At 42.4% G+C, this 111,462-nt stretch overlaps 8 protein-coding genes across 14 annotated transcripts; 2 read left to right on the top strand and 6 right to left on the bottom strand.

Moving 5' to 3' along the window:
• Window positions 1-8,575: 8,575 nt before the first annotated feature.
• Window positions 8,576-13,540, bottom strand: sptssa (serine palmitoyltransferase, small subunit A). The gene is made up of 2 exons (XM_088925675.1): window positions 13,396-13,540; window positions 8,576-9,302 (listed from the first exon to the last, which is right to left on the bottom strand). The coding sequence occupies exons 1-2, from the start codon at window positions 13,496-13,498 to the stop codon at window positions 9,199-9,201; spliced, it is 207 nt and encodes a 68-aa protein (XP_088781801.1). The 5' UTR covers window positions 13,499-13,540; the 3' UTR covers window positions 8,576-9,198.
• Window positions 13,541-14,245: 705 nt separating this feature from the next.
• Window positions 14,246-19,882, bottom strand: eapp (e2f-associated phosphoprotein). Of its 4 annotated transcripts, none has more exons than XM_088924980.1 (6): window positions 19,652-19,882; window positions 18,542-18,732; window positions 17,029-17,157; window positions 15,942-16,059; window positions 15,227-15,355; window positions 14,246-15,140 (listed from the first exon to the last, which is right to left on the bottom strand). In XM_088924980.1, the coding sequence occupies exons 1-6, from the start codon at window positions 19,720-19,722 to the stop codon at window positions 14,873-14,875; spliced, it is 906 nt and encodes a 301-aa protein (XP_088781106.1). In that variant the 5' UTR covers window positions 19,723-19,882; the 3' UTR covers window positions 14,246-14,872. The 4 variants fall into 4 exon arrangements, with proteins under 4 accessions (XP_088781106.1, XP_088781105.1, XP_088781108.1 ...); XM_088924979.1 differs by having other exon boundaries at window positions 17,029-17,160; window positions 19,652-19,875; XM_088924982.1 differs by lacking the exon at window positions 15,227-15,355 and having other exon boundaries at window positions 14,329-15,140; window positions 19,652-19,875.
• A 1,441-nt stretch (window positions 19,883-21,323) lies between these two features.
• Window positions 21,324-40,732, bottom strand: snx6 (sorting nexin 6). Its single transcript, XM_088924977.1, has 15 exons — window positions 40,485-40,732; window positions 32,659-32,804; window positions 32,456-32,506; window positions 30,626-30,730; window positions 30,114-30,224; window positions 27,807-27,928; window positions 26,278-26,401; window positions 25,449-25,544; window positions 25,034-25,139; window positions 23,972-24,047; window positions 23,284-23,323; window positions 22,895-22,981; window positions 22,616-22,775; window positions 22,229-22,314; window positions 21,324-22,147 (listed from the first exon to the last, which is right to left on the bottom strand). The coding sequence occupies exons 1-15, from the start codon at window positions 40,591-40,593 to the stop codon at window positions 22,094-22,096; spliced, it is 1,473 nt and encodes a 490-aa protein (XP_088781103.1). The 5' UTR covers window positions 40,594-40,732; the 3' UTR covers window positions 21,324-22,093.
• A 976-nt stretch (window positions 40,733-41,708) lies between these two features.
• Window positions 41,709-45,456, bottom strand: cfl2 (cofilin 2 (muscle)). The gene is made up of 4 exons (XM_088924983.1): window positions 45,089-45,456; window positions 43,580-43,887; window positions 43,278-43,354; window positions 41,709-42,684 (listed from the first exon to the last, which is right to left on the bottom strand). The coding sequence occupies exons 1-4, from the start codon at window positions 45,089-45,091 to the stop codon at window positions 42,572-42,574; spliced, it is 501 nt and encodes a 166-aa protein (XP_088781109.1). The 5' UTR covers window positions 45,092-45,456; the 3' UTR covers window positions 41,709-42,571.
• Window positions 45,457-46,824: 1,368 nt separating this feature from the next.
• Window positions 46,825-70,339, bottom strand: baz1a (bromodomain adjacent to zinc finger domain, 1A). 2 transcript variants are annotated; one of them, XM_088924975.1, is made up of 28 exons: window positions 70,210-70,339; window positions 69,654-69,831; window positions 67,122-67,400; window positions 62,086-62,241; window positions 61,841-61,942; window positions 61,079-61,166; window positions 60,698-60,835; window positions 60,239-60,347; window positions 59,704-59,870; window positions 59,520-59,615; window positions 58,587-58,725; window positions 57,269-57,415; window positions 56,924-57,019; window positions 56,373-56,597; window positions 55,603-55,768; window positions 55,406-55,510; window positions 54,929-55,038; window positions 53,837-54,400; window positions 53,494-53,657; window positions 52,729-52,886; window positions 52,016-52,164; window positions 51,597-51,683; window positions 50,883-51,130; window positions 50,212-50,411; window positions 49,631-50,058; window positions 48,953-49,122; window positions 48,626-48,713; window positions 46,825-48,091 (listed from the first exon to the last, which is right to left on the bottom strand). In XM_088924975.1, the coding sequence occupies exons 2-28, from the start codon at window positions 69,764-69,766 to the stop codon at window positions 47,904-47,906; spliced, it is 4,680 nt and encodes a 1,559-aa protein (XP_088781101.1). In that variant the 5' UTR covers window positions 69,767-69,831; window positions 70,210-70,339; the 3' UTR covers window positions 46,825-47,903. The 2 variants fall into 2 exon arrangements, with proteins under 2 accessions (XP_088781101.1, XP_088781102.1); XM_088924976.1 differs by having other exon boundaries at window positions 48,953-49,083.
• A 9,829-nt stretch (window positions 70,340-80,168) lies between these two features.
• Window positions 80,169-88,650, top strand: srp54 (signal recognition particle 54). 2 transcript variants are annotated; one of them, XM_088924973.1, is made up of 17 exons: window positions 80,169-80,234; window positions 80,632-80,796; window positions 80,901-81,000; window positions 82,401-82,492; window positions 83,008-83,092; window positions 83,199-83,303; window positions 84,037-84,103; window positions 84,187-84,244; window positions 84,471-84,621; window positions 84,900-85,048; window positions 85,656-85,756; window positions 86,119-86,205; window positions 86,484-86,557; window positions 86,752-86,860; window positions 87,274-87,444; window positions 87,750-87,845; window positions 88,220-88,650. In XM_088924973.1, exons 3-17 carry the CDS (start codon window positions 80,923-80,925, stop codon window positions 88,309-88,311), a joined length of 1,515 nt encoding a protein of 504 aa, XP_088781099.1. In that variant the 5' UTR covers window positions 80,169-80,234; window positions 80,632-80,796; window positions 80,901-80,922; the 3' UTR covers window positions 88,312-88,650. The 2 variants fall into 2 exon arrangements, with proteins under 2 accessions (XP_088781099.1, XP_088781100.1); XM_088924974.1 differs by lacking the exon at window positions 80,169-80,234 and adding an exon at window positions 80,412-80,546.
• An 850-nt stretch (window positions 88,651-89,500) lies between these two features.
• Window positions 89,501-110,811, top strand: sec23a (Sec23 homolog A, coat complex II component). Of its 2 annotated transcripts, none has more exons than XM_088924971.1 (20): window positions 89,501-89,594; window positions 91,245-91,487; window positions 91,997-92,054; window positions 92,147-92,233; window positions 93,020-93,256; window positions 93,773-93,852; window positions 94,065-94,209; window positions 94,494-94,652; window positions 94,939-95,054; window positions 96,245-96,368; window positions 96,700-96,780; window positions 96,943-97,032; window positions 103,428-103,534; window positions 105,782-105,935; window positions 106,371-106,448; window positions 106,776-106,937; window positions 107,838-107,924; window positions 108,567-108,722; window positions 109,006-109,071; window positions 109,701-110,811. In XM_088924971.1, exons 2-20 carry the CDS (start codon window positions 91,267-91,269, stop codon window positions 109,788-109,790), a joined length of 2,298 nt encoding a protein of 765 aa, XP_088781097.1. In that variant the 5' UTR covers window positions 89,501-89,594; window positions 91,245-91,266; the 3' UTR covers window positions 109,791-110,811. The 2 variants fall into 2 exon arrangements, with proteins under 2 accessions (XP_088781097.1, XP_088781098.1); XM_088924972.1 differs by lacking the exon at window positions 89,501-89,594 and adding an exon at window positions 90,367-90,420.
• On the bottom strand, window positions 99,150-101,442 carry LOC148827990 (adenosine receptor A3). The gene is made up of 3 exons (XM_088924478.1): window positions 100,749-101,442; window positions 99,781-99,934; window positions 99,150-99,309 (listed from the first exon to the last, which is right to left on the bottom strand). The coding sequence occupies exons 1-3, from the start codon at window positions 101,440-101,442 to the stop codon at window positions 99,150-99,152; spliced, it is 1,008 nt and encodes a 335-aa protein (XP_088780604.1).
• Window positions 110,812-111,462: the final 651 nt, after the last annotated feature.

Below are 111,462 nucleotides of genomic sequence, written 5' to 3'. Positions count from 1 at the left end.
TGTGTGTAGGGGGGGGAATACTCTTTTTCTGCACCATTTGGCCGAGGAGATTACACTAGCATCTGAATAGCAAGTTAATCTTAAACTGAAGCTTATTTTAATTGCTCTGCTGGCTCCGGCCTCATTTCACATCAGCTCTGACAGACGTTCAGCTGCGAGCTTCCTATTTAGGGCGTACGTGAGGCTGTGCTCATGCCGTGATGAATAATGTAGCCAGTTTCTATTTTCACTTTGAGTGGGTGCCAACTGTCTGTATGTCTTGTGGCACAAGTGGCCATTTCACTTTCCCCTCACCCCAGGCACCTCTAAATCCATCGATCCCCCAAAACTCAGTGTGGATTACCTGTCGTACTCTGGAAGGACACAGGCTTTAGTTTCAGGTTCTCACCTGGCTGGTGCTTTAATCTAAAGTAAATTCAACTTATACCCTTTCATGCAGTTGGTTATTTTACCAAAGCAGTCTAAATGAAGAGAACAGTCAAAGGCAAAAAAAACCTGTGTCTGGTAGACTGACTCTGACTTACAGCCTGACTGCTCTGGCACTGTGCGCATTTGGACATTTCCACTGATTGGGTGTCGGTACCCATTTTATTACACAAGAAACAAGCCATCTTGTACCTGAAAACAGCAAGCCTACAATCACAAGCCTCCCACTACATTGTGCCTGTGCTCACACATGCCTCAATAAAAAAAATACAAAAAAATCCCTACTACTGTAGATTGAAATCTTTTTATGGGAGACACATTTGTACCTTTCCACGCCTCTTGGTTGATAACGCAAGACATGCTGAGTTTTCGTGTTCCGGTGATCCTAATCGCGTGACGCCACCTTAAACAATCCGTTTTTAATTATTATTTTTTCTTTTCCTTTCAATCATATTATTTCCTGCTTGGCGTTGCTGGTTTTTAGCCTTTTAACCTTTTCGTGCATGTCAAGGCAGTGGAAAATCACCATGCTGACAAGAGGTCCCCCGTACAGTCCTCAGCAGGAAACCTCTGCGCCACATGTCCTGACCAAGCAGACACTGCATGCTGTTTCAGGCCACAGACATTATTTATATGTATGTGTGAAGAAACTGAATCTGGAAATAAGCCTTTTGACCAAGGCGCCAGCTTCACTGAATGTACGGTCTTCAAGATTAAAAGAAATGACAAACCTACCCTGTCGCTGATCCAGGCTCAGTGTCTTCCTGTAGCCGCGGATGTGAACGCGATGTCAGCATCTTGTCCACAGAGTGACAAATAAAAAAAAGCGCAAAAACAAGGTTTTGTTTATTAAAACTCGCAGCCATGACTCAAACGCCCTCCCTTTCAGAATGCACAACAAACAAATCTCAACACGCAGCGCCAACATTAAAAAAAAAAGTCAGGCCATCTAAAATCTATACATCCTGCTAACTTGCCTGGAGTTTGGACTTGACCACTGCCCTGATTTAGTGTGCACACTGTTCTCTCCCTGATAAAGAACATCCAACCAGAACATTAAATCCAGGCAGGGCAGGAGACGTACAGTATCAGCACCTTTTTACCCCAGTTTGCTCTGCCATACAATTCTATGAGCTGGTGCGGGCATGGCTCATCCACTCAGCTTCTGCATCCACAATTGAGTGGGACTCTGTGGGTAATCTCAGGAACACTGATGTCTACTCCAGTAAACTGGCTCCCAATTCTCTCACGTTTATATACCCAAAGTACAGAGGGACTCCCTGTACTTGCTTTCTCTCCCAGGCGAAACTCCAGAATTCCTCTGCATGATGAACTGAGAAAACCTCCTACAAATAGAGTGACACCTGGGAACCTCTTCCGGATATGCAGAAGTGCCCTTGGGGGCTCGTATTGTCAGTGGTGTACACTCTGGAATAACTCATTGGTTTCCAACAAGCACCTCATTACTGACCCAGCAGAAGAAAACACCAGGTTTCGCTCCATGTTAGAAAGACAGGTGCACGCTTAGCCACACTAGAACATGTGCCCAGAAACTCTCCCAGTGGAAGATGAATGCGCCCCGCACTGTGATTGTGACCAGTACTTCTTCACTGATTACCTCACTGAAATCTATGACTCGCCCCTTGTGCAAAGAACTGGACCTCAACATAAAAGCTGACCATTGCAAACTGAGTCAGCACCACACAAAGACAAAATTATATGGGAAGATGCCAAATGATGTTATTTTATATATGTATATATTTTTTGTATGGATAACCAGACAGGCTGTAATTGGTTTAATTAATCATGTTTTTGGATGGAGTAAACTATAAACTTTGGAAAACACCTATAGGAACCCAGGGAGAGCACAGCAGACTCCACACATAAGGCAATACAGGCCAGAATCGAACCCAGGACCCCAGAGCACAGAGGCAGCAGCACAAACAGCTGCCCCTTCAATTGACATTCCCTCCTTATTTCCACATTAATGGTAAGCTGTAATGTAATCTCTGCTTTCTCATTGAAACTGAATAAAGTGGCTTTAAAAAACCTTAATTCTTCCTCTGATACCTCAAAGCTTCCATCTGTATTGGTAAAAAAAAAACTTCAAAGCCATACTCCACTCAAGAGCAGAGTGTACAGGCTGCCTAGGCTCTGAAGTTTGCCTCAGACCAGTAAGAGAAGAGCAATAAATTATGTCCAAAGGATCTCTGATCCTGAACATGTATCAGAAAAGCATTTATAATCTGTTGAAGCAGTTTTGGCTCAAAAGTTGAAAATAAAGAGTTAGTGGTCTGAGAACAAAAACCCACAATATTCTTAGGAATTCGCTGGCACAGGTCCATGAATAAATCGGTTTTCAGTGCTGTATGACAAGCTAGTTCTTAGGAGGCAGAACACAGAACTGCTGTACTTGACCTTTCACCTTTTTTGTCTCTGCTAAAATAAAGATATTGGCATTTCTTACAAATTTAAATTTGTTGAAACAGAGCCTAGATTACTATTCTCTTTGAAGAGAATGTGATTCTCTTGAAGTGTGATTGTACAAACTCACACGCCCAAACACAGCCTATTTCGAGCTGCCCCACAAATAGTCTCTGATAAACAGGCCCACGCCCACTAAGCATATCAGAGTGAAAGGGTTCAAGCTGGCAGATGGGCAGTAGCAATCGTTTCTCCTAGAGAGAGGTCTAATAAAGCACAATCATTCTCACACTGTTAGGAAATAGCCTGAATCACAGTGCAGACTGGGCTCTAAGCTCCAGTTTCACTAACCATCTGTGACAGAGTGGTGGCGCCACTGGGAGTAGGAACGGGATTGGCTGGCCTGGACTACTCTGCTCTCCTCCCTACTGAGAACTGGTGTGTGGGGAGCGTTCTGGCGCACTATGGCTGCCGTCGCATCATCCAAGTGGGGCTGCACACTAGTGGCGGTGTAGGGGAGTCCCCATTACCTGTAAAGCGCTTTAAGTGGAGTGTCCAGAAAAGCGCTATATAAATGTATGGAATTTATTATTTATTATTATGATTTCTTGAAGCAACTGCAGATTCAAATCGGGTGCATATATAATAATTACAAATTCCAAAATTAAAAAATGCTCATCTACGCAAGGATCTGCAAAAATGATAAGCAAAGACACCCTAATTACAAATATTGCACGTCTTCCTTGAACAGAATAAGACGATAGCTAATATTCATACGGTTATTGGGCAGTCAGGCTTGTACTTCAAAACTATTAAATCGATACTGATAGCTAATCAGGATGGGAAAAGGAAAAGGAGCTCTTGCCTAAACAACCTTCTAGACTCTAATGAATGTAGGTCCTTCAATGAGCAAAATAAACAGGACCCTTATTATTAAAAAGCCTTCCGAAAGTTTAAAGGGTATCGCTTGATAAAATCATTCTAAGACTCAGAAAGTATGGACTCACTGAGTAGATTGTTAGGATCACTGCTCTTTCTAATCAACATATATTGGCCTAAAATTCAATATTATTAGCAAACTTGTCAAAGATGGAGATAACTGTGACTGGGAGTGTTGTCTCACCCTCGAATGTATTGAAAAAAAGTCAATCAGGTCACAGGACTTGTTTCAGGCTACGGAAAATGTTCATTTAAAAAACAAAACGAATGAGATTGTGGTTTAGGAAACAATGTAGAAGTGCGTTTAAAACTGAGATCAGGAAGCACGTCTTTGCTCCAGAGGGCTGTGGGAGTTTGGAACAAGCTACCCAGCCACGCTGTTCAAGATCCTCAGATCAATTAATTACTGTACTTATAGGATAAGATACTCTGAATGGCCTTCTCTCGTTTGCATTTTTTCTTCTGTGATCCACTTACAGTATACCTTCTTTTTAATGTGCAGTAATTCGTAGAAGAGTGTGCTCATCCACCGCAGGTATTGGAAGTTCCTTCAAGACCTGGAGTTCAAGTTCAAGTCGACTAACAGCTTAATGGCACAGAGTTCAGGTGCCAGCTCTGTAGTTTTGCCTGGTAACATGTTGAAACATGGTGGCAGCAATTGAAATGCAGCCCTAACCAGATGGTATTTTGTTTAGTTTCCAGAGAGGTTTCAAAAGAGGAAGAAAAAAAACGTCAGCGTGTGATTTTTTTTTTTGCTTTCTGACAGGTGTCACAGAGAAAGTGCCTAACTGCACGTAGAGCAGTCAGGAATGAGTTTCACTCTTGATTCTTCAGGGCTAGTCTCCCTGTGAGGGAAGCATGCTGTTGGCAAATTGGGGATTATGGAGCGACACACAAAAAAATAACAGCTGCAGAGAAATCTAAGAGCTGAATAACAGCTGTAGAGAATTATGCGAAATCTAATAGCTTACACACCATGTAGAGCAATACAGAAACTAAATACAGTATCGTGTATCACTTCCATCATCTTTCTATTTTTCCGTGAACCCATCCTTCTCCGTCTTAATGGGGTTGCTGTACTTTGTGTTCCGGCTTTAGGAAAGAGGATTGTGGACTGCAAGTTGTTCAGCAGAGGAAGGAGGAGAGAGAGAGAAGGAAGGGAGGGTTTCTGAGGTATTTCCACTAGACTGGAAAAATAAATGGAGAACATTTGAAGTCCAGTGAAAATAAAAATCAAAGACACTTTGATATTGATACACATTTCACCAAAACGCTTAATGAATGCTAATTAGGCACGCAGCAAACACTTTAATCCTATAAATAAACCACTGAACTGCATTAGAAGTTAAATTTTAAAAGTTAAGTGGCAAACAAAGTAAAATTCACTGCAAAAATAGAACTCCTTCTTATGGGGAAAAATGTTCAATTTAAAAAGTAAAGCACAACAGGGGCCAGGACAGATGCAGTGTAAGGAAGGCCATTCTGCGTCAGCTGCGAGTTCTGCGCAATAAAGAGCGCGGGGTGGTCACAGAGGGCCCTGGAGAGACTTCAGATCGATCGACCGCAGGCCGTGTGCAGCTGAGGAGCGCTTACTGACCACGTGCCTACTCTTGAGTTGAGGAAAGTGGAAAAGGGACAAGCCTGCGCAGAGGACACATGTCCAGCATATACTCTCCTCAGAGCCACTGCACCCCAATACCAGCAGTCATACACCGGACGACTTAGCTATGTTTCAAGCTTGGGCAGGTGAAAACGTTGGATTCTCCTGCTCTTTTCCATTTCCTGCACTGTAATAGGTGTTACTAACATGAGACAACACACCTGCATTTACAAGTTTATTTCAGCCCTTTCCTACTCTCTCATTCACCCCTGAACTGGCATTTGCCTCGCTCCACAAACCGGTGGGAAAAAGGGTTGATGAAGAAAAGATCCTTGAATTCTACAGTATATCGGCATCGGACGTCACCCCATTTCTTAATAAAGTGCTTCGCGTGTAGGAGGAGACCCACTTCATCCACCACCGCAGTGCAGCTCCCTGCTGGCTGACAATTAGCCAGCAGCAGGTCTGGCGGAGAAGTGGGCTATATTGCTTATTATATAGAACCTTAATATTGCTTCCCCAGCTGAATTAAAGTGAAATTTAAGAGAGGTCAAACCAGTTTAATTTGATCAGAAAACAGCGTTGAAATCCCTGATCTCCTGCAAACAGTGGCATAGGATCTTTAATGACCAAGGCTACAGGACTTTTACAGGTTTAACACTTAATCCTACTAAAGCACAATATCCCTGGTTACCATGCTGATCACACTGAACTTCATTAAGAACCCCGAAGTGTTTTACTTTATCCACTTTCAGCTGCACTGCTCACAATAACTGGGCTCAATGGCAGTGCGGTTCTTGAAATGATTTGGTTTTTTTTTACTGGAAGATGGCATACCGCAGTAATACTAGTTTTGAGGAATTTTATAACACTGAGCGCTCCAATGACATTTACCAACTGTGTCCACATGGTGGCAACAGAAACTAGTTACAAATTTTGCTTCATACCTGCTGAAGATTTTTTGCAGTGCAAGATCATTAACAGCAGGAGTCTCCTTTTTCCCAGAGAGCACCAGCCCATTACGTTTCACAGGTAACCATGAAATCATCGATTTCTAAAGACATGGTGGTATTTGTGATAAACTGCAGATTTGTTAGAAACCATTTGGAACAGACAGAAGGAGTCTTTCAGGACCATTTTCCTGAACTGAGCACATGACTTGCTTGATAGATCGATTTCATAATTTTTAAGTATGCCCAGTCTTCACAAACCATTAATATCCAGTGACATGTGTCTTACTAGATCAGTGACCCTTCCTTTAGAAAATTGCATTGAACGTCTTTGCATTGGTTATGTATTTTTGTTTTGTTTTTTTCAGTATGACTATGTTCCCCATTTTCAAAATAAATGTTTTTCTGTAACTGAATTACTTTATTGGAAAGAGCATGTATAGCTAGAAATTTCAGGGAAACCATGATTGCTCATACATAAAGTGAAATTACCTCAAATAAGTTTGGTTTCTGATTTTTATCCCAACAGATAAAGTCAATGTAAAGTCTATTGCCCACAAGCTAAAGCAGCCCTGAGCAAGGCCAGCTCAGGACACAATGACACCAGCAGAAGATGGAATAGGATTAATCCCTACGCCCGTTTCTTAAAATAGGTCAATACCTGAATAACACAAAAGGAAATCGTGTATGATTTTGAGGATGAGAGCTGGAAAATGTTTAGCAAGGATTGCTCGAAAAACACGTCCACGGGCAGCCAGCCAGTATTTTCTCAGCACAATACGGAGCTGCTGTACAGGAAAAGTATCTCAGTGACCGGCTTTTTTGCATTCCTAATAGCTGAAGACACTCATCAGGTTTTACAGATGGGGCTGGGAGCTGAAGGTCTTGACAATGACACCAGGAACCACCTTTAAGATGAACACACAGAGAGCTGTCCCACTCCTACATATTCTATCACACATGCAGTTCATCCAGCAGCTTAGTAGGGTCTCTTCTTCCGAGGTAAAATGGGTGGAACCTCTCCAGCGTCAGTCTGTGGCACCTATAGGTTTGGGACACAAGGGAAGACAGACCAATTTTGGAGAGTCTAGAATTTAGGTTAAGAAAATTTCTCAAAATTGTACAATGCAGTATATTTATTAAGAGAGGTTTTAGAATTTTGTATCCAGTTTCTATCATCAAATTACAAAACAACTTGCTCTTCCAGAATCAGTTCAGATGGAGGTAACCCGATACCTTCCTGGGCTTAAAGGAAAAAGAAACAGCCTACTTCAGCGGATCCCAACCCTGGTGCTGAAGCATTACTGTCCTCTGCTCCAGTCAAGTTCTTGAACCCAGGCCAATTCAAGCTAGGGAATAACTTTTTTAATCATTTTCAGCTCCCAAAAAGTCAAATGGGATTTGTAATTAACCCTGTACCAGTTTCTGAGTTTCAGAGGTGCCCTGCTCCAGGTGTGCTGCCTGAAATGTAACCAGCTGAACCTCTGAGAGACTAATAAAAGCTGATTCTAGGAGTTCCACACGGGTCTGTTCATGATGAACTCATCATTATTGGTAGCTGTTGAGGCAGAGGTAAGAATAAGCATGTCAAGGAGATGCTGCTTTAATTTCTATAAGTCAGAAGTTGATGGAAACCTTAAAATGAACTTGTGAATGAGTGCCTAGGTACACGAACCACCAGTGTGAAAACAGAGGTCAGCTAACAATCACTGGGAACAACAGTCGTACACGGACAGGCTAAAAGAACGTCATCTTTTTAGTGTGAAAGAGAAATCTACAAGGGAGCCATTTGTGAGCATTCTAAATTCTCAAAGGCAATGATAAAACCACACCACTGGACTCCTTCAGAATCAACAGCAACCCACAAACCTGAGGACACAGTTGAGAAGCAGAAGGAACTGAAAACAGGAGGCGTTTTATTACAACAAAGGAGTCGCAGGGACTGGAACAAGCTGCCCAGCCACCCTGACACAACAGACAGTCTGGATTCCTTCAAGAAACAACTGAATAAGATCCTTGGATCCATCAGCTAGCATCCCAACAAGGTGGATGGTCTCTCACTTGTAATTTTTTTACAAAAAACAGGTGGTTTCAGCTCCACAGGCAAAGTGCAGCTTTTTCTTTTCAGTATGAAATTAACCTCTGTTACTGGCAGTGCACTCATTAGTCTGTTATAAGATCGAAACACTGTGCAAAGACTGCTGAACCTCCACACCCAAAAGAGGAAACGTAGAAAACGGATTTAACATTGTATTGTCAGAAAGGTTAGTTCCACAGAAATAACACCTGAGATACAATATTTATGCATCTTACAAATACAGATTACATCAAGAACAAAAATATGTTCTTTAAGTCTATATTGAAGATCTTGGTTTTCAAAGTACAAAATGCTCTACGGGGGTCCCCAAAAACAACAAATCTGATCATCAACAACTGTTACAAAAGCAAGTTTAAAGCAATTAAAACTTTCTCATTCTCTTACAAGTTAGGTATAATTACTACAAAACTTTTAACAAGAAAAACTTTAACAGTCGGAAAAACCACAACTGTCACCATGATCCATTGTTAAAAAAAATGATTAACACTGACATCAGTGCGTACAGGTCACAAGGACAAAAAAACAGCCATCAAGTTGCTACATAATGACAACTTGCATGAATTAAATGGAATGATTCTTCAATAAATAGATGCTTCAGCTCCTCTCTTCCCTTCTGCTGGAATTCCACATTCTCTGCCAACAGCACAACTGTTTAGTCAATAACGTTGGGATGAACAGTCACAGAATAAGCTGTCCAGCAAGAACGCAGGCCTCCTCTTCCACCTCCCTGCTATCCACAGACTCGACTGAAGGCTCCTCCATCACTGTATTACTTCGAAGTAGTGCAGAATTGCCATGATGTGCTGAGGCATGAAGACATAGCCAGTGTAGACTGCCATTCCAGCCACAGAGATCAGGAGAGAGTCTGAACACACCCGTTAAGGAATCAAGGGAAATTTAAAACGCGAGACAGGTGCAGTTCTTTACGTGAACCCCAACCCATTTTCCACCTTTCCATTTTGGCCTCGACTTATCCACCCTTTTAAACCGAAGGTAGTCACAATATTAGCACAATATTGTGCCTGGTGCAAAAGCCATGCCGAAGGTTTTCAAAATCTCTTACTTTAGGATTTTACAGTATACTTGCCAGGTCTAAGAAACTCAGCATAATCTTTTCATTAATGTAATCGCCACAGCAATACACCGAAAGAAACCACTTTTATAACATGTTGTTGGTTTGCCTTGTAGCCTCATGTCCCTTAGGCTTTCACAAGTACTTACCATGGCTGGAAGTCTTGAACAGGCTTTTGGACAAAACCCCTTTAACTCTTTTTAGATTTGGGTACCACGCCCAGTTATTTTTGGTTATCCTCCATTTCTTGTGTCGTGCAATGTCCATCTGAGTGTTGTTTTACAACATTCAACTTCTAGGTCAATACATGTAGTGTTGGAACTCTCTCTGAGATCTTCCATGTCCAAAATAAGGTTTTTGCAGAGGCAGCCATCAGGAAACAAGGGTGGTGCCTTCATGTCCTTTAATGCATTCATCTGTCCGTTCTGTGGCAGGGTGTGTGGCTGTCAGGAGCCTACCCCCCCCCGGGACTGTTAACAAATGTTGTAAGATGAGTCCACACAACAACACTTATTAATAGAGGACTCCAGGAGAAAAACCACAAGAGCATGGGGTAAGTATGCAAACTCCACACATAAGGCTCAACCTAGCCATAATCAAACCTGCAACCCAAGAGCTATTAGGCAGCAATACCACTCTGTCCTTGCTGTTGCACACCACGCATCTTGGTTTTCCTGTGGTTCAGTCTTTACTGATTGGGGCTCCTATATCTTCCACCTAGCCCCATCGGCAGTACTCTGTGTTGCAGGTGATGTACTGTATAGTACTTGTATTTACATGACCTGGGTTGCCTTCCTAAACATTTGAACGCCCATCTGTTGATCTCAGAGACTTAGACAATTCACATGTTGTCTTGTTTTGAAGACGGTTGCATTAAATCAGGAAAATCTAGGTCAGCCTCTCGTGCACAGAACAGGCTAAATTTCCAATTCTAAAGAGTCTGCACAAAGCCTTCTGCACACATTGTAAAAGACGTCATCTAATGGATTAAACTGGTCTTAACACAATGGAAAACAATCCTTTCAAAAAGCAGGTCGTGTATAGAAATCAGATTTCACAGAATAGTTCAACGGTGAAGTCTGAATCAAAAGAAAGTGCCTTACAGATTAAGATATTTGTGTGTCCGAGCACACAACAGAAAGTTTTAACAAAAGGCATTTTATAAAAGTCAACTGCCATCCCCTGCTTCAAGTATAACCACCTACGTCAATTAAGTTAATTTCAATGAAATAGATGCTCAAGAGCCACACAGTCCAGTGTGGGGTTGCAACTTGCAGTAAGACAGATCACACTTGTTCTCTTATCTATTCTTTGGGACTGCAGTATCGGAGGCCTTTAAGGAGTTAAGCCTTCTCCTCCCTCCCCTCCCTGCCAAGGGAAACATGCTGAAACATGACGCACCACGCAGATCACCTGGGCCTGGAGTGCCTGGAGACGTGGCAGGCAGAGCTGGAAATGATAGGCGCGACAGCCATCACTTTACCATAACTCCCGACATCTTGCTTTCGACGCAAGGGGAAGGAAAAGAAGATGCAGTCAGATGTAACAATCACAAATGTCCTAACCTTTGTCTGCCTTAAAACCCACGAGACCAGTCATATTGACGGGTTTAAATGTACGATGGAGTGCAATATGTTATCCACAGGAACACACCGAGCCACCTTGATTCTTCAAAAAGCAATGACATGCATTTAAATTTCAAATGCAACAAGTAACTCCATAAAGATATCAAAAGAGCCTTGTGTTAAACACATAACTATTTCTTAGGGGGACTTATTCAAATGTGCAAAATATTCCAAGATAAAAAAATAGCAAAATTTGGATGTAGCAGATGTGCGTGACAAAATGTCTTAAGGGTGACTTACGTAACAGAACAGATACCCACACCTACGGTACCAGAAAAACATCCCACTACTTAAGCAATAAACCTATGTCTGGCATAACACCCATTTTTAAACCAAACCTGTGCTTAAGACCTCCATCGTCTTAAAAAAAAGCAATTTCTGTGAATCTGCCTTTGTGCTCAAAGCACATTTAGAATTTCTTGTGAAAATGCAAATTAAAAAGTGCTTGAACGATATTTGCGTCTGAAAATCAGGCAAAATAAATGACCTTCCTTTAAGCGCACTGACACAGAAACCGGAAGCAAATTGCGGAGTGACAAAAACAGCACATGCAGCCTGCAACCATCCCATCAGTGCAATGAACTGGAAGACTAATCTTCAGACTGAAGAGCTAGCCTCCCAGGAGTAAAACTAATCACAGCGGAAAAATAAGGGTTCTGTTGGAGCAGCAGACAGAACAAACCCCCACTAATCCCACCACAGAAGGCACAGCACGAGTATAAAGTTTGCAAATGACGTCAGCGGTTCTCAATTGGTTGCCTGCAAGGACATACACAGGGGTTCTCGCTGCATGACTGCACTTCTACCGCAGTGCTTTCGAACGCTGGATCACAGAACCTAATCCAGCAAATCCTGAACGAGGTTTTCCAGTGTGGGATCACCTGGCACAGCCAGGATCAGAACTTCACACGGAAGTAAACCTGATGGATGACCGACTGTTAGGTGTGCTCGGAACAATAGGAGCGCCAAGGAACTCTCACAAATCAGAAATGAAATGAATATTTACATTCACATGAAGGAAAAACAAGATGTATTAATTACAGATATACAAGGTCAAAATACTGTATCTCCACTTTACAGTGAAGGAGATGCAGGTTATGCACACTAAATTTTAATGGAGTATATACCATCGATAAAGTCATTCTTTAATTGCCACAGCTCAACATTAATACACAGATTCTCCTTCTAACTTGGCTTTCACAGCAAACTGGATTAGTTCTGTAATGTGGTATTTACTGAAGAACACAGATACTATTACAGATGTATTTCCTTTAAACTATTAAAATACAGTTAGCAGGGCAAATTTACAACAGAAATCGGTTACTTTCTTCACTTTATTAATGAATATTGGTAATTTGGAAGTGTATCTTTATCTGTCGATGCCAACGTTCTCCTTTTTTTCCTGGAACTGATCTAATGAGGACGCGCATTCGGATGTAAAACAGACAGTGCGCAGTAGAATTAAGCAAGGTGAGTTTCTACAATGCCCAGGATATTTACATTATTGGACAGAAAACAGCGCCAACACAGTGCGTACACAAAACAAATGAACTACGGTCTGACCATGGCCATAAAATGCGCTTGGTATGTAACGTGATACCATCCACCCAATGAGGCACACGGACGGGATACTTAAACCGTACACCCCGGAATTATGATGTGGGACTAATTCTAGATTTGCACCTTCACCTCTCTGTACCCGAGTCCTGCCGCTTTTATTCCCTTCCCCGTTTAAACCAGCAGGCAGGCGCAGCTCCGTGCCCCGGGCTGCAGGTCACGGCCCCTCCGCCAGGTAAGGTTAATCAATAAGCGGGGGTCCAAGCTCGCTTTCGCCCGTGTCGCCGAGACGTGAGCGATTTAATAACAGGGATGTCGGCCCAAGGAGAATAGGGCGGGCTAAGGCAGATCTCCCCTCGACAACCATCTGTTGCGCTTTCCTCTTTAAACAAAAAAAAACCTCTCCCCTCCAGCTCGCGTTGCGGCGCATGCTTTACACGAATACCCGTGAAGACACTCTTGACAAATGTCAAATTTAACTGGGGAAAACATAACGGTCAACACAAACGGAATACGACCCGACCACACCCGGAGCTGCGCGCCCCTCTCTCCTCGCCGGATAACGGTACAAACTGCGAGCTCAGTCTCGGCCTGCCGACTTTCCGAAGGGAAGAGGGCGGGCGGGCGGGCGGACACCGGCAACTCGCATCGCCCGCTTTCACAACTTCACACCGTACAACGCCACGTCCTTTATTGAAGGATACTGAAGACCGTCCTCTCCCAGGGCTCCAGCATGTACAGGGCGGTGACGAGCAGGTACTGGTAGTACAGCCAGGACATGCGCTTCCAAGCGTCTCCCAGCGCCATGATCCCGCGATCGCTGTGTGTGTGTGTGTTTGTGTACGTCAGGCTCAGTACGTCTCCCTCCACTTCCTGAGACGGGCAGGCCTTTCCCCGCCCCCTGACGCACATCCCCCCCCCCAAGTCCCCGCCCCTTCCCGTGCGCACGTGAGCCGGCCGGCCGCCGCCCCCGCTGCAGGTGAAGGCGAGGCGGTCCTCCCCGAGCGAGCGAGCGAGCGAAGACCAGCCCTCGCCGATCCCTAACGGGTGGATCCAAGGTCGGGCTTTGCTTCCGGCGGAGCTCTGCTCAAAAAATGCGATGGGACGTTTGTTGGAGCGACAGAGTTTCGTGGACAGGCGCGTACGGAACTGTGCCAGATTCTGCTTTCTTGATGAAGAAAGAGAATACACGCGCCTGGGAGAAGAGCTCTACAAAAAGCAATACTATAGTATGACTTACTGTGAAGTTATTAATATTTATTAGTATGAAATGCGCAGTAGTATGTGTAATAGTATATTATTCACCAATAGTAGCCGCCCTTCAGCTGAGTTTGAGGAATCACACCTTCAATATTTACTCGCTTCTCTAAACACGAGTCTATGCAGATTACATGAGCAGGATTATTGAATGAATCGAGTTGGATTCACCAAAGGGAACTTCGTCTTTGAGTGGCTCTATTTTGAAAGTCTTCAGATATTTATATGTTCCAGGCTTTTCAGCATCTTACAGTTCCTAAATGAGTGTTTAAAATAGTAAATTCAGACATCTCAATGGCCCGGATTATAGCTTTAAATAAGGAGGTTGCATTTTTCTTAACCTGCAACATCAATTAATTTTTGCTGATAAAATGGTCTCATTTTTCTCACAGCTGTTTTTAATGTAATTAGATCCATATACCGAGAGCCCCAAGGCTGTATCTATTGTATCAAAATATATCAGTATCATGATAGAACAAGGTCAAATGAACACTTTAAAACAAGCCTAAAAAGATTCAACATTCAAACCTTTTCAGGTTGTGACACTGATACCCCCTAACATTTCACGGGTGGTAGAAGCTCATACAATTTACAGCAAAACAGATGCATTTTCACAAACAGACCAACATTTTACAAAACAAAAACTGAGGTTTCTTTCAAAGCAGTACAACAGCAGGTATCAGTCATGGTCAGAGAAAGAAAATACATCCCCCGCAGGCTGCACTTCAACCCTGGTTTCTAACGGTCGCAAGAGCTATAGCCCCAACTACCATTTATATCACATATACAAAAATACCAACCAGGTTTTATACAACGGTCACATTTTGAGATCTTTTACGCATGTAGGCCTCACAAGGGGGAAATTAAAATCAAACGATCCCATCTTTTTCAGGCGGTATAAAAAAAAGAAACGAGTCTGTGTTTTTAACAGTGGCTGGCGAGGATGTTGAAGAAGTGGTAGACCTCGTCCTTGTCAAACACCGCCACCTCTGTGGAGCACTCGGTGCACTTCACCGGGTGGAAGACCTCCGAGGGGGCGGCGGCGGCGGCTGCGTCCTCGCTGGGCTGCTGCTTCTTCCCCCTGTTCCTCCTCCTGCGAGCCGAGGGAACCTGATACTTCAAAGCCTCCTCCTTGTTCACGGCGCAGTTCATCACAAACATGGCCCTGTACTGCGTTCTGTACTTCTCGTGCCTGGGGGGGGTGTAAAGGAAGAGGGGAATATCAGCTCCAGGACACGCGTAATACTCACACACGTCCACCAGTACTGCCAGCCTCACCTCTGGCAGTCGATGCACAGTGTGGTCATACACGCCGGGCAGTTCAGGACCGCATCGCTGCTCGGGAGAGGCTGCGGTTTCGCTGCCTTCCCGGAGGAATGACTTTTCTGTTGCCTCTGGGCTTGGTACCTAAGTGTCGGGTAGGGAGATACAGCAGAGATATTGAAAATAATTCTCGCCGATTATATCCTGAAATAACACAAGCCATTGTATTTTATTTCGAAAGATGTGTCCGCTGCCATCATGTCCATTCAACATGAATCAGGGCATCTTAGCAACAGGATATATGTTTACAGAGCGACTCACATGACAATGCTGTGGAGGGTGACCTACAGCTGTTTCACCGACTATACATTTTATTTATTTTTTTCTCCATTATGCAGAGTTATGAATCTCACACACTGATGACCCAATTTCTTTATGTTTCAAAATTGTGAAGATCAGTTAAGCGGCTATTTTTTTCCCTCACACTTGTATGTCTTCTATTTGTGTAAGGGCTCGTTTTGTGTTACACACATTGTGGATTGTGTTATGTCTTGCATCTGCCTGCAGAGCAGCTTTCCCCCCTGGGAAAATAAAGGGAGGAAGTACGCTCTGGGATCCTTAAGAAAATGAGAGCCCTAGGAATATGCCTCCTCCCCACCCCACCTTTCCGAGCTGCTTTCCCCTGAGCCTGGCAGAGCGGGGGAGTCGGAGGCTGCAGAAATCCACTCACCCCCTCCGTTTAGCATCCATCCAGGCCTGATCCCGGTCGTCCTCATCGGGATCGTACAACAGCTCATCGTTCGTGGGAATTCTGTGCCGCTTCTTCTTCTTCCTGCCTACCGCATTACCTGGAAGACGAGAGCAGCGATTCACTCGAACACCGATCGAAGCGGTAGCACAAAAAAACGAAGGCTGAATTTTCTTTGGACTTTTGAGAAATTAAAAGTTGCTCCATTAAGGCTAAGTCACACTTCAGATCATTTCTAAGCATTTTATAAATGGAATATATTGATAAAGCAATACTAATGGGATGATAACCTCTACTGTAGGCTGATTGCATACAAAACCCCAATCCTGACCATTCTCAACCCCGCCTCTAACCCCAGGGCTACATGCAGATGGTAGCTCAATCTATCCATAATACGCACTAAAAACACTGAATATCCAATTACAAAGTGTAATCTCTGAACTATCGTGTCCACCCAAACAAATCAATTTCCTGAATGTAATTCGAGAACATCAAGAAGAAAAATGAACCAAAACAAAATCACCAAAAAAGTACAATTAAAAACAGAATATACACAATTGTGTATAAAAATACTAATAAAGGTACTAAAGAACTAGGTGAAAAGAGAGGGCAGGTGGTAACAGATAGTAGTGAGGAAGAAGAAAGGTATCATGCAACCAGAATGAAGAATTACTGGTAAAACAAGTTTCAATCGTCCTGAAGACGACTATAAAAAGCATCACTGATTAAGACGGGAAAAGACTACAAAAGCTAGACTTGACACATTGTTCACCAGTCTTATCGTCTTCATTCAGAAGAATGATGTCATTACAGCTATGATGTACATGTACGTGGATGATAAGGCAAACCAGTTCTGAAAAATACTGCCCTTAAAAATATTATCTTTATGATAAACCCAAAGTCGATCTGTTACAGGCAGCAATTTATTTTTCTAAAATGATAACATCGTGCACTTTTGTTCAAACCCCTGTCTGAAATACAGCTCCTTTGTCTGTTAACAGCTCAAATGTAAATACAGACTGTAGTAAATGCAGTCTCTGGAAACAGAATCAAGTTGTGCAATACCCACACTTCCCCGATGTGTCCTCGTCTTCCGAGTCCGAGTCAAAGTAAATGTCGTCATAGTATTCTGGCTGCTTGCTGCCCCCACAGTCCCCCCTGCCGTCTGCACTCGGCTGTCCACTGCCAGATGGTTCATCTGCTAACAGAAAACAACACCCGTTAGCTTCCACATGGTCATGCATGGCTTCAGTACAGAACAACACAGTCTAATTGTGAAGGACAGTATGTACTGGTCCATCTGAACAAATGACTGAATTCACATCTACATAGTCTTTAAATGTAGCACTTTACCCCAATATGCATTCATTTGAGAATATTTCAGTAGAACAAACTTTGGATTAATCTTATTTTAAACAGAAAGCTAAAAATGATGTAAAATAAAAACACCACGATGAACAGATGAAACAGAGATTAATAGCACTAAGATCAATGACAAAAGCATTGAGATGAATAGATACGGGAGAAAAATCACTTTACAACAGCGGAAAGTAACTTTGGAAAAGATGGAGAAAATGCTGTTAATTGAATGAGTTGCTTCAAATATAAAAACTGGCTTCATGAACAACACTACAGGTTACAAGCAAAGACAGTAATATCCTGCTATGCATAACTTTGATGAAATTTCAGAAGAACAAACTTTGAATTACCGTTACTTCAAACAAATGGCTAAAATAAAAGAGAAAGAAACGAAACAACATTCCGGCTGTGGAGCCTTCTAAGGGTCTAAGTGCGCCAGTCTGGCCAGGAGTCTCTGGTTGCTACAGAATTCCACTTGTCGTGATTAATGGCAGCCTGACTGCACAGCGCCACACTGATCACTTTCACTTCACTGGCCCTCCTGACAGGCTGGCGGTTCCCAACCCTAGTCCAGACCTGCTAACTTTTATTCCAGTCAAGCTCTCAGTGACACAACTGAATCTTTAATTGGCTTAATAACAGGATTAATTTATTCTATTGCTTACACTTATATACACTCAAAGCTCTTTACAGGTAATGGGGACTCCCCTCCACCACCACCAATGTGCAGCTGGATGAATTTGAACTGTTTGTTTCCAGCTCTTAAACATGTTGGATGTCCCCTTTTAACTATTAGATTTCATAAGTAACAGGAAATTCAGGAAATAATGCCTTTGTGACAGATATGCAGTGGATTCCCTAGTCACTACATTTAAGTTGCAGATGTGCAACCTGTTCTACCTCCAACAGCGGTCATACGCACTTAGCCTCAGACCTGTACAGCTGACAGGCGCCCCTGTTGAACACCCTTAATACTTAATTAGCCTATATCAAGTCAGTTCAGTTAAATGTCATTTTCCTGATAACTGCGAATCACTTACGACAGAAAAGGTTTCACAGTCTTTTTTTACATTCAGAATATTATTCTTTGCACTTTCTACAATAAAGGATCTCCAGACCTCCACAACATAGGGTAGGGCTGCCTTCGCTCATCAAAGCAGCGGAGAACTTCCGCGCTGTTTACAGGGGTTTGTGCAGGCAGGCAATGAAACCGGCTGAAGCACCTGCTGCTGGTGCTGCCGGAGCGGCCCAGGTGCCTTCCATGGACTTCATGGTGGAGCTGAGCTCCGCTTCCATCTCCTTCTCAAACTCATCCTCGCTGGAAGAGGCGCTTTCCCCCGTCAGGTACTCTCGGAGCAGCTTGCGCTTCTGGTCTGGCGTGCCGTGAAGCAGCACGTCTATCTCGTCCTCGGAGCTGCGGAGAGCCACACGGCACAGCAGGCACGGAAAAAGTCAACGACGACAGTTGTGCGCCACGGAAACATGCACACAGCCTTCACAGACGTACTGTGTTGATACATTATTTAACGATTCTAGAAATACAATGGAACATCTTAATATGTGTGAACAGAAGGTATACCAATGAAGTGCACAAAACCTTGATGTCCAGTACTGTAATAGCACCTGTCCAACTTTGCTCGTTTCCCTGCAAAGAGCATTAGCAGAGAGAAGAGCGCCACCTAGAGTGCGTTTGTGTCTGTGCAGTTGACTTGTGGCCCGTCAAGGGTGGATCCTGCCTCGCCTGCCGGGTTCCCACTCCCCTGCGACACTGTATTGGATAACGCGGTTACAAAATGTTTGGATGAAGGAAGAACTCCACCTACTGATCCACCAAAACTTGTCCTTAGACGTCTCCCCTCCAGTACTGGGTAGGCCCAGACTTGCTTTGCATTTAGGTTCTGACAAGTTAAGGGTACGGTATAACAAGACGGTAACTTTTGCTTCTTTGAAAATAATCGTTTTTGGAGGCCAACTACTTTAAATAAACAGTGTCAACAGAAGCCGCTATGTTTCAAGGTAATATAATTATTCTCGGACAAATAACTTCCCTGTAGACAACTGAAGCTCGATTAACAAAAAAGGAACATTGCGATTTCTGGATGAATCCGGAAGAACTTCACTAGAAACCTTTTTCACTGCATAGACTAAACTTTCGATGTACGAAACAATATTGCAAACCTCTTTTTTTTCAAACGGAATTAGTGGAAAACTGACCTGGTACTAACTCCCATTGACATGTACAGCTATGAAAACGTACCACTACAATTATTTAAACTAGTCGCTCCGAGGCAGTAAGGCCAAATAATGTGTGTATTCTAAACGTACATAGTTACCTGCTCTCTGCGCCCTCCTCATCGCTAGGCTCCTCGATGTCGTAGGAATCGTAATCTTCTCTTCGATTCATTTTCCCAAAACAGTATCGCTGACAAACAAACAAAACGAGTTTCTCCTCTTGCCAGTCTATTTATTAGACGCACCACAGACTCGCTACATATAAACGGATGCACGCAATTTGTGCATGCAATCGTACAAGATAAGCGGTCCGACACACATTTCTGTTCCCCGAGCAACGTTTACCGGAGAAGATCAGTTCCACGCTGAACCAGACAAGGAACGCATATTTTTACACGACTTCCTCCTTCTTACGTAACTCCTACCCTACAAATGTGTTCAGGTGATTTCGCTCCCTTTTTCAACATACTATTTTTTGCCTCTATATATTTGCGAATTTATGTTTACACACAACCTCACATGAAACTACTCAATCCTCAATGTTAAAACATTTTTTTTCAAGTTCGGTTTGCTCCAGTTAGAAAAAACTTTTTCACATTTGATAATCATACAGAATACATACACATACTTTCGTAATGCAGATGAAGTCCGAGCTTAGGTTCTTACTACCAAAGAGGGCCAATTAAAAGTAGGTGCTGAGCATATAAAGCCTTTACAAAACTTCCAGAATACAGTCTAAACGTTCAGAGGTCCTGACGTTTTCTGACCTTCTGGTACTCTTAAGAGACCGTTAATGTTGCAGGTAAATATTTTGAAAATGTGTAATTAACAATAACCCTGCACTAATCTTATCCCTAAACTGTACCCAACCAGTAGCTCAAAGACGCGATATTGACCGTTCGTTGGATACACATGCAAGCCCCCGACTGGAGCACACAGACCCCATCCAGGAGCACTGGGCACTTGGGTGCTGTTAACTATAGTAGTAGATGGAAAAGTACACTTCAAGTTAAAAAAAAATTAAGACAACTGATGGAATAGAACAGCTCGTCAGAACTGTGTGTAAGGAAGCTTTCAGGAGAATGCCCAACGAATAGTTTGAACGGTTCAGTCCATCATTTTAGGAAAACAAGACACTTTGTGCCTCTGGAGGAAATCCTCCCCCTTATGCAGCTAAACATACCAGGCTTTAGAAAGGGTCAGCAGCTCTCCATTTTCTTTATATGAACACTAACTTCTGAGGTAAAATGTTAAGAACTGGGACACAGCTGTGGGTAACAATGCTGATGTGCTGCAATGGTCATACGTGAAATAGGATTTCCTTAAGACACTTGGGCCCGAGACGTGGTAAACCGTGTGTTTTACACAGAACGGCAGCAAGATATCTAGAAAAGAGCAAACCGGCCTTCTCCATTGCAGAATGGAGGACTGGAGGACTGGAAGATCGATCATGCCTAAGCAAAGGTCCAATCCAATCTTTATAAGGAAATGGGAATTGTCCAATAATAGGGTTTGGATATTCCAAGCATTCCTGTATTTCCAGAAAAGGAAGAGATGCCTGTTTCAAAGTGCTGTGCAAAGTGAAACACTATACTGAGTTAACCAGGCTGGTTGTTAGTTTTCCAGAAAAAAAGGCAAAAGAATTCCACATTTTGATGAGATTGATCAAGTAAAACTTCAGCATATTTTACTGCACAAAACTGTGAAAGAGGAAAACGATATAACTGTCCAAACAAACTGCTCTCGTTTTGACAAAAATCCTTTACAGTGTTATTTCACAGTAAATTGTAGTTTATTATTATTAATAATCAAATCAGCATTCCTCCATTTAAGTCAATGGAAGCTTTGGTCACAGACTGTGAAAAACATTCATACAGTGCACTTAAAAATCACTAAGTTAGCATTTTATTTTTACAATACTCATTAGGATTAGTCTATATTTTAAGGCAAACATACTGAAGCATTTGCTTATTTTAAAAATAAAAAGACATTACAGAAGAAGTTGTACCCCCAAATTTAAGAAATTACCATTTCATATTAAAAATAAAAACTGAGAATAAATCAAAATAAGATGTTCATTAGAAATTATAGTAAAAACTAATACAACATATACAAGGCGTTTTTAGTGACAATACACTTTAATAAGAGTAACAATCAGCTCACCTGGAACAATGTACTGAGCAGCATCACAATAAAAGATTACTGAAACTATATTTGCCTCTTTATCACTAAGCAATGTCTGACATAAATGAAGTGTGATATTTATATTGTGAATTCCACAAAACAATATTTGATTATTAACAATGAAAATTCTAAGTGATTAAATAAAGATATACTTGTGCTGTGTGAACTTTTTGACATCAGGTATTTAATCCACAGCTGAATTCCTCTTTTTTTTTGCAATTAAGAGGGAACAAGGGATCTCAGCTTCTCAAATATGTGCATTCTGCAGATGAGAGATGTAGGAACACTCTTCTTCATCTTCAGAATCAAGACGAGACACGACAGGTGAAGCCCTTATCAGCGTGCAGGCCAGTCACAGCTTATGTGTCTCCTTTTAACACACTTAGGCAGCTCTGCAGCAGCTGTAGATTGCCCTGAAATGAAAAGGAAGGGTTTATAGCCTTACTGTTCACAACTGTTTCAGACCTCACATTTACGGAGAGAGAATATATAACCTTAGCGTGCTTCAGCTCCAGTTCCGCCAGTTCCACAAGGTTCTTCCTGAAAGCAGCTACCCGTCTTGTTTTAAAGTCTATAAGTTCTGCAAAACAAAAACACAAAATGCTTCTGAGCAGACTGAAAACTGGCTTTGAACACACTGAACATTTCAAATGGTCATTAAAGCTTAAACACAGCTGCAAGCCATAAAAAGGACTTTTCTCCTTTAGTAGAATAAGGCAAGAGAGAGAAAATTGATTAAATCTAAGAGCAACATTTGGTTTGCATACTCCAAGTTCACAGTTCCCACCCAACAGCACAAACCTTCGCTAGAGAAACAGTAATGCCGGCGGAAGATGTTTGGTGGAAGAATGTTTGAGGGAGGGGTTCAAAAGAAGATCTACCTTGTTTTGCAGATTCTGAAATCTTTTCAAACTTCTGACAGCAAACCTGCTGGCTCGTTTCTGCTTGAAGAACATCTTTGTTTTTGGCCCTAGCTTTGTCCAGTGCCTTGTTAGCATTCTCATAATCAACTAGTGCCCTCCCTCTTCTGTAAAGGAGATCCTGTATGAAGAGAACACAGCTGTGAATGCACTGAAACTATTAGATATAGCACAACTGAGTAGCTGCACACTGTACGGACTGCGAGCCAATTGTAATACCCATATCCAAGAGTTACTCACCTTTGCAGCTTGTGATTCCCTAAGGTAATACTTTAGCAAGTCAGCCAGCTTAAGATCCTCGTCTGCAGCCACCCGTGCTTCTATTTTCTGCAGGTGATTCAAAAATATTCACAAAAGCAATAAGTTAAAAACAAAACTGAACACAGCACACAGAAAATAAATTGGCTCACCAAGCACAAAAGGTAAACTGGTTGCAGTTCAGAACAACTTAATAAGCAGAAACAATTTTCTTTAAATGTATGCAATGGCATTTTTTACCGCACTGTGAAAAGATGGCACAAATTGCCTGATGTACAGATGTACTATTGCCTGAGAAATGTTCACAAAATAAATTCTAATAGGTATGCTGTACAGTACAGAAAACGAAAGATATTACTGAAAATATTTACCCGCGTTTTTTCAAATAATTCTGAAACTTTCAAGAAGAATCTGCAAAACAGAAGAAACAGACACAAAGAAGAAGAGAAAGTAAAAATTTTATGAGACAGTTCAGAGTACATTTTGAAAATACATCCAACTATGATAAAGACATTTGCACATATTCAAGCCACAAAATTTAAATAAATGCATTTTGCATACGGTTCTGCTTTTTATTTCCTTTATTTTAAAATGATGACTTCATTTGTCTATCCTTCTTTGACGTATTGTTTATCACGCATCTGCGAATTCACAGGTGTAACCAAAATCACCAAGACAAAAAAGCACTACACTGTAAATGTAGAAAAGTACTTGTGCAGTGTTTTTGCACCTGCTGCTGACAATGCCATCAATTTGAATATATCTGGCAATGCTTGCAACTTTTAAAATACATTGCACAACAGCTATCTCACATTTTTTAGATTGCCTTTCATATGTTAAACCACATGCTTGCTCACTCACACATTCCCACGGCCTGAGCAGGAAGTGAAATGCAGATTGTGTTACACAGAATCTGCTTTCAAAAAGCACACTGCCCGATCAACACATCCAGGAGCTGACCGTGAGGGGTTCTGTAGCTAAACTCCAGGTTTCAAGTGACATGCGTCCTGACTGTCTTCAGTAAAAACAATATTCCCTGTGACACTTGTAGGCACATACTTGCATACATCTGTTGAGTCTTGAGTTCCAAGGGTATACAGTGTAGAGGCAATTCTGTTGACATCATCTGCAGCACCTAACAAAGTAAGAAGATAAAGCATCCTTGAAATTGGATCCAGAATGAAGGAACAGCTACTAAACTAGGAATGAGAAAATGCTTCAGGGTCCAGACAACCTTCTTACTGTTCCTTAGGCTGATGTCAAGAAACTTAACACATAGCTTAAGTGTTCTGTTTTTTACATAGTTACCTTCCGAGACTAGAATGGGCTCTTTAATGACTAATACAGGATTCTACATACATATATAGTATCATGTTACCTGTGGAAACCACATAGATCTTGCTTGTTTATACACCACAGCATGTCTTGTGACAAATGTCACAAAACTGTTACAAAAAACTGTGTAAACACCATATGAAAAACAAATACAGACTTAACCTCTTTATATTGATGCACCTTTCTGGCAAACTCAAACCACCGCAGAACAGTATTACGACAGTCAGAGGACAAAATATGAAGAAATCAGATGCCTTTATTACAAGAAGAGCAGTTTCAAATGAAACAAGACCATTCTTCCTCACTATCAAACAGGCTAGATAACAGCTAATCGGTTTGACAATCTTAGCCACTTGTTTCGTGAAAGAAGCCAGGGTATTGCCTTCAACAGAATGGCTAGGTAGCTTGTTCCAGGCTCCCACAACCCTTTGTGTAAAACTGCAAACTGCAAAGATTTAAACTGTAACTTACCCATTTCCATATGTCAGCAAAACAATTTAAAAAGTCAAAGTAAAATACAAAGCTCATTACCGATATGTAAGTCTTTGTGGAAAAACATGATACTATATATTATAAAACAGGATAAAAAAGTTCGATTACCATTTCAAGACAATTAATTGAGAATGAAGAGTGATTTAGATTTAACTAGGCAGGTGGTGCCATTACAGATTACATCACTGGATCATTTGCCCATGCACTCTTTAAAAACCTGGTTCAGAGTCCTCCGCAGCACATCTCTCTCTCTTACTTACAAAAGCACGTAAGGAAACGCAGGAGACAACTTACTTTTATGAGATCTGATCATTCTGTCGGACTTGGCCGAGGCATCCTTCACGCGGTTGTGATACTCTAAAAGGAAAGTCTTCTCGTGTTCAAAGAAATCATCTACATCCTACAGTGCAAAAAGCAAAACCTGATAAAAACAAAGCTCTCAGGTTCTTACAGAATTTCACAACCAAATATTTTCCTATCTCTCTATCTAAATAGAATTTACTGATACCAGCATTCCATCATGCACCATGGGACGTTTTACACCAAAAAGAAAGGGTACGTTATCAGACCGCCTGGCAGTGGAGATCCATTTATCCGTTTGTTACTTCCTACGTCTTTTGCCTTGGATTGCTGTGGACTGTGCATGTCTGTCCCACCAGCCCCAGAAGAGTAACAACACGAAGCTGTTGAACGCGCGACCTCTCCTCACCTTTACCCCCGACACGATGACTCCGTCCGCAGACTTCACCACGTTCTTGAAGAAATCTTCAAGTTTCTCTTTCTTGTTCTTGCCTCGAACACTTAGCTGCAGATGAGAAAAGAGAGAAGACCGAGTGTAACAGTGTGATGCACCAGACAACAAATAAGACAGGTAAAGAATTTAGTCAACAAAATTCAAGACAACCCTCTTCTCTTTCTTTGAAGTCAATTGCCTTACTTAACAGTTTCACAAGAAATGTTAACTACTGACAGTTTGGGAGACATGTTGCTCAGCAACAAACCCTAATCAAGTTCAAAGGCTAACCGGCGAGTTGTTCAAGAAGACACATATGTGCTGTACACTCCTGGTATATTCATTTACCACCAGCGGAACCCAGGTGTGACCAGAGAGTTTAAGAACTTTGACAATTTCACCCTACGAGCTCAAGAAAAAGCTACTGTTTCTCAGCCTTTTTCTGGATACCAGTGATGTCCAGACTGTCAGTCTCATACAGGATTGCAGCCTGTATCTTTCAAAGCCTGGGATGCACAATGTTGGTATGTTTGTTGCATCAAAAATCTACAACAAACTCTACAAGATTCAAACCAATTCAAACCATAAAGCAAGCTTATCTGTACAAAAAAGAAAAGCAAACTGAGTAGATAGGGCTGTAATCCCAGCAATGAAAGATAAAGCCACCTCACGGGCACAATGACATACATTTTGAAGTACATGTTCATCTCAAGGTCAAAACCAAAGATCAGTATAGTGTGTAACAGCTCTTATGACAGCAAAATAAATTCAGAGAAGTTAATGCGAAATGGGCTTGTGAACTTACATCCTGGTTATACTCTAAAAACACATGAAAGTTCAGGTCCTTCCTTAAGACAGGATGAGCAGCAACACGGCACAGGAACACCTCATGCATTGCAACCGTTTTCTTGAAGATGGCCAGATACTCTCTGCAAGAAATAACACAAGAGAAGAACACGGAGGTCACCAAGGAGAGGACGTCCTGCAGCCCTGCTGGCCTGCTTGGTAGTTAGTACTGGTCCAAGATCTCACCCAGCTGGTTCGTGAGAAAGACCAGGGATCAGCCTCAACCACATACATCCATGTGAAAAAGAAAGTACAGCCTCCATGATGCCATGGTTTTACATAGTAAAACATATATGACCTTCATCTATTCCTCACCATGTCCTCATGTGACATATCACACAAATTTTACTTTGTCATTATTTGTCCAACCAAAAAAAATCTTCCAACATTCAGAAGCCTTGTGTGAAAAAGCATGTATATTCCATGATATTTAGATTTTAACTAGAGAGCAGATAGGTTTTTTTGACTGAGTCGTATTGTTCTTTGGAAATACAAAATGCAGAGTTAAGTCATGGATTTCTTAAAAATACCAGGTGCTGGTGTTCTGATATTTGAATGTTGCCCAAATGAGCAAATTAAGAATCTGTCTAGTCAATCAAAAACACACAATTTGAAATAAGTAATGAAGACCAATTGGGTACTATTATCAGTTACCGAAGGCAGCCTGAGTCCGAGTTAAGTTACCCACAAAAATACATTTTCTGCTTCAATAATCTGAACTAATAGAGAAGAATCAGCTCTGTGTCCAGGAAAGCAGAGGGTCACCTATCTGATTCATCTGCAGAACTGTCTCCAGACTACACTGCCTGCAGCCCGAGATTCCAGGAAGAACTAACCTGGCATTTCCAGAATAACGTTAGCTAGCTGTCTGCATGAAAAAGAGCTGCATGCTTAGGAATAACATGTACAGATGAAATTGTCTCTTCTGCGGCTCAGCAATATCTGTGCACTGTTGTGGGCATTATGCCAGCTGTTGCATATGCCAACCAGCGGGGTGGCAGAAGTGTGGTAAGGTGGGCAAGGATCTGTTAGCTGTGGAAGTGATCGAGGGCATTCTCATGCTTTGTTGACACACTGATGAGCACCTTCAGACCAAGGCTCTTCTGTGCCTTCAAGCCAATCCTGTAGTGCCAGATCATTCCCAGCGGGACACTGCGAGAGCCGCTGGCAGTAGCCATACCAGATGATGCTGCATTTCTACTGCGCACAAGTATGTGTTCTACTCCACACCACATACTCTGTTTCCTTTAAATGTTTTAGTTTAAAAATACCAAAGTTCTCTCAAAAAGGCAAAAGTCTGGTTCCAGTTCAATTCCCCCCCCCCCCCATTCAAAGCCAAAATTAAAACGTCCATGAGAACACTCAGAATTCTTGCTTTGCACCGTGCAAGACTGTGCCAAACCTGCAGTGTCCCATTAAATGATTCCAACAGCTTTAACACAAGGCAAGGCGGAGGAGGAGATTTAAAAATGAGATTCATATACTCACGCTTCTAGTTCTTGTTTCATTTTAGTGAACTCCTCCTTAGTCATGGATCCTTCTCCTTCCCCCAATTTCTGCAGTTTCTCTCTTGATGCATCAAAGTCTGGCCTGGGAGGAGCAGGGGGGATCTGGGAGAATAAATGGTTTATATTGAGCCATCATGTGCATCACCCACTTAACATGGGGGTTCAGTGTTTCCACGATCAGTGGAAACAGAATCCATGTTGAACACTTGACATGACTGCCCCAGACACCACACCACACTAATCAATCATAGCACTCACACTTGAATGACAGAGCAGAATACCCGCACGTCCATGATTCTCCAAAGAAAATCTGTCAGAACTTCACAAACACAATCGAAAATAGCTTTGCTCCCAGTTCTTTCAAATGACACCAGTACTGCCTTTTTTTCCACAAACGCTGCACAGAAATGGAAAAAAAAACTAAAAATAAATCAAAATTGAATTGAGTTTTGTAGTGGTTAAAGAAAGTAAGAACCTTAGCTTGCTCGGTGATTTCACAGTCACCCCGTCGCTCCAAAAGGAGACTGTACCTCATTTGATACAGTCTGTGAAAGGACAATGTGAGCATGATGGTGATCATTCTTAATCCGCTACACTAGGAGCCTTGCTGAGAGCCAAAGAAACACATTCTACACATCAAAACTTTCTGCTGCTCAGAAGCTCGACAGAGAGTGAACTGCTTTCATGTCAGCCGTCTCTCACCTTTGTTTCACTGAGCTCAAACAATACTCAGAAAATGCATACAACATTGCATTAGGTGCTCAATGCTCTTTCCTCAGCACAGGAACACTTGGCTTTCTCATAACCACCCAAGCCAATCCATCACGTGACAGCAGCCCCCTCCCCATGGCACAGCAGACATGACTCAAGCTGTTGCAGACTTTACTGTGAGCGTAGCCTGGGTTTCATCCAACAGACTCACGTAACACTCAACATATTGCTGCCATGTAAATACCTAGCAAAAAGCATACATCATCCATAGAATGTCAAGTGTCCTTCCATTTCAGCCGAATAATTCCACATGGGGCACTTCAGTCCCGTGGCCGTGCCGCAGAAAGTGCAAGGTTTATGCAAATGTAACCACTTTTGATAATGAAATATTTAAAACTACGCTGTAGTTTATTAATTTTCCATGCATCAAAAAAATCACGTGAACTGAATTGAATGATGGAATCTGCACTGAGCACCGAAGGATTTTGAAATTCCCATAAAAAAACAAAAGAGAATTGGGAGGTCAAAGTGTTTTGAATATAGTATCCAAACTGTTGAACGCAAAGAACCTGAAAAGGAAATATTCTCTGCATGTGTATTTTCTATGACAGACGACCTGAGGTTTGGAAGTAAAAATATTTAGCTGAATAATTAAAATATTTAAATTCTAAAAATACAACAAAGCAGAGTTTTCACCTTTCTTTTGGTGTCTGATTTTTAAAAAGCAGAGGACAAACATACCATTTCTGATGGAAAGCACAAGAAGTACTGTCCTAAAAGGCACAGGCTACAACTGTTTACATGATGTGCTGCTTTCAAATACCACAGCAAGAATAACACTGCCAGCTCATGAACATTATATACAATCCTAGATAGAATGCATCTCACTTTTTTGTAGATTTTTTGTGAAAAAAATAATCTATAAACATGAATTAAACCCCATGAAATACATCTGACAATTCAATTGACCAGATAATGTGTGTAGCTACCACAGTGTGTTAGTTACGGCCGTTAACACATGTATTATTCATGTCACAATTAACTCATCTATTTCAGGTTTTAACCTACACGCTGATACAGTGCTGAAAGACTAACATGTTCGCTTCACAACATGACAGGAGGCTGAAGGAATGGAACAGAGCAGACTTCAAGGGAACCCAATGCATGTTTAAAAATCGGTCAAAGGCATTGACACACTCAACCCAGTGGACTTCAGTCCACAGCGAGACACAGACCAGGGCGTACATGAAAGTGCCCTTAAAACCGAGAACAGGAGGCACTTCTGTACGCAAAGGGTTGTGGGAGTGTGGAACAAACCATCCAGCCACGTTTTTGAAGCCAGTTTCCTGGTTCATCCAGACATGGCTGGATGAGGTCCAAGGATCAATGAGCTACTAATGTCCTCATGGGCCAGAGAGGCTGAATGGCCTCCTCTCGTTTGTAAGCTTTATTATGTTCCGCATGCCATCAGTGCCAAAAGGAAATGAAACTATAAGGGAGTAGAGAGTATAAAATTCACTAGAATTCTTATGAAAAATACTAGTTTTAAACGGCGCTGTGTTTTTTGTGTACTCACAATGTAACCGGCATATTCTTCGTTCTCAACAAAAGAGTCGTGAAGCCAGATGAACTCCTCGTGTTGCCGAACCACGGAGAACTCATTTTGTTTGAAGTTTGGCAAAGAGCTCTGAAAGACCAAGATCAGCACAATCCCCAGTCTGGAGTCAATACAATACCACATCAGGGTCAAAACCTGGGAAGAGTGCTTGCACTCACTTTTAGCTGGGTTTATGAACGGGCGTGAACAAGCAAACAAGGCAGTGATCTGGAAAACTCTGTTTAAGACGATAAATGTCAATTGATGCCTATGAACAAATGTTCACTGCACTGATTATGCACTCATTTTCTGGTGCTATAAAGCACCATGGAGATGCTCCTTCAGAGTGAAAATCCTCACTGGATTTTAATGAAGGACTTCAACAGCTATTATTAGGCCAAAAGACAGTACTTGACCATAGGGGCCAATTTTAAATAACCCTACAGTTTGAAATTCTTTATCGATTCAATATAAAAGAAAACAGGACGTACCTTTGTGTGAACAGTAAATTTTACTTTGTCCCTCTCACTGAGAGCATCCGAGATGTCTACCTGAAGCGTTGCATCAGTTTGAAGATCCACATTTACTGCTCTGGGCTGTAGGAAAAACACCAGCATTATAAACAATTAACTTGCAATATAGTGAACAGAACCACAGTGCAACACACACACGTTTGCAAAAATCATCTGACAGCTTTTTAATGGTGTAGAAGCAACCTAGATAAGACAGAAGGCAAAAGTAATTTTTAAAATAGCATTCAGGAGGGAGATATTTTCCACTCTGCTGAATCTTTTAACAGCCTGTCAGTGATAAAGGGGTTTTTGCAAGCTAACATTCACATACGAGATACACTTACATTTTGACCACAATGAAGTGAACTGAAAAATGTATCTAAGTGACGGTGCTCAGGGTGCAAGATTATGCAGTCCTTCAGTGGAGTGTACTTGCAGCTTCAGATCAGCCCCTGCTTAGAAAAACCTACAGCCTACGTACGTACCTTTCTGAAAACACACAAACCCTTAGAGAATTACGTGCTGCATTAACGAGTCCAACTGTGAAGAGACTTATTTTCTGTCTTACAAGGGGCTTTCCCAGTGTCTGAACCCATCACTGGCTTTCAGAAATTATAAAGAGGAAGCAAAAGATAATGTAACTGTGTCATTTGTCCTGATGAGCACAAACGGAAAAGCTGTTTGCTGAAAAATAGAATTCATCCTCTTCTGCATTTTTTTCTTAAAGCTATCATTGATTAATACGGCAAATGCTTCCAGCAGGCAATTCCTGAAAGTTTTGTTTGATAAAGAGGGGTTTACAGGCAGAAATTGAATCAGGGAACTCCCACAGGAGAGAACAGGAAGAGTCAGTTAATTGTTAATGAAAATTTAGCCCAACGACTGTAGGCACACTATTAATCATGCAGCATCTGGTTTTCTGTAACTGGCTGACATGTGACAATCACGGCTGAAAACACAGAACAGAAAGGGGTGGTATTTAAATTATTGAACATCGGGGCTATTTTTTTTCCATCAAGTCTCTCCTCGATAGCACATCGTGAGCAACAGCTATATTAAAGCAAGACAAGGAAACCCATTGCCCGTGAGTGGAGCGCTGGCTGTCCTTCTCATCCTTCGGAAAGAGTTACCTTCACCCGAACGACAATACTTGTTCTCAAATGGCCCATGACCACGTTTTTTTTTTTTTAAATTCAGCAGCAATAACGAAACTATACACTAAGCAAATCAAAGCTTGCACACAAGTATCTTGCCCATCGCAGCACTGCCTCATGCACTTGCTGACCAAGCCTGCAGTACAGCTTTTTGACTTTTGACGTCGACATCCAGGGCACATGCACAGCGACTGGTGCCCACTATCACATTCTTTGCTTCAGCTATTCTTCAGTCCAAGAAAAGGAAAAACATTCAGCTCCCACTGGATAATGCAGCCTGTTGGCAATAATGAGCATTACCTACAGGCCCTCAATACATATACTTTGATGTAATCACGGGAAAATAACCACATTACATTAATATACGTATGTAAACAGCTTACACTATATCATAAATGTGGGGGAAATATGTACTCAAAGACGCCACCGGCGCAAAATCTACAATAATGCACATTAGCTAATAGGAAGTCAGAGTGGTTGCTGGTCAAGCTGTAGCTAAAAACTTGAAGCGCGTCAGCAGAACGGAAAAACACTCATTAACTGCACATGCATTCTCTTCATTGACGTGGAAGAGGTTTAATAAGGGCGCAAGTCTCATTATTTCTAAAAAGTAAGATGCAGCAGGAGGAGGAGGGGGGGAAAAAAACAAACTTACTCCCCTGTCCTCTTCGGAAAGAAAATCGGGACCGTCGTCTAAGCCTTCTTGCTACAAAGACAAGAAAATCAGGAGACCACAGGACGCACATTAGCACGGCTATTCACGTGAGCACCTTTTTTTTTTAACTGAAAGAGTGCGTACGATTTTTTAAAAAAAAATAGATAAAGGTAAGCCAGGCGAAAGGTTGGAGAAACACCTACCATCATGGCTGCGACTGCGAGCGGAGTTGTGGCGGAGCGGTGACGTGCGGCGCAGGGAGTCAGGAGGAGGAGCCGGCGCGGTGGGCACGGAGCGGCCGCTGGAGGGGGGGAGGAGCGGAGCTGCTGTTGAACTCGACCGCCGACCTCTTCAGATCAGATCAAATCAAATCAAAGTTTATTTATCAAATGCACAACAATACGGCGTGCAGCAGTAGTTGCTGGCAATGAAATGTCTTTTTCTGCGAGCTCACAAAAATCACAACAATCACAAAAATCACAAACATTCACAAAAACACAAAAATCACAAAATTGAGGTTACATTTTTTAAATGGAATAAAACTCAATGTGAGTAGAGCTGCTATGTGTCTATGGTGTATGCAATATATACATGTAGTGCAGTTATGCTGAATATAGTGAGAATTGTGCGTCCATGTAGCCGTTACAGGTGATTTGCTAAGGAGCTGCAGGTTGGCTATTTAGCAGTCTTATTGCCTTTGAGGTAGGAGCTGTTCCGTACTCTGTTGGACTTGGACCGAATGCTTCGGTACCGTTTACCGGACGGTAGGAGGGAAAACAGTTTGTGACTGGGATGACTGGGGTCCTTGAGAATGGACCTGGCCTTCTTCAGAACTTCTTTAGCCTGCGGAGAAAGAATAGGCGCTGCCGTGCTGTCTTGACCACGGTGTTGGTGTGGTGGGTCCAGGTGAAATCCTCTGAGATGTTAACTCCCAGGAACTTAAAGCTGCTGACCATCTCCACTGCAGTCCCATTGATGTAAATAGGTGTGTGGTCTCCTCCCTGATGTTTCCTATAGTCTACAATCATCTCAGTTTACTCTGCAGTTTACTCTTTTCGCCTTTTTTAATTTTTATTTTGTTGCTTGGTCAAAAGCTGCGCAAATGGAGGTCGCAGTCGTCCCCTACCCCTTCATGTCGGTGGGTTTAATAATAATAATAATAATAATAATAAACTTTATTTTATATAGCGCCTTTAAAGGTGGCTTCTCAAAGCGCTTTGCAGGATGACAATAACAATAAATAAGAAGAATACACAAGATAAAACACAGTAACAATATATAGAGGAGACCGTGGATGGTGGTACTAACAAAAGCAGAGGGGTGAAGAGTGGAACCAGCTTTTCTGAAGAAGAGGGTTTGGAGTCTGGATGTGAAGGAGTTTAGAGAAGGTGACTCTCTGATATCCTTGGGCAGAGAGTTCCAGAGCTTGGGGACATAACAGGAGAAGGCCCTGTCACCCCTACAATGTAGACGGGCTTGGGGGACAGTAAGGAGAGCAGAGTTAGAAGAGCGAAGGTTGCGAGGTGGGGAGTAGGGCGATAATAGTTCAGACAGGTACTGAGGTGCCTTTATTTATTTTCTCTTAACTTCTTTTGGGGGGGCTGACCCGCTCCGAGTGCCCATATGGCACAAAAAGTCTTGCGGCTCCATAGGCAGCTGAGGGGGGCTCTGCAAATCGCAGTAAACTGCACCCCGCCCCCGGGAAGATCACGCCTGAGCCGATGAATGACGACCCTGTCGATGTGAAACGTCTTCCATAGCCACGACGCACTTGCAAACGTGACGTGGTGTATTTTAGAAACAGCATTTTTCTGAAAATGTTCAGCCTTGTTATTTAAAAAAAAAAACTGGATTCATATTGATGCTGTAATTCCCTAAACCTTAATTCTAGAGTTAATCTTAGATTCACGTTACTTTTTAACCAGAAACGTTATTACAGTGTAACGTATACTGCTGTCAAATCAGTCCTAGTCTTGGGGGGGGTCTCCTGTCTATTATGGATTTTTTAAAATTATTTCTGAACGTTTAAATATTTCCTTCAGCTCTTAAAAAGCTGTATTGTTTTAGTTTTTAAAAAGCGGCGCCAATTCCTAAATTGCAGAATCACCCCTCATTCATGTGTGCTGTTATAATAATAATCAAATTAAATTAATTTAATCATTATTAAATTAAAATTAAATTCTGGTAACTCCACTCGAAGCGCTTTACAGGTAATGGGGATCCCCTCCACCCCCAGCAGTGTGCAGCCCCATCTGGATGATAGGACAGCAGCCACAGTGCGCCAGTACACCCCCCACACAGCAGCTCTGAGTGGGGAGGAGAACAGAGTGATGAAGACAGTTCAGAGATGGGGGTGTCATTTCCACCAATGCGAGAGACAAAAGAGCTTTTAGTCAGAAATAAGGGAGCAAATTGTAGCTCGACGTCGTTGGAAAAATACTTTAAGGAATGTATGAAACCAAACTGTGCAGAAATAAAATCTAAACAAGCAAGCGGTTCATTTCCGTACAGTACATCATTTAGTAATGGTTAAGTTCACGTGTACTGTCATTATACTCATACACAGGTATATGGTGTAACGAAATGCTATTTAGCTAGCTCTCGGACGGTAAGTAGTACAAAAAACAACAATACAATTGTGTTAGAAAAGAAAGACGGAGACAACAGGCAATGTGCAAAACAAAACAACAACAGGCAATGTGCAAAACAGCAACAGTTGTGCAAAATCATACATCAACAGAATGAAATAAAGGACAAAATTATGTTGGGTGAACGTCTTGACATGTGAGGTAGAGGTAGATTTCAATGTGTGTTTGAGTTTTGATAAAGAGAGAAAGCACTGTAAGCAGACAGATCGTAGGTGAGAGAGGCTGGGAGTTCAATAGTTTGATAGTGCGGGGGTATAAACTGTCTCTGAGTCTGGTAGTCCGGGCCTGAATGCTCCGGTACCGTTTTCCAGATGGTAGAGGGTCAAACAGTCTCTACTGTTTGTGGGTGTGTGGGGTCTTTGATGATGCTTAAAGCTTTCCTCAAGCACCGTCTGTCATAAATGTCCTGTATAGATGGGAGGGCAACCCCAGTGATGGACTGGGCGGTTTTCACCACCCGCTGTAGGGCTTTGCGGTCAGCAGCACTGCAGTTGCCATACCACACTGTGATGCAACCTGTCAGTGTGCTTTCTGTAGTGCATCTGTAAAAGTTAGTGAGGATCTGGGGAGATATCTTAGCCTTCTTCAACCGTCTGAGGAAGTACAGGCGCTGTTGCGCCTTTTTGACAGACAGGTGGCGTTGAGAGACCACGCGAGGTCCTCGGTGATAGGGACGCCAAGGAATTTGAAGTTACTGACCCTTTGCACTTCAGGAAAGGTCTTGTGCACACTCATTTTCTTTGTGTTATTGAAATATTTTATTTTGCAAAAAAAATCTTTACGTTTAAAAATAATTCTTAAATATGAAAAAACAAAACGTGTGCACTCATCGGTGATTGATTTTATAAAACAAGATACAAGTTCAATCCAATAAATGGTCTTTTTTTTCCCCAAAAAACAACAACATGATTACAAGGAAGGATGTGCCTCTTGACAGCTGATATTTTTGGATACACGTTTTTTCTGTTTTAAAGGATCCTGGAAGTCCGTTTATTGTGAGAAAACATTCCTTTAACAAAAATGTGACCCATGAACTAAGCTTTACCACGTGTGATATACACAATGAACAGCAGGTGGCGCAAACGCTCTTTTTTTATCAAAACGAAAAGCATGAAATAAATAGGACATTTCAAAGCACAAATATGATTCTTATGATCTGTTCCATTTCAGTGAATCACACACACAAGCTGTGGCACCAGAGGTGCAAATCAGGCGCAGGAAACTCACAGCGCTGCGAACATAAAATATGGCGCCCTGTAGTGTTTCAATACATATTCACCCTTCGGCAATAAAATAACGGAGGTGATTATTTTCGCTTTCATCCACTCTGCACTACCCACATTACCCAAGCACAAATTGGATACCGTCTTTCAATTGAGCCGACGTATCTGAATCAAAATAAACATCTGCTTGTTTAAGGGATAACCTAATAGTGACGAATATTGCATTGGCGCAATTCATGCGTGCAAGCGAACATGATGATGATGGCCGTTTATTTTATGTGATTGGGATATGGTGTATCCATCGTTCAGTGAAAGTCTGTTCATATCACAAATGGCAAATGGTGGAATTATTGAGCATCAGTCAGCTGTCATGATTCGCAACGTTCAGATGACTTGCTCCTTGTTTGAATAAGAACTTTTTTAAAACATGAAATTAGATGACCAGAATTCCCAGACTTAGCTTTTAACCAATTAACTAATTCATAGGCTGAGAAAGAGAAAAAAACATTTCAACAATGAGCCAACGCATCTGTCTGAAATGTTTACACATCACACGACTGTATCTGAAGAAACGGGACTCTGATAAACTGGCAGCAACAAGCTGAAACAGTATGAGACCCCAGTAACACGCTTAAATGGCTTCGCTGTTTTCTTTGTATAACGTGTTCCATTGATATTAAAACAAAATGAGATTCTGAAGATTTTTTAGGGGTCATAAGTGATTTAATGTCTCGACATTTTAATTATAATTTTATGAACTTGAAATAGAGAAATTGGAGAAAATGTTGACGACCATTCGCCATTTACAGAGAGCTATAAATAGTTAGGTCGTGTCTGTCCAGAGAAGATTGGATAAGAAGACTTAAAAAAGAAAGCAAAGCTATATAAATAAACCTTTTATCTATTTTTGGTATCAAGTAAGTCCGTTTGATAATTCAGTGAGGAACGCGATGTGTGTATTTCTGCTTAGCTACTGACAGCTGATAAAATCGTGTACCGCGGAGCTCAGAGAAACCGATTAGACACTTATTTTTCCGTTCAACTCCGCCTTTCTCAGTACCGGACTGAGTCCCTCGATGAGAGATGAAGGACAGAGGGTTAGCATCTGTTTGTTAAAGCGAACTGCAATGAAATATCTCCGGTTTGCATGGATTTGTAGGTCACTGTGTTAAAGCACAGAGGCAGAAAGAGATCTAGTCCCTAACAGGCTGCACACGGACAGTAATGAGTTAATGGTGTAGTTCGTTCACAGAAATGACTGGTTACTTATTTATTGATAATGTTATTTTTTATATTGTACAATGCAGGAAGAGGTTGGCCCCAACCCTAGCAACATGGTTTACTCCAGCCCCAGCCTCACATTTTTTTCTTAACTGCGGTGATTTAAAGGAGTGTCCCTGTTTTTTTAGGGCCACAGTGTGTTGAGTTGTGCCTTGAAAAAAAGCTTGTCTTACTTCGTTAAACAGCCTTGGAGGACTGACTTGACTGGATCCAGCTAATAGCTTTCAATTGTGTTCATCAGCAGTTAAAAACCTTCTGCTTCTGCTAATGTAAGTGGTTTCCTCCAAGCTCTATCACTTAAAAGCAAAGATTCACAGATTGACATATGATTGGTTGACAGCTTTTCAATTATAGTTAAATCTGTGGTATAATTTTACTTAGTTGGATGATGCACTATTTGAATTCTTAAAACTCACGTCAGAGAGAGTTGTTTCCTTTATGACATTCTATTTTCTCCAAAATGTAGAACGTAAAAATAATACTAGATCAGGGGTCTCTGACTGAATACTATATCAGGGGTTGAGGTCACCATTAAATCTTTGATTTTTTAAGATTCAGCACAATTTGAATGGGAGCAATGGAGAAGATTGTTAATAATTTAGTGATTATTTGAAACAAAAATCTGTGTACTCTCCAACTCTCAAAGATCAGATTCATCAGTTGAACAAATTCCCTGCTTAACTGCACAGCAATATGATGTAAAAATATAACCGTGACACACAAAAAGAGGTGATGGATTACAGCTCTCCAGGACCGAGACTGGAGATCCCCTGCATTAGTCTTGAAAGCTGGGGCAATGCTTCTACAGGTTTTTGTGCCAACTCAAGTCTTAACCAAGTTAGCTCATTATGGTCTTATTTTGACCAGTTTGATAGCTTTTCCCCAGTTAGGTGCTGGTTATTTGTGTAGGCACACCGAGCCACCTGGACTGGGACTGGCCTGCTTCATGAACAAACATGTGCTGAAACTTTACAAAGAAGCTCGATTTCATCATTCCACTCGGCAAGCTGTGGTCTCCTGGCAGATCTGAGAAACTCCCCTGGACACGACACCTGCTGGAGCTGAATGGACGACTTGTTTATTCTGGTGTCGGGTGCTTGGCGTGTGACTGGTCTGGGTGACATGCCCATTGACTCACTGGAAAGACAGCACGGAAACACCCAGGGACATTTTCATCAACATTGAAAGCACGAGGAAACAGGGATACTGCTCGTCATCAAATTGTTGGCCAGGATCCCCCATTTTCAGCAACACTTAAATGTTTAATTCTCTGTAATGAAAATATGTTTTTATTGAAGCTTTATTGAGCTTCACAGTCACAGTGCTTGGCCTCCCTATTCAGGCCTGAGACGGGCAGGAACCTGGGAGTCACACGATCCTCTCATGTCGTTTGAGCCCCATGTGAAAAATTTGATTAAGACATCTGTTTTTTCCGTGTTAGGCAATATCTACCCATGTCTGATGCCGAGTGCCTGATTCATGCATTTACAGCATCATGCAGCTCTGTACTATAAGACCTCCCTGACACTCTTGAGTAAGCAGCAAAATGTCTAAACCCTGCAGCTAGACTTCTGACAGCACATCAAACTTAAATCACTACATTGGTCGTCTATAAAGTCACATTTTCTAAGATCTTGTTAATGACTTTTTAAGGATCTAATTAATCTGGATCCTTCATACAGCTCTAAACTCCTCCATGTTTACACTTCCTCCTATAAGCTCTGCTCAGCTGAGGCTGGGGCTTTGCTCACTGTACCCAGAACTAAATCTCAGACTTTCAGAGACTTTTTCTGTCAATGCTGCCCTAGTTTATCCTGTGTGTTCATCTATTTTTTCATTTACCTTTTTCCTTTCTTTAGCACTATGCACAACACCATTGGGTTAGGTTATCACTATTTATTTATTATTTATCATTAACTACACAGCAATCTTGTTTGCTTTTCATTTAATTATCTGTGCAGTACAGCTTTGAGAACTGAAAACTTGTACTCTTCCATAAATTTGCAATCTTGTTAACTGCAGTGATAAAAGAATAATTATGCAGAATGTCAAGATTACAAATAAATAAAAATGATCTGACATAAAATTTGTCAGATTCTATTAGAACAAAAATTGTTGTGATTCTCCGAAATCTCATGTATATAGATAATTTTGTGTATTTAGGTTTTCACAAAGCTCAGTATTCAAGTAATGAAAAGGTCCTCAAAGAATAGCTATCACAAGAAGTCCACGGATATGCTATTCTATTTTGTTTAGATAATTCTATATAATATCTATTTAACTCTAATGTTTAGAATAAAGCTGTTCCGGCATAACACAATGAATTATGGATGGGTTCTAAGTCTTTCACCATGTCAAACAGAAGAGTTTCTTTAGAAAATGTTGCCATATTTAAATTTTCTCTCCCACATTTGCAGAATGTTAGACCACTTTTTAAACCATATTTTTGTAACTTCTCTCCTGTCTTTCAATAAATTCTACTGTTGTAAGAACATAACAAAAAGTAGTGTTTCTAGGAAGAATGCAGACCCTGATAGAGATTTCCTAGGTTCACATCCTTGTAAGATGTTTGGAATCATATGCTCTGTCAGTTAACAGAGGACAGTTAAGGGTTAAGAGAGGACACAATCTAATTAAACTCTGGAGGGATCATAGGAACAAGGTATTTCAATCACCAAACAAACATGTTCCATAGGCCTGGCAAAGACAGCGAAAAAACATTCAAGGTTTAATTCCTCCACGTTTCTCCTGATTGCAGGAGTGACACTTGAAACATCTGAACTATTTAATATACAATTCTAGAGCAGTAATATAATGTAAGGAAAAGAAGGTTAATACATTGTTTTTAGTCTACATTAAATAAGCAAATGCCCTCACCTCCGTATAGTCTTTTATTGAGAAAAGCATCTGTTATATTAGCTGTACTCAGCTGGCCTGTGGGGGCTTCCCTTTTGCAGAGTTCTGAAGACATGTCCTGTTTTGCCATTTGTGGACAACGATGACAAGATACAAAAGCATGTGTTGGCCATAAATAGCACTGGCTACCAGAGGATTGCTCACAGAGTGCGGCTCAAATTCTCTACAAGGAGAGCGGCCTCTGGCTCCTGTCCAGACTCAGGCTCTAATGAAAGACGTGTTCGTCTCATTGAAACGCTCCTGCTACCGGAGCGAAGAAGTTCATTGAAACTCTCACACCCTCATCAGGGTTGTCGGATTAATAAAGCACAGGTCTAGTGCTTAAAAAGACATATCTGCTAACACCTTCTGCAGTAAGACGTATTTCTATGTACAGTGCCCAGGTGTTTGAAAGCACAAGGCTCTCATTCTAGAAGACGTCGCTGTATAAAAAAACCCAAAACAGATGAAAACAGGTTATAAATTTCTGCAATTATTTTAAATAAGACTAAAGAATATTTTGATACTCCCAAAAAATCCCACGGGTATTCCATTCACTTCCATATTTTTTTTTCCTTTATCAAAGTTTAGACAGCATTAATTTATTATGTAATAAAAATGTTATCATTACCAAAAAGAAAAGCAAACAATTAGTCCCCAGCCTGCTATAAAACAGACCCAAGTGTTTGCGCTACAAAGCCGTGAAATGTATTTTTCCTTATTTCCTTCGGTTTCTTTTCACACGTTTAAAACGAATGCCAAAAGCAAATCACCAAAAAGCAACTTCACAGAAATTGAACAAAATAGATATGCTATTCTTTGATGTTTATAAGCATGCAACTCCGTTTTAACAGTATCCAACTTAAAGAGCTTAGTCCATCACATTTACTATCAGTAGACCAACTGTCCTCACATACTTGTCTCTTAACACATGTGGTGGCTATTCTAACATTACCGAGTTACAGAAGCTTCCCACACGAACATACCCATTTCAATTTGCTCACAACGCCGACCATTCCAGCGCCTGTTCTGTATTTATAGGTGCCGTCAACATACAGAATTCACTTCAGGAGGGGGAGTTTTTTCCTCGTCACTATTGATCTTCATCATTTCCTCCCCCCCCCCCCCCCCCCAATATGAACTCTGATGAAAACTAAAACTCAAAATCAGATGAAGACGCTGCTCAAATAAATGGAAAAAGGCAGCTTTCCTTTATAAGCCACAAGGTTTTATTGCAAAGTGGCAACTTCACTGATCTCAGAAACAATATTCCACTTAAGGCTCCGCTCGTACAGATATTGCCATCTTGAATGAGGATGTATATATTTCTCTGGGTTGTGAAATCGCAGTAGTTTCCCTGCCACCCCCACCCCTCCCTCTTCTGTTTAAATCAGTGACAGTGTACGTTCTCGGGAAAGCAAGAAGGCAACAGAAAAGCATTGTTTTAAATATGCATGATCAGGAATGAAAGCTGAGGTACGTTAACTCCTAGGTGACATAAATACAGAAACTCAATTGGCATTCCTTTCTGAAGTGTCTAAACAAAACAATTACAAAAAAGTGCTTTTCTTCTGCATAGTGTGAAACGGGTTTTGCCATGTCAGAAACCCCAGGGTACTGAAGTTGGGAAGTTATATCACATGCCTCATAGAAATTCAACCAAGTGCAAATCGGTAGTGTCGAATACTGGCTGGTGCCTCGGTAGTGGACAGAGCCGTCAGGCATTCAGGAATCGTACTCGATTTGTCGTACGATAGTGAACATGAAATTGTTGCTGTACTTGTCACAAGGAATGCATGCAGCACCACTTGTTGGTGTTCCTTCCTCTCGCGATGGTTTCTGGCAGAACAAATGGCGTGAAAGCATTCCTTGAAGTTCTACATGTGTGTTCTACCAGGATCTTGGGGAGTCGAATGCCAATCGCTGGTAGGTGTTTTAAGTTAATGAGATCTCCTTCAGTATGGAAAAATAAAAACCAAAAACTAAAACTATCCCAACAGGATCAAATGATATCAACAGGGCTGCTGTAATGGAAGCTTCTTGGATCCAGATGGCACTTTACTGTCAGTTTACAAGGGTCTCCCTTCGAGCGAAACTACCACGCTCCCTCCTAACTTGTCTGCCAAGGTAGAGCGGTCCTGAATGTCATCTAAACCGTTAACTTGCCATTCGTGTTTAATACCTGAAAGAGAAAGAACATGAAGGACTACCGTTATGTCAGTTCACAGGGCTGGACCCAATAGTAAGCTTTTTTTTTTCCCAAAGCACTTTAAATTCTATTGCATGCCTGCAATAATTACATTGCTATCATGTGTTTAATATTACAATGTATACAGTGTGTTTATATGGAAAGGTAAAAGCAGTTATCACAGAATCTTGCATTTTATTTTGTACCAATGTAGAGGAACACAACAGTAAAGGTCTGAACAGAAGGTTGTGGTCATGCTATTGAAGCTGTTCTTAGTGGGAAAACCATGACAAATCCATAGGAGGCAAAACATGACCAGTCGAAACTGCTGTTATGGCAATGAAAGCAGATCACCTGTTTCTTTTACAGCACGATTTATTCAAAGCACACCACAACATGCTTAAAAGCACTATAACGTTTTAAACAAAGGTGTACTCAATCCAATGAAAGGTCATGGGACTCTGCTTAAAACAGTTTCCAAACCAGCCCATCGATTCCTAGCAAGTTTCCAATTGCCAGGTGCTCTGCAACTCCTCAAAGTTCACACACAGCGACAGAAAGACCTGCTTTTAAAAACATTTACCAACCTGTGAATTTCTTTTTGATGGCATCTTTAGAGCTAGCATAGATCATCTTGCTTTTCAGAGGAGCACTTTCTGGAGCCCTGTTGAACAAAACAACAAAAAATAATAATACTATTGTGTTAAGACAAATCATATTCAAATATACAGTGCAGCAATACTAGAATAGTAGTCTTTCACACGCTGAAGATCCAAGCAGGAGTCACAGGGCAGGAGTTTTAGTCACTTTTAAGAACAACTGGGTGGAACCGTCTTAATTTGTCATGTAGCTGCTTGTATCCCACAGCTCACCCAGGTGTTTAACCTACCAGAATATAAATACCAGGTCTTCCTTCTTGGACTCTCTTGTCTCGTACGTGGCGTCGTACAGGCCGTATCGACAGTCATTCAGAGGTAGAAGCTTCACAAAAGAAGCGTAAGGGTCCTCTACAGTCTCGCCGATGTCTCCCACCAAGATCTCCTTCCCTTCCTCAACGATGATTTTCTTTTTGTCCTCGCTGAGGCAGAACAACACAGCCTTCTTCCTCTTTTTCACTTCTTCGGAGGACGACGACTTGCGGACCTTCATGTCGTTGAAAACCTTAATGACTTCATCGTTCACTGTGACGCCGGAGGCCTGTGGGGAGGAGGGAGGGAGGGAGGGAGGGTCAGTTCACAAGGAGGGAGGATGAAGATGGTGCTCCCTGTTAAAAAAAAAGGGTTTCTCTCTGAAATCTGCTTTATTGATTTCTCGGCTACACCCACGAAGGTTATTAGTTGTTAGCATGATCTCAGTGTTTCTTCATATAAACCAATGGCTTCATCCACCATCCGAGTTCTAAAACATTACAGTACCTGATAAAAAAAAAACTGTCATTCATTTTAGCAGTTGAAAAATGCTGAACAGCTAACAACTCACGAGTCCTCCCACTGTGTGCAGCTCTGGAGTACCCTGACCGCGTGTGGTGACTTTTTAATGTACAAGCCTGGATCATCGGTAACTTTTCACAGACAGGGAGCTTCTCAGTCTCGGAAAGGTTGACGGTTTGACGCGGCTACTGCGCTAACTCGCAGGTCTCGATCTAAACGGGGTGATCACGTTAGAGGGGATTATAATATAACTGAGCTGAAGCAAAGCCAGGCGTTTACGTGGGAGGAGGGGGGGGAAAAAAAAGATTTTCAGCATTTTAAAGAAGGTTTTTCGCCTACATCACCAACTTTATTGGAAAAATTAGAATTTAAAATGAAATGTAGTTTAAACGTCATGGCCAAAAAAGCGGTCAAACACGGCTGGGTGTCCCACGATATCTGTAAAAAAAAAAAAAATCCAGGAGTTCACAGCGAGTCGCTATCCCATCCCATTGGAAAAGCCGCATTAGCACGGCGGCGAGCAGGGCTGTACGAGGCAGTAACCGCATGCCCGCGGCCCCCCGGCTTCACCCCTTTCCCAGCCGACCGGGCGCCGTTCAAAACAGACTAAACGGGCTTCTCCGCTCCACACACACGGGCAAAAAAAAAAAATCACAGTCCACTCAACGGACTGGGGAGCGTTATGCAGTGGCCGGTCACTGCGGCTAAAATTAGGTTAAAATGGCCGCCCGGAGGCTTCGGGGCCTGCGGTACCGGAACACGGACTCCACTAGATCCACTTCCAAGCTCCCGTTTTTCCCACCCGCATCTCGCCCCCTCCTCCTCCTCCTGTCATTGCCTTTTAATCGCTCCTCCGCCGAAACCGGCTCGCCCGCCGATGGCCGTGTGACGCCAGGGCAGGGAAGGAGTTAAAGCCCCCGGCTCCGTGAGGGGCTGGCCGGCCCCGGAGGGCCCCGCGGAGCTCTTACCATGTCGCCTGGTGGTCGGGTCGGTGCTCGCAGCGGAGTGCGCGCGGACGGCGCCGGGGAGCTGGGAAGTGAGCAAAGGAAAGAGAGGGGGCAGCGCGCGCGGCGACGGGCGGCGAGAGCAGGGACGGGATTGGCAGAGACGGGGGCTGGCTCGCGCGCTCGCTGCCACGGCAACAGCCCAGAGCGGCCGCCATGGCCCCCCGCGCGCAGCCCGGCTCCTGCCACCGCCCGACGCGCACACACACGGGCTCAGAAACTAGCCCCTTTTTTTTTTTTAAATAAATAAAATAAAATAAAATAAAATGTTAGATAATGGCATTGACAGGGTAGTATTAAATAACACAAGACCGCATATACGGTCCATGTAGGCTGGGCGAATACACCTGCTGCTTACTTCCCTGGAAAATTAGTTCATGTTTAATTCTCAGACTTAAAAATAATTCTCAGACTGACGTGCCTTATAGAGGGATATTTATTCACCGTTTTAATTTAATTTTGCTTGCTGTGGAAGGGGCGTTTCTTGTTTTTGATGTGGTCTTAGCGGTGGTTGGGACAGTTTTAGCCAAAACATTTGCTACAGGTGTTTTGCGCATCTTCTCTCCCGTACGCGGGGGTGTTTTGGTCCAGTGCGTGTTTCTCCGTTGTTGCGCTTGTCACAGCTCGCTAACATCCGTTTTTTTTTTAAGTTTTCGTTGGCGTTTATTAACGCAGTTCATTGCGTTGAATCACACGTAAGAAAAACGATGCTTTTTTTTTATTTAGGCTATAAGAAAATAACCGCATAAATCATGGGGTCCGAGACGCCGAGAAATTTTGCCCTCGTTTTGTAATCACAGTTTTGTGGTGGGCTTACTGCAAATTAAAAAAAACATTACAATGAACAAAAGGAGTCTATTCACCCCAGTTTGTTAAACTGCTAATCCAAGGAGCTGATTCACCACCATTTCTTGAAGGAAGCCAGAATATCCCCTTCGCCAATATACAGTACAGGGACCTGGCTGACTGTACCCTGTTGCCCATTTTAATTGCATTTAGTGTCCTCTGGTATGACTCTTGGTTGAGTACGACTTTGTTTAAAGCCAATGAGTATTTGAAATACTCAAATGAGATCTCCTTATAGTGTTTGTACAAGGTTAAGAAGATTCCTGGGCTTGTACCTGTTCTCTCGTCTCTGGACCGATTCCCGACCGGCAATAATCTTATGTAATGTAGTAATTCAATTTGTACATAGTATGCCAAGTGAGGTCTTACTAGTGCATTGTTCAATTTTATTATTAAACATCCCCTTATTCAAATTCTACTTGTGGCTAGATCCAGTTTGCCCTTCTATCACTTCCAAACATTGTCTAGACAATGAAAAAACAGTTTTTCAACAAAATAAAAAATTGATGCAAGATATTTATATTAGTGCTTCAGATTTTAACTGTTTTGGTCAATATATTGCAAAATGTCAGAACACCATGGAGTTTTTCCCAAAGTACACCTAATTTAAACTTTGATTTTTTTTTAATTTATGGTTTCTTTGGATAATCCATTCATTAAACACAAAGCACGTCTTCTTTGAAAGGTTTGTGACCAATCTCTGATGTATTCCTCGAGTTGTGATCAGAATTTTCCATCAGATTCGTCACTTTCTAACAGTTGGGGAGGAAAGCAAAACTCAATGCTGTTCCTTATTGCAATCTGTGGGCATCTATCTCTCTTTAATACAAAATGCACGTAGGTTTCAGAACAACACATCGTCAAAGGGGTTTTATTAATAAACATGAACATAACTCCAAAACACATCCCGTTAAAACGGATCACCCTGGGTTATCCCTGAGCTACCGTTTCCCCACACTGCCGTTTGATTAGTGCTGCTAGAAGAACGTCGCTGCTGTTAAATGTCCAAGTGCAAAGTTAAAGACAATTTTAAACAATGTCAACAATTTATTTTTACATATAGAAAAAATGTACAGGGAAAAAAAAACATACAAAAGATATTTTGAAAAAAACATTTAACCTTTGAAGTGGTCTAGTTTATGGCATGAATAGAAAACTGACCATTTTCACACAAGTTTAAAAGATGGAAAACACCTATAGCAATTTTATAAATACAAATCAGGTCTTTTGCCTCAAATTATATTCCATACTAAATAAATATCTATGTGGTCTAGTTATGAAGAACTGGAGATGAACTGATCTTTGTTCCAATGTAGTGTTGGTACACTGAAGCTCTGGCACCTGAAGAGAATACTGTGCTTTTTTGTTGGTACAGTACAGTAGAATAGCCAAGGAAAAAACAAACAACAACCTGAAAACCATTTGGTAGGAATCTTTTAGGCTGAAGTGTGATGTTTCATGGAAAAACATCCAGGAAATTAGTTTTCACTGAAAAAATACAACAGTTTGAAACAAACAAAAAAAATAACACACAAATGTCTCTGCAGTAAGTCTACAAATGCATCCAATATACAAAATCATATGGATCATTCTGATAAAAAAAACAACAAAATGCAAGTCTCCTGAGTAATTTAGAATGGAAAGGATACATAAAGGTACTGGTAAAGATTACAGTGCAGGTCTCATTTCAAGGCAAGCAAGTCCCCATCGATCTCAAAAAGCCATGATTTTTCCTTTGTCATGTGACTTCAGACTATCAGACAATTTTTGTTTTTTGTAGCCATGTCTCTTGTTTCTTCTTACTGTTGTCTTAGGACCATATGCAGTGAAGGGTACACCTGGTACATAAACCTGGTCCATTCATTTAAACCGAGATGAAATCTTTGCGGATCTCACCTTTACTCAACAAACAAGAAGTGAAAAGTGTAAAGCACTACACCCGTGACCTCTTTGAAGGGGGAGGGGGAGTTTGGTCTCCGCATTTTGTGAGGAGTCCCAGTTTCTGAACCTGAGAGTGGAAATAAACTTGGAGCCTCACTCCAGCCTTCGCCTCATTGGTGCTGCGGGCATTGTACTCTAAACAGTTGGTAAACATCAGCTCCACATCTTCAATGAACTCGGCTGGAAGAACAGAAAACGGAAGAGGTTGTTAATGAACAGCAAGCAAGTTTATGCAAAATGTACACAACTGGAAAATATATATTTTTTACAGTAATCACTGAAACAATAATATAAAAATGCTAATAACAGAGTAGGTGCCTTTTTAATAGTGGGGAAAAACCAGCAGGGATGGAAAGAGTCTTTTTGATGTAGTTTGTTTAAAACAAAATGCCCTTCTACTTTACCTAGTGGAAGTGTCAGCTTCAAGCCCAAACAGGAGAGAGTAACCAGCGTTTGTTTAGTAGAGATCAAGTAGAGGTTAATTCCCCAGTGAAACGTAGAAAGAAGAAAAAAGGCGTTTGAGCTGTGAAGCTTCTTCAGGTGTCAAGTACGGTTGCATGTGTCTTCTTGAACCTACAGTATGCTGCCAGTACACGGGTGTAGCTTTCCATTCCAGCCTCTTAAGTATTACTACAGGTCGGCCCAGCGTTTTCTTTAAGGTCAGACAACTTGTTCATTGTGTAAATCTGATGCAAAAACGAAAAACGAACTTACAGGCTGTTTTGTATTCACAGTTGTTGACTTTTTCCCTGATGACGTTCAAGGCAATTGGCTTTCGGATAATGTCGTAGTAGTCTGGCACCTGGATGCAAACGAAAGACCCGAGAGCTCACACTGAGAAACCTGATCCTCCGTGACTTTATCGATGCAAACATTTCCTCATCACCCCCAATTTAATCATTTTAACATAGTACCAACGGGCCGTTCCCGTGGGCTCCACCGTGTGCGCAGTTCTGCTGCGAAAGGCCTCTCACACCCCTAGTTATACAACTGTCCCGCAAAGCCAGAACGCCCCCCGCATCTCCCCCCCACAGTGCTGACCTGAGTCCTGGACACCAGCTTCATGAAGGGCCAGCTGTCCTCGTGGCGCACCAGCTCCACCACGAGCTGCTCACACGCCGACAGCTCGTGCACCCCCTGGCTTCTCCCCGAGCTCCTCCTGTTGGACGACGCTGGGGGGGTCAGAACAACTTTAGCTTTGGAAGGTAAATCTGAAAACGAACAAAAAAAAAATAAAATAAAGCGGAACGAGGCCAGGATTAAAAAAGGCTCGAGTGTCTGTGCACACTCACCCATAGTGCAGGAAGTGGAAAGCACACAGCTTCCAAAACCAGTATAAGGAGTTAAGAGAATGGTAAACTGCAATATTTCACACAGCCCTTACTTTCCACCTTGAACACAGTTTCTACATTAATTCATGCCTGTTACCAACTCGCTAAGAACAAACCAATTCATATTAAGTTTATGTTCCAATTTAATATATATAAATGGCCTATCATATAGTGTATCTTAAGAGGTACTCTATAAGATAGGCTGTTAATGTGTATTAAAAAGAAATGATGCCAGGGTCATTCAAAAAAAGCCTAATAATGGTCTATTAATGTTCTAGGGGGAGGGAAGCCTTGCAGAGAAAGCCCTTGATTTGTACGCTGTAGCCCTGTAAGGACAACACTCAGAGAAACAGCAGAGGCCGCGGCCGAGCCCCCTTCCCCCGCCTACCAGAGAGGGATCTTTTCTTGCGCTGCGACTCGGCGTGTCGGCTCTGAGGAGAGCCCTCCGACGGGGCGCTGGCGGGGTCCGCCGCGCTCTCCGCCGACCTCCTGCCGCGCAGCCGCGTGCCGCTCGTGTCCGTGAAGGAGCTGTCCGCAGGCTTGGGCTCCTGGCTCAGGCGTGCGCTGGTCCGGCTGCTCGTCCTCAGCGGGGGCTTGCTGTCCGAGGCGGGGGCTGCCTTCCCTTTCTTCCCAGAGCTCTTTAACCCCCCTTTCCCCGTGGGAGCAGTCTGTCTTGGGGTGCCCTGCTGGCTGTGAGGGGTGGACCTGCCAGACTCGGACTGTCGCTGGGAGGCTCGGCCACTGCTGGGAGTGCTGGGCTTGCTTCCCTTGGTCGTCAAAGGCAACTTGACTGCTGCTCTTCCTCTCCTGGGTGCACTAAAACACAGGGGAGGTGTTGCAATCTCTGACCCAAATACAATACAAAAGGCGTGTGCAGTGCAATAAAACACACTGCCAAAGGGCTTCAATATGACATTACAAGAAGATAAGCGGACTTGATGACAAAACTGGGCCTGACTGGCACCCTACCTTTCTTCTTCCTCCTCCTCCTCTTCAGATTCTTCTTCCTCTTCCTCCTCCTCACTCTCCTGCTCTTCCTCCGCATTCTCCTCGCCCTCGGACTCCACCTCCTCCTCGGAGTCTACGGAGGACCTCTGGCGGGAGGACAGGCGGCGAGAGCGCTGCTTGGGACGGCACTCGGGGCACAGCCAGTCTTCCGCAGGAACAGCCTGGCAACGACACAGATCAGTGTGGGACACTCCTTTAAGCCTGGAAACAATCCGGTTGACTTTCACAGGCCTGATTCTGGAGCAGGAGGATCTTATTAGTAACGCTGTGACCAAAATGGTACACAGTATTCTAGAGGAGATCTTAACAGTCCATTGTACAATTTTAACATAGCATACATTGACTTAAGTTCCACACTTTTGACTATATCTTGCCTTTTCACCCTTTCCCCATGGTGTCTATAAGGATGTGTCAACACAAACATCTAAATATTCCCCACACAGGATGACCAGAACGTGTATATTCCAAAATGCACAAGTGCATGCCTCCACGACAGCCTCATGAAAACCTCCATGATAAGACTTATAAGACAATAAGACAAATAAGACTTCCTTTTACGGGATTTCATATGTTCTACATTGGTACATATTTACACGTTTCTGTCGCGTCCCTCAAGAACACTACACTGTTACCTTGAGTTTGGGCCTGACACAGTAGATGTGATGTCCTCGATCACAACCATCGCACAGAATCATGTTCTCCGCATCCCCCTTCTTGCGGCACACCTTGCAGCGAGCGTTGAGGATGGACTTGGACCAAATGATGCTGCGGTCAAGGGTGGACAGGTGGAGGAACACCTGAGACAAGCTGGAGCTGCACAGCAGGGAGTCCCTCCATCGGTCCAGCACAGTCTTATACACACGGCCACTGTCACTAGCATCTGAAGGACACAGAACCATAGGGCCAGTTAGACAGGAACTGTGCACTTGAGTTTGTTTTTCCCACCTGGATAAATTAACAGTACTGAACTTCTACACAGCAAGTGCCACTGGTCCAACTAATAATCTTCACATCATGATTGGTACACAGATTATGTAGATTCTTGATTTTGCATCACAGGTAATGGGTCTTCAAGCCACAGGACATTTACATTTTGTGTCATCTGCCCAGGTTGACCCTTGAGGTTGTTTATAAAACTAAACCATCAATAAGTCATTATAGTTATGTGATTCATGGTTTCAAGAGAAGTTACAATAAAGGAACAGATGTCAACAAGTACCAAGAAAAATGAATGTTTTCTATGGTTGGTAATCTATGCGTAATCAATTGGTAGAGTTTTCTGCAGGTGAAAGGATTGTGGAAGGAAAGATCACTGCCTCAGCACTTTCTTTACTGTTGAAAATTACCATCTTTTTCACTTGACTGATCGTCATCCTTCTTTTTCTTGTCTTCTTTCTTCTTTCCCTTCTGCTCCTTTTTGAGCTCTTCATCACCTTTTTTGATTTAAAAAGGAAGTGTGTTAGTGCACTTTCACCTTTACGCAATGGAATATAAGAACAGCTATAAGATGCAGCTATATATCTCAATGATAACCAAAAACAAATTCCTGACAAACGTCTGCTCAGAAATACACCTTGTGCACACTCTTTCACCACAAAGAATTCCTGGTCAGGATAAGAAAGGTTTTTGCTATACTACCACCTAGTGGCAAAGAAGCAATCTTTCGTTATAAAAGACATCCGATATTCTATTTCTTCTAGAGACTGAAAAGGGAACCATTACAAGAAGCTATTCTGAAATGCTATCTGTTCACTGAATGACCTACCCAAGGGTGGCTTAAGGAACTTGCGTTCGATGCCTTGCTCTATCTGCGACAGTGCCAACGCCAGGTAATGAACTGTGTTGTTCACAGGCTGTGGAGTGCTGGCACTGGTTGATGCAGCACTCTGACCCTCAGTCTTCAGCTCAAGTAACCTGGGTGAGGAGGGAAGAAAAGGAAGCCATTAGAAGCCGTACAATTACCTTATGAGAAATCCATCCACCTATTTTCTGCATTCAGCAATGGGACAAGTAGGGCAGCTGCTGGACAGCATACTAGTCCATCGCAGGGCACACGCAGACACTCACATTAGGGCCAATTTACCTACCATTATGTTTTGGGACTGTAGCAGGAAATGGGAGGAAACCCATGAGAACACAGGGAGAACATACAAACCCCACACAGAAAACACCCGAGGAACTGAACCCAGTGTCCCAGCACCATGAGGCAGCATTGCTAACCACTGCACTACCATGCCTCCCCTTGTTATGAACCACAAAAGTGTAAATCAGATAAAGCTACTTTTCTATGAACATTTCAAAACGGCACTAGATCCTCCAATTCATTCTGGAAATGGACACCTTGACTGAGCAGGGACTATCTCCCATCCCTGGAACTGAAACCACCACCAAACTCTTCAAATCTCTTCACGTCTTGAAACATCCAACAACTCAGACAAAACCACTTACAAGCCTTCGGGACACGAGCGAAGGCGTTACCTGTCTTTGCTGCCGACTTTCAGATTGGCTTCATCGATCTCCATGGCGCCTGCCTCTCCATTCTCTGTTTTCACCAGCCCATTCTCCTTGCCATCCGGGCTCAGCAGCTCGTAGTGGCCACTCTCCAGGGCCGTCCTCCAGGCCTGTCTCTCCATTACCTGCGCACACATCGCATGCCAGCACTGACCGACAGCAATCACAGCTCAGAGTCTCTCTCTCTCTCCCCCAACGGAAACACTACAGGCCAACACACCCGATTTTTGCATTCAAATTTCTACATCGACGGGCAAAACTCAGCACAACCTGTGCAGAACATTTGCAAAACGTCTGTTCTCGCCAGAATAAAAAAAGCTTGAAATCCACATCATTGTGCTTTAGTTTCTTCGTGTTTTAAATAGTATATCTCCTTTTTATTTGCAGATGATTGTGTACTGTTGACTTGCAACTTACACGGGTGATAGGGTTTAGGTAGTGTGAAAAACCAAATTTGTGTAGAGTCATATTTTACCCCATAATCCTTATAAAAACCTCCTACTAACCTCTTACAGTAATTTAAGATATTAAATAAGTATAAATGTAAAGTAAATAAGTTACTGTATAGGCTCATTAACTTGCTCTTGTAGGGGTGCTTGACTAATTTCTCAGAGAATAAAGTTTTTTCAACATTTTGTATTATCCAGAGCCAGCTGTGTAAAGCTGCGACTGTGCGAGTTGTGAATCAACCGCACATTAGTGCGAAATGGGTCAGGAGAGGGCCACACGAACCTTCACAGTTCCCAGAGTGCCTTGGTAAATCCGGTCCTCGATGTCTAACAACAGATCCTTTAGTCGAGTCTCGAGGTGTTTCTCAGCAGACTGGGGAGAGTCAGGAGACATGATGGCGTTCCTTGATTTGACGGGCGCAGCTCTGCCCTCAGTCTGTAGTACTTCTGTACAGGACAGAAACATTGATGAGGTGACATGTTAGCTAAAAAACACAAACGGAATACCAAAATCGTAACTAATTCCACATCACGAGAAAAACGGAACTCCCTCGGAGTTAAGCGTTCTACAGCGTTTACTGCACAAAATGTTCAGCAGTTTTCAGACACCTGTAATGGCTGCTTACCAGGAACGTGAAAGCGATCTACTGGGCAGTTTCTCAAAAGCTCAGTTATCCTGTCCTTCTCCAGCAACAGGGCCTCCTTCAGTGCGTTCTCCCTGTGACCCCGGCTGTTCAGGGCCTCGATCAGCTGCTCCAGCTGCTCGGGGGAGCTGTAGAAAGACCACAGGTTGGGTCTGTTCACGGGTTTGGGGTCCCGGGGGGAGCTGTCGGCAGCAGCGCGGGGGTCGGTGCCGGGGGCGAGATGCTTGGGAGTGGAGGGGGCCGCTGCTCCGTCGGAGTGGCTGGGGGGTCCGACCGGGTGGGGCACCAGCATGTCCTCCGTCAGCCTGGAGTAGTCCTCCTCCACGAACAGCGCAGACACGGAGGGGAAGACCCAGTAGCGGCGGTACAGACGATCCCGGCCCAGCGGCAGGATGTAGGTACACGCCGCGGCCTTCTGGATGCGCTCCAGCAGCTCCCTCTCCTTCAGCTGCTGCTCCTGCCGCAGCGCCGCCTCCTCCTCGGGGCTCAGGGCCTCCTTGCCGTCTTCACCGCTCTCCTTGAGGGGGGGCTCCTTGCTGCTCTTGGCTGTGAACGCAGGCACAGGTTAGGAGTTAACCGCGACGTCCTCTCTCTCTCTCTTGTGCGTCTGATCTCTTTTAAAATTAAAAAAAAACAACAAATATTTTTGCTGGTAACTGGCTATTCCCAATACCGGTCTTGTTGGTGTTTTTCATGCATCGGCTCGCAGCTACAAACTCCGTGACCGATCCCAGTGGAGAGTAAGGAAGCGAAGAAAGACTGTTTCTACCCAGCCCACCTTGGAGCCACCGGTCTTTAGCACGATACAGATGAGACAGCCCCGTACTGCAGGTTCAGTGACAATCAGAGGAGAGTAGCGTCCCTCACAGACAGCACCACATGCTTATAAGCACCCAGGAGGTCTTCGCAGAGCTCGGGGAGCCCTCTACCAGAGGACAACAAAACTTTGGGCAAGCTACATTCATCGAAGAAGAGCTTGATGGTAGCTAGATAAAAGAAAAAGGACCACATAGCGAGAATGCCCTGTGAAAAGCGGAATGGACCCACGAGAATGCCCATGACAGGGCATCTTACTCTTTCTGGCCTTGCTGCCGAGTTCAGACTCATCCTCGTCCTCTGTGGCCACGTCTCTGGGGGCCTCGTGGCTCTCAGTGCTGGTGTCCATCTCCTCGGGCTCCTCCTCCCTGCCAGGACATGGGACAATCTGAAGGAAACTCCGAAAACTCTCACCATCACGGTTTTCTCTGATAAAAGGGTCTCAGCCCGGGGGGGGGGGGGGGTCGCAAAGGTTTCACAGCAAGTCATTTAAAAGACACAGATTGTAAGCTGCTTTATCTTCTTCTCTTTCACACACCTCTTTTTTTTTTCAGGCCACATAGGAGCCACAGTTAAAAACTGATCTAAAAAGCTGAAAAAAGGTGCCTTGCGCTAAATGAGAATTACAAGGGCAGTATTAGAAGTTAACTGTGATTTGACTTAAAGAAAAACAGAATTTCACTTTTTGAGGCCATAAAACGAAAAACAAACTCTTGCGAGTCAACAAACACATACCCTCCAGCGTCTGCCCCAGTGCCATTCCTTTGTTCATCTTCTTTCAGCTTTTCCTTTATTTTTAACTCCTGCTCTTTCAGCTTTTCTTCCTTCCTTTTTCGAATCCTGCCGAAAACGAAAAGCGAACCGTGAAATTCTCCCGGCTCTGCCTGCTGGCCCGGGCTCGCTCCCGCCTCTTCGCGGCGCTGGCGGGGTACCTGCTGGCTGCCTCCTCCCTCTCCCTGCGGTGCTGCTCTGCTTTCAGCTCGCGGAGCTCCTGCTTGGCCTGCCGCAGCACATCCGCGCTGTCCTCTATGAAGTCCCGAGTGGACACCAGGGTCAGCAGCTTCCCACACAGCGCATGGAGGATTTTCAGCTTCTCTCCTGCACCCAAGAACACACAACTTCTTACTCCCACTGCAGCTCCTCGGCTTTCGCCCGGCTTGCTGTATTCGCTACTTTACGCTTTGTGATACAAAGGTCAAAAGCAAATTATCAGTAAATCCAGGAAGACAGCTGTAAACAAACTCTGGTCCCGAAGAACTTGATGTTGTAGGTTTTTAAGGTCATAACTCATTGCTAGCTGGGGGAAAGTCTAATTTAAACAATTAAATATACAGATCCGGTTTTAGGGGAAACAAAAAAAATTGCCCCTGGAGGACTCCATTCTACCCTGGAGTAAATATAATTTTTCCAGCAACAACTCCATGCACAATGAATTTAGAATTGGGATCTATTCTTTACTTCCAAAACACAGCCAAAAAGACACTTTCCAGCTGCAGAATTTAACTACCAGCCAATAAAAACAGCCTTTTCAAACTGTGGTGATAATCATGTTATCATGACACAAAAAAGGGCCTTTCATGGAATGCAAAATCAAAAGGAAGATAAGACAATATCACACTGCAGGACTACAGTCTGCGGTGGTCAGCTGCATGACACCCGGCTGCTGTTTATCTGTCCTGTGCCACGGACAGTATCTCCTCACCTGGCAGCAGGTCGTAAACAGCCGTGCCGGACAGCTTCTTGAGCAGCGCCGGATTCCCGAGCCGTAGCTCCACGCAGGCATCGTCCATGGAACTGAAGCCGCCCTGCTTCTGGTAGCGGTACTTGGCATTGGCAGAGGTGACGTCGGCTCCAGAGGCCAGGATATGGAGGCGAAGGATCTCCGAGAGGGTGCAGCTGTCCAGGTCTAGCTGCTTGAGACTGCAGCCTGGAGGAAACGGGACACGCCGCAGGTTTTATTTCTTATTCTGCACATCAAGATTTTTTTTTTTAACTCCCCAGCCTAACATGGGCAGTGCTGCTAGATGCAACGGATCAAGCAAAGGTTAATTCCACAAAGAAAAGTGAAAAGAAAGAACAGATTCAGCTGTTGAACTTTGTTAAGGTGAAGGAGGCACCTGAAGAATGCCCAACAGCCAAAACTTGGCTTGTCCCTCTTCTTTTCACAGTGCAACTAGCCTCTATTCGCGCCAAAATAAGCAACTAAGACAAAAGCCCAGCAGTAGCCTCAGCTCTGCTCTGTCACAGACTCACCCTGGTACAGCTGGGGCCAGGCGGCCGCGAGGGAGGCCACAGCACTGATGGCGGACTGCGTGGGGTCGGCATCTTCATCCAGCGCTTCAGTGAGGTCTACAGAGACGGTCGTTCGGTGAGGAAATGCACTTAAGCAGCAAACCTGAAAAATCTTACTACAACGTACGTCTAGAAGTGACGGGTAGCTACAGAATACTTTTACCCAAAAATGTTTAAAAAAGAAAAACAGGCTAGCAAGAAGGCTCTTAAGAAAACTGGAACACGTCTCTTTAAAGTACTCGGCGACGGTCGTGCCCACGGCGGGGTAAGGAGTGGAAATGAAAGGGGGAAGAGTGCGGCGCTGACCTTTGGTGTCAGCCTCGGCCAACTGCTCCCGCGCCACCTCCTCCTGCTCCTCCGCCAGCGCCTGGAAGATGGCCGACAGGAAGAAGAAGAGCAGCTCACACAGGGGGCCTTCCGGGTCGCACCCTACCAGGGCCTCCTCCAGCACCTCTGTGGACACAGGCAGACGGGTCAGGCTCTCTGGGAGCGGCAGGGCAGGGACTCGCACCGTGCCCAGAGACGCCAGGCCAGACGGTGATCGCATGTCAAAGCCCGAGGAGAAAATCTTAATGGCCAATGAGAGAATGAGAACGGTCACACACTAGAGGAACCCACTCAGCCCATCCAGGTCGCTGGGCGGCAAGCTGCGGATTGAGCTAAGAGATTTGTAGAAAAAAGCCAGAGCATTAGTTTCATCAGCATGGCTGGGCAGCCCTTTCCCGACTGACACAATGCAAAGCAAAAGTGAGACTAAGATTTTTCTCAATTCCTCCTATGGGTTATGATTCATACATTTAAAAATGAATTCTGCCCATTTTTCCCCCCTGTGAAGCACTGGACTGCAGGTACAAGGCCTAGTTTGGACTGGAATCACATAGATTGTTCAAAGGGAAGGATGCACATTATGACAGGTTTCTTTTCCGCACAGAACAAGGCCAGAGGAGTAGAATCCTTAGACCCTAACATGCCTAGTTTTCACACAGACAGGTAAGGTAGGAAAACACGTGTTGGCAAAAAAATTCAACTTTTTTAGTCAAGTATCTAAACACAAAAATAAAAGATTTGTGTTTCCCAGAAATTACAGATGACAGAAATGCAAACAAGTCAGTATATCGATATTGTGTATCAGATATACTGCTAGTCCTGGCCAAGCAAAGGCTTACAATGAAGAAAGCCACACAATATTTGCTATTTCTCCGTATTGCATAAGATTAGTACACAGACAAAACAGCAGAATTTTAAGAACAACCCGAAGCTAATATGGCCGTCTTAACTAGATACAACAAAACTGAACACTCTGATTTAACGTCAAGTGCAGATGAAAGGATTTTTTCTTTGTTTTTTTTTTCTGTAAGCGACTCAAGTTTCCTGTTGGACTGGGTCTTCAGGGATGTTTCTGATGTGGCAGATGCAAAGAACTTGCTATCCGGATTCTTCACATAGATCTGACTGTATGGGAGAGAAGCCACCCTCCTGCCTTCACTACTTCAATCAACAAAAACCCAACTTCCATAACCTTCTTGAGCAAACCATCTGGGCATAAGAAACTGCCCTGTTTTACATGGCCAGGCTACATATTTGTTGAGCTTTTGGTAAGACGATGTACATGTGACGTCCCTACCTAGAGTGACTCCCTCAGGAAACTCATCCTCCAGGTCGAACAGTTCCCCGAAGGCCTGCAGGAACTCCAGCACCATCAGGGCGTCGCCGAACTGCTCTGGAGGCAAGCGCGTCTTCACTGGGAGGGGGATCGGCAACTCCTGCAAGGGCAAACACAGCGGCTTTCTGATCCATGCTCTTCATCTCCCGGTGGCCAACATCCTGGTCTCTATATTTCTACCTTAGGAATATATTTTTGAAAATATATACATAGTTTTGAAAATAGTAACATTTCAAAGTGTAATTTCCCCTATACAATGATCAAATTAAAACTGAAGAACAAGAAATTTGTTAATGTCGGCTGTTGTAGTTCTCCACTACTGTAACTAATTCACAAGCTGTAGTTAAAACCCGGAATAGCCAGCTGTATGTTTATCACATCACATGGGGGAGGAAGGGGATGTTCCTCCGACCTGCCCACCTGTGAGTCATTCATCTTTTCACAGGCAACAGAGCCCCAAACTACAGATTCAGCTCTGATCGGATCGAGGCACATCCTTAACCCACAGCACTCTGATCCTACAGTTATCGCTGTGTCTACCAACCCTCCTCTTGGGAAAGCTCAGGAAATTGGACGCCACTGCTGGGGTGAACCCAGTCATAGTCAGCTGCTGACATGGCCCAGTTTCAAACCCCTAACACATTGATTGCAGAGCTCAACCTGCCCTCAGGTGAGCACTTTTACCGGCTAAGCAACTTGTGAGTCCCGTCATGCTTTTTTGATCATTTTCCTTCTGCAGGCCTCTACTTCCAACTAAGTCATGACAGTCGCTATGCATACTCAAGAACACATGGTTGACTCTCCAGATGCCTCAGTCTCTGTACTTCAGGACAGGAGTTTTAGGTGCACTCAGGTCCCTTCTCCAAGATGCTATCTGAATTTTGTCTTCCATACCTTCAGGTCATCACACTCCATGTCCTCCCGCCGTTTGCTCCACTGCTTCAGATACTCGGCATACTTTCGCTTCTCCTCTCTCAGCTTCTCGCGCTCCTGAAAGAGAAAAGCATGTCTTAAAGCAGCTCTTCACAAGAAGGGTGAAGATGCTCAGGATTGGGCAGAAATCCTGGCTCTTCTTTACCTTTTCCTTCTCCAGCTTGAGCCTTTCCTTCTCCTCCTTCCTCTTCAGTCTCTCCTCCTCCACCATCTTTTTCAGCTCCTCTTTCTTCTTCTCTTTGTCCACCTTTTCTCTCTTCTTGGCTTCGAATGCCTCTGCTTTCTCTTTTTTCAGCTTCGCCTTTTCCAGGGCTTCGAAAAGAAATTTAGCGTTAGCGTTGACCCCAGCATCCACAGAAGAAGCACCCATAGGGGAGCAGCAGCAGCAGCAGTGAAATTGAAACGATAGGATATAGCAAATGAAACACACTGAGATCATTTAAATAATCTGCCACTGCAGAACAGGAAGTTCTAAAGGTTTTTAACTTGAAGCGTATTTGTCTCTTCGTGCATACTGCTCTGCCATGAAGTGTGACACTGCTGAGACCTACCATTTAAACACTGCAATCCGCGATTATCACCTGCCTTTCATTTGAGCTTCTACTTCAGTACTACATTAACACAGCCTCCTGGCACTGGCCTGATGACAGCGCTCTCTCTTTTTTTACTAACAAACTCACCCATCGCTTTCATTTCCTCCTTTTGTTTCAACAGCTTTTCGTTCTCCAGGGCAGCCTTGTCTCTGTTTTTCTGTTTAGCAGCGTTTTCACCATCAGACGTGAAACTCAACTGAAACAGGGTGAAAAGATTCAGAACATTTTACAACACCGGACAGCATCCATCACTGGTCCCAGTTACTCATGAATTGTCTTCTGTATCTTGGCAAGGTTTGTATTAGAAGGAAATGGCTGCTTTTGTGTCCTAAATGCTCTTCTGGATGACCCGTTAAGCACCTATTTTATCTTGAAATAATGTTGCATTAAATGATTAAAGGTCACTGTGTATGAAAGAGAATATATTAATCATATTCTGGAAGAGGACCACAAGGTGCTCTTCTGAGCCTGAATGAGGCCTACAGCACACGACAGGGAGTTACTTGTGTTGAAGACGGGTCACTCCGTTTAGTACAGCACACTCACATCTCCAGGAGACGAGTGCTCCTTGGAGCGTCGGCCCCGGCCCTTACTGGGGGGGCTGAAGGTAAATGTTGGGGGTTCATCAGGAAAGAAGTGGGAAAAGCTCTGCTCGGACAATCGGTACGTGGCAATGGTAGCAGCCTGGAAATAAGACAAAGCAATATAAAGTGAATATACCAAGAAACCTGTTGCACGTTGCATGAAATGCATGTTGCTCCTTTAAGTTAATGAACATTTTCTCAAAGGTTTACAGCTTCCAATACATCACAGTAATGCTTTTAACTAGAAGCAGTTAGAAGTTAGAAAGGAAATGCCTTTCACAAATCTGAAACGTATTCACTTTGCCTTTCACCATAGTGTAAATTCAATCCATCGGCACGGTACCTTCAGTTTGATCACACCATTCTGGGGAGAACAGTGTTGTTTCAACAGAAGTTTCAATCTGTCTCGGGAAAAAAGGTTTTTCTTACGGCTACATTAGGACAAAGAAAGAAAAAGGGTATTAGCGATGTTAACTCAAATGTACGAAAAGACCTTTAAAGGAGTTCAAATCGAGTGTTTTACTTCTCTGGAATACATTAAAACCTCGATAATCACGAGTTCTACATTTGCAATTTAGCCTACAGTATTTGCACACAATTTTTGGTGACCACTTTTTCCACATTCGCAGACCAAACCTATTCCTATTCACAGGTTGTGCAGCAGGAGAGTAAATGTGGGCACCCTCTTGCAAATCTTCATCTTGCTGATCTACTTTACCAGCCAGCTACAATCTCTATATTAAAGGCACAGCTTGGCTCACAAAGAGTTAACGTGTTAATGCAGAAGTGTATCATGGGTTATGCTTTACTAACTCAGTTTCCTTCAGAAAAGCGTTAATGTGCGTTGTGTGTAGGTCTGTTATCAGAGTAATGCTTGTGCGCGAGTGCTGTGCTGGAAAATAACAGAAATGTTAAATAACAAAACAAACTCTGTAGTCCCGTAAATTATCACAATCTCTAGTTTCTTGTGTCTTAAGGAAAAAATAAAAGGTTATATTGTAATAAAAAGGAGGGCAAGTTATTCTCCAGAAGTTTCATTAAAGCTGAAAATATTTTCTCAAGCAGACTCAGGTCTTCTCGACTCTGTGGGGATTCCCAATCCTACCTGATCTGAGCGGCCTTGACAGTGAAGGGCTCACAGCCATCCGTTTTGATGGGCTGAACTTTATATTTAAATAATGAAGCTTTAATGGGGGTCTTCGGCTTCCTGAAACACACAACAAAGAGGTGATTGAAAAACAGGAACTGATTAGGGCTCCGTGTGAGCACTGGAAGTAACCAAGACAGCTTTTGGGACGGGGAACCTCGACCACTGGAAATCACTCAAGCTTGTGGCTTCGTTGTACTGACCCATTCAGCAGGGGAGACTTCAAGGTTTTGGAGCCGCCTTCCTCGTCACTGTCGTCACTGATGACGATGGAGTCTCCCTCCATCCGCGGGCTGAGGTGGCCGTTCACCACGCCATTCTGGAGCGGAGGCAGGATCTCCAGGACCTTGCACTGTTGCCTGGAATAGTCACCTGCGTCAGAGGACAGCCAGAGCGCACACGGGCCGACGCAGCACACTGATATTCCCCCACCCATGCTATTTCTACACCAAGAAAAAAAAACACCCCAGGGTAAAACAGTAACTGTAACCCAAAGAGAAGGAAATAAAGACAGGGCATCCTTGTGAACTCAGCAATCAGTCATCATATAGGTAGGTGGTTTGAATGTTTAATCTCCTAGATCATTTGATAATGTTTTAACATCTCTGCCAGGCAAAGAACATCTTCTGTGCTTGAAATTACCTACCAGCCAACGCAGACTCTTGTCTTGGCGCAGCTGGACACTGACATGACAGTGACGCAGCTGTAATTCACTTTGGAATGTCATCTGCTGCATCGTAGCAGAGAATCGACTGAAGGAAAACCTGGTCTTTTACAGAAGAACAGCACCCATGTTATATTACGTCTGCACTATCGTCATTAACAGCTGCTGACTGGTGCATACACTCAAGTCTTAATCATGTTTCAACTCTGAAAGAGTGTACTGTGCAATTAAGGTCTTGATTTCTAAACACTGTTTTTCTGCGCTGTGCATGTGGAAGCATGAAAAACCAATTATACAGACTGAACTTGCACAGAGAGAAAAACATATCTGGCCACTTGATCATGTTAGTATGTGGTAACAAAGCATTTCAGCACAAAGCACCTGAAGGATGATTTATCCATCTCTTTTTAGTTCGTAGTACATCATACCTCAAAATTAAAGTACGGTCTATACAAAAAGTTCAGGGAGATTGAGTAAAAGACAAAAAAAAAACAATTGAATCTATTATGAATGTACACAGTGAACCCCCTGGCTTCAAAATTTCTGAGCCCACCACTTTAATCATAGCCCAGCACAGATTAGTATAATCCAGTAAGACCGTAATGGCTAGGATTTGGCAGCGAGAGGCTCATGATTCAGAGCTGGAGCTTCGGCCTTGATAAGACAAAGAGGGCACCCAGTGCAGTCAAAGTACCAGTCCCCATCAAGCAGCCACACCAGCCATTTACATCAGGAAATAAAGTGCAGACTGATAATACTATAATAATACTAAACAATGGGAGATACTAAACAATTCTAGGGAGATCATCACACAAATCAGATTACACTACAAACACACTACAAACACACAGTACACACAAAACCACAAAAACTCCACCACATACAGAATCCAAGCACAGGATTTCCAAATGCTGTACTCGGAAATCCAGCAATACAGCCGCAGAAGCTGATGATCCACAAGGGAGTTACTTCTCTAGCAGGTTAAAAATCAGAAGAGGCTTTGAAAAATGTCCAAGGACCCGGGTGATTTAGGATCTGAAAGCACAAGAAAGCCTCCATCTAGATTGAAAACAAGTGTGTGAAGGTACAGCTTTTAAATGTAATATCTAAACTTAAAGGCCTAATATTTGAGAGCTTGTGAATCAGGTTCTTGTTTCAACGGTAAAGGAACAATGCACTCTTAAAAGTAGAGTTCATTAAAAAAATAGTTTTTTTATACATTACTGAATGCAATTGGGACAACAATTTTGCGCTTGTTTTACAACAAGCACTGCCTGAATATTTCATGGGTCCCACTGTCTGTCATCTGAAAACAAAACATCCCAGCAGGTCTTGTCCTCTAAGCTTTTCCCACAGACTCAGCGCATGAATGCCATCAATTACACACAAGCCATCCAATCTTCTACAATTAGTGTGTATTTTATGTAGAAATTGAATTTGTCCTTTTTAAGGGCATATTAGTAACAGATATAACTGTACATGACAATTACGGAAAATCTTGAAAATCTTGTTAGCTAAGATGCACAGACTGATTCTGTTGACAAAGTATACTTCAATATAAGCCAATTGTGTCACGTGAGCCTGCTACCAGACCCTGTCAGGCAAGTGTTTATATTGATTTAACAGATATCCACACGTTCTTCTAGCCAGTGCTTCACAGGAAAAATACATCTTGATGATGCCTGTCACAAAAAATAACTCCTTTTGCTGTTAATTGGAATCATCATCACCTCAAAGACACTGCTTAAGACGCTATCTGTTATTAGGTAATTAAAATGACTGAATATATCTGTAATTAATCTGTAATTCACAAAACAATAAAACCCAAGAACAAACATTTCTTTCCCTTAAAGGACAATCTTAAATACAATCATTTCTCAAAAACTCCAGGTTACAATCTATCTGCAAACCAAACTATTTACATACATTTTATTCTGCCCCATTTTAGCATGGATTGCTAGGGGCAGTTTTTTCTCAATGTAGGCCTAATTCTACTACAGACTTCTTTAACAACACTATCTCATTAACCCGATCTACCTTGTCTTCACAGAACCAACTATTCTAACTTCAGCCCGACGTGATACAGAAATGCATTTTTTTTTATCAGCTTGGCACTGCCAGGGCTGAGCTAGTGAGCACAGTGGCACAGCTGCGCTGATGTGGAAATGAGGCATTATAGTACATCTTTCTACTGCGAGGCGAAGGGAATAACTGCCCTTTGTAACCTCATCGATTCCTCCTCACACTCTGGCTCAGGCCCGTGCACACAATGTCTGCCTGTATCTGTGCCCCCCCTCCCGTATCAAAGACTTATAAAAGAGCAGTAACAACTGAGTGAGCCATCACCGCTGGTCGCTGCGTAAAGCCGTGGCTGTCATGCAGACAATTGTCCCTGTGCCCCACATGTCTCCCTGCCTCCCCTGCTGTGAGTCCATGTTGCCTCATGTCTGGCCTGGATTGCTGAAACTGTGATGTGATGTCTGGGAGTGTTCCTTCTGCTCAGCCAGCCAATCCACAGCAACCTCCTGCTGCTCCACCCACTGTGCCTTACACATTTCTCTTATCTCCGAGCAGCCATGTCTAGTAGTGGCTGAACTGGGATCCTCCACTCTCAAAAGATGGCTTTTTAGGCAGGAAAAAAAATACGGAAAAATACTGTTAAAGTGCTTCTAGTATGATCTGACAGCTACTGCGGCTGGATAGGTACCAGCAAGTTAAGGCACTCAAGCTCTTCTTCTTTTAGGGGGCAAAAAGGAAATACGCTGTGTGTGCAGAGAAGGTTGTTCATTTCTTTACTACATAATTCTACAGAAAACCAGTTTTCTGTAACAATTTTTAAAAGTTTTACTTTAACTGCCTGCATCCGAACACTCCCAACTCCCCACCAGAGACCCCATCAAGAGGGCTGACAAATCTTGCTTGGCTTGCAGCTACAGAAGCAAGCAAAAGCAAACTCATTTCCCTTCAGAAATATCGCTCAGACTATAGCAATAAACTAGTTTCTTTTCCTTCTTGATGAAAACCAACCACCTTAAAGGCATTTCAAGCAGACATTTGGCATGCCAATCTTACTATCATAAACCATTTATTATAATACTACTCTTGCAGGAAAGGTAGCGACACTCCTTATTGCTGAGTGGTCTCTGTGCATTGTATTAGACAAATTACCAATAACATTTGGGTGATTCCTAGTTATTGAACCTTTGCTATGGCTGGAGTTACTCAATGCCTTTATCTTTTTCAGTAAATTGATAGAATGTGCTCCATTAAGAGCACATTTATTTATAGCCTGTAAGTGACTGAACTCTTAGTGAAAACAAGTTATCAGTGTGCCCCACCTGCTGAACTTTTACTTTCAACTTCAAAATGTCACTGAAAAAACAGATCCGACTCAACATGACAAACAGACTTGTCCATGCATACCTCATTAATATCACTACAGTTATATTAATAACTGCTCCTGAAAGGTAAGGTTTAAAAAATTCAGTGCTTCAGGTGCATGTTAAACTGTTTTCAGTAATAAGTCACTGTGTCTTTTTGAACCTGGCACACAAGACACAATATGACTCTGTGAAAATCTCTCTCTGTGCACAATGATGTATTTTACACATCTTGTTGCACCTCACCAAGAATAAAAGGAAAATGCCTTCTCTAAGTGACAAGCACAATTTCTCTTAATACTTGAAAAAGCCTTACTTTGCACCTTTTCAACAATTCACGCCAGCCTGTATTTTTTCAAACAAAGTCAGCTGACCAAGTGCATTCTGCTTTGTCATTTAAAGTACAACACACAAATTACACAGTTATGAGCAGCGCTAGACTACCATCATAGACACCACTGATCCAGTTCTGCACTTTTTTTCCTAAACTTGTCACAGCGTAAGTGACAGCCTTAATTCAAAGACCTCAATTTGAGCTTTTTAAAGTATCTCAGGGTATCATTTTACAATATTACCTATGTTTCTTTTGTCAATGCTTTATTTGTGCTCTCTAAATGGACAAAAAGAAACACAGAGCACTGAAACGGTGCTACACCTGGAAGGCAGTTCATCGCAGGGGTTCATTAGCGTTATGTTAACCAAAACAAGTCCAGGTTTGAATAACGAGTTCCCAACACAATGCGCCTTGCACTGACGAGCCACATTCCCTGTACCGACCGATTCGACATTTTGCAGGTAACAACTCGATTCTCCGTCTTTTGGATGATACATTAAACCGAGGTCCTGACTCTCAGTGGTCATTAAAGATCCCTGGGCATTTCTCGATAAGAGTAGGGAGTTATCCTGGTGTCCGGGCCAAATTTCCCCCCTCTGCCTTTACCGTAGCCTCCAAATTGTCCTCATGTATGATTGGCTTGCATTGCCCTGCGATGGACTGGCGCCCTGTCCAGGGTGTACCCTGCCTTGCGCTCGTTGCTTGCCAGGTAGGCTCCGGCTTCCCGCGACACCGTGTGGCATAAAGCGGTTTGGCCAATGACATGACAACTCAATTCTCACAATGTGACACAGGGCGCACAAATCCACGAATTGCCCACCCGCACAGTGTGGTGCTGGGTGCCCGTCCGCCCGTTCTCACCTTACTCCAGTGCTGCCCGTCACCTCCACCGTCTCCCCGAGGAAGAAGCGGTCCTTGACGAAGGAGTAGACGTCGTCGCAGATCTCGTGCAGCCGGGAGCGGTGCGTGAGGGAGGTGAGGAAGAGGAGCGGGGGGATGAGGGGCTGGGGGAAGCTCTGCAGGTTCAGCCGGGCTCTCTTTTCACTCTCCAGGGCTTCCTGGTAGGTGAGCCCGGGCTTCCCCGTCACGGCACAGCTCCACACCAGACTGTTACACAGGATCGTCCTCTCGAAGAACTCACTGTGGGGGGACAGGGACGGGGACACACATTCATTTATGGGAGTAGAAAACAACAGCGCCCCACTGGAAATAATATTCCATGCAATGCTACACTCAGAGAATGCAAAACTCTGTTAAAAGAGACCAGGCAACCACTTAATAAGCTAAGGGACAAAAAGACCTCTAACAACGCATCATCTAACTGGGGGCCCAGAACTTCATGCACATGAAACCATGCTGAATGGGTGGTTGTTGTTGTTGAGGCTGATGTCTCTCCATTGGTTTACCGTTTCTTTTTTTTTTAGTGACAGAGTAAGCAAAAAAAATCTGGTGTAATCTAGTGCAGCAAGGATTCTTAGTTTATTCTCATTGTCTGTTTACTACTCAGAGGATAAAAGGCTATAGGCTTACAAGAAAGACAACCATTATTTATCCTTTAATTCTGTGAAGGGTGCTTTACTATTTTGAAAACACTTCTTGTCCAGCGAGTTACAATTAAACCCCCTCTTATGAATTCTTTAGATGTGTTTTATTCTGAGCTCACGTATAATGACGTGAATGTCACAGCAAACAAACTGCAATGGCACACAAGTGCAATTACTTTGTGCTTTCTTCTCCTTCTCAAATTTTAAAATAATCACAGCTAAATGAGACTTGCAACTAGCTTCACTATTATAACAACAACAAGATTTTTTTATACATTTATATCGCAAAAGACTAGAAAATCTTCAAAGTCTTTGCCCCCTTTGGCCTTCTTTCAGTAGCATAGGCATACTTTCATTAATGTTTACTTCAACAGTTTAGTTGAAGTTTAATTTAACCAGAGTTTTCTCACTTAAAGATGAAAAACTCTTAGGTTATCACAAAAGCAGGACAACCACTTAAAGAGTACTGATAGATTGCAATTCTGAATTTCTGAGGACAAAAATGTACTATTTACTTTACACTATGCTATTATTACAACCACCATCAATAAATCACCATCTCTTCGGCTTGGTACGTCTGGTGCTATTCTTACATTGAAGGGAATATGAATATAAGAAAAACCAATCTTTCTATTACACTTAGGTAAATAACCATAAAACATTTCAGTAGATCCACAGAACCTAATTGTTACTAATCTTAGACTACCTAAGGTTAGGTCAGGTAAGGCAGCCTAAGACTATCATTAATCAGGGTCTGTAAAACTCTCCATTAGGGTTCCTTAAAATAATACGAACTCCACTAAGTCCCTAATCAAGAATTACAAGTTCACTGGGGTACACTGTATCAGAATTAGCCAATTAGAGGAACGCGACTTTAAAGACTGGCTGCAGCATCTCTAGAAATACGTTTTTGAGAATAAGACTTAAGCACACATCTAGTTTAAGGGGAACCCCAGCTGATTTTTCAGACTGCTTTAATTTTGGGTCGATACAAACTGGGGAAGAGACTGAACATGTGTCTTTCAGGCAGCATTACAATAACATCATAAACTTGCGCTCCACAGCCCGGGAACATTTTTCGTCATGACGGTTTAAACCACCCGGGTAGTTCCGTCAGTCATTTTGTACGTGTGACAGAAAAGCAGTTTTTTTTTTCCTTCCCCTCCTCCCTATCCTTTTTCAGAGGAGTCAGCAGTGAGACGAGACACAGAGGCTTTTCCTCCCCCCCCTGCCATGAGAGAGACTCCCCACGCCACCCATAACAACAAAACCGTCAGGAGCCCTCCAGCACGAAATCAACCGATCTGGTTTCAATTCCGACCTTGTCTTCGGCTACCTTCACGTACGGAAAACCTTAAGAAGAAACACAGTGCCCATTCACAACACACGTCCCCGTCAGCTTCCCGGCGAAACCTAACGAGATCTCCTCTTTTATTTTTATTTTTTTTTAAAAAAATATATATATATTTTACAACAAGAAGCTGCGGACTTAGTTTCAGTTTTGAAGGCCTACGCCGTCTTGTCAGCTCGTCTACACCTGACAGCCCCCGCTTATCAGATGCAGGGAAAATGAAGGTTTCTGTCGATCCAGAAGCAGAAGTAGCCCGTGTGTGAGTGGGGTTTTTTGCGTGTGTGGGGGGGGGGGAGTTATTATTTCACAACAAGGCAGTTTCAAAAGACGCCGAGTGGGTCTATAAAACGCCGTTTTGCAAACTTTTCAGCGCAGTCCGAAGTGACTGTCACCCGGCAGCGGGACATTATGTCCTCGTCTCGCTGCTAGTATTTTAACGGGGCACCCTGGCCGGTGTTAAGTTTTAGTTACTCGGAAAAAAAAAAAAGAAGGTCTTACTCGTAGTCCCTGAAGATCTCGTGTGTGACTTTGCACAGAAAGACCTCCTCGTCGGGCTTCAGATCCAGCGGAGGTTTCCGCCTGACAAACGGCTTTCTGTGGAGAAGCGGCATCTTTTTTTTCTGCTTCTTCTTCTTTTTCTCTCCCTCTCCGCTCGCTCGGTGCTCCTGAGACGGGACTTTCAAAAAAAAAAAAAAAAGGAGGGAAATTATAGTCAGAAAACCAGTTATCGGGGAGTCAACTGCCGCCACAAAGCCCATCCACACGTACGGGAAAGCGTCCGTCCGAGCGCGGTGGGTAAACAGTGCAGAATGAAAGTGATAATTTGCGAGAAATTTCAAGAGGAAATTCTGCCTTTTGTTAATGACACACGCTTCCCAGTCCCACACACACAATAGTAAGTGACGTTAAATCCTGCCCACATGAAAATGTGCTCAGACCCTCATTCTTTCTTTCTCTCGCTCTCTCAGAGCTCCTGTTTTACAAACCCCCCCCCGGTCAAAAAAGAACAGGAAAAGACATCGCCCGCGAGAGATAAGCCGGGGAGAAGGTTTACCAGCCGCGTAACGTTCACAGTTTAATCCGTTTACGGGGGGGAAAAACACCAAGTTTAAGGCTGCCCCACTTCTGCCGTGAGCCGCCGACAGTCGACAAGTTTTGATCCGCTCTAGTTCACCGATGAGGAAGAGCCCGGGGGCGGGGCCGGCGAGGCAGATCCAGCTCCCGATTGGCTGCTCGGCGTGACGCTCACAGGGCCCTGGCCAATGGCGGTGCTGCGTGTCGTGTTCGCTGGGGATCGTGGGAGGAGCGGGGTGGGGTCTTGAAGGCAGCCAAGCATCCCATGCAGAGAGTAAGTCATATCCAGAACGCAAACGGGCTTTCAAAATCTTTTCCTTTTCGGTTTTACGTAAGCGTAAATGTACAAAAACACGAAGACGTGTTTGCTTTATGTTTTAGGTCCGCGTTCACGGTGTCAGAAAAAAAAAAACGCCTCACTACTGAATAATTAAGAACATCTATTCATATATTCACAATTCCTGTTGGATCTTTTTTAATGTATCATTTGGAAAACTGAAGGAGTTGAGCGAGTATCAGGATTAATGACTGCTGTAATTCCAGTTTAATGGTTTCTTCACAGAACACGAACTGACAACGACAGAGGACGTCACGTGGAAATTAAGTTATTTAAATGGTCATTTAAATATTACCACAGAGCCCAGAACAATATGTTGTCCTCCGATACACTCTTCACACACTCCCAAATGCCTTTTAATCCATCAATGTATTATAAAGACATCATGTCCAGCCCAGAACTTTGAAGACTATTTGTAGTTCCTATTAGGATGAGGTGACTCACTGATAGGAGCTTTTGTAATCTGACAGATATACAGTTCTTTTAATTAAGTGATTAAGATATGCAGGTGAATCAGAGTCTGATGATGGTAACAGAGAGGTATGTCACAATAAAAATACCAATTAGACAAAAGTAATATTAGTCTTATGACTAACATCCAACTGGTGTGAAACGAACTTGAGATACACTTGTTTCTGAGCTTGTGCTCCTTCAGCTCTTGCAAAGTCAAATATAACAGGACTGATGACAAACTTTGTGAAAATGGGAGATTCCAGACTCTTTTATCATTCAGCCATGTAAGGGACAGCCTTTATTCAAAGACCTCAATTTTAGTTTTGTTTTAAAGTATCTCAGGGTATAATTTTACAATAGTACCCATGTTTCTTTTTTTCTTTATTTGTGTTCTCTAAATGATCTAAAAGAGATACCGAGGACCGAAACGGTGCTACACCTGGAAGGCAGTTCATTGTAGGGGTTCATAAGCGTTATGTTAACCAAAATAAGTCCAGGTTTGAGTAATTCCCGTCTCTTCCATCATGGAAAGCTGTTCAGTTAGACTTCAGTCAGGCTGGGTCGTGCTTCACTTCTGGACAGTGAGAGTGCCTAAGGGTTTTCTTTCAAACTCAGGTCTTAATAACCTAAACCTGCTGTAGGTAACGAAGGTTATCAAACCCAAGTGACCTAAAATAGCTTGTCAGTGGTCCTGTAATTAGACCTGTTTGTCAACTTCTCCTATCCCTTCAGGAGCTGCTGCTTTAAAGGAACCTATGCAATCCTATGAAACACACTACTCTGGTGTAGACTGCATGGCATTTTGGCAGGGTTAGATGCCATCTTGTGAGAGAGCATACTGTGCTACAGTATATGCTTGGTCTTGCTTTTCCAACCCCTTAGTCAAGCAGTACACTTGCGCACACAGCTTACATATGATAGAACGTGGACTGTGTGCAAGTGCCTTTTGAAAATGTAACAACTTCACTAATGCTTTCTGTGTTTTGTGTTTGGTGTATATCATGTATTAAGTGCTTTTAATTAACTTAAGACTTTTAAACACATAAAACACAGCCAGTGCTACAGATTTCTAAAACCACTGCTGTGAGTCACACTTCCTACTGACAGCATGACAGTGTCTTGCTGATTGATGGAGGGTTGAATCACCCAATCCATGTTCTTCAGTTGAGCTGGGCTCTTCAATCAGGATTTTATTGGCTTAATTGTACCAGTTAAAACAGCTTCTCCCAGCTCTTCAGGTACTGATGCCTTTAAGAGACCTAAAAGTAGAAACCTGGAGACACACCAACACTCCAGAACCAAGCCTGGACACCCCAGGTCTGGAGTCTCCTGTGCTGCTCCTGAACTGGACAAGCCTCTAGGTCCATGTTCCTATAAGTGCTTATTTAAATCCATCAATACAATATTAAATACTTTTCCTCACTTGTCAGGATTCCCCGGATTATTTAATCTTGTTTGGTTGTTTTCCAAATACATGTATTCTGGGGGGATTATTTTATGATTTACAGATAAACACATTGTAGGCATGTGATTGTCGACTCAGTAGTCAAACAAACATTAGATAAAGAAAGCAAGTGTTCTTTATCACAGTCTTTCTAGTTATGTGTACACATTTGTCCTCTGTTGTTGTCCCTTGATCTCCTACTGAGCACGCACATATCTTTAAATGTTTGTCTAATTAGAGTGATTGTTCCTGTACTAAGGGTCACAACGTTCGGTTCTATGATGTACTTGGTCCTTTCAGGAGAGCAGATGTTTTTGCCTCTGAAGTGACTGGTGAGTGTTTACATTTATACATTTTATAAATCTGGAAAACAACTTAATCAAAATAAATAATGTAGTGATCCCTAAAAGTAAAGGTATTTAGTATTATAGTGTATTAATGTTTATATCAACACTTTACCTGCACTCCTTAAACATCACAGTATCTTCTAGTTTGATTTCTACCCAAGCTCCTAATTAGGTAGTTGAGCTAATTATTCACCTGCCTGTACCAGCTTTTCTGTTAGAAGGTAATTAATTGCCCCATTATGAAACAACTTAAATAGAATATTGTGGAATTTCTATTAAAAAAACATCCCTCATATTAAATGTTGCAGTTCATTCAGTATTGTTTAAAACTATTAGTAGTTGAACATAATTAAAATGATCTAACCCAACTAATAGCTCTGTTAAGAATTCAGTAAAATAACTGCTCTAACAGAACAGCCACTGATACCACAATTGATTAGGATCCTGTGATTAATCAGAACTATTCCTAAAGAAGACACAGTTCAAAGCTGCATAAGAAAAAGACACATCTTACGTCTTGTCTTAGATGGGCAATTAAAACATGTTTTGATACTGTACTTCAATAGTGATTCATAAATCAATCATTTCACTTGTGGCCTCTTGCTTTAAATAGGATCCTTACGAAACAAAGAATTGATTCCACTAATAATTTAGAGGATGGTCAGCCCAACTGTTAAATCAGCTATTAAAACTACAAGGAATTATGGAAACTATTTTGGCATGACCTGTCTGCACTTTTATATCTTAAACGCCTATCAGTCTTGGGTCTGAAATGTGATATGTCGTCTCTCTTTGTGTACAGCATCAGTCAGTTTGTAACCAAGGCAGTAAGGGCCTTCTCTGGGACAGCCGGAGAATAAGAAGCACAGCCCCACAATTTTCCTCCAGTTTGTTTTTGTTGTCGTCTGAATAACACTTTAGGCATCAAAAGTAACTTTTCTGTCACAAGTTTTGGTAAAAATATGAGGAACGGGGGGGAGTTAAAATTGCGTTGGTAGTTTCAAAGGTATATAATTAGTATGATATGCTTCAAAAAATTATCAATGTGGAAATCATCTGCTCCATTTTCCATTATGTGAAAAAGATAAGCCCTTATTACACCCAGCCCATCTGCTGCTTGACACACAGACCTGCTCTCCGAAAACTGCACCCAGTCACGGAGAAGAGCTCACAGAGGAGAGGTCTGAGCTGCAAGATGAATGACACCACATCCTCTCCAGCAGGCTCAACCTTCCTTCCATCCTCACCGCCTTCAAAGGGCTTCAGGAAAGTGTTGAGGTGGAGAGGTGACAGGGGGGGTTTACTGCAGCCAGGCAACCACATCCTATCCTGTGTTCATGGGTAGCGCTCTGATTGTGACAGGAGATCTTCTAAAATCTCTCACTTTTCACACATGCACATGTACAGCACATATTCCATATACAGTGTGTGTGACGTGATGTTCAGTGTATCATGATTGTCAATGAATATAATATGTACTACGGTAAATTAAGTCAACCAAGAACACTGGGCTCAGGACAGGAGTCTCAGACTATACAGCTGGATTACATTGGTAAGCAAGTATCAAGGTGTTAAGAATGCACTTTCATTTCTGTGTGGAACAGGGGAGGTTTTTAACAACTTAACTTTTACAGCCTTGTAGGAACACACCTAAGAAGGCAGGAATTCCATTAGAAGCCATTCATGAACAGGCAACTTGTAGGTTTAGAAAGAAAATGGATGTTTAGAATAATTTGAACACTGAAATCATTACCGTTCGATTGAGCAGGGGAAAGTGGACTTGTGTCACACAGACAATAAGAAACCCTACGTATAAGAGAAGGCAACTTGACTATCTGGGAAATGATTGAGTCCCACCAACCATCCTTTTGTATTTCTAAACGGGTGAATTCTAACTTATTTGTACTTTACTTTATAAAGTTAAAGCCCATATTACTTCCAAAGCAAACTAAACTAAATCTTCCTTTTTTTTTTTACAAACAATGGAACACATCATGATCTGAAAGATCGTTTTTAAACCTTTCTAGTTTATTTCAGAACTGGGGTTTTTCTCTGCCTGCTGATCTGTTCTGTGATTAAGGTCATGGAAAATACCATTCCAGTCTTTAAAAACTGCAAGGTAGGTACAGTGACAACTGTGTATTATGGGTCAGAGGATTTTGTCAAAATGATTCTACTTCTGTATGTCTGGGTTGCTCCTCCTTTACACATTAATCAATACATTTAGAGAAAGTGAACATCATTTGAAATTTGCGCATTGTCAAGAGGCATATTCTTCAACTCACTGTAATCCACATTTACAGTTTAAATATGCAACGGCTGTATAGTATGTCAAGCTACATGTGAGCACAAAACTAAACAGACTTTATCTTAGTGTTTTACTGTGGACATGTAACTGGAAGGTTTGTGGGTTCAGGTCCTGACTGAGGCTCTGCTGTTATGCCCCTAAGTAAGACATTTCACTCAGACGTCTGCTGTAAAATGCTGCCCCACTCTATATATGGGTGCACATACTGTATAAGTCACTTTGGACAAAATTGTCTTCCAGATAAATTAATAATAACAATATGGCTGATTTAGAGAGAGGGTGAAAAACTCTGAAGCATTTTTGAGGAATGTGGCACAGTACTTACTGAGATGTTAAGTATCGTAGGATACTGGACCTGCTCAATACTGGGACTGGAAACCTTGAAGGAAGACAAGGTTGTTCCTGTATAGTAAATGGTGTCAGTGGATCAGTAGGTGGCGCTGTTCTCTATGGAGCAGGATTTTCAAATCAGTGCCCCAGTATGTTACTGCTGCTGGAGGTAAGGTCCTTTGAGGTCCTGACTACTCGATCTTTAAAAAATCCCGTGGTAATGTTTGTAACAGTAGAGGTGTTAACCATGATGTCCTGGCTAAATTCCTCTCTAGGCTTACAGAGTTTGCCTTTCCTAAAATGTCCCCTTAATTCAGCTGCTGAATTCACTCCTCCCCCTGATCCGCTGTGTAGCGGGACAGCTGAACAGCCCTCAATTGGGTGTGCATACAGTTACAAACAATAATGAAATCAATTAAGGGAAACATTCCCCCTCCCTGTGACACTTGTATGATGATGCTTTGACGAGTTCCCCTTTCAGAGCATCACTTCCTGATTCACTAGATATTCATCAGCAGCAGTCCATCAAGAAGAGGTGTTAGTGGGACCAGTAGGGGGCGCTCACCCCATGGCCTGTGTGGCTCCTGGTGTCCGAGTATAGTGTTGGGGACACTATCTCTGTAAAAAAGGTGCTGTCCTTTGGATGAGATGTAAAACCGAGGTCCTGACTCTCCATGGTCATTACAAATCCCAGGGTGTTTCTCAAAAAGAGTAGGAGTGTTCACTCCAAATTTCCCACTGGCCTTTACTAGTCATGGCCTCCTAATAATCTCCATGTATGAACTGGCTTCATCACCCTGTTCTTTTCCCCGAGGAGAACTGATGTGTGGTGAGCGTATCGCTGCACCTCGGCTGCTGTTGCATCATCCGGGTGGGGCTACACATTGGTGGTGGTGGAGGGGAGTCCCCTTTATCTGTAAAGAGATCTGAGTGGAGCGTCCAGAAAAGTGCTGTATAAGTGTTAGGAATTATTATTATTGCTGTTGTGTCTTATGTCTTTCTTCAAGTTTATTGACATAAACGTCCATGCACTGGACAAAAAAAAACATAAGAAGGCTAAATAATAGTGAAGAAACCTGTACTTTATTGCCAAAACACAGAAGACAGCTGGGTCTATTTTCATAACACATACAGGGGAGAATGTAATCACTGTAACTGTAACCTTTGGATCAGCAGTGACTCTAAGATTTACAGTTTGCGACACTGCTTTTCATTCTGACCATGCTTAGTATTCTACCTGAGGAAGTGAACGTTTTTGGCATGTGCTGTATGTGCCCCACCTAGACACACATCAGCTCCTGAATAACCCACAGTGGGCAGAAAGTGAGATTTATCTTGCTGAATGTGACTTTAATGTGAACTGCAAGAATTTCATGCCGCATTTTGCTCAGATGATGCTCATAGTTTATCAGGCAACCAAGTTGGCTTACTTTTTGGATAATGGCTTAAAACAACTTTTCATTTTGATATATTTTAATTAAAGCTAATTTTATGAGCTGCATGAATCTCAGCAGAAAATTCAAAATTGTCAACGTTTTAAAATACACAAGAAACAGCAGAAATGACCCAACGTGTTTACCTGTGTCCCATAAATACTCACAAACACAGATGATGATCACATTTGCATTGTGAAGAGAGAAAATGTGGGAAAAAATGTGGATATGGATGATCTAACGAAACAAAAATAGATGTGTCAAAAATGAGCATTACTGCTTTTTCATGCTGCATATATAAATATATTAACTGATAATTTGTAGATGAATAATTTATAGCACAGTGGTACAGGATGATCATTATCTGTTTGCCAGCTGTGATGACTGATAATGTGCTATTTAATCATAATCATAAATCTTATTTTATAAATCATAAAAGCAGACTCTTGATACATTTAATAAATGATTAGTCCACAGTTTAAAATTCCTCTGCAGAACAAAAGAGCCTTTAATCTCAGTTCATCACATTTTGTAAATTGGCAGATATGTGAAGATGAAGAAAGCCCTGTGCATTTTAATATGTAAATTGATCTGAAAGTGCAAATACTGGTTTGTGTGTCTTATTTAATGAAGGCCTGTCTGTGTAATTGTGCTTACTTGGAACAGTTCTCAACGACAGTTTCCAAACTGGCCTTGGCGACACACTATATGATCATGATGTGATGGACATAAGGGAAATGTTCTTACTCTACTACTCTTACAGTTCATATTGTAGGATGGCATGTGTCTTACAACAGAGGAAGTAAGAGGAGAATGCTTTACTCCTGGCCTTCCTTATGAATAACTGTTGTATTCACTTTGTGCCATAAAGTGTTTTAGACAATATACCTAAAACCAAAACCTAGATTCGGTCGGTAAAATGGTACTTCCTGCCGGAGCTTGAAGAACTCTGCAATAATATTCCCTTCCATCCGTTACTATGTGCTAGAGAGAATGATTAAATGAACCACTAAAACATAATTACTGTTAGTGAAAGTCTGATGCAGGCAGAATATTTGGCCTAGAAATCAGTTTTATTCTTTTTTACATTTGCCTTGGAGATGAAAAAGAATGGTTAATTACAATTGGTATGTTCTTTCTTTTTTTTGCTTTTGATTTGGTTATTGTTTTTTCTCTGCCACAGAGAGAACTATATCACATATTTAGTCATTTTTTAAAATGACTATATCTAAATAAAAAACAGCAGGTTTATTTGTTTTATCCTAGAACTAGAAAACTAAGAGTAATAGCTATGGCTAAAATTACAAATTTCCTGCAAAATACGATACAAAAAGTCAATAGTCCCAAGACATGCAAAGGCACAGTGCCTGGCCTGGAGTCCGCCTCATGGTGGATGAGATCTATAGAGAGAGTGTCCATCACGAAGCCTTCAAATAAATAAATGAGTGAATGAGCTTGTACGTGCAACCGTATAAAAAAAGACCCCTACCAAGAGGTGAGACTCCGAGAGATCTGCAGCTTAACCAGTAGCTCCTGTTCATCTTCCCCCGCCTCACACCGAGAGTCCAGCGTCCTCATCATACAGGAATAATGAACATGAAACAGTGGGCAGAGGATTCTGCAGAATTTCCACATGCACGTAGCACATGGTCAGGTAAGTGGGTTGTGACAGAAAATATCAGAAAGACAATATCAACATATGACACCCTCTTGGGTGAGCTCAACGCTGCAAGGCAAAACCTGAAATAAAGATATGACCCTCTGGAAGAAGAAGAATTGGAGGCACTTTTCTATATAAAGTGTTGTGGGAATATTGAACAAGCTACCAGGCCTTGTTGCTGAAGCTGATTCTGGCTTCTCTCAAGAAATAGCTGGATGAGATCTTGGGATGAATTGGCTACCAGCTACCGAACACGCTAGACGGACTGAAAGACCTCTAGTTTGTTACCTTTCTTATTTCTACTACTGTTCCAACGTGTGACGAGCAGGAAACATTCAGGGCCAGGCAATCGTTCATCATTAGAACAAACACAGAACTCATGTCAGAGGCATCTGATCTGCTTCCTGCTGTGGTTCTCAAGATCAAAGAGTCCCGGGTGACAGTATCACATAGCAGCCTTGTCTAGTGAAGGAGCTGAAAGAGAGAGTGCTTCAATGGGATTTATTGCTCTCGTTGTAGAGGAAAAGTCAAATCGCATCTCTTGTTAACGCAGCTGTAGTGGTTACATCCAGAATGTAGCAGACCAACAGCCTTGCATAAAGTATTTTCTTTAGTATTTATATTCTTATTTTCAGTTCAAAAACACAATATCTTTTACAACCTGCTCTGTTAGGTGTACATCCAATACAGGTGACTAGAGGGCTCAAATGACCACTGCCTAGACATCCAGTTATAATTATTGCTTGGATTTGCATTTCTATAGCATATTTAATCCCACAGCAAGTCCATATAGGAGGGGACCCACTTCACCAGCTATTCTAGTCCAGCAGCTCCGCTGCACAACAGACCAGGTAGGAAGAACCAGACCTTCTTGGGCTTCTCTACAATGCAGTGGAACACATCGGTATTGTTGATATAATTTTCCCCGTAATCATCCTAAATGAAAGAATAACGTGACTAGGAAGAACCCTCAATAGCATATTTTGTGCTACACTTAGAAAGTTATTATAAATCGCCCAAGTTAACAACAGAATCCCAGAACTATGCAAATAAACCTGGTATATACGGACTAGATACACTCAGTATAAAACAACAACCAAATAGGAGTTCAGCGGTTTTTATTGCCTTTAAGGAGTCTTACCAGGGTCCGCTTAAGACAGAAAATCTTTTTTGCAGTTTACTTTTTTTCCCCATGATCACTAACTGTTGTTAAAATTAAAAGACCCATTCGTCTAAAAATAAATGTACTCTTCGCGTCACACTGCTCAATAACACAAGCATTGCAATTTGCTTTGTTTTAAAGAAGTGAAACAGCAGGTTGATACTGCTTAAGGTAGACATATTGTAGTCGCTGGAAGTGTAGGCACAGTATGGCACAGCTCAATCGTACTTTTTGTTAACATTGAAGGTACTTTATTTATATGAAAATAAATGTGCCACAAATCATTTTGAATTACTTAACACAAATATGGTAGAATTATTTTTAGTTTTAAAAGCATGCTTAGTATATATGTAGTACTGCGTTGTACCCAAAATACGTTTCAGTATATTAATGAACCCAAAAGCTACATTCCACCTTAAAACTATGCCCCTCCCCCTCGTCGACAGGGGGTGGGCGTGCCTCTGTGACCCAGGAAATACAAAGTGGTTCCTGGGGCATCTTAGTTTATGGTGACGTTTCTAATGTGCTTTGGTAAGGGACCAGGTTTTAAGTGTTTATTGCGGTAGTGTAAAAGGGGGCGATTTCCAATTGTGTTCTTGGGAGTAGACCTTTTTAAAATCGGGATTTCATTTCGAGGGATTTTCGCCCACAGACAAATGGCGAGAGGCGATATGGTAACGTTTTTCGAGGAGGCGAATCGGTAGTGGGCTGTGCTTAGGGTGGCCTGTTTACTGGGTCATCACACATCTGTTCCGTGACTCCCACCACGGATGGGTTTCAGTGCTGTTTACCACTGTCCGTGGTTGTGTTTGTTAAGCGCGCTGCTTGTGTACTGCTCGCTGGGTACGTTTAACTGCGGGTCCGTAACCTGTAACGTGAGAATGGCGACTCGTGTGGTAACTTGATTTGTGTCTTTCTGCTCTAACAGCCGCTCCAGTAGAAGGAGAGAGTCGAGCGCCCGTTGTTTTCTCCTTCTCTCCGGCTGATCGCCAGACGGCTGCGGTCTTGGATGGACTGAGAGGGTTTCCCTGTGTTACTGCAGCGGAGCAGGACTGTACCGTTTAGACTTGCTTTAAATCGGCACGTTTTACAGGTACGGATAGCTGCATGGGGGAAATAAACCGTGTGAACGCGAACTGCTGAAACGTCTGTGTCTAAGAAAAAGGCAGGTAACTTATCTTCATTCTTCTTCCCTAGGGTTTTTAAAGAAGCAGCCAAAATGGTTTTAGCAGATCTGGGACGAAAGATAACCTCGGCGCTGAGATCGCTGAGCAATGCTACCATCATAAATGAAGAGGTAATTTCAGCGTAATGTCAAACTGCGGCCCTGAACACAAACAAGTAGTTTTTCTTTCCGTCTTAAAACGCATTTGAAATCACTACAGAAGGCAGCAAATTCTGCCAGGTACTCCTGTGGCGTGTGTGTTGCCTCTCGTTGCTCGTAGCGCAGCTGTAGTTTGGGTACAGAAATGTCTCGGTATCAACAGGAAATGGTTGGAGCTGTAACTGGGAGTTACAGCTGGAGCACAGTTGAGTGTTTAATAGTTAACAAATGTACGAAGCGGATCGTGTGTCCACAAAAACAGGAATTAGTCTTGAGAACAGCTGGATTTCAGCTTGGTCGTCTGTAGAACTTTTTTAAAGGTTACAGTGCGCTTCTTACGTAGTTTTAAAGCCATCTTATGTGCTTAGCTGTGAGAACTTTATATGTGAGCATGGTTGGAATTTTTTGTACAGCACCCTCTGATTGTATATTATGAGTTACCTTCTAAAAGCTTTTGGTTTTAGTCAAAGGCTCTTGCATCAGGCCACATGAAGTACATTTTAATGTACACACGTGAAAATCCTCTTTCAGATCTCAGCAGTGATTACAGTATCTGAGCATATCTAGTTTTTATTTGCATGAACAGTTGAAGATGCATGTGCCCAAGTAATAAAAATCAGAACTATCTGATTTGAACGCAAAGCTGTACGTCCACGTTTATAACAGATATTGAAGGATAGTGACAAAAGACAAGTGTAGTTTGTTTTTAGAGTGTAACATATTGCTTGTTTGTTGATAAAATGCCATTGAAACTTATTTCATGTAGTTTCCTTGAGATGTTATCTGTTAACAAAGAGATTATTGATTTTTGTTGAAGCAAGTGATTTATATTCTGTCCTTTTTTAGTAACCACTTATTCCTTAGTATTGGCAGACAGGCTGAAAGTTGGGACCTTGAGTGCTTTAAATCAGTTGCAATCGGGGACTTAGCTTGATGTGGCAGTAACAGTTACATTAGAATTTTTTTTTAATTCATTTATACTCCAACTTCCTGAAATCCTTTCCGGTAAAGTGATAATTATTCATATTAAGTTCCTGGAGCGCTCCGGTGCTACTCTAAACTAAACTCTTTAATTGTACAATCATGATATTTGTAACCTGGCTCTGATGTGAATAAAGAATGACTGTACCTTTAATGAAGTGTAGGTTATGAATAGTCAACTGTAAAAAAACCCAACAACAAACAATCAAATTGATCTTTGCTTCTGCCTAAGAAAATAATCAGACAAACTGACAAACAGTAACCTGACAAACACCAGAAGAGACCAGGCCCTCGGGGAATTGTCACCCCTGTTTCAGGTGCACTTGCTTGGTTTCGTTGCTCTGTTGGCCACAGAGCAGCTGCTGCCAATGACAAAGCTGACTTTCTTGCAGGTTTTAAATGCTATGCTGAAAGAAGTTTGTGCTGCTCTACTAGAAGCAGATGTAAACATAAAGCTCGTCAAACAACTAAGAGAAAATGTCAAGTAAGTGGCCCACTGGAAGCCTTTAACTTGATTCTTTCCTGCGCGTATGTTTTAATTACCCAAGCATTTTTGAGAGTGATTGGGGAAAAGTCCAGAATGTCCCGTTGGCATTAAATGTTATTGAGTGCTGCACCACCTGTCTACCATAACACACTGCATCGCCTCACTGATGTCCTAGTCTGTGTAATTGTCGGCTTTACTCTTTTTTTTGTACCTTAAGCGTCTTTGTTTTGTGCCTTGTCTGTGTGAGAGCTGTGTATAAAGTATGTTTTAATGGCTTTGATCAGGCGTAAGCCTAACTTTATAGAGGAAATAGCTGCCTGAACACTGCGTGAGGGTGCTGACCCTTTCTGCTTGGTGGTGTTAAGCTGCTTTTGCAGTCGCCCTCCAAAGGCTTTTTGGGTGCTGCTGTTTACGCTTCCAGCGGCGGCGTGCCTCGACCTTCACGTGTATTACGAAACCCATGGGCTGTTCGAGAAAGAAGTGCCCCACACCCCTAAACTTTTTCATTTCAGGTCGGCCATAGACCTTGAAGAGATGGCCTCGGGCCTGAACAAGAGAAGAATGATTCAGCACGCTGTGTTCAAGGAGCTCGTGAAGGTACGTTGGTTTCAAGACAGTGTGTTCTGAGGAGATTTATCCAGCAGGGTTGGATGAGGTGGAGAAGTTCTGTTGCGATGCCTTTTTTTGTGTGTTTGTTTTCCAGCTAGTGGACCCTGGAGTCAAAGCCTGGACACCGACGAAAGGGAAGAACAACGTGATCATGTTTGTGGGTCTGCAGGGCAGTGGGAAAACCACCACATGTTCCAAGGTACTGCTGAATCGAATCAAATCAAAGTGTATTTATCAAATGCACAACAATACAGCGTGCAGCAGTAGCTGCTGGCAATTAAATGTCTTTTCTGCAATCTCACAAAAATCACAAAATTAAGGTTACGAAAATAAGGTTACATAATAATAGAAATTGAATAAAACTCAATGTAAGTAGAGCTGCTATGTGTCCATGGTGTATGCAATATATACAAGTAGTGCTGTTAGCTGAATACAGTGAAAACTGTGTGTCCATGTAGCCGTTACAGGTGATTTGCTAAAGGAGCTACAGGTTGGCTATTTAGCAGTCTTATTGCCTGGAGGTAGAAGCTGTTCCGTAGTCTGCTGGACTTGGACGGAATGCTTCGGTACCGTTTACCGGACGGTAGGAGGGAAAACAGTTTGTGACTGGGGTCCTTGAGAATGGACCTGGCCTTCTTCAGACATCTAGCTAGTAGATCTCCTGGGTGTTTGGTAGCTCACAGCCGGTCATGAGCTGCGCTGACTTCACCATCCTCTGCAGTACTTTGCTACCCCTGGGAACCAGGCCCTGGAGCCCCAGTCTGCTGCATTGTTTTTTCCAGTGCCCCACGTGTCTAAAGAATGGTTTAGTCTAGTTCAGCGCTGCAGCTTAGAACCCAGAGACCCTGAGATGGATGCTGGCATCATGGTTTAAGAATGGAATCACACTTTGTTAAATAATCTTCTCATTCATTTTCTATGTATTTTTTTAGTTGGCTTATTATTACCAAAGAAAAGGCTGGAAGACTTGCTTAATATGTGCCGACACATTCAGAGCAGGTAAAATGATTTTTCCTGACTTTAATGCTGCGTGTTTCTTTTTTTCCTGGTTGTACTTCACCAACATTCGTTTTGCTTTTCAGGTGCTTTTGACCAGCTGAAGCAGAATGCAACAAAAGCTAGAATTCCCTTCTACGGGAGGTATGTCCTGGTTTCTTGCCTCACTTTCTACTTAGTTCTTTTTGCAATTTTCTCGATCATATCTAAAATAGTTTCAGAATATTGATGCAAGATTAAATTTGTGCAAGAAATGTGATGTTACCAGAAATTTATCTTCATGCCTTCTGATTTGAACATCATTATTGGAATTGGGGGGGGGGAGGAGCACATTGAATTAACTTTTGTCTTCTTTTTTTTTATCCTCCAGTTACACAGAGATGGACCCTGTCATTATAGCTTCAGAAGGTGTTGAAAAGTTCAAAAATGAGAACTTCGAAATAATCATTGTGGACACAAGTGGTCGACACAAACAGGAAGACTCGCTTTTTGAAGAAATGCTTCAAGTATCCAATGCTGTAGTAAGTAAATGGACAAAACAACTCAGTATGTTTTCATTCTGGTATTGCAGATCAATTTAGTAATGCTGTTTTAATAAACATGTACTTTTAGAATCATTTTACTGTCTTTTCAATAGTAATTTATAATATAATGTACTAATAACATTAGCCTAAAGTGGACTGTTTGGAATTTATTTTACTTGCCAGCGTATAAGCCTGATATTTTAGTTTCAGATCTATACTTGAAACGGGAAAATGCCCACAGTACAGTTTGCTAGCGGGATCTTTTTTTTTTCCAGCAACCTGATAATATTGTGTACGTAATGGATGCCTCGATTGGGCAAGCCTGCGAAGCTCAGGCCAAAGCTTTCAAAGACAAAGTAGACGTGGCCTCTGTTATTGTCACAAAACTGGACGGACATGCTAAGGGTGGAGGTGCACTCAGTGCGTAAGTAACCTTTATAAAGAGCTGGGCTTCAGCCCCAAAATATATCTGTTTCTTTAGACCTCATGCTGCAATCTAGTGATAAGGCAACATATCAGCTTTGGAGGACTCTGCTTAGGATCTGTTAATATTTGTTTTAAGACTCTGCTTCAAGTAGTGAGAAGTTTGTGTTGAAAGTTATGTGAATTGCATCTGTAACCAGTCTTTATAGTAACAAGATGAAACTCTTGTTGTGTAATGTTTCTCCTTTCGTATCCAGAACGATTTACAGTCTCGGCAAAAGCAACAGGCTTGTCTGCTGGCGTTGTGGGTGTGGTGGTTGTCCAAGCTCAGCAGGCTGGTTCCTTGGGATACTGAATGCAATAGTTTTGACTACAAACTCCGCTATTGCTGTGATTTTTAAATGTCATCCGTGTCTTTTGCCATTTGCAATGGCAATCAAAATTGCTGTTACGGAAGTTGAAGAATCTTTTTTTCATTCCTCACATGTAATAACACATTTTCTTTAAACCCAGAGTTAAGCTTATTTTTTTGTGGCATCCTCTGAATCCTTAGAGTGGTCCAAAAAAGAATCATGGAAAAGTCACAAATTCACCATCCCCTTTTTCAGAGTCGCTGCTACCAAAAGTCCCATAATCTTTATTGGCACTGGAGAGCACATTGATGACTTTGAGCCATTCAAAACACAACCTTTCATCAGCAAGCTTCTGGGTACGTATTGCCGTTTTCCCATCTACTCGCCTGAGCTCATGGAGACAGCACTAAGAGGCAGTATGAATTATTTTTCCGGGAATACAATGAATAAAATGGATAAAAAAAAGTGAAGTTACTGGTTAGGAATTAGATGTCAAGGTGAGTTTTTTAACCCAGTTAAAGGTTCAGAAATCTGAGGAAAACGAGGAGGAATTGTTTCCCTTTCAGACCATGGTGAGGTGACGTTGAAAGGGTGTTTGCAGGAGAATCGATAGGTGATTTTTGTACATGGAGTATGATTTGTTTTTGCTTGTTTACAGTGTTGTGAGACTGAAGCCTTGTGATATTAACTGTAATAATGTCTACTCTGTTGTTTGCAGGAATGGGAGACATTGAAGGTTTAATAGATAAGGTCAATGAGCTAAAACTGGATGACAATGAAGAGCTAATAGACAAGCTTAAACATGGTAAGACTTCTGTCATTCTGTAGGAATCCAAGCCAGCATTCACCCCAAGCTTCAGTAAGGGTCATGATAAAGAAATAGAGCCACACTTTCCCCTTGCAAGAAACACCTCTATTTTCACCAAAATCCAATTTTATACAAAAAAGTACATGATATTTTCTGAAGGTGGCGTTCATATATGAAATTTTTTGCTTCATTTCATAATCGGATATTTTCCAGACACAAATGAATAGTCAGTTATGTGCAGCATTTAATTGTGTTCTTTTGTTTCGTTTCCTTAGGGCAGTTCACTCTGAGAGACATGTATGAGCAGTTTCAGAATATCATGAAAATGGGGCCTTTCAGCCAGATCATGGTAAGAGCCGTCTTGAAGTGTGAAATGTCTATGGAAATTCAGGGTGCACTGTGAGAGACTGCTTTCTGAACAGCTGTGTTCTGTTTTTGGAGTTTCGGAAACATGTCTTAAGTCAATAAGATTTCGGCCCTTAATGAGTAAGAGATTATTAAGTTTCTTTAGTTTCTCAATGAGGTCTGAACTGCTTTTTGCAGGGCATGATTCCAGGCTTTGGAACAGATTTCATGAGTAAGGGCAATGAACAAGAGTCCATGGCCAGGCTGAAGAAACTCATGACCATCATGGACAGCATGAACGATCAAGGTAAGTAATGTACGTGGCTCCTAGGTATCAAAGTGAATTTGATACTTATGAGCCATAAAAAAAAAGTATTTTAAATGTGTTTTTAATTGCTTTGAATTTGCAGTATGTTTTATGATCCCGGCTGATATCTGCGATCTGAGTATTTTAGTAGAATCCATGGAATTTCTGTAACTTTTGGCAACACCATCTAAGTGTTAGTCACTTCTAAAGAGAGATCGCAGCAGCCTAATCGTCCCGATCAAGTTTCCTTCATGTTAGTGTCCTTGATGGTTTTGAGTAGTTTAGCACTGGCCTTCTTAAACACTGGGCATCAGTGCAGATTGCACAGCTCTGGGAAGTCCCTGTATACGGTAGAGGCTCAGGCGCCCGGTGTGGCTGAAAATGCTCATCCTGGGCCTCCTGCTCCTCTGCAGAGCTGGACAGTAAAGACGGCGCGAAGCTGTTCAGCAAGCAGCCCACCAGGATCCAGCGGGTGGCGCGGGGAGCGGGCGTGGCCCCGCGGGACGTGCAGGAGCTGCTGACACAGTACACCAAGTTCGCCCAGATGGTGAAGAAGATGGGCGGCATCAAGGGGCTCTTCAAAGGTACGGGCACAGACTAGCGATCGGGCGCACGGGTGAGACCCCCTGGCACTGTCGGACGGCTGTGTGATGCGTTGTGTGCCTGCTCGCACAGCCACACAATCATTCTGACCAGCATTCACGGGATCAGTACGTGAGCACGTTTATTCCCAGTTAAAGACCACATGAAGAAATGACTAATTCAGTTCATCTGTTTTAAACTGCTTTAAGTAGGTCTCGGCATCTTCTTTTATCTCGTCAGTTGATACCTGTCAAGTCTTATTGCAGTAGGATGCAGTGTGTGCTGATGCACATTCCTCTCTTCACAGGAGGTGATATGTCCAAGAATGTCAATCCTTCCCAGATGGCGAAATTAAATCAGCAGATGGCCAAGATGATGGACCCCAGGGTTCTTCACCACATGGGTATGCCTCTGTCATTGTCTTCTCGCATGGCTGATGGCCACCTCTTGCTCCTGAAGCACCGCAGCGTTCGCGGGGACGCTCCTGTGCACAGAGCTTTTACTCCAGTTTGTAAAGAGAAGACGAGCAGATTGCATTAGGGAGCTTTTGCACGTGTACCTGTGTGGGGCGAGACATGGAATCTAACTGTGAACATTTACCTCTTCCCCGTAAAACAGTACAGCAATTCAAATTCCGAACCGGGTTTGTCCTTGTTCGTGTTCTTATAAGGGTTGAGTGACTGAATTGTGAAATCGGCGGTTTTCCGGCTGATATTTAGAAATGTTAAGTTTGTGTAGTGGAAAGAGCTACATTTTAAATTGTGTCTTTTCCTTCAGGTGGGATGGCTGGCCTTCAGTCCATGATGAGGCAGTTTCAGCAAGGGGCGGCTGGGAACATGAAAGGAATGATGGGATTCAACAATATGTGATACTGAAGCCTTAATCTCATGCGTTTAATGTCATCTTTATTCACACGCTGAATAAGTGGGGTTTTTTTTTTTTAGAATTCACTTCCCAATTTTTGTGAATTGGTTAATAATAAATGCACAAATTTATTTGTTTAATAAGAAAACGGCAGTCTTAATCTGGATCCATGGGGTTCACGATTGGGATACAGTTTTTTGCAGATTGTTACATCTGATAAACTTTACGTTTGGCTGATTTGCAAGAAGTAGAATGTTACTAGTGGAAAATGCATCAAATGAGACTAGTTTGTGACAATATTTTGTCATAAAATGTGTTGTATAATAAAATTTGTATGGTATGCATTCTCAGTTCGGTGTACTTATTTGGGAGAGGGGGTAGAATATTTTTTTTAAATGTTGACTTACTGTACATTCAGTTCTGGAGCAGAGGTAAGCAGAGCAGAAGATTGGCTCGCTTTGGTCTGTGAGTGGGGGGGGGGGTTGTGAAGTTCTGCTCCATTCACCTTCATTCAAGAGAAAAATTGAGTTATTCTGTAAAAATATTTTTGAATGAAGTCTCTTAGAGCCTGACGAGACCTCTTTGGAGCATGGTCATCGAGGGGGGAAAAAAACTGGTTTGGAGGAAATGGTTTTAGGTCATGGAATAAAACGGTTCAGGCATCATTCTCCCTTGAAAGTGGGATGTTTTTAAGCACCTTTTTATGCTTCAAAGGGAGGATGATATACAGTTGATGCTGATAATTTTCTGCTGTCACGTGTTTCAGAGTGGTTAAAGCTCTAGAGCAAACCTTCATTTCTGCCGGGGGAGCAGGTACAGTCGACAGTGATGGGCGCACTGATGGTGCAAGGAAGGGGTTTGATGTGAAATCCAATGTTTATTTACAACTATTTACATTGTTATTCACAAATCTATTTCCAAAAAAAACATTGCGGGTTGGGAATTGAACCTGAGGTGGAAGTGGTCATAACGCCCAGGGGCCATCACAATATATGATAGTGAGTAGTCTGTACTGTGTTCATGTAGTACTGATGCTCGGGTAAAGCCTTCCTGAAGAGATGTCCTTAAAACTAGTCACGAAAAAGATTCACAGCCCTCTAGGACGCGGCGGGGGGCGGGTCTTGAGGAAGGGAGCCACACGCAGACCGGCTTGTTGCAAGCCTGTGCGGCTCCCCCTTGACGTGGCAGCAGCGAGGGCGGCCATGTTGTCGGGTACGTCAGCGGGCTGTGCTGTCAGATGCAGCACTGGCCCCGGGAGGAGCTGGAGTGGCGACTTGCGGCTCGGCAGGTAAGTCAAATATTTACTTAGAAATAACCATGTCAAAGCGGAGAGGCGTGCAGGGGAGCTGGCAACTCGACGCCGCTGCTATCAGAGGCGGTGTGCCCCGAGAAAAGAAAATAACCAACGCGGCCGCGGATGGTGTTGCTGGGGCTGCCCGTCTTCGCTGCCGCCGGGGCGCTGGGACATCTCAAGCCCAGAAAAGGCTGCTGGGCAGCCGGCTGCCCGCAGCTCGTCCAGGCGGTCGTGCGAGGGGGTGTGGTAGTTCGGTGAAATTGTTGTTTTTCTTCTTGATGATTTGAGTGTACACTAATTTTCGTTGCTAGCAAAGCGTTGCAACAGAAGCGACTTGCCTGGAGTCCCGAGAGCAAGATCCCCCGAGCAGCGATGTTAAAATGTTTTCTTTGATATTTTCACAGCCACGCAAGAAGTGTTTTTTTTTTTCCTTGAGTGGAAGGGGTGGTGGTGCGGAGTCTGTAATGTTTGGGGTGAAGGGTTCGTTTGCACGAAATGGGGGGGTTTCTGAGCGTGATATTAATTTATTTTTATTGCACGCGTGTTTGCAAATCAGTGCGGTGTTGGCAGTCTGTTCAGAGTTCAGGCAGAGCTGGCGAAGTTGCCCAATATGAGACATTCACGGTGCCTGTCCGGTTAATCTCAGGCCTGGAGTTCATACGAGAGACATCGTGTGTGTGTTTTACTAGCCAGGCAGATCTGCTTGCCCACTTTTTGCAGAACCGTGGTTGTTTATTTTCAGATAATCAATAATCGTGGCACAGCCAAAAAACTGAACTGGTCGGTTGATTTCGTTGTAAAGACTTCACCCAGTATCGTGGTTCGTATTCTTAATTTTTTTTGCGGTGAAAGTTGTGAATATTTGCTTTTGGGGGGAAACGGGCTTTATTTCAACTGTATATTTTAAATTCTTTTAACGGAAGCCTGTTTGATCAATCAAGATCAGTCTTGAAATCCTATTCTCTCAAGTACGAATCACTGAGACGTTTCTGCCTGGTTTTGTAGCGGAACCGAATTAAGGCCGTTTTTCCAAAGTAAACAGGACTGGATTTGACTTTTGTGTCGGAGCTAATGAAAGTGTAATACATGACCACCAAATCAAAACTTTTAACCTTAAGGTGGATTATTATAGTTGTTGTTTCCTAAATCTTCCACTTGATGGCGCTCGCGAAAGCTCAATTTCTGTGTGTTCAAAGGAAAAAGCTGTAGGAGAGGTTGTGTAAAATTTACTCATAAGATCCAAGCGGTCGTTTTCAAGTGTTAAAAATGCTAAAATAAACTTGTATATCTGGGAAACGACCTATAGCATGGAAGCTGTATAGCTCTGGGCCAAAAACAAAATAGACCCAGTTATATTATATTTATTACACAATTGCCCAAAAGTTATCCAGCACCCAGCTGACAAAATCAGTGTTTCACCAGCTGTTCCAGGTGTGTGGTCCACCTGAATTAAGACCTGGATATCATAAGAAACGGAAAGTTGCAGGACTGCAGTATGTTTAAATGAGGACTTGATATTTAGGCTGGGACAAAGTCCCAGGGTCTGTCCGTTGTATATGTGGCCCTCTTGCCCAGTTCTCTTCTCTGAGAGTTTTACTCCAGTTCTGTGTGACCCCCTGCGCCTCTCTCCCCTCTCTCCTGTAGACCCTAGTGCGAACAGGCCGCCATGGCGACGTTCCAGGAGTTCATCCAGCAGAACGAGGACCGGGATGGGGTCCGCTTCAGCTGGAACGTGTGGCCCTCCAGCCGCCTGGAGGCGACCAGGATGGTGGTCCCCGTGGCCACCCTTTTGACCCCCCTCAAGGAGCGCCCGGACCTGCCGCCCATTCAATACGAGCCCGTCCTGTGCAGCCGGGCGACGTGCCGGGCGGTTCTGAACCCACTGTGGTAGGGCCCTGCTCCTGCTCTTCTTGCACTGTGCCCTTGACTCTCGCTGTTGGTCTGTGCAGCGCGAACCTGTGGCTTGGCTCTTGGGGGGGGGGGGGCGTTTTACTGGGGAGTGCTAACAGGTGGGCTGCTGTGATGTTTCAATGGAAAAACGGGATGAGCCGCTGGAGAATTTTAAAAAAAAGTGTGATTGAAAAGGCCTCGGCGGTATTTTTTACCAACCAAATGAAAGAACCTGAGTGTGTTATTAAGATCCTGCACTCCTGTATTAATGCGAGAGCCGATTTGGACGTGTGAGACTGAAGGAATTCAGTGACAACATGTAGCAAAGCTCAGACCGTGTCTCTGCAGTCATTAAACAGCTCGGCCCTTAATTTATTGCCTTTTTGTTTCACTGGCGGACCGGCTACTGGGTAGAGTGCGCTGTGATGAATCAGATTATTCTTAGTCGTTGTGTTTCCCTGCGTTACTGCGCTGTGTGTCATCTTTATTTCTGTTTTCGTTACCAGTCAAGTGGATTACAGAGCAAAGCTGTGGGCCTGTAATTTCTGCTACCAGAGGAACCAGGTGAAAACAATTCAGACATGATAAAATTGGAAGATCTTTAATTTTCTCTCGCGGCTTGGTTTTTAAGTGCTTGTCTTGTTCTGCTTTTCCAGTTTCCTCCAACCTATGCAGGGATTTCAGAAATGAACCAACCAGCGGAGCTTCTGCACCAGTTTTCTACGATTGAATATGTCGTACAGGTATGGTGCTGCTGTTTACCGGGGAAAAGGAGAAGAGTTATTTGCATGAGCCAGTGAATTGTTTTCCATATTGCAAATTACATGTCACAAACCTAATTCATCGGTCTGTCTTCATCTTCAGAATTCTCTTCTCCTTGCACACGTACTGTATACATTATGTCTCTATTTCCTCACCAAGTAGTGAGCAAGGCTGCACTTTTTTTTGGCTCATAGTAGATTTCACCCTTGAGTTTGTTTTTTTTTACCATCTTTAAATTGGCCAGCATGTTGAAAATACAAGAAAACACAACAGTTCACAGATATTTGTTATGTGATTTTTTAAATATTTGATAAAAAAAATTACATCAGCAGCATAAAGGTACTGATAAAAAAATTGTGGTAAAATTTAAAAGGGATGTGTTTTAAGTCTCTTTAAACGGCGGAGCGGTGGCTCTGTGGCTCAGGATCTGCGCCTGTGGCTGGAAAGTTGCCGGTTCACATCCCGCAGCCGGCAGAGGAATCCTACTCTGTTGGGCCCCTGAGCAAGGCCCTTAACCCCAGCTGCTCCAGGGGCGCTGTACAATGGCTGACCCTGCGCTCTGACCCCAAGCTTCTCTCTCCCTGCTTGTGTGTCTCATTGAGAGCAAGTTGGGGTATGCGAAAAGACAAATTCCTAATACAAGAAATTGTATATGGCCAATAAAGTGATCTTAAAGTTTTGTCTACGTATCATATTTGCATAGCGAAATTGCATGGAATAAATCAAGCTTTAACAGTCTGTTTAACACTCCCCTTTATTTTTTCTAGAGAGGTCCTCAGATGCCTTTAATCTTCCTCTATGTTGTTGACACCTGCATGGAGGATGAAGATCTGCAGGCTCTGAAGGAATCCTTGCAGATGTCGCTCAGTCTTTTACCACCCACAGCCCTAGTGGGCCTCATCACCTTTGGGAGAATGGTGCAGGTCCACGAGCTGGGCTGTGAAGGAATCTCCAAAAGCTATGTCTTCAGAGGGACAAAGGACCTCAGTGCTAAACAGCTTCAGGTACTTCAGTGCTAAACAGTAGCATAGGACAGCCTGTGAACAGGCCAATGTGTGTGAAGATCTGTGAGGTTCCATGTTGCTTCTGACTCCTTTTGTACGGTAAAGACCATTGTTCTTCCATTATGGTGGACTGCTTTATTTGTACCACCATTTGAATGGGGCTGTGGGACGCTGCGGCACTGGCATACAGCATTGTTCACACGGTGAGCTTCCCAGGACCCCGAGTGATTCTGATCATTGTGGATCCTGCAGGTCTCTGTTCTGGACTGTTGCAGCTAGTTAATCGCCTTTTGGAACAAAACGTGTCTCAGGTCTCGGTAAAGTCATCCAGGTGCAATTTCCGGTGTGGGTGGAGTTTAAAATTTAGAACGTTTTAACTTGAAGTGTTCCATTTTGTTTTGGGATTTAAAATCTGGTCAGTCGGGATAATCTCATGAGCCACTGTCTATCTGGGAGGCAGCAATTCGCACTGGTTTGTCATCAGAGGTTTTTCAGTCGTACTCCTCCTTTTTCCAGGAGATGCTGGGCCTGACCAAGCCAGCGGCAGCCCAAGCAGGGCGAGGGGTGCAGGTCCAGCAGCCCCCTCCTTCCAACAGGTAATCAGCCAGCCCGACAGGTCCAGCGTCACTGCAGCGGTCTTACTCGGCTGGAAGTGCTTTAGCACAAAGTACTATTGCACATCACACCTATGATCGGCCAGACGCTGCAAGGTTATTTGAATGTTTTGCATGGGCGTGCGATTAAAAGAGTGTCCTGTCATGTTGTCATTATGATTGAGCTTATCTAGTTGCGTGGGTTTTTTTTGCAGATTCCTGCAGCCCGTGCAGAAAATCGACATGAATTTAACAGACCTCCTGGGAGAGCTGCAGCGTGACCCCTGGCCTGTTCCTCAAGGCAAGAGGCCCCTGCGATCGTCGGGAGTGGCGCTTTCCATTGCGGTTGGCCTGCTGGAGGTAACAAGCGCAGTCTGCAGATTCAGCTCGCAATCGTTGTTGAAGTCTCTGGTAAAACCCATAGGACAGGATCTGACGTCCATTCATTTCTTGAATCTGGTGTCTTCCAACCGAGTAAGGAATCAGCGTAACCAGATGTGGCGCAGGGGTTAACGAGTTTGTGCCCTCTTCGGTAAGAGTAGTGTATCTGGTTGTGGCGTGGTGTACAGGAACTCATGAAGTCTTGTTGTATATTTTGTTCTTCTCATCCCATTTTCTTTTGCCGTTCCCTGATCCGATTGCAGTGCACTTTTCCCAACACGGGCGCCCGCATCATGATGTTCATTGGAGGGCCGGCCACGCAGGGCCCGGGGATGGTCGTGGGGGATGAACTGAAGACGCCCATCCGGTCTTGGCATGACATTGAGAAGGACAATGCCAAGTTCATGAAAAAGGCAACTAAAGTAAGTCAGTGTGTGTGGGTGGGGTCTCCTGCAGTCTGTATGAGCGGACTTGCTGTTCCTTGTACTTTGGAGCAAGGTGTGGATGTCAGTGATTTATTTAATGCGGTTAAGTCTCCAGCACTTCTGCTCTTATCTCTTGTGTATAAAGAGATGTGGTCTGACTGTTACTTTCCAGCTCTGTGTGGGCTGGACACAATTATTTAATCCTGGGTTGTTAATCTGAACTCTGGGGGGGATTCTGCTGTCTGCTTGCAATGCTTTGTAAACTGTCACTTGTCTCTTGCAGCACTACGAGGCTCTGGCGACAAGAGCCTCAAACAGCGGCCATATCATTGATATCTATGCCTGCGCTCTGGATCAGACAGGACTGCTGGAGATGAAGTGCTGTGCCAATTATACAGGGTGAGGCCCGGGGCACAGATATACTTATATTTCTTCACTAGAGAGTCCCATTCTGTTTAAGATAAGATAAGATCACTTTATTAGCCATATACAATTTCTTGCATTAGGAATTTGTCTTTTCGCATATTCCAGCTTGCTCTCAATGAGACACACAAGCAGGGAGAGAGAAGGTTGGGGTCAGAGCGCAGGGTCAGCCATTTATACGGCGCCCCTGGAGCAGTTGGGGTTAAGGGCCTTGCTCAGGGGCCCAATGGAGTAGGATTCCTCTGCCGGCTGCTGGATTTGAACCGGCAACCTCCCAGCCACAGGCACAGATCCTGAGCCACAGAGCCACCGCTCCGCCCCATGTTTATGTTTACTATGAAAGTAAACTGAACTCAATACTGAAGTAACCCGAAACAAGTAGGATTGCCAATTTATATTTTGAAGAAGGTGCCTCTGGACCTAATTTTCCAAACCGGTGCCTTAGTGTGGTTTAGAAAGCTGCATCTTTTGGATGAGATATAACTATGGGAATCTCAGCACACGGTCTTTAAAGATCCCAAGGGTTTGTACTCTCTCATGTATATGGGCAGTTAACCCTGGTCTTCTGGCTAATCCCACTCTGGGCTCGTCCAGTCTGGTCAGTGCATGTTGGGGCAGCTGGCATTGGCAGCCAGGTGCTTGATGAAGTACCCCCCCGTATCAGTAGCGCTTTAGGATCGTTTTTTTGAAAATGCAAGAAAGTCATTTGCATTGCGAGCACCTCCTCTCCGGTGCTCATCATGCCTGCTTCCCATAAAGATACTTTCTTACAGTCGGCCCTCTCAGAACAGTCTTACCTGTGTGCGCACGCACTGCCAGGCAGTTCGCCTCAGCACTGCTGTGTGTGTTGGGACTGTCCAGTGGTGATGTGTGGGGAGCTGGTGTTGAGTAGTTTCTTTCGTGGAGTTTTGTGGCATTGATGGGTGAAAATTCTCATGTCCTTGAAATTTTTATTTTACTTTAAACCACACTTGAGGGCTTTTATGAGACAATTGGCTCATTCAGATATCGATAAGGGGTGTTTTCATGTTTTAATACTGAGCTTGAAGTTCCATTTTGCTCAGTTTCATTCAGCTGTGAAGTCTTCTTATCAGATGTTTTTAGGTGATAAATATCAAAAACGTGGTGGCACTCTCTTCACCATCTTTGTGCTCTGTTCTTCTCAGAGGCTATATGGTGATGGCAGATTCCTTCAACACGTCTTTGTTCAAGCAGACCTTCCAGAGAGTGTTTACTAAGGACGTGCAGGGGGCTTTTAAAATGGCATTCGGCGGGACTTTGGAAATAAAAGTAAGTTTACTGAAGGTGATAAATCAGAGCCTTTCTGCTTTAAGTCATATTCATATGGGATTTTGATTATTCAGTGAGGCTGGCTGCATGTTTATAGTCCAGAAATGTTTTTAATCAAGACTTTAATAGGCAAGTTGGAGAAAAAGGCTTTTTCGTGTTTGCTTTTTAATGAATTTGGACTGCCCTTTATTAGTTTACAATTAACATGAGCTTGAAGTAGCACAGAGGGATTTTTTAAGACATGTTTGGAAGTAAGTGTTCAGTCTGTATGGTATAAAATGGTTATTTGCAGTGCATGAAACGATCTTAAAACTTGTATTTATTTAAACAGACATCAAGAGAAATAAAAATATCTGGGGCTATTGGACCATGTGTATCGCTCAATGCTAAAGGACCATGTGTCTCAGAAAATGTAAGTATCAGTTAACTTTACTTAAGATAATAGACTTTTATTCTGAATATTTTTATGAGTTAATAGAGTCAAACTGAGCCATTGAGAAAGTGTGCTTGAAATAAGAATGAATAATTAATGAAAGTTACTTGTGAGATTCTTTGTTTTCTTATATTCATGAAGGAGATTGGGACAGGTGGTACCTGCCAGTGGAAGATTTGCGGTCTTGATCACAACTCAACTCTTGCCGTATATTTTGAGGTGGTCAACCAGGTATGTCAATGAAATAGTTTCCACATTGTGGCAAATGTTAGTGGAACTGGGAGAAAAGTTAGAGTGGTGATCCTGGGGCAAACATTTTTTAAAAATGCAATGGAGAACTCCAGATAATGTCTTGACACCTAAGTGAGGTGCCGGGTCCAGAAAGTATCTGATTGATTTCAGGGCTCATAGTATGGGAAAAGCCTCTGTTCCAGCAGTCTTGCTTTCATTTAATATAGATTAATTTTAATGTCACTACTCCTTGATCCCGATAACTGGAGTGTCTGGGATCATCTGAAATGACCTAAGGATATTGAGGGGTGATAATCCGAAAAGCCCTAAAGGGGAATAAAATGGCTTTACCTTAAGGGGCACCCTTCTAGCGAGTCGTGTCTGTGTTTGGGACTTGGTGGTGGAGCTGCCCACTAGAGTGCAGTATTGCGGAATCTGTATGGGAAAGAACTGTTACGTGGCAGAAATCTCTGGCCTGTTTCATGTCCAAACTGGTGGTAATGAAGGATATAAAACCAATATTAGATTTTCTCCAGTGTTATTAGAAAGTTTTGTGCTGGTTTCCTCCATCAGCGTGTTTTGTTTTTACATTAGAATGTCCTGACTGACATCAGTTCATGATTCTTAATAAACGCTTAATGCAATAACACTGGTACTGTTTGCCGTTCTCTCTTTCCAATCCAGTTAGTAAGTTGTGAACGTCCTTCGTTTGTCAGATTTACACACTTAATATTCCAGTAACTTAATTTGTGCAAAGTGGAATAGAGGAATATGTTTGTGTATGGCACACATTGTAAATGCTTTATCAAGAACAGTGGTAAATTAAATTTCACCTATAGAAGCATTGTAAACTGAAATTAAAATCACAGTGAAAGAGGAATTTAATTTCACTTGTAAGCAATGCTGTATAATGAGTTGTTTATACTTAAAGCAAGAATCAAAGATAAGGATACAGTAGCATACTTTTATTTGTTCAAAAAGCAGAGCAAAAAAATGTTTATTTACAATTGTTCCTCTTCTTATGTAGATGAGCAGTATGAGACACTTCTGCAGGGAGACAGAGACCTCTTTACTGCGGTACTTGCATTTCATCTCGAAGTTATTGGAGTATTATCACTAAACATAAATGTAACCGCAATTTTCAGATTTAAGACTTGGATTAGGGTTAAGACTACTCTGTGGGTTATGACATAAGAATAAGGGCTGGAGTTGCAACTTATAAAGTTTCATGAGATTTGTTTGTTTGGTTGATGACTTTTTACTTGTATCTAATTTAAAAAGCAACTTGCATTTGAGGCCAACAACCTTGTATATACAGTACAGTATAAGGCTAGAGCCCTAAACAGTTTTGCACTGCTTCTGTAATTCGAATACATCACTTTTTGAGTTTTAAACACAACAGTACAAAGACTACTACAGTAAAAGAGATGAATTGCATACATCTGTTTCTTTTAAAAATAGTGAACTATTGGCTTTCACTATATATTCCTATTTGTATGTATTCCTCTGCCATGAAATATTAATCAAGCCAAACATTTGCACACATTCAAGAAAAACATTACCTTTTTATTTTAACAATGACCCTTTATATAAAAACGTATGCACCTGTCATACTTAAATTTATAATATAACACAAACACGCATTAGATGCAGAATTCCTGGTGTAAATGTTAAAGTAAGACTTTTTACATCCAAGATAAAGTTATAATGCTTTTTAAAAGTTTTTTCACACTTGTATTCCTCTGTGTACTAATTTGTCAAAGACAGTATATTAAATCTGAATGCTGTAGGTGAAGTTGTTCTTCAGCAAGTTGTAACTCCTTCATTTATCTGAGATAGTTGTAAGATTTAGCCGATTAACTATTGTTAAACATAACCTGTTTCAGTATCTGATGTAGCTGAGAGAAATGATGCCATATATTTCCTGCTTTCTTACTCCTGTAGTAAGAAAGGACGTCTAACAGTGCGTTTATTTCTGCAGCTGTGTTTCTAGGTGTCTTGTACATTACTTCAATGGTATCCACCCTGGAAACTGCTTTAATTCAGTGAACTGTTGCCTTCTTTGGCCTCAGAGCAGCAGCTGTCAGATCCGTTTCCACTAGTGGTGAATCCTTGTTTCATGTCTGAATGGAGGTGAGCATTACACTTCCAGGGATGGGTGTCTGTGGCTCGGAGCCGTGGTTCATTTTTCGGGATTGTGGAAAGGAGTTTTTTATGGGCTGTTGAAACCGTTGCCTAAGCCTCTTCAAACTCCCACGCAGTGCTTTTCTGTACTTCCTGAAACGGTTTGAAGTGAAAGAGCCATTAGCCTTACTGGAAGGAAGTGCTTTACACACTTTACAGTAGCATACAAGTACCAGAGCTGCCCTGGTTTCCCTTCTAACTAGGCCGGTTAGGTCAGCTGGAATCTGTGGATTGTGTGCAAGTGTGCTGTGGTGCCTTGGCTTTCAGTCTGGGCTGTAATCCCACCTCATACCCTGTCCTTTCAAATCACTCTGACCTTTACTAGGACTGAGCAGGTTTCTGATGGTGAATGGGTGGAGCTAAAGCTTAAAGCGTTCTGCCTTTTAAGAAATACCTTTCTAGATTCTCAAATATCCAGGAGTTTCTGTAGTCTCTTTTTAGTTTATTTTTTGTGGCTGTGTGGATTTTTACATTTTCTTTAAAGCAAAGCACTGTTTTCAAGCAATGGCTGGTTGAAAGAAATAAAATGGGTACATGCGTCCATGTTGGTAGTAAAGCACTTACTTTTGTGTCATAGAGTTCACCCAGGGATTTAATGCAGAAGTTAGCACTACCAGCCAGGTGGCAACTGCATCAGCCACAGGTGGAATGCTGTATTCGGTAAAGGTTTCAAAGAAACTAACAGTGATGTATGGCATCCAGCAAACTAGAAGGCATACTGCAGGAGAGGGAGAAATGGAACATTAGAATCAGGGCTGGGGGCTGTATTTATCTGAAGAATGCCAGTAAATGCTTTATTTAAATGACTGTGCATCCTTGTTTTTATAAATCAGACCTTATCATCTGCATGAATCTAGCAAAGTTTTTAAGACAGCTTGTCCCGACTTGTTTGTATCGTTTACATTGGTCGGTTGGTGAAGTGTAAATGAAGACAAATTAAAGATCAGATCCGCGGGATAGAGCTCTTACTGTCCCCTGTGTATGAATACTCCCGATCAATTTTTTATAGCTGTTTATTGGGGTGGCATGAGTTTAACCTTGAAATGTATAATAAATGAGCCTGAGCTGTTTTAAAACTGTAGCTCTTTGTACTGTATGTGATCTGTGCTGTATTACGCAAATGGTCTGATATACTGGTGCAACAAAGAACTGGACCTATTTCTTGGATTCTGCTTTGTTTAGTACTTAACTAAACATGGACTTTTGTTAACTTATTTATAACACTAAGTTCTGAAGACGTTTTGTAGATTTAGGATCTGCGCCTGTATTCCAAAAACATTTTTTACCTTTACAAAGCTGCAAGATTCTTATTGCTGCTCCTTGCATGATTAGAATTTTGGCTTGTTACTTAAAGTGCTGTCAAAACAAAATGAAAGAAGTGTGTGCTGCTTTTTTTCTCTCTCTTGCTAATAAGAAAACTAGACAATAGGCTTGAGCATCTTAAACTGCATTTAGCTCTCTCACCATAACAAGTGCCCTTAAAGTTTCTTTTTATTCTTTTGCTCACCTTTTGTGTATAAAACGAAACATACCTGCTGTTGATATCATGACTATGGAGCTCCTGATGTAATTGTTAGCTGGTACATAGTAACAGTGCTGGTCGTTGCAGACGAATGTTCCCCGCAGAGCTTGGTTTCTTGCGATGTACACGATATAAATGTAAAGTGAACACATTATCATTATGGGAATGATGACTCCGATTACTATTATTATTATGCTGTAGCTTTTACTGGATGGTTGAAACTTCGGCATGCAGATGAATTTGTTTTCGCTGTATCTGTATGACCCAAATCCCATGAAAGGAAAACACGCATTTAAGAGGCAGTACATCCACAGAAAGGAGAGGATTACCCAAGTCCTTTTCTTGGTAAAGAGCTGAGCATATTGCAGAGCAAAGCAGATTTCGGTGAACTTGTCTATTGTAGCCCAAGTCAAAGAGTGAACAGAAGCCAGCTGTAGCAGCACATACACAAAAGCATTAGACTGACAGAGTATGCTCTTGGTGTCGTAGCCTTCCACGCCGAACAAGCTGTTGTGAATCCCAAATGGAATTGCAGAAAGCCCCAAGATCAAGTCGCATATGCAGAAGTTCAGAGTCAGAGCCCATGTCTCCGTCTGCAGTTTCGTGTTGAAGGCTACTACCAGAAGCAACATCACGTTCCCACACACCGATCCAATGCTGGTAGTAATCATTGCCAAAGCATAAAGGAGAGCAGTCAGTTGCATCGTTAACTAACAGAAACAGAAAAAAATATCCCTGTGTTTAGGTCATTTGAAAAAGAATTTGTACTTATTTGGATTCAGTGATGGCATCAGTTTATCCTGAAGACGGTCCTGCTTTCCTCGGGAGTGGTGTGTTAATGTAGAAGACAGTTGTGGAGATCCATGGATATAGTGTGGAACAGCCCCCATGCAGCTGGATTAAGTTCAGCCGGGGGTTAGCAGAAATGAAGAAAAAGATTAACCCTTCCACTGACAGATCTGCAAAGTCAATATATGATTGCAAGCTTTTTATTGTTATAGCAATATACCTTTTGTTGATTTTCCAAATAATAACCTTATGTGTTTCTCCTGATACACAGATTAAGGCTATATTTTAAACTAGAAAGTGAAACTTTTATGGTACCAGTGGAAAAGTAGATAACAGCTCTCATAAATGCTAAGTAGCCTGGTTGTTCTTCAAAATAGTCTTATTTAATGACTGTTTTTATTCTAAAGTATTCCTTCTCATTGTCACAGATTTTAAGTTGTAAAAACTATTGAATAGCAAGTGGCTCTTTTAGCTGCTTTGAAGCTAATTAAATGTAGGGAATGCTGATATTTTCCAGTGGAGGATTTTAAAATTAATTGGCAGGAAGCACAATATTAAATCAGCTTATTTTATTTCTAATCAGTGGCATTTTTTTCTGAGCTTGCTTACCAATTATCCTTCGTCCTCATTATGGCGGCTGTGGGAGGTTTTCTTTGTGTGCAGTAGCGTCTAAAACAGAATGTATTAGTATAGTTATTGCTTAGTATTGGTTAATCAGGGCGTAATCGTGTTTTTGATGTGGAATGATTTGTCTAGGCCGCTATGACGACACGCCTTAATTTCAAAAGATAAAGCATTATTTCTCCGAAGAAAGAAGGAATGTTTGAGACTAAAAATTTGTGACCTGCTTGTTCATGTTTTTCATTGTATTGTTTTAATGATAAGTAGTGAATCTGTTGTGTGGGGTATTGTGAGCAGTTTTTCAAGATCTTCTCTGTGTCATGTTCCTTAGCCTCTGGCCCTGACAAATCACATGGCATGGGGAAGATAACATTTTAAATGAGCAGCTAAATGAAAAGATGAAAAACCCTGCAGCTATCGGGTGTTCTGAAACTGTTGGGAAAAAGAATGTCCTAGTATTATTAGCTAGAAACATCCATTGCTTAAATTAACTGTATAATGTCGGTAACTGGGGAAAATCTTGTCCATTTTAGTCCAGAACATTATTTTCTTGAATAGCTCTAAACCTTCTTTTTTTAGTAATGATTTGTCTAATTCAAGAGGGATTTTCTTTCTCTTTTTATTTGATGCCAAGTCTTTTCTACCACCTCATAAAGGGAGGCTTACTCAGATATATATTTTAGGCTGACTTAGTATTGTACTAAAAGTGGAAAGGAAAACGTCCCTTAGCTTTTGTTGATAAACGTGTATTTAAAAAAAGTCTAATTTAAGATTTTGTTAACGTTCCAAATTATGCCTTCTTATTTACAACAATACCACCTGTTGGCTGTCATTGCTGACTTTTCAGATCGCTGCTTTTATGTTACAGAAAACAAAACTAGGGACTGAATTTCCGAAAAGTGTTTTGTGTTCCTAAGCAAGTGACAAGTGAGAACTCTCTACAGTCGACCGGAGGCACAGAGCCGGTCAATCACTGGTTAAGATGAAATGAAGTCGCAAGGCGGTCTTCTTTCGGTGAACTTCACTGGCTTTGTTTTCCTGTCTCTCACACACGCACTGTGAATTGGACAAGCTCTAGATGAACGAGTTTGTGGAATTAACATAGCCGTTTCCTCAAGCACTACATGGATGTGCTCACTGTTCGTGGTTCCCTTGCTAGATGCTCCCATTTTTTTTCGATAAGCCATTATAATACAATAGCAATTAGGTTGTACTGCTAATGTTGTGTTGTGCATTATTTATAGCATCTCCCCAACATCCTCTTGTGTTTCTTTTGCAGCATAATGCCCCAATACCTCAAGGTGGCCGCGGTGCGGTGCAGTTTGTGACCCAATATCAGCACTCCAGCGGCCAGAGGCGCATTAGAGTCACCACTATTGCCAGAAAGTAGGTCCGCATTATTATACAAAACCATTATTGTTCAGACACTTAAACTAATGCATTCCGGGGTGGTTCAATTACCTGGATATGAAAGGTATTTAAAGATATGAGGCTTTGTTTTGAAAACCTAATTTGATCTCAAACATTTCCAAGTGCTTTTTTTAATGGCCTTCCGAGTTATCCAAATGGGTATGTAACCTCAAACTTGCCAAGAGTCGTTTGGAAGATGGTTGGCATTTGAAAACATTAATTAAACAGGACTACAAAGTCAAAATTTCCTAATGGATGTATGCATCATCACCATGTGCATCATTTTCCTGTGGCTTGATATTCAAAAATGTGATAACTGCATTCAACGTGGTACTGTGTTTACTCCCTGGCATTTGTTTCAGATCAAAGATCTGTGCCATCTAGGCTCAGCTGATCTACTTGCAAAGAAATGTCTTGCTCTTGTTAATAGAAGTCAGCTGTTGCTGTATTGAGGCAGGCCAGATTGCCTGTTAACCTCGTGCTGAGAATGTACGGCATAAATGAATGTACTGTCTTTACAAAACGCTGGAACAGAACAGTCTTCGTTCTGCTGGCTGTGGGCCGCTTAAGATGGCACAGGGCCTCTCCAATCTCTGGGGAAGATCAAGACTGTAAGGGTGGACAAGGTTAACTTGCAAATTTCAGGTTTAATCTCAGCAAACCAAAGAAGCGCTTCAGGCAAAAAAAAAACAAACTTGGGTAATATTTCCAAAATGGTAAAGAAAAGGTGCAAATACTCTATTTTCTTACGGGACCAGTGATCTCATTTCTAAACTATAGGACTCAAGACTGATTTTTTCAGTGTTTCACAAGACTTTGGAAAGGGCCGGTTGCCTGGTTGTCTTTGACATACCTGGATAACACCGGCTCCATCATGCACATCACCTGCTGTACTTTTCCTCAGTCGTAATTGCAGCAGGTTAATTGTGGATCTGCGCTGATTTTCACTCCGTTTCCATGGGAACACCTGTTTACTTCAGAAGAAAAAGCACCGACCTTCCAGGGAAGCTTTATGATCTTGTAGTCTGTCTCCCCAGAGAGGATACCAAAGGATTAGTCATCTCATTGTAGACTTAAAAACATTCTTTTTCTAGAAAGAACAGATTTTTCTGGGCTTCCCAGTTTGAAAAAGTCAAAAAAGACCCCCCCCCCCCCCCCATTTTCAGACTGTGGGAGCCTGTGTTTCGGTGGCAGGTGGTGTACATGAAATGCGCCCCATGATAAAAAATCATGCTGATTTAAAACAGAAAAAAAACATGTACATAAATATATGTGAGGGTCATATATCCTTACTCCATATTCCATTTTACGACTAATACTTCATTATGAGCCCGATTAGATATTTATTACTGAGGTTAGCAGTAGAAAGTATTTTGATTTGGTTACACTTATACCTATAGCTGAGGGGGCCGCAACATTATACATCATAAATAGATGATGCCAGCTGTTCATACTTTTACAAGCAAAAGCAGGTTGAAGGACGAACAAGCTGCCTTCTGTGGTGGCTTGCAGTGAGTGAATATTGTGCAATATTTATAAGTTATAAGAAGTTAGAAGTACAAATTTAAACACGACTTTCAATGTCAAAGGAGAAAAGAAAAAATACAGTGGGCCTTTAAAACCTGGATAATTGTATGAAGCTAATGTGGTTGAAAACTGTTAAAAGGACATAATTTAACATGATCATGTGGGGGGTAGTCGGTAAACTCTCGGAAGGATCTTTCCCAATGTGGAAATGTGTGTTCTGTGACGCAACAGTGCCCGTGCGCCGGGGAAGAGGTTGAATAGTTCCTCGCTGTGCTCATGTGGCCCCTGCCTACACTAATGATAATAACGAAGCATTATAACAGGCTCAGACTACACCTGCTGCGGGTTTGGAACAAGTCAAGTCACTTGCACACCGAAAAGTCTCCTGGGGTGTCTGGGGGAATGAGAGAGAGAGAGCAGGGATGTGAAGCCGGGAGGACAGAATAAAACGCGAGGATGGGTAGGGGAGTGAGGCGGGGGTTAAAGAGACGGGAATCTGGGAGATGAATTCCAGTGGAGGTTTGGGAGGCAGAATCTGTCGGTAAACGCTGAAGTAGTCGCCGAGGGCCTGGGGAAGGTGCGCACCTAGCGAATCGGTCGCCCTGGAGGGGCGCAGAGAGCTCCGTGCGAAATGGGGCAGGGTGTTCCCGCTCTCTCCACTAACCTGCTTTCCTCCGGCCCCTGTCCCGGCTGCAGCTGGGCGGACGCGCAGACCCAGATCCAGAGCATCGCGGCCTCCTTCGACCAGGAGGCCTCGGCCATCCTCATGGCCAGGCTGGCCGTGTTCCGTGCCGAGAGCGAGGAGGGCCCCGACGTGCTGCGCTGGCTGGACCGGCAGCTCATCCGCCTGGTACGTGTGCCCGGGCGGCGGCGGAGCGTTCCCAGTGCGCGCTCGGCGGTTCTTGCTTCCTGTAATTAGTACCATAGAGGGAAGTGGCTACTGAGTTGTTATCGATTGTGCAGATGTTTATTCTAGGCGGCTTAAAATTACAGCATACAGTGAGGTATCTAAATTTATTAGGCAGCTGTAACAAAGTTACAGAGTGAATATAAGTCAAGTGTTGTGGCATAATGAAGATGCAGTATAGCCTAATGAGATACAGTCCGACAGATGACTAGCAACATAATATAATTGTCTTTACTAAGGCACGCAGACTGAAAGGGCATGACGGATGTCTTGGTCTGTAAACAAGTTTTTCCCTACAGAAATTACTTACGTTTCCACTCTCATCACATTGATTGCACAGTTTGTGTGGTACAGCTAAAACTTTTCTTTTTGTTTTAGTGTCAGAAGTTTGGAGATTACCACAAAGATGATCCCAATTCTTTTAGGTTCTCTGAAACATTCTCTCTCTATCCCCAGGTAATGTATGTTGGGTTGCTTTATAAAACAGTGTTTTTATCTTTCAAGACAAAACCTCCACAGTACTGTAAAGGAATTTATTATGCTACACCTAGAGGGATATATACTTTATCTGCCTGTTCAGTTTAGAAGAAAGAAGAAGTGACAGACAAGTTTCTTTTTTTAGCCCTGGCAAGAACTTTCTTACACAGACGCGCAGGATCATATCATTTAGATAGCGTGGCAGATGCAGAATGGTTAACTGCAGTTTATGATATCAGTCTTTTGCAGAAAAGCGATTCGGTAGTTACTCTGAAGATTCAGTTTTTTCAACTTTCTCTTTTGTAGTTCATGTTTCACTTAAGAAGATCCCCGTTCCTGCAAGTTTTTAATAACAGCCCTGATGAGAGCTCGTACTACAGACACCAGTTCATGAGGCAAGACCTGACCCAGTCCCTCATCATGATCCAGCCTATTCTTTATGCTTACTCTTTCAACGGGCCACCAGAGGTAACTGGACAATTGTTAATGTGATAGCAGATCTTTTCTCAGGGGACTGCAGTGTGCTTTATCACTGACGGCGCAGTGTGGACAACATCGTACTATCCACTTCAGATGTAGGGGGACTTGAGTCTCAGCTGTACTATTAAAGAGGAACTGCAACGCTAATTTTATGTGTTGGGGTTCGAAAGAATCAGCATTGATGAGTGCATTTCAAACCACAGTGAAAGTAAAATTTACACAGTAAGGTGTTAAACCTCCAATTTACATTTAAAAAGGAAAAAAATGTCCAGGTATGTGCAGTGCCATATTTTGTGATTCAGAACAGGGCAACAAAACTTGCATTGAATTGCAGCGGCCTTATTACATTGTAAAGAAGCGAGCTTGTGATGCGTCAGTAAGCGTTCTGTCCATATGTGCTCCTGTTTAGACTCTGTGTGAGAAGCTTTAAGTGTTAAAGAACCTGATCCATTGTATAGGAATGACAAGCAGTGGGTTGAAATCGCAGGTGCGACACTGCTAGTTTACCCTTGAGCAAGGTGCTTTTCCTGAATTGTTCCAGTAAAATACCCAGCTGTTGTGCACAAAAGCAGCAAGCCAAATAAAAATGTGTAAGTAGTTGTAGATTCTTAATATCACCACTTTTATTAGTGGTGAGTGCTTGTCTGCCCTTTTTGAACTATGGTGATCCCTGTAAAAAGGATTACATAATTTGTTCAAAGACTATTTGAGCAATAAATTATGCTGATTTGTGTATTTTGTCTAGCTAGGAATTTAAACATCTTTGCCATGGGGTACTTTGCAAAGTGTGTGTGTGTTCAACATCTGAGTAACTGATTGCTTTTGTCTTTTGCTGCAAGCGAGATCCTCATGTTGGGGAGAATACTGATACATTAAATTTTTTTTTAGCCTGTTTTGTTAGACAGTAGCAGCATTCTCCCAGATCGAATTCTCCTCATGGACACCTTCTTCCAAATTCTTATTTACCATGGAGAGGTAGGGGCTGCCTATTTTATCCAAATTCTTTCCGTGCTTTTCCAGCTGTTAGATTAGTCCATGTCCAGGAACAACACTGGAAGAAATAAATCTCTAAGGGAATTCAGAAATCCCAAAGTGCTTCTTTTTAAATCATGCCTAATCAAGTTTGTTTAAATTAGACCTGATGTACAAATGTTATGCTCCAAAGTGCTGTTTTAGGGAAAGCATTAAAATCCTTTAATGTACAGTATGAAAGCTCTCTGTTTTTGAATAGGCTTCAAAGTACTGCAGTTAACTAAAGTAGACTGAAACCATTTGAAGAAATGATGAAAGCAGAGCTACCACTCAAAGAAGGATAGAGTTTTTTGCTAGAAAATTACAGACAGTGGTGCAACATAAACTGCCTGTGAATAAATATGTTATCATAAGCCAGTTTTCCTACAGACTTGCACCAGTAGGTGCCTTCAAATTCCTGATTCAGTGCCACTGGGACAATAAGAGTTTCTGATTGCAGAAGTATGTGTTTTGATTTCCTTTACAATTTGAACGTTTTTGAGCTTGTAAGAAGAGTTAGACCATAGCTGAGAAGCTGCAGTTAGTTAAATATATAGGTGTGTAAATGCAGAGAAATTAATGTCTGAAGTTTATTGACCTATTAAGACAGTAGCTCAGTGGCGCAAAGCTGGCTACCAGGACATGCCAGAATACGAAAACTTCCGGCACCTGCTGCAAGCGCCGGTCGACGACGCGCAGGAGATTCTGCACAGCCGGTTCCCGATGCCCAGGTACATCGACACGGAGCATGGAGGCAGCCAGGTGAGGCACGGAGAACCAACCCCATCGTGCTTCATGTTTGAGTGGTCATCGTGGCCCTTGAATGTTCTTTCCGGGGCCCGCGTTTCCTTATTTTTTTCTTTTCATTTCTATTCCTTGTCACAATACGAGGAGATTTGTTTGTAGATGACCTTCTTTTCTCTCAGGTGCATTTGCTGCACATTTAAGTGGCATATGCTTAAAAACGTCCCACGGTTTAAAGTTTAATTTTACAAACCACCTATTTGAGCGTAATAAACATGTCATTGCCTTTGTTTTTGCACAGGCTCGTTTCTTGTTATCAAAAGTCAATCCCTCACAGACCCACAACAACATGTACGCATGGGGTCAGGTAAGGAAATGAGAGAGACGTACGTTTTAAATGCTACAGTGTCATGAGGGGAACTGGGTGTTTTCGCAGTGCACAAAATGTCAGTATGGCTATGCATTGTAAGTCAATCGTCATGAGAACATTTGATTAATCTCATTGTTGATGAAGACTGTTGTGCAAGATTTGTCATTTTAGAATTCTCCTTTTTATAATAAGGTAATGCTCACTATGGTTTGTTTACATTTTTCTAAAGCTCTTTTATTGAAAGAGTCCAACAGGTTCTTTGTACTGATCCCTGATTCTTCTAAATTGAAAATTGATTTTCTTAAGATGACTATATAACTTTTCATAACTTTTTTTTTTCTGTGTTGGTCATTTAGTTTTTCAGCTCAGTTTGTTATGCTGAGTCAGCTGTTTGAGTAATGTGATGGCGTTATAAATTCAGAATCAAAAGCAAAAAACCAAAGATTTCTTGGCTTAGGATAGAAACGCTTTAGAGATTGTGTGGTGTTAATTCATACAGTATTAGCTGGAAAGATGGTATGCAAGAAACAGGAAAAGCAAGTAATGGCAATCACAAACTGACTTGTGGGCTCTGTTATCGTAAGCAGACATCCTCATTGAACCTGTTTTACTTGTTTTTTGTTCAGGAATCTGGAGCTCCAATCCTCACTGATGATGTCAGCTTGCAGGTGTTTATGGATCACTTGAAGAAACTTGCTGTCTCCAGCGCTGCCTAACTGGCTCTGTGAGGAAGGATGGAGGAAGAACTAAATGACACAAGATTTCAGACCCTTTTAGCTTAAGCGACCACTTGCTGTGTTTATGGTACTGCAGTGTAACATACAGTTTACAGATCTTCTACACAGAGATGGAAAAGCAAGGTCAACAAATCAATACTATGCATATTCAAAGAAGCTTGTACTATCACCAGTAGAAATGTGAAAATTTTTCAGAAATTACTTTTTTTTTTCTTTAGAAGAAATCCTAAATACAGGAGTGTGGGTGCTGCCTTTAACCTTAGACTCCAAAGGTGCTGCTTTGAGTCACTAGAGTTCTATCAGAAAAGATAATAAAATCTCTATTTCCTAATGGAGATTGGTATTAATGTGACAGTTGCTAATTTCAATCTGTATTCTTGTCCCTGGGTGTGTAGCTGCCTGGTATTTAAATTCTTGTTTCCTTTTAGAACATTAAGAATATTTTTACAAACTGCAGTTTCAGCCATCTGATGTTCAGACGTATCTGTGTGGACTGTTGATATTGCAGTGTAAAGTTAGTCAATTTGTGCCTAGTTTTCTGAATAAGCTCAAAACCCCTTCCTAGAAGATCTTCTACATTATACAGTTGGATTGCCTTTCAAAGCTCTGAATCATATCTTCAATCATATATATATTGAAGTTAAACTTGCTAGCAATACCAAATCCAGTTTGGGATATGAAGTACAGAATGCACTGACCTAATGATAGCATGACCAGTATTTAGTGAAAATATTCCCATCAAATACTGTTGCTTCTCAAAGCACATTTTCCAGTCTGTAGGTCAGTGTGATGTTTTCTCCGTCACTGCAGTATAATTGTAGTTGCTGTTTAGTTTTCCAGCCCATCTCTAATCGAGACATGCACAGAGCTGAATTAACACTAATGTCTGGAGTAGACGTGCTGAGGGTGAAAGCTGCCTTGTTTTTCTCATGTTCTGAATGCCTTGTGTGCAACAGTATTAAATACATCTTGTATTTCTAATAAAACATTACCAGAAACCTGAAATCTGAGTGTTTAATTGTGTGGAATTAAAAGAAACGGTAAATTAGTAAATTAGACATTTTTTATAGTTCATTTTTTAGCAGCACTACACTAGTGTTTAAGGTTTACTGTGTTTATACATTTAACCTGGTTGTTCTTCTTTGTATCCGTCTCTTTGATTTATGATGTTAATATCCCACAGATTTTATTTTATAGACCAATATGTAATGTTACAGATTATTGTGGTACGACAACTGTAGGTTGTCAAATTACATAAAATGTGCATTATACTGTATTTAGTAGATATGCAATAATGTCAGTACTTCACTGTCAGTGTGGTCACATTCTCTTTGGACAGTGGATATGCTGTATATTTAACAACAAAATTTAAGCAAGTGTTGAAGCTCAGCAGCTTTGAGCATGAAAAAGCTCAGAAATCATTAAGTGCATTACTAACATTGTTAGCTTACTAGAGTACACAGTTTGCCGATTGTTGTATTGGTAATTCTCTGGGCATTCTTCAGAGAGCTTGCTTTGTCTTTCATAATGTCTCCTGTTTTGTTATTGTAGGAGAAGAGTAATTCTGTGCTTCTGGTCAGCTTTGTTTAATTTTAAACATGGCTTTAAACACCATGGGGTCAATGTGGCTATCTGTCACACACTAACCAAT

The sequence above is a fragment of the Atractosteus spatula genome, chromosome 9, assembly GCF_055471065.1.
Source record: "Atractosteus spatula isolate fAtrSpa1 chromosome 9, fAtrSpa1.hap1, whole genome shotgun sequence".
NCBI classification, from domain to species: domain Eukaryota; kingdom Metazoa; phylum Chordata; class Actinopteri; order Semionotiformes; family Lepisosteidae; genus Atractosteus; species Atractosteus spatula.
This window is presented reverse-complemented; position numbering and strand designations above follow the sequence as displayed.

Excerpts from the sequence above, each read along its gene's own strand:
- snx6 (XM_088924977.1), bottom strand. The coding sequence starts at position 40,593 with ATGGCAAAACAGGACATGTCTTCAGAACTCTGCAAAAGGGAAGCCCCC. Across the intron at positions 25,140-25,448 it reads TCATCGTGTCGGGGGTAAAG|GATGTAGATGATTTCTTTGA; the intron begins GTGAGGAGAGGT and ends TTTGCACTGTAG. Across the intron at positions 22,315-22,615 it reads TTCAGAATCTGCAAAACAAG|AACTTATAGACTTTAAAACA; the intron begins GTAGATCTTCTT and ends TTTGTTTTGCAG.
- eapp (XM_088924979.1), bottom strand. The coding sequence starts at position 19,722 with ATGAATCGAAGAGAAGATTACGATTCCTACGACATCGAGGAGCCTAGC. Across the intron at positions 18,733-19,651 it reads GAGGAGGGCGCAGAGAGCAG|CTCCGAGGACGAGATAGACG; the intron begins GTAACTATGTAC and ends GGCTCTCCGCAG. Across the intron at positions 15,141-15,226 it reads CTGTGCATCGACTGCCAGAG|GCACGAGAAGTACAGAACGC; the intron begins GTGAGGCTGGCA and ends CACCCCCCCCAG.
- sptssa (XM_088925675.1), bottom strand. The coding sequence starts at position 13,498 with ATGGCGCTGGGAGACGCTTGGAAGCGCATGTCCTGGCTGTACTACCAG. Across the intron at positions 9,303-13,395 it reads CTGGGAGAGGACGGTCTTCA|ACTCTCTCCTGATCTCTGTG; the intron begins GTATCCTTCAAT and ends GGGTGTGTTCAG.
- LOC148827990 (XM_088924478.1), bottom strand. The coding sequence starts at position 101,442 with ATGCAACTGACTGCTCTCCTTTATGCTTTGGCAATGATTACTACCAGC. Across the intron at positions 99,935-100,748 it reads AGTCATGATATCAACAGCAG|TATGCCTTCTAGTTTGCTGG; the intron begins GTATGTTTCGTT and ends CCTCTCCTGCAG. Across the intron at positions 99,310-99,780 it reads GTGAACTCTATGACACAAAA|GAAGTACAGAAAAGCACTGC; the intron begins GTAAGTGCTTTA and ends AAACCGTTTCAG.
- sec23a (XM_088924971.1), top strand. The coding sequence starts at position 91,267 with ATGGCGACGTTCCAGGAGTTCATCCAGCAGAACGAGGACCGGGATGGG. Across the intron at positions 94,210-94,493 it reads TTGCGGTTGGCCTGCTGGAG|TGCACTTTTCCCAACACGGG; the intron begins GTAACAAGCGCA and ends ATCCGATTGCAG. Across the intron at positions 96,369-96,699 it reads GCGGGACTTTGGAAATAAAA|ACATCAAGAGAAATAAAAAT; the intron begins GTAAGTTTACTG and ends TTATTTAAACAG.
- cfl2 (XM_088924983.1), bottom strand. Across the intron at positions 43,355-43,579 it reads GACCTGGTATTTATATTCTG|GGCTCCAGAAAGTGCTCCTC; the intron begins GTAGGTTAAACA and ends TTTGTTCAACAG. Across the intron at positions 42,685-43,277 it reads CATCAAAAAGAAATTCACAG|GTATTAAACACGAATGGCAA; the intron begins GTTGGTAAATGT and ends TTTCTCTTTCAG.
- baz1a (XM_088924975.1), bottom strand. The coding sequence starts at position 69,766 with ATGCCGCTTCTCCACAGAAAGCCGTTTGTCAGGCGGAAACCTCCGCTG. Across the intron at positions 67,401-69,653 it reads GAGATCTTCAGGGACTACGA|TGAGTTCTTCGAGAGGACGA; the intron begins GTAAGACCTTCT and ends GTCCCCCCACAG. Across the intron at positions 62,242-67,121 it reads ACGGGCAGCACTGGAGTAAG|GCAACAGTGCAAGGTCCTGG; the intron begins GTGAGAACGGGC and ends TGACTATTCCAG.
- srp54 (XM_088924973.1), top strand. The coding sequence starts at position 80,923 with ATGGTTTTAGCAGATCTGGGACGAAAGATAACCTCGGCGCTGAGATCG. Across the intron at positions 81,001-82,400 it reads CTACCATCATAAATGAAGAG|GTTTTAAATGCTATGCTGAA; the intron begins GTAATTTCAGCG and ends ACTTTCTTGCAG. Across the intron at positions 86,861-87,273 it reads GGACAGCATGAACGATCAAG|AGCTGGACAGTAAAGACGGC; the intron begins GTAAGTAATGTA and ends GCTCCTCTGCAG.